The sequence below is a fragment of the Ursus arctos genome, chromosome X (assembly GCF_023065955.2).
Source record: "Ursus arctos isolate Adak ecotype North America chromosome X, UrsArc2.0, whole genome shotgun sequence".
Lineage (NCBI taxonomy): Eukaryota > Metazoa > Chordata > Mammalia > Carnivora > Ursidae > Ursus > Ursus arctos.
In genome coordinates, this window is record NC_079873.1 from 77,926,344 (window position 1) to 78,070,522 (window position 144,179).

The 144,179-nt window shown below is 40.9% G+C and overlaps 2 protein-coding genes across 2 annotated transcripts in view; both read left to right on the forward strand.

Moving 5' to 3' along the window:
- Window positions 1-260: 260 nt before the first annotated feature.
- On the forward strand, window positions 261-61,508 carry CENPI (centromere protein I). Its single transcript, XM_026483563.4, has 21 exons — window positions 261-328; window positions 1,670-1,905; window positions 2,671-2,808; window positions 6,414-6,532; window positions 6,819-6,926; window positions 19,340-19,388; window positions 19,657-19,703; window positions 24,226-24,315; window positions 24,651-24,779; window positions 25,013-25,180; window positions 25,330-25,450; window positions 26,568-26,659; window positions 28,567-28,684; window positions 28,772-28,836; window positions 33,276-33,370; window positions 37,249-37,384; window positions 39,106-39,230; window positions 40,630-40,678; window positions 40,805-41,023; window positions 58,603-58,644; window positions 59,563-61,508. The coding sequence occupies exons 2-21, from the start codon at window positions 1,683-1,685 to the stop codon at window positions 59,662-59,664; spliced, it is 2,235 nt and encodes a 744-aa protein (XP_026339348.1). The 5' UTR covers window positions 261-328; window positions 1,670-1,682; the 3' UTR covers window positions 59,665-61,508.
- A 44,445-nt stretch (window positions 61,509-105,953) lies between these two features.
- Window positions 105,954-144,179, forward strand: part of DRP2 (dystrophin related protein 2) — a 40,228-nt gene continuing 2,002 nt past the window's right edge. Inside the window, exons 1-23 of the mRNA XM_026483564.4 lie at window positions 105,954-106,309; window positions 117,048-117,224; window positions 121,277-121,440; window positions 123,035-123,191; window positions 124,799-124,919; window positions 126,152-126,420; window positions 126,800-126,946; window positions 127,397-127,475; window positions 129,191-129,251; window positions 129,554-129,615; window positions 130,642-130,716; window positions 131,647-131,848; window positions 132,071-132,156; window positions 133,752-133,909; window positions 134,245-134,411; window positions 136,469-136,580; window positions 137,848-137,984; window positions 138,294-138,359; window positions 138,614-138,679; window positions 139,533-139,676; window positions 141,435-141,672; window positions 143,485-143,605; window positions 143,910-144,179. The exon at window positions 143,910-144,179 is cut by the window's right edge and continues 2,002 nt beyond it. Of these exons, the coding sequence (XP_026339349.1) occupies window positions 117,108-117,224; window positions 121,277-121,440; window positions 123,035-123,191; window positions 124,799-124,919; window positions 126,152-126,420; window positions 126,800-126,946; window positions 127,397-127,475; window positions 129,191-129,251; window positions 129,554-129,615; window positions 130,642-130,716; window positions 131,647-131,848; window positions 132,071-132,156; window positions 133,752-133,909; window positions 134,245-134,411; window positions 136,469-136,580; window positions 137,848-137,984; window positions 138,294-138,359; window positions 138,614-138,679; window positions 139,533-139,676; window positions 141,435-141,672; window positions 143,485-143,605; window positions 143,910-144,034 (2,874 nt within the window). The 5' untranslated portion in view covers window positions 105,954-106,309; window positions 117,048-117,107 and the 3' untranslated portion in view covers window positions 144,035-144,179. The remainder of the gene's footprint in view (window positions 106,310-117,047; window positions 117,225-121,276; window positions 121,441-123,034; window positions 123,192-124,798; window positions 124,920-126,151; window positions 126,421-126,799; window positions 126,947-127,396; window positions 127,476-129,190; window positions 129,252-129,553; window positions 129,616-130,641; window positions 130,717-131,646; window positions 131,849-132,070; window positions 132,157-133,751; window positions 133,910-134,244; window positions 134,412-136,468; window positions 136,581-137,847; window positions 137,985-138,293; window positions 138,360-138,613; window positions 138,680-139,532; window positions 139,677-141,434; window positions 141,673-143,484; window positions 143,606-143,909) is intronic.

Sequence of the window (144,179 nt, forward strand, 5' to 3'; positions counted from 1 at the left end):
TTTTACGCAAAATGACGAACGCGAACATTATGGGAACGCCAGCCAATCAGCTAGCTCCAGCAGCAACTACCCACAACTCGCGGGTCCTCTGCCCAGGGCGGGCGGGGCAAGAGGTTCTCGGGATTGGGTCTGCGTCAGCGTCGGCGCGCGCGCGCCTCCTCGCGCCGTTGAGGTGTAACCCAACCAATCAGGCTTCAGCAGAGCGCGCAGCTCTGCCTAGAGCAGCCTGGGTCTCTGCAGAAGCGCATGCGCGGGGCGGGGCCCGTTCTTTTGAATCCGGGAGGCGGTGTTTGGATTACCGAGGCTTCGCGACCGAGGAGTGTGTTAGGTGAGGCACTTTTAAGGACCGCGCGAAATGGGGGCTCTCAGAGCGGAGGGAATCTCCCGATTTCTGAGCAGGACTCTCCTGAAAGGTGTGGCTGGGGTCGGGTTTTTCCCCAGCTCAGGAATCTGTCCAGTGGGTCGGTCGTCGTGGCCCAGTTCGCTCTCTGCTGCGGCAGGCTGTGAGGGGCTGGGTTCCTGGGAAGCGATGGGAAGGTTCAACTGGATGGGGTTAGAAGCTGCTCTCCGGCCCTTCTTTTTTAGGACCCCAGGAAACTACTCGAAACTCGGAACCTCCCATTGGGTTAGATATGCGTATCGCTCTCCTCCTCTGGCCTCATATGTTCTAAGGACGTGGGACTAACTGTCATTCCAACGGTTTCCTCAGTTTTTCCCATTTGAAGCCAAAACTTGAAAGTCTTTCTGGAGTCCTCTTTCCTTTTCCCTACATCCAGTTCTTTTATCACGGCCTTTCCCAGTCTATCTGCAAAACGTATCAGTCATTTTCTACCTTTTCCACTGCTATATTAGGCCTAGTTCAGAGTACAGTCGTATTTCTACTGGACTCGTGAAGACTTTTTAAAAAATTCGTTTGTTTTCCCTCCTTGACCCCTAGCATTCTGTTCTCCACCCTGCTGCTAAAACGGTCTTAAAACAAATCATATGGTATCATTCCCCTCTCACATTCCTTCCCACCCTACCCCCATAAGTTTCAGGAGAGCAGAGACCTTGACTGTTTTGTTCTTTTATCCCTAGTAACTAGAACTGTGCTTTGCATATAGATGATGTTCAACAATTATTTACTGAATAAGTGAATTAATTAATGGGGAATGATTCTGTTGGGAGAATCCTTAGTTTGGTCACCAGTTTGACTTTTGAACTATGCCATTTTAACTCAGCACTCAAGAAGTGGAGAGCATAAAAGATTAAAAGCAAAATCGGGGAGGGGGTGTGGAGAAAAATAGGAGTGAATGGAAAAAGTATGATTGATTGTATGAGATGGATTCGTTTTGGACTTGATTATGTGATAGAGCCATTTTAAGAGAACTTGCTATGTTGCTTGTACTGGGTTTTTTTCCGCGAGAAGTCCAGTTCAGCTGGTGAATGTTATCCTGGAGAGTTGTTTCTTCCTATTCCTGCTTAGGTCAAAGGTTTCTGTGAAAGTTAACCTTTTTGTTGCCTGGATTGTTGTCAGGGTTTTGTGTGTGTGTGTGTGTGTGTACTGTTTGTATGCTAGGTATTGTGTACTAAATGTTGGGAATACAAAGCAGATATGGTTCCTGTCTTTGTGGAGTAAAAAGGGATGGTTTGCCTGTTTAATGGTAACTTGACACTTGTTTCTGTATAGAACATGTGCAATAATGTCATCTCAAAAGAGAGTTAAGTACTCTCAGGCACAAAAGAGAACTTCACAAGTTAGTAATAGTTATCAGACTAATCTCTTGGCTGGGGAAGAAAAAGAGGACCTGAATGACTCAAAGCACAGCTTGAAACATGGACAAGACAATCCAGCGGAAGATTATGGACATGCTGATGATCAAGGAGAAGATGCTCTGCAAATAGCAGTGAGATACTTTGAGAAAGGTAAGACAGATAATTTTCTTTTTGAAAGTTCTATTTCTGTAAAAATGTCCTCGACTTTTTCTTACGGATTTTTAAAGGAAAGCATATTTTTGCTCATTCATGCTTTTGTTTATTTAATAGGCATTTATTGAGTGCTTCCTAATATCAGCATGCTGGGTACTAGGGATACAACAACAAAGAAAATTCTTGGCAGGTGGTTTCCAGGCTGCTGCACGTTGGGATTATCTGAGAATCTTTAAAAAACGCTGATGCCTGGGATCCACTCTTAGACATTCTGATTTTATTGGCATGGCATGCAGTCTGGGCATCAGGATTTTTAAAAGGCTTCCTAGGTGATTCCAATTTGCAGCAAAGTTTGGGAACTACTGTCCTGGTATTGAATCTGCTTATAGTCTAAGTTCAGTGCTTTTAGTTAGTTTAGAGCAGAGATGCCAGGGCATGATTCAGTTTTCCTCACTGAAGGTGCTATTGCTCTATTGCTGTTAAATATTCTAGAATTTTAAAGGCTTTGAAAGGTTTTCGGGAAGACATTTTTAACAGAGAGCTGTTTGCTCAGGAGCGCCTGAGTGGCTCAGTTGGTTCAATGTCTGGCTGTCGATCTCAGCACAGGTCTTGATCAGGGTTGTGAGTTCAATCCCCATGTGGGTGTGGGGCCTTCTTAAAAAAAAAAGCTATTTCTTTAAAGTATCCCACGTTGTAACTGTTGGGGTCGAGGACTGAAAGAATTTTAAAGGTCCCACTACTTAATATTGTTCCTTTTTCTAGGTCCCGTTAAAACTTCACAGAGTAAAGATAAAATCTTGGAAAAACACTTGAAAACTGTGGAAAATGTGGCTTGGAAGAATGGGTTAGCTCCAGAAGGAATTGACATTCTATTAAATGTGGCACTCAGTGGCAAATTTGGTATGTCAAGGGGATAAATTTGTCATCAGTTTGCTATTAGTTTTGCCTTCCAGACTTTGAAATAGATTGTTTATTGGAATCAGTTGCATTTCTTTATTTGTACTATTTTCTTCATAAAACCAATCTGGTAAGATTATAAAATGGGCCTTTCCTGTGTTCAAGCTACCATATGAACCCAAAGTTTCTGTGTATATATGCTGAGAATGGTTAGTTATCACATGTCTTTACAAATAGAATGTATAGACTCTTGTCACCAAATACATGGGAGTCATTTTTAGTATTTCTTTTAAGAAGCGTAGATAAGGCAGCTTAAGAGATCACTTAGTCTACTTCATTGCTTCATTCACTTACCTCTCGAAGTCCCTTTTGAAACTGTCTCCATTCCACTGTCTATGACCTTACTAGTCAAGATACTTTTTCTTTTGTGGAAATGCTTCCTTTCTAGTTCTAAGTGCATTTCAAATGGAGGGGGAGAGGTTCTTAGGAAGAAAGAACACCTGGCCAGTATTCTTTTTGCTTGAGAAGAATCTTTTAACCTACTCTCACCCAAATTCAGACTCAGGGGGTATTTTAGGCCTTGAACATCCTCATTTTAAAGGCGAGGAAACTGAGACCCAGAGTGGTTAAAGAGGCTCATTTAATGTCAGAGCTAGAACTGGGGAACCCAGATCTAACTCCCCTTTTAGTGTTTATACTGCCCCATACAGTTACTGGGTTTTCTACTGGTTGTTGTTTTTTTTAATGTGAAGACATCTATCAAAACTGGATGCTTTATATACTATTTCCTGGCCTTTGCATATTGAGTTCCTTTGTGTATACCCTAGCATCATGTTTTGCAGGGGTGTGTGTTTTAAAGCAACAACACATTACTAGCTGAAATCAAAATATGACTCTTCGGTATTTTAATTCTCTACTTTTACTTGATTAGTTCCCTGTGTTTTCCTCCAGAGTAAAATTTGACCTGATAAAATTGGCTCTTCTTGTAAGTGGTGTCAGATGTTTGGTTCTAATATCTTTCCAGGAACCCATGTTTAACTAACCAGTGTCTGTTGAGAATTCTCTCTCCCTGCTCTTAAAACATGTATGGCATGTACAAGTGTTTTCTATTTTGGAATTTCTTTTTTTGATATCTCAGAAATTAATAGTTAAAAGGTTTTCATGATGTTTGCCACGTCTTGTGGCAAATGCATGCCTCAGCCTTGGAAACTTGTTTGTGACAATTTAAAACATAATTTCTGGCTTTCTATTTTAACTTTTCATTTTTCCATTAAACTGGAATTGGTGATGTCAGATATGGCCTCCTTAATTGTTTGTCTCCTTTTAGTTATTTCTGTGATATCCTCCGTAACTACTGAATCTTTACCTGTAGCTCTTTTGCTAAGTTGAAATTTATATTCAGGGGTAGGTGTGCTTGAAATGTCATAATTAAGTACAAAAGGACTTTAGAGACTTTAGAAATTAAAAAGTCTCTGGGAAGTTAAGTATTGAGTCTGTATTGAATTCACCCTTTGAATTTGGTACAAGTGTGAAGTGTTAGTGGTCAGACTGTTTTAAACTTTAGAAGGGTTAGGGGATGGGAGTGGGGGAGAAAAGAAAATGAAAACAAGAAGCCATAGTGGAATACAGAAATTTTTTTTTTAAGATTTTATTTATTTATTTGACAGAGAGAGAGACAGCCAGCAAGAGAGGGAACACAAGCAGGGGGAGTGGGAGAGAAAGAAGCAGGCTCCCAGTGGAGGAGCCTGATGTGGGGCTCGATCCCGGAACACGGGGATCACACCCTGAGCCGAAGGCAGACGCTTAACGACTGAGCCACCCAGGCGCCCCGGAATACAGAAATTTTTATTCTTATGATTCCTTCTTTCTCCACAGAATGATGGGGTAGAAATTGAGAATATAGGTAGCATGAATAAATTTTGAGCTCTAATGTACAGCATGATGATTACAGTTCATAATTTGTATTGAATACTGGAAATTTGGTAAGAGAATAGATTTCAGGTGCCCTCACCACACACAAAAAATGGTAACAACGTGAGGAGATAATATGTAAATTAGTGTGGCTGTAGTAATCATTTCACTATGTATATGTATATCATCATATTGTACATCTGAAATATACACACTTTTTATTTTTATTTTTTTAAAGATTTTATTTATTTGTGTGAGAGAGAGAGTGTGCATAAGCAGCTGGCAGAGGGAGAAGCAGGCTCTCCCCGCTGAGCAGGGAGCCCGATGCGGAACTCAGTCCTAGGACCCTGGGATCATGACTTAAGCCAAAGGCAAACGCTTAACCTACTGAGCCACCCAGGCGTCCCTACACACTTTTTATTTTAAAAATAAAAAAATAAAGAGAGGTCTTCTCCCCAGGGGGAAAAAAAAAGATGTGTATAAGATGTTTCTGAGAATGCTACTTGCAAAGTTAAGATCAGTGCTGTTTCAGTGAATGGATGTGATCATCATGCTGTAATACATATAAAATAGTGTTTAAAGACATGTATAAGGTGTTTCTAAGAATGCTACTTGCAGACGTTGAGAACAGTATTATAGCGAATGGATGTGATCAGCACACTGTAATGCATGTAAAACAGTGGTTAAAGACACATGGATCCAAGATGTTTTTGAGAATTCTATTTGCATGAGAAGTTGAGAACAGTGTTTTTTCAGTGAGTGGTTGTGATCATCACATTATAATGCAAATGAAACAATGTTTACATACCAAAAAAATTGATGAGATGTACATTTAATTCTTGAAGCCTTAATAAGCAGAAATTGATATAGGGTGTATACAAAGGTATTTGCAACATCACTTCTATTACCAGATGGGAGAATACCATGGAAGCCCAGAGAGTATGATGGAAAGATTGGACCAGTATAGAATATTACTGCTAGCTAATTCATTCTTAAATGAAGCAGCTCATGCAAGATGTCTGTCAATAGTTTTAAATAAGTCAGAATCTATTGTGCCGTTAAAAAATAATAACAAAATAAAAAATAATCTTGGGGTGCCTGGGTGGCCCAGTCGGTTAAGCATCCGACTTATGGTTTTGGCTTAGGTCATGATTTCAGGGTCTTGGGATTGAGTCCTCTGTCAGGCTCTGAGCTCAGCAGGAGTTAACTTGAGGATTTCTCTCCCCTCTCCCTCTGCCCCTCCCCTGTCTCTCTCTCTCTCTCTCTCTCTCTCTGAAATAATTAAGTCTTAAAAAAAATCTTTGAAATTTTCCTAAGACTTTTTTTGAAGTATAATTCACATACCATAGAATTCACTCTTTTAAAGCATGCAATTTAGGATTTTTTAAAGCATATTCACAGAGTTGTACAACCATCACCATTTTCTAATTCCCAAACATTTTCATCACCCCAAAAGAAACCCTGTAGGCATCCTTTTAAATAGAAATATAGAGCCAGAGAATTTGCTTTATAGTTACATTAGAACTTAAAGTTACTTTTTTGTTTGAAACTGTTTTGTAATGATGATAATATCAAATACTACTTTATTATTGCCTTCAGTATAAAGTGAGATTTTTAGGACTAAGAGTGAATAATAGAACAAATGAACAATCAAGATTCTAAAATGTAGTTTAATTTGGAGTTTGTCTGCTTTCTAGGGAGTGCTGTAAACACTCGGATATTGAAGTGTATGATTCCAACAACTCTAATATCAGAAGATTCTGTGGTTAAGGCCGTCTCCTGGCTTTGTGTTGGCAAGTGTTCTGGTAGCACCAAGGTAATCTTTTTAAACAGTTTGATGATAAGTCCTTCAAAACCACTTAAGGGCTGGCAAGGAACAGCCACTTACGGAGTAATGGCAGTAGCCTTTTGTGCAAAGGCTGTAGTTTTAGAACAATATAGCTTGATGCAGGGACTTTGCTCAAGCAGAAATTTTTACTGAGAAATAAAATCTATTATCCTACTTTGTGCTAGAAGCTTCTAAAACAGCCCTGAGTGGGAAGTTAAGCTCTCTCCTGTGCCAGTTATATTTCTCTAAAGATAAGCATTTTGTCTCTCAATAGGTACTTTTTTATCGTTGGCTGGTTGCAATGTTTGACTTCATTGATCACAAGGATCAAATTAACTTGCTCTATGGCTTCTTTTTTGCTTCATTGCAAGATGATGCACTGGTAAGTAAAAATTGGACAACGTCATGCATTGATCAAATGGTATGCTCTTGTATATTGATGTACCGTGTGCACTTCAAAGAGCCACACAATGTATTTTTCCTTATTTTAAAATACATCAAACATATAGAAACGTAGAAAGCATAACATAACAAACACCCTTGCCCCTGTCTTTCATATTAACAAATATAACATTTTTACCATATTTGATTTATATTTTCTTTTAAGGAAATAAAAACGTTACAGATAGAATTGACTCCACATTGGAGTCTCTGCTCATTTAGAGCAGTGATTGCCATCTTTTCCCTTTAAAACCACTTCAGCAGGGTCCTGTGGGTCACTTACTCTACATTTTCTTGATTAACACTGCAAAACCTCATCAGAATTAATGAGAAGGAGAGGATTGCTTTTGATGAGATGCCAATGGACTGATTTTGATTAAATAGCATAATTATTCCCATTGAAAACATTAATAACTCCAAGAAATCAATCTAGTGTCCACCTGGAAGACTTTCAAGGACGATCAGTAGTTCATAGACCGTGTGACTCATTCATCTAACCAAATTCCTCTTGCCTTTGGAAGGTGAATTCATTCATTGATTTCATTTTTAAACATTGATGTTTTCACTGTGTTTGTTGCATTGTACTATGTGCTGTAGAAGACTCAAAAGTTTTGGAGCGCCTGGGTAGCTAGTTGATTAAGTGTCTGACTCTTGATCTCAGGTCAGGTCTCGATCTCAGGGTTGTGAGTTCTAGCCCCACGTTGGGCTCCACACTGGGTGTGGAGCCTACTTAAAAAAAAAAAAGTTTAGCAGAGAGTTTCTGTATTCCAGGGATTTATAATCCAATTGCGAGATTAAAGAAAGCATGTAAGGTTAAATAAACAACTCAGGAGTTAAATTATCAAAGACAGTATATGACAATGTGAGGATAATAATTGCAGTGATATTTCAGGAAGGAAGAGAGCACTGTAAACCAGTGATTAGAAAAAGTATCATAAATAAAGTATTTGGGCATCGAGCTGGGCCTTGAAGGTGGAATAGGATTTGAGATTTGATAAAAGGAAATAATATTTCATCTGACAGGAACATTTCAAGCAAAGTTGTGAGCTGTGTAAATTTTGTTTCCAGAGACCTTAAGTAGATCAGACTGACTTAATTACAGTCATGTCAGGGAGTGGTGGAAGGTAAGGCTGAAAAAGTTGGATGAAGAAAGATTGTAGAGGTCTTTGAAGTTGATGCTAGGCAATTTGAATTTTATCCTCTGTCCAATGGGGAAATCACTGATAATTTTGGGCAGAACACGTTGAAAGCGAAATTGTAGGGAGTTGTGTTTAGTAATGCCAAACAATATGAATAAGGAGAGAGGCTAGTGTTGGGAAAAGTAGTTAGGAGACTAACATGATAATCCAGGTATAACATGATGAAGTCCTAGACTAGCAGTTCTTAAATATGATCTGTGGACCCTTTGAGGCTCCCTGATCCAGGAGTTCTGAGAGGTCAAAATTATTTTCATAGCAATATCAAGATGTTATCTGGTATTTTCATTGAGTTGACATTTGCACTGATGGTGCTAAAGTAATGGTGAATAAAACTGTTGGTGCCTTAGCAAGGGGCAGTGGAGCCAAACTGTATTAATGGTCATTTTATTCTTCTCTATAGTAAAAAAAAATGCTAGTTTCTCTCAATGTCCTAAATGAAGCAGTAAAAATTAATTCATTGATTTTATTAAATTTCAGCCTTTGAGACATGTCTTTAATATTCTGTGTGATAAAGCGGGAAGTACAAATAAATCCCTTCTGTATACTAAACTGCAGTTGTCCTCAGGAAAAGCACTTGTGTCATTGAGTTGTGAGCTAAACTAGCTGCTTTCTTCATGGAATCCCATTTTTACTTGAAAGAATGACTGACATATAAACTATGGTTATCCAGACATGGGTGTTTGGCAGATGTTTTTTCAAAAATGAAAAGCCAGCCTGTCATTTCGAAGAAGACAACTTACAGTATTTGTTGTCAATGATAAGATTTGAGCTTTCAAGTGAAAATTATGAGTTTGGAAAATTTGTATGTACCACTGTGAACTTGACAGCTTCCCAATACTTAAATTTTCCTGATGATATTGGTAACACTATTAATGAATATGATTTTTAGATATTGTATAATGAAATGTGTCAATATTTGGAAGGTTGGTATAACTCAGTGAACCAATATTTTCCAGGTGACCAAGTATGATGTTATAAAATTATGCATGGGTAAAAGATCCATTCAAAATGCAAGATGTATCAATGAATTTTATGTATATATGTATGTATTTATTTATTTAACACTTTTTCAATAGACTTTAATTTTTCAACATTTTTTCAATAGACTTTAATTTTATATAGCATTGAATCGTAATGGAACAGTACAAAGAGAGTTCATTGGTAAGGTTTCAGATTCCATATTGCAGCTAACCCTTAAGAGACTACCATTTATCAAGACTAATATACAGTTTTCTGAAAAGGCTACTAAAATTGCTTTCTTTTCCAACTACACATATCTGTGTGAGGCTGGATTTTCTTCATGTACTTCAATTAAAACAACATAACAGGTTTAGTGCTGAAGCAGAGAATCCAGCTGTATTCTGTTAAGTCAAAAACATTAAATAGAATTTAGAAATGTAAAACTATGTCACTGTAGCCATTTTTTGGGAAAATATAGTTGTTTTTCATAAAACATGTCATTTATGTTAGCATCTAATGGGTTTATTATTTTTAATGGATTAATAAACATTTTTAAGTTTCTCAGTTTTAATTTCTAATATGGTGAATATCAATAGATATAATCCAGATAAACAAAAGCTCTTTGGGATCCTCTAATTTTAAGAATGTAAAGAGTCTTGAAACCAAAAACTTTGAGAATTGCTGTCCTAGTCTAAGGAGGTGGCAGTGGGAATGAAAAATTGAAAGGGCAGGTTTGGGAGGAAATTTTAAAGAAAGAATTGACAGGATCTGATCCCTAAACTGGATTAAGGGAAGGGTCAGAAGATAAAGATCTGAGGTTTTTAAGTCAGCATGGCTCAAAATGATGGTATCTTTGACCATACAAGGAAGTTTGTGAGAAGAAGGTAATTTTGGAAGGCATACAATATATTTAGATTAAGATGTACAAAGGTCACAAGGAATCCTGTAGAAGTTCACTTAATGAACATTTACTAACTACATACTATGCCAGATATTGAATTTAGTATTGGGAATACAAATATGAATAAGACATAATAGTTAATTTATGTGAGGCCTATATGCCAGGTACTAGGTGCTTTATACACAGTTATTTTATCAACTCTAAGATGCCATCAGTTGTAAGATGCATCATTATCTTATGAACCACTACAAAAGAATACTTTCATTAAAACTGTCAGATGACATCAATTATAAGATTATTCCTATTTTCAGAGATGTTAAAATGTAAAAAAAAAAAAAGTTAGACTTATATAAAGTTTTTTTTTTTTTTCTGGTCCTGGGGTTTTGAAAGTTCTTTGTGTTCTGACATCAATATTCCTCAAAAAATTATTTATTGAGGTTCTCCTGGCTGGCTCAGTCAGTACAACATGAGACTCTTGACCTTGGGGTCATGGGTTCAAGCCCCATGTTGGGCGTAGAGCTTACTTTTTAAAAAATATTTATTGAGCACCTACTATTTTCTGTACTTGTGCTGTCCAGTATGATAGACATTAATCTCATGTGACTAGCAAACAGTGGAAATGTGGCTGGGCCAAAGTGAAATGTGCTGTTAAGATACACACCTGATAAAATTTATTTAAGTTTTATTTATTTTTATTTTATTTTATTGTTTTTATTACTTTATTTTTATTAAATATTTTTATTTTTAAATATTTTAAATATTAATATTAATAATATACTTAACATTGATATTTAATAATTTTAAATATCTTAAAAGTTAAATATTTTATTAATATTTATTAAATATTATATTTATTTTATTATTACTAATTTATTAAAGTTTTTTTTAAAAGATTTTATTTATTTATTCGATAGAGAGAGAGACAGCCAGCGAGAGAGGGAACACAAGCAGGGGGAGTGGGAGAGGAAGAAGCAGGCTCATAGCGGAACAGCCTGATGTGGGGCTCGATCCCATAACGCCAGGATCATGCCCTGAGCCGAAGGCAGACGTTTAACCGCTGTGCCACCCAGGCGCCCCTAATATATTAAAGTTTTAACCCATTTAAACCTCTTGACAGACTTACGAAGTATATGCTTTTATCCCTCTTTTATTTTATTTTTTAAAGGATTTTATTTATTTATTTGACAGAGAGCACAAGCAAGGGGAATGGCAGGCAGAGGGAGAGGGGAGAAACAGGCTCTCTGCTCAGCAAGGAACCCAATGTGGTGCCCAATCCCAGAACCCTGGAATTATGACCTGAGCCGAAGGCAGATACTTAACCGACTGAGCCACCCAGGTGCCCCATTTTTATCCCTCTTTTAGAGATGAGTCTTGAGGCACAGAGAAGTCAAATAATTACCCAAGGTCACATGACTACAACCAGGATTTACGGTAAATTATATCATTCCCATTTTAGAGAAGGGACAACTGAGGCATGGAAAAGTTAAATAACTTTGCTGAGGTAAGCTACCCAGTAAGAGACTTAACCTGGAAGATCTTTAAATGTAGTAGGGGAGAAGATAAGTACAGTGTGATAAATCCTATGATAGTATATACAGGATTCTGTGACGGTATAGAGGAGAGGTAGCAAAATAAGACTAGGAATCAGAGCTAAAATTATAGGAATTTGCTTTCTATAGGAAGAGAGATACCTCTCCTGACCAGCAAAAAGGATGGGTGTTGATGGTAATAAATGTGTGGGTTAGTAAGGGACACAATTGAGGGAATTTCTGCCCAGTGGTCTTGGTGATTTTTTTTTTCAATTTTTCACTCAAGTAGGAGGCAAAGTCTTCTGCTAACAGTGAGGAGGCGAAGCTAAATATTATATTTGAGGAGACAGTATAAATTTTGAAATAGCTCCTGATGGAAATGGGAATAGGAGATGATTAAAGACAGAAGTTTTGAAGGCCCAGATGGGGTTAGAGAGCATGGATATGTGATGTTACTAATATGCAGGGACAGGCAATTTCTCCAGGGTTGGACAACGATGCATAAGAGTGATTGAGCTGATCGACCAGGGAGTTGAGACAGGAAAAGGAAGAAGGTGAAGACAAGAGGGCAGATTGGGAACATACACACATGGCTGAGGTTTGGGATGCCTTGGTGACAGTCAAGATATGTAGTGGGATTAAAAGCTGGACTAATAGGAAATTGTCGCGTTGGAGTATAAGATTTCAGGAGGATATGGTTCAATGTGATGACAAGATTCAGAGTGACCATGGGGTGAGAGTTGTTGAAGTAGAGTGAGGGAATGAAGGTTATTGGAATTGAAGTTTTCTGTTTCCTTATGGATTTGTTGTTGTTGCTGCCCATCTACCAATTACTGAGTGAAAATGTTGAAAATCTCCCACTGTGAAGGCAGATTTGTCAGTTTTTCTTGAAAGTTCTGTCAATTTTTGCTTTATATATTTTGAATCTGTTATTAGGTGTATGCATAATTATAGTTTTCTTATTCTGATGAATCAAACCTGTTATCGTGGAGTAACTCTTTGTTGTTAGAAATGCTTTTTGTTTTAGTCTGTTTTGTATGAGATTGACATTGCTGCTCTGGCTTTATTTTGGCTGGTAGTTGTTTGGTATATTTCCATCTTTTAGGGTTTTATTTAATCTTTTTTTGTCCTCATGTCTTAGATGCCTCTTTTAAATAGCATATAACTAGATTTTACTTTTAAATTCTGTTTGAGGATTTTTTCTTTAACTTGGAGAATTAGTTTATTTACCTATACAGTGATTATTCATAGAATAGGAATAAATTCAAATATCTTATTTTGAGCTTTCTAAATGATCTGCTTTTTTTCTGCTTTTTTCCTTCTTTTTCTCATTTTAGATTGATTGTAGTTTTCCCCCTATTCTAGTTTGGAAGTTAGTTATACATTCTGTGTATGTTCTTTTAGGTGTTATTTACCTATTTTAACATGCATATTTAAGGTAAAAAGGTACAACAATGTCACTCTTCTTACTATTTTTCTTCTGGCAGATACAGTTACTTTTCATAGAATATGTCATTTATGCTAGCATGTAATTGGTATATTATTTTTTAATGAATTAATAAACATTTACATTTTTCTCAGTTTTAATTTCTAATATGGTTTTTCTTAGAGTCTAAAGGTAACCAGTATCTTTACCTTCATCTTAAATGATGCATGGACCTTAGAATGCTTTAGCTTTGATCACAGCTCTCCCAGATTATATGCTATTGTCTGGTTTTGGGTCTGGCTTGTTCTTCTCCATACTTCTCCATATAGTAGGCATCATTACTATCTTCACAGTTGATGTTTGTTTTGATTTGCCCACATATTTACCAATATCTTTGCTCACCATTTATTTTTGCATCTTAAACCTTCGGTCTGAGATCATTTTACTGTGTAGAAATATATACCTTAGAATATTCTTTCAGTGAGAACCTTTTAATAGTAAATTGTCTTTGTCTGAAAACATCTTTACAATTCCCTTGTTCTTGAAAGTTTGTTTTGCTGTGTGTGGAACTCTAGGGTAATAGTTAAATTCTCTCAGGACATTGCCAATATTATCCCACTGGCTCCTTTCCATTGTTGTTGAGTCAGTCTAATTGTAATATGTCATTTCTTTTCTCTCTGGATACTTTTTAAGAACAGCTTTATTGAAATACAATTCACATATGATACAGTCTACCCACTCAAGGTATACAGTTCACTGGCTTTCAGTATGTTCACAGATACATGCAACCATGAGAATAATCAATTTTTGGACATTTTCATCGCCTCAAAAACCCCATACCCTTTATCATTCCCCCATCTTCCTATTCGGGGGTTCCTAAATAACTCCTAATCTGTTTTCTGTCTTTAAAGATTTGCCTATTTTTAATCTATTTTCTGTCTCAGAGATTTGCCTATTCTGGACATTTCATATAAATGAAATCATATGCGGTCTTATGACTGGCTTGTTTTACCAAGCATAATGTTTTCAAGGTTCATCCATGTTATAACACGTATCAGTGCTTCATTTTTTTTAACCTGTTATATTCTTTCATAACTTGAAATTTACTGCTTTAACTATTTTTAAGTGTACAATTCATTGGCCTTAATTGCATCACTACTGTTTCCAAAATTGTTTCATTACCCTAAACAGAAACTCTACTCATTAAGTGGTAACTACACATTCCTCCTCCCTCCAGCCCCTGGTAACCACCAGTCTACTTTCTGTCTCTGAATTTGCTTATTCTAGGTACCTCATAGAAATGGAATCATACAATTTTTGTGTCTGGCTTTTTTCACTTAGCATAATGTCTTCAGGTTTCATCCCACTTATAGCATGTTTCAGATTTCCATTCCTTTTTATGACTGAATACTATTCCATTGTATGTATATACCACATTTTGTTTATCTGTTCACTCATTGATGGACTCTTGGGTTGTTTCCACCTTTTGGCTAACATGAATAATGCTGCAGTGAACGTTGGCGTACAAGTAACTGTCCAAGTCCCTGCCTTCAGTTCTTTTGGATATATACCTAGGAGTGGAGTTGCTGTATTGTATGTCAATTCTATGTTTAGAACTTTGAGGAATCACCAAACTGTTTTCCACAGTTTGGACCATTTTCCATTCCCACTAGCAGTGTATGAGGTTTCCAATTTCATCCCATCCTCATGAACACATGTTATTTCTCTGACTTTTTGACTACAGCCATCCTACTGGATGTAAAGTGGTTACATCTTTTCATGTGCTTATTGGCCATTTATATATCTTTTTTGGAGAAGTGTCTATTCAAGTCCTTTGCCATTTTTCTAATTGGGTTGTCTTTTTATTAATGGGTTTTAAGTGTTCTTTCTGTATTTTAGGTACATGTCCCTTATCAGATATGTGGTTTTTCTGGGAAGTTTAACTAAGCTGGAATCACTCTGAATTCTTCCCTTGAGGCTTTCCAGGTCATACCACTAGTGTAAGGTCAAACTGCAGGCCGATATAGGACTGGTTTGTGGTTGCATATTCTTTGGAGAGGCTTTATTTTCCTTTCACCCAAACCCAAGGCCAAGACAGGCAAGTTTCCTTGCTGTCCTCTTCAGCACAGTAGGGTTTGTTTTTATTTCTCACACATACACTTAGGGTGTAGCTCTTGAAGTTCCCAGTTTTTTAAAATTTTATTGATTTATTTGAGGAGAGAGATAGCAAGAGAGAGCACAAGTGGGGGGGAGGGGCAAGAGGAGAGGGAGAAACAAGCCCGAAGCAGGGCTTGATCCCAGGACCCTGGGATCATGCCCTGGGCTGAAGACAGTCACTTAACTGACTGAGCTACTCAGGCACCCCTGTTCCCAGGGTGGGCCCAAAGCTTTACCATCTCCTACCCTGCTTCCACCTCCCCTTTGTAGCTATTAAAGCTGTAAGTTCAAGATTTTTAAGCTTTGGCAGAAATCTTGGGGAGAGCGCTTGTTCAGTATTCAGTGTTTCCTCTTAAACTTTGTTTTCGGGAACTGCAGTTTCCTTGCTTTCATGCCAGCTCAGAAATGTAATTAAACAGGGGCGCCTGGGTAGTGCAGTCATTAAGTGTCTGCCTTCGGCTCAGGGCGTGATCCCAGCATTCTGGGATCGAGCCCCACATCAGGCTCCTCCGCTACGAGCCTGCTTCTTCTTCTCACACTCCCCCTGCTATGTTCCCTCTCTCACTGGCTGTCTCTCTGTCAAATAAATAAAATCTTAAAAAAAAAAGAAATGTACTTAAACAGCTGGATACAAGTTTAAAAACATTGCTGAATTGGCAAGAAAGCAGGCAGGGTCTCAGGGTATCTAATATACAATATTTCTATAAATGGTAATCAGGTCATTAGATCTGAGAAGGTCAATAAGCTCTAAGGCCAAGGTGATTTGTTGATACAAACATTAAAATCCTCTGGCATGTTATTGAGATTAGGGTTAGAGCGGAAGACTGGATCAGATGCCTAAGTCCTCTGTGAACTTTTGGAAGTTACTAAGAGGTTAGTAGTGAATAGATAGGGTATAGGTGAGTTGGAGGAAGTGAGGTTGGCTGGACTAAGTGTCAAGGAAGTCTCTTTGTATACAAGAATGAAAGAGTAGTACCTTGAAGTAGTAAGAGAAAGTAGGAATGCTCATCCCTCCTGCTTACCCTGTGGTACACAGGAGTGGATGAATGATGAGTAGTATGTGATTGACTCTCCCTTACTTTTGACATCTCTTAGCCTCATGTGGTTTTTTTTTTGTTAAAGATTTTATTTGTTTATATGCCAGAGAGAGAGAGAGCACAAGCAGGGGGAGAAGCCGGTTCCCCACTGAGCAGGGAGCCGGATGCGGGACTCCATCCCAGGACGCTGGGATCATAACCTGAGCCGAAGGCAGACGCTTAACTAACTGAGCCACCCAGACACCCCCTCATGTGTTTTTTTTTAAGATTTTTTATTTTATTTATTTATTTTTAAGATTTTATTTATTCATTTGAGAGAGAGAGAGCACAAGCAGGGAGAGAGGCAGAGGAAGAGGGAGAAGCAGACTCCCCACTGAGCCGGGAGCCTGACAACGTGGAACTCAATCCCAGGACCCGGAGATCATGACCTGAGACAAAGGCAGACGCTTAACTGACTGAGCCATCCAGGTGTCCCTCATATTGTTTTTATTCATAAACTAACCAAATTGCAAAACAAATGAATTCTGTGTTTAAGCATACTTTGGAAGGAGTGAGAAATACTAAAACATGCTTTCCCCTTTCTTGTAACAGCTTAATAGACTGAGACCGAGTTCTTCTAGGCAGAGGCCAAGCCTTTTATATTTTATAACCCAAGTATTTAGTGACGCTATTCATAGCACTTAGAATGTAAACTTCATAAGAGCAGGCCTTTTTGTCTGTTTTAGTCACTGCACAATAAATATTTGTTTTATGAATGAGTGAATGAATTAAAGATACTCATAAATGTTTGTTGGATCAAATGCAGTATACTTGAATAGTTTTCATGATGTTGATGAGTTTCTTGCTCAGCTTGGCGAGAGGGAAGGGGACCTACTTTTTTTTCTTTTCCCTTTTTCGGTCTCTTAAAAATGTTTATTGAAGTATGATATATGTAAAGAAAATAGCCTGTATCATAAGTGATCAGCTCAGTTAATTCTCATAAATTGAATACATTTGTGTAAATACCACCCAGATCAAGAAATAGGGAACCTAGCTTTTAAAAGCATTACTTCTGAAAGTCATTTTCATATAATTTGGTGGGAGCCTGACTCTTTAGTGACTTCGAGGCAGGGGTTACTATTTGTCAGAGAGGCAGTTTTAAAGTCTTAGATGTATACCATGTGATTAAAAGAGAACATCAGACTTACTATAATGCTGGAGCCTAGAGCAAGTGATTGTGTGACACTCATTTCATACCCAGCATGACAAATTGTGTTGCTAATGGTTTATAGCCTAGTGATGTGAGGTTGTGAGTTTTTTACTGAAAGTTAACTGTATTTTGTGTAGGATATATCAGACTTGGTCATAGTATACGTTCTTCTCTTTTAAAAAATCCTGTATCTAAATTCATGCTTCTTACACGTTTGTCTAGAATCTGAACCCATTTCTTCTTTTTTTAAAGATTTTATTTATTTATTTGAGACAGAGAGAGAGAAAGCACAAGTGGAGGTGGGGGGAGAGGGAGAGAGGGAGAAGCAGACTCCCCGCTGAGCAGGGAGCCCTACATGGGGCTCCACACGGGGCTTGATCCCAGGACCCTGAGATCACAACCTGAGCTGAACACAGATGCTTAACCGACTGAGCCATCCAGGCACCCCTGAACTCATTTCTAAGTAGAGGGTAGGCAATATAGAATGCTGTACTTCAGACTTTGAAGTTTAGATTCATGATAGAAATTTGTTTAAAGTCTTTGCTTTCATTGTCTTCTCTAGTTCCATTACATAATTTACTTTTTTGATTTCCTAATATCTAAAGCAAGTGTTGGCAAATTTTTTCTTAAAGTGCCAGGTTGTAAATATTCAGGTGTAAGGGCCATACTGTCTCTCTCACAACTACTCACTCCACTGGTGTAGTGTGAAAGCCCCTATAGACAATACATAAACAACTGTGGCAGTGTTCCAATAAAACTTTATTTATAATAACCAGTAGTGGGCTGGATTTGACCCGCAAGTTGTTATTTACTCATCCCTGCAATAGATTATTTCCTTGTCTGATGAGTGGATGTTCTTAATTTAACGATCTCCCAATTTATGAAGGCTTTTTCTTTTAGGTTTTATTTTGTGGCTATCATTTTATTTTCTTTTCCGAAAGAGAGAAACTGCCACCCTCTGGTCGTAAAGATTTTCTCTTATGTTTTCTTCTAGAACAGGTAGTGGTAAACTTTTCTTGTAAAGGGCCAGATAGTAAATATTTTAAGCTTTGTGGGCCATAGAGTCTCTGTCACAACTACTCAGCTCTCTTGTTGTAGTGAGAAAGCAGCTATAGATAATTCATAAATGAATGTGTGTGGCTATGTTCCAGTAAAACTTGATTTACTAAAACATGTGAACTTTAGTTTGCTGACCCCTCGTCTGTAATAAAACCTCAACGAGTGGACCCTCAAAATGAAATGGTACAAAGGAACCAGTCATTCAGTAACTTAAGTAACAAATTTATTGAGTGTATGTTACTTGCCAAACAGAGCTAAATGGTTAATTAAATTATGGTATATCCACTCCTTGGAATATTAACATCATTGAAAATAATCATTTGAAGACCAGACAGCATGGGAAAATGCCTTTTTAAAAGATTTTATTTATCTGACAGAGAGAATAAGCAGGGACGAGGAGCAGAGGGAGAGGGAGAAGCAGACTCCCTGCTAAGCAGGGAGCCTGACGTGGGGCTCAATCCCAGGGTCCTGGGATCATGTCATGAGCCGAAGGCAGACACTTAACCAACTGAGCCACCCAGGCACCCCAGGAAAATGCTTTTAAGTGGGGAATCAAGATAAAAGTTTTAAGTTTGTATCTTAATAAATATGGACTACTGGAAGGCAGACATGAATTTTTGTTAGGTAGGAGGATCTTTTTCTGTTTTTCAAATTGTCTGCCATGTTTCTGTGTTCCAAAAGTGACTTAAAAATGGTGTTATGAGATACCAATGAACACTATTGGCTTTTACCACTACGTTGTAGTATGAAAAAGAGAAGCTTTTAGAACTGTTGTTCAACAAAATCCTGAAGCCTTTTTACTTAATCAGTAGAAGATTGACATTTGAAGAAAATGCGTTGCCACTCTGTTCAAGATATATTGTCATTTCTCTTTTTAAATTTTTTATATTTTAACAGTGCCCTTATGTCTGCCATTTGTTATATTTACTTACCAAAAAAGATAATGGTGAGTATTTTCATTCCAGTTGTATTACATTTACTCTGTGGAATTAGCATTTGTATTGGCCTTTATAAAGTTAACTAGTAGCATCAGGTCTATGCCAAGATTTTGTGGGAATTGTTTTTTAGTACTTTTATCTTAGAACATCTGCTTACTGGTTTAACTGAACCAGGGTGTTTATATTTTTGATGTGTTTTAAGAAGATGCTATATGAGCCACATGGTTGGTTTTTATTCTGAACCCTATGCCTTGTACTTTTCTTTACCTTTGCTAGTCAAACCATTTCGTGTGAGAAAACTGCTTGATCTTCAGACCAAAATGGTAAGTACCAAAAAGCCCTAAAATTGGCCCGTGTACTCTGTGTTATTGGGCTTTGAGGATAGAAAATTGAATGAGTCATGATCTTCAAGGAACTTACTGTCTGGGGAGCTTAGTCAAAAGAACATAAAACAGAATAGGACTGGATTCAAGGAGGAGTGGTGATGCTTGAGAGAAATTTTTTTTTTTAAAGATTTTATTTATTTACCCGACAGAGACAGCTAGAGAGAGAGGGAACACAAGCAGGGGGAGTAGGAGAGGAAGAAGCAGGCTCCCAGCAGAAGAGCCCGATGCGGGGCTCGATCTCATAACGCTGGGATCACGCCCTGAGCTGAAGGCAGATGCTCAACGACTGAGCCACCCAGGCGCCCCGCTTGAGAGAAATTTTAAGGGATTAATATGATGTAACTAGGCCAAGAAGGAAGACAAGGGCAGAGGGAACAGCATAAGCGAAGACACGTAGATGGCAAACAGCAAAACTCGTTAAGGAACTGGGTTGCTACAGCTGGAAAACAAGTGTCGGGGAGTAGTCAAAAACCCCTCTATTAAAGTAAAAGGGCTGGTTTGTTTGGTTGTGTTTTTGTGGATGTGATCTAGGAAAGCATTCCTTTCTGGACACATAAACTTCAGTATATTCCCTGACCATTATCTCTTGTCCTTACAGCTCTCTTGCGTGGTTATTTCCACTACCCTTGTCACGTGACAGAAGTCTGTGATGCTTTGGGTATGAAACAGTAGGGAGTTGTAGTGTCTATCCTAACTGCTGGAGCCTGCATGACCTACCTGAAGGCATTCAAATTTAATGAAAAACACAAACACATGTGCACATTCGTGTTTCTCCAGTGCACATAACATGCTTTTCTGTTAGTATTATTCAATGATTGTTCTTTTTTCATAGCTCCCTGTTTTGGTTCTATCAGTGCAATATCTTCTTTTAGCTCTCTGAAGATATCAGTGATAATGTTTCTGTCCAAATTGAACTTTATTTCACAGTAATATGCATGGCGAAAAAGTTGTACATTTATTTTTCCATGTGAACAGGAAAGCATTTCAAAGGAATATGAAAATTCTTAGCATAAATAAGATCTTACCGATTTGTATTAACTGAAACAACAGCAAATGTTCAAGTTTAGAAAATGATTTAGTACATGATTGTGTAAAAATTTTAAACCCAGACATTAAATGTATGGCTTCACTAATAACATTTTATATAGTACATTATTAAATTATTCCATTATCATTGCCCGTTTGTAAAGATGCATTTATTTTTTTAAAGAATTTTTATTCATTAGAGAGAGAAAGCCAGAGCGTGAGCAGGGGTGAGGGTCAGAGGGAGTGGGAGAAGCAGTCTCCCTGCTGATCAGGGAGCCCAATGCAGGGTTCCACCCAGGACCCTGCGATCATGACCTGAGCCAAAGACAGACTCTTAACCAACTGAGCCACCTGGGTGCCCCTATAAAGATGCATTTATAATTGTTTTGATTAGCTGAATTTTGGTGAATTTGGTCAAGTCCAACAGTATCAAACCAGGAAGGCATAGTATGCTCACATGTAACCCAACCTGTGTAGTGGTTACAGGAATAATCTGCATGTTGGAGCAAATAAATTGAATATGTGAATTTCTGACACCTGCAAAGGCATGTATCCCCTCTGTACCCATTGATACCCTATAATTCCCGATCCATGAAGGAAACAAAATACAGAAATTGTCTTCTGGTGGCAAGCATGAATGGTGGGAAGTGAAGCAGGTGTCTCATTATCATACATACACCAGGCCCTGTTGAGACCAATCTTTGGAACAGGGGTGGGGAGTTAGGTTTCATCCTGAGGGTTGGTAAGGGTGGTTTCGAGGATTCTCCCCTCTGTTAGGCATGAGCCCCTGTAACTTCAGCTATGATTTTTTCCCCCTATTTCCAGCTTTGTCTCTGTTTCCTCAGAGTTCCTTTCTTTAGTTTGGTTTTTCACAGTAGAGGCCTTTCTCAAATGCGTGGCAAACCTTATTTGTCCATATTTAATACCAAAAAACTAAAATGGTGATTGGAAACTTTTGCATCTGAGCAGGACTTTTTCATTGTTGGATCTTGGTGTTTCATTGGGGAGCCCCACAGATGCCTGTGTCACTTTTCCCAGAGAGGAATTCTCGATTCCTGCCTAGGGGTTATATTAGGCTTCTCTAGAGAAACAGAACCAGTAGGATGTGTGTATAGATATGTAGAAGGATATTTATTATAAGGAATTGGCTTACATGATTATGAAGCTAGCAAGTCCATAATCTGCAGGGGGCCAGCAGTTTGGAGACCCTGGAGAGCTGATGTTTAAGTTTGAGTCCAAAGGCAGTCTGCTATAGAACCACAAAGAGCCGGTGTTACAGATAGTGTTGTAGGTAGGCTGCTGGAGAATTCTTTCTTGCTTGGGGGAGGCTGGTCTTTTTGTTCTATAAGGGCCTTCAACTGATTGAATGAGGGCCACGCACATTATGAAGGGCAATCTACTCGAAGTCTGCCAATTTAAATGTTAATCTCATCTAAAATACTCTCACAGAAGTACCCAAAATAATATTTGACTGAATATCTGGGCACTCTGGGCCCCAGCCAAGTTGAGACATAAAATTAACCATCACAGGTTATAAACATGGCTACTAGCACTCCGAGATATAAGCAGTGGAAGGGGGTGAGGAAGGGTCCTGGTACCCTCCCTCAGCTGTGCCTGTTGTCTAAACTCAGTTTCATCTTCAGAGAGTAAAACCTTGATGTCTGTTAGTGTGGTGAAGTAATTTGGGGCTCAAACTGCTTCTTAGGTTTTCAAGCAATCCCTGTTTTTTGCCCCTCTTGCACTTCTGCTACCCCCACTTTTCAGAGGTATCTGGTCCCTCAAATTCCTGAGCCTTTTTGAGAGTTCTCAAACAAGAATCTGCGGCTTTTTCTGTTGCTACCTTAGGTTTTGTTTTCTCTGTTTTGCTAAGTTGGTTACTCTTTGTCCATTTTCATTCTAGGTTCCAAAATCATGTTGAGATCTCTCATTTGCTCTTGTGTCCTCTCGTTCTCTTTGAACTTGTGCTTTATGCCTTTTTCATTCCTTTAGTTTTCAGTGGAGCTTTGGAAGGACCCAGGGTTAAATCTGTATGTTCAATATACCATGTTTAACTGGAATTCTTTTTAAAAAAGAAGAGAGTGTTAACTTTTTAACAACCAAGATATGTTTAGTTAACTAGACAATAAGTTCTAAAGGTCTTTCTTGTACTAAATATTTGCTCTATCAAAAAACATTCCAACTCAAAGCAAACACTGATACTAATTGACAGTGAGTACAGAGATTAACTGATTATTATGGGTTTTTTTATAACAAATTTAACTTCAAGAAGCCGTTATAAAAATAAGAATACTGTATTTCCAAGCCCCATTTTCTGCCTTCCTTGTTTTGTACACTATTTGATTCAACAAAATTGTAATATAATAGAACAGTTTGGTTATTTCCTTGGAATTCATTTTAGTTTTATGCTTTCTCTGGATAGCCAGATATATCTAACACAGGTATCCAGCAGTAATGACTTTTGTCATTATAAAATTACTGTTTTTATTAAGACTTGTTTTAGTTCTATTAAGCTTCTTTTTTTTTAAGATTTTATTTATTTATTTGACAGAAATAGGGACAGCCAGCGAGAGAGGGAACACAAGCAGGGGGAGTGGGAGAGGAAGAAGCAGGCTCATAGCGGAGGAGCCTGATGTGGGGCTCGATCCCATAATGCCGGGATCATGCCCTGAGCTGAAGGCAGACGCTTAACCGCTGTGTCACCCAGGTGCCCCTAGTTCTATTAAGCTTCTTGACTACTGCATACCAGTTGTTGGATTTCCTAGTTAATTTTCCAGGAATTATGATAATAAGGTTTTAATATTTCCTTTGCCATGTTTTCTTGGGCTCCCTTTTTGTCTTCCCACCTTTCTGTCTAAATCAAGAATGAATCAACTTTCGGGGTGCCTGGGTGGCTCAGTCGTTAAGCGTCTGCCTTCGGCCCAGGGTGTGATCCCAGGGTCCTGGGATCAAGCCCTGCATTGATCTCCCTGCTCTGCTGGGAAGCCTGCTTCTTGCTGTCCCACTCCCCCTGCTTGTGTTCCCTCTCTCACTGGCTCGCTCTCTCTCTGTCAAATAAGTAAATTAAAACCTTAAGAAAAAAAAAAAGAGTGAATCAACTTCGAGTCCTGAGTATGCTACCAGTGAAAGTAAGCCATGCTAGCAGATACGACTAGTAAACCTAAGGCATGGACAGAGAAGAAGAGAGAAGATATAAGGAAGAAGGAAAGTAGGAGAAAAGGTCATAAAAGAGAAGTCCACAGTCTGGCAAGAATAGTTTTATGACCATTGATTTAAATGCCTGGTTATTTATTCTTTGATTTTCTAATTCATCTTTCTATAGCCATATCACATAGTAAAATTGGGGTCTGAATATACACTTAATCTGTTTACTTTATTGTTACTTTTTTTCCTTATGCCATAGGATTGAAAACTGAAAACTCTTATTTCATTTCAGGGAATGCAGCCTCATCTCCAGGCTTTGTTGTCGCTGTATAAGTTCTTTGCTCCTACTTTGATTTCTGTATCTTTGCCTGCAAGGAAGAAGGTAAGGGATTATGGAGTGGTAAGTCATATTGAGATTGAAATATGTTATTTTTGATTAAGTTAATTTGCAGATCTGAACTGAAATGTTTACAGCATACTGTTTTAAGATCTAGTGTTGCAGCACTGTTTCTGGAAAGTTTTTTAGGGGTTGGCACTTTGTTTTGATTCTATTTGATGTATTTAATAGATTCTTGATCAGAAAAAAAACCTAAATGGATTTGCATGGCTGCAAAATGTTTCATAATTAGTACTTTCAATTAATGAAGAGTTTGGGGCTTTATATTGCTTTGTGTTATGGGTACCTACTCATATACTTTAATCCAATTTTTTTTATAGATCTATTTTAAGAATTCAGAGAATCTGTGGAAGACAGCTCTATTTGCTGTGAGGCAAAGGAATCACGGACCCCCTCCTGAACCTCTAAAATTGATGTTAGATCCAGCTCAGGTCCGTCCTGTAAAAAGAGTAAGTATCTAAAGCCCCAAATGATTTGTGCAGCTTTCTTTTCTTAAATCCAAACAATAACCATTCGGATGTTTGAAGAGATTATAGGTATTTAAATACATTTTAATTGCCCAGGATTCTATGTAAACCATATTCAGACTTCATTAATTGAACCACCTCAACAATTGCTTTTACCTTTAGTTTGTAGTCTGTTTAGTCCATTGATAGATTGTTTTATTGTCTTTCTTCTTTAGAAATGGAATTCTTACTCAGTTATACCAGCGCTAAATTCTAGTAGCTGCAGTAAAGAATGTGGGAAAAAAGGGATGACTCTTTCTGATTATCTCAGTAGCAATGGATCATTTCCACTAGAACAGCTTAAAAGCTTCCCTCAACTCTTACAGAACATCCACTGCTTGGAGGTATGTGACTGGACCATGTGCTTATCTGCATTTTCCATTTGATCTTCATACCCTTTATTTTTGTTATATATTTGCTTTCTGATGAGTTCCTTGTTGCTATAACCTACTTTTCATATACTTACAGTTGACTGATTGTTCTCTCTTTGCAGCTGCCTTCTCAGATGGGTGCAGTGTTGAACAACTCTCTGTTACTTCACTATATTAACTGTGTCAAAGATGAGTCTGTCTTACTGAGGCTCTATCACTGGTTGAGTCAAACATTACAAGAAGGTAAAAATTGTTACTTAAAAGCATTAGGTGAATGAGGAAGGAACAAGATAGTTCATATCTTTTATGAGGGTGACAAATTCTAAATAGGAGGAGCCTTCATATGCTGTAATTATTTCTCTGATAATCATATATTCAGAGCTGGTATGCTTCCCTTGTAATTTTAGGAGACAGTAAGAAAGGAGGTGTGTTGTTATGGAAACATTGCTGGATGGTCACCTAAACTCACTGGGTGGCTCCATTTTGATGACAATCACAATCCAAAGCCTCTTCATCTCTGTATGTCCAGAAACTTGCTGTTCAGGCTCCAGAATCATCAGATTAATGCTCACCACACTCAGAGAAGTCTAATATATGTCAGAATATCAACTTACTGTTTTATAATAGAAGTAATTCTTTTTGGTGACCAAAATGTTCATGTCTGCCAACAATAGTATCTCCTCTTTGCTATCAGTATAGATGGGAGCCAAATTAGTCATTAGAAGATTTCTTAATTACAGAATTGAAGGAAAGAGCAGTAAGGAAGTTTTTCATCCAGGCCGTAGTAAATAAAGCCTGATCATTTCATTCCTCCAAAGGGGTCAGTTTCTCTAGAGATCGTATTTCTGTTGACCAGATTGTTTCTTTCCTGGGTAAGCAACTCCTGACTTTTCAAGTATTTAAAGTTGGTTTTAGTCAATTCCAGGCTAACTCTCCTTTTCCTGCTCAGTTTTTCTTAAGATAGGGTATGCTATAATTAGATTACCACTTACTAAAGTTCTACCACTCTGAGATTATCCCCAGCTCATCCTAGTTGAAGTTTGGGGTACTCTCAGACTTTTAATTCATACATGTATAATTTCTTGGACTACGTGTGACTTAAGCTAATCATATTTATTATATGTCAATTTTTACTAGTTTATTTTTTCACTATAAGCTTTCCCTATACCATTAAGTTCTTGAGGAACATGTTACAATCACTTCCACATACCTGTTATAGTCTGCAGTGCAAGTTGGTTAGGGTGTATAAGACTGATTACTTGTTTATATTTGTCGTGTCACTTTAGAGTAGTGGTAATTGTGTTTTTATAGTTTTCATTGTCCTGCACCCAGATACTTACATTTAATATTTCTGCTCCAGAGTGTATTTGGTACAAAATGAATAATTATGAACATGGAAAAGAATTTACCAACTTCCTGGACACTATCATCAGGGCAGAGTGCTTCTTACAAGTAAGATTCTACCTTCTTCATATACACTCCACCACTTCTCAGTAAAATTTATTTAGATACCCATTGAATACCTTTTCTTTAGGGCTCGACATCATTTGTAAACAGAATTTGTTCAATTCAAAACTTGTTATAAATAGAGTTGCATTGAATTGACGTTTATCTCTGTACTGTTGGATTTGAGGAAAGAATTTGTTAAATTATGCAAATTAGAGAGAAAGGCCTATGATTTAAGAGAACAAATTGAAGATGTAATTGAATGCATTCAACTAATTGAATTAGCTGGTCACATAGGTCTCATAGGGTTATTGTGTTCTCATAATCAAATATTTTTAATGTTCTAGCCAATTAATTATTTGGCATTCGTGAGTAACCCTAGTCTTACTTTAAGCTGCAACTCGGTTATCAGCACCATCAAGAAGCCTATACTCATTGCCCTAGTCTGGTTTAGATGTTTGTTTTATGTGCTTCCTTAGTTCACTGTGTTTACTGTATCATGGCACTTTTAGCATCTGTTTTTCCACATATTATGAGCTCCTAGCCGGTGGGAACCATGTCTAACTTTTCTTCACGTACAAGTGTTCAGCTTGATACCTGGTACAAAAGAGATGCACAATAAATGTGTTGATTAATCTTAAGGATTTGATGTGAAATCATTGAATTGGAAGTTGGATGTGGATGATGGCAGTGAGGATAAAGGGATACATTTAGGTTGACTTTTAGGTTTCCTGCTTGGGAAGAAGATGATGGCATTCAGTAAGAAAAGGGATGTAGAAGGAATAGGCTTGGAAGGAAAGAAATTTGACTTATTTTTTTGAAGATTTTATTTATTTATTTGGGGGAGGGGGACAGGGGACAATCAGACTCCCCGCTGAGTGGGGAGCCCGACACGGGGCTCGATCCTAGGACCCTGGGATCATGACGTGAGCCAAGGTCAGATGCTTAACCAACTGAGCCACCCAGGTGCCCCAGAAATTTGACTTAAAAGATGCCTGTAGGATATCTAAAAGGTCATATGCAGTAGGTAGTCTAGGGGTGAGGAATGAGATTTGAGCTAGAGAAATAGCTTTAGGACTCCTCATGATATAGGTGTGGTTTTAGCTATGTTATAGATGAGATTTTCCAGAGAATTCATGTCATGAGAAGAAAGTCTAGGATGGAGTCCTGGTGCATGCCATTATTTAAGGCTTAGGGCAACACAGGAAAAAAAAAAAAAAAGGAAAGCCCTGGATATTTGGTGGAAGCATAAGCAGTCTGCACACTCAAGTGTTCCTTCAGATGGAGCTGCCCAGAGTTTGGATTTGGTCTATGGCCTCTAAAGAAATTATAGCCCTATTATAACATTGTGTACATTTTTAAAAAGATTTTATTTATTTATTCATTTATTTATTTATTTATTTAAGAGACAGTGAGTGAGCAGGGGGAAGAGCAGAGGGAGAGGGACAAGCAGACTCCACACTGAGTGCAGAGCCTGACACGGGGTTCAGTCCCACGACGCTGAGATCATAACCTGAGCCGAAATCAAGAGTTGGATGCTTAACCAACTGAGCAACCCAGGCGCCCCAACATTGTATACATTTTATTGACTGCACAAGTGATTGCATATACTCTAGAATAGTACAATTAAATTTATCTTTAAAAATATTACATAACTTGACTTTTTACCATCTTTCCAACTGATATTTTATGGTATTTAAGAAGTATGTTGGTGAAGATGGTAATGTATCCAAACATCATCTGGTCCTTTTTATGAAGAACTCTGGCACCTAACCCTAGGCTTTTGTTATATTGATGACAAGAAATTTAGTCTAAGAGTAAAACAACTGTAGCACAGAATAAACTGGTTGTTTAGAGAGTAGTTATGGACTGAGGAGTTTCATATGAGTTTTTACTATTGACTTCTGTTATAGGAGGGGTTTTATTCCTGTGAAACATTCCTGTACAAGAGCCTTCCTCTCTGGGATGGCTTCTGTTGTCGATCACAGTTCCTTCAACTTGTGAGCTGGATTCCTTTTAGTAACTTCTCTGGTAATGTATCATGAAAATTTGGTGTCCTTTAATTTGGTGTGATATTAATTAAAAGAATCTTAAATAATCTTTTTTTTTAATTCCTAGAGATGAAACCACTTGTTTTTGACCATCTAGGACAGCTCTTCTTTACATCAACCATTTATTTCAAGGTAAAAAAAACAACGTCTTGCTTAGATTGAATAGGAAGTATTGTTTTATGGCCAGTGGTACATGATTCCAGACCCATACTGAAGTGGCGGTTTTCCAACAGGATTCCTTTGGACTTGGACTTGAGGTGCTGCATTACTCAGATCAAAGTTATTAATACATAGAATTTTCTGTTTTAAAGGTTTTGTTGCATATAATTTTCCTGATCTGTTTCCATTTGTAGCAGATGACGAAGTGAATGAACAGGTGGCAAATTAGTGTTAATAAAAACAAAGTGGGAAATGCTTAACCATACTTAGTCTGATTGTTGTGGTTGATATTTTTATAGATAGACTTATTTTACAAATATTTATTGAGAACCTACCATGTACTAGATGCCCTTCTTGACACTGAGAATACAATAATGGCCAAAGCAAACAAAACACCTGGTGTCATTCATATGGTATATTTATAACATACTCATTTTCTGCTAATAAAATCATTCTAAACTTGTATGATAAAATTAAAATGTGTTATTATTTTGGGGTATTCCCCAAAAAGGCCACTGTGGCTTCCAAGAATTTTACCCAAGTGAGTTTGAGAACCGCTTTTGTATAGAACGGTTATTCCTATTCCAGAAGAATGACAATATAAGCAGTGTTTCTTTTGTAACATTGTTTTCACCTTAAATCACTTATTGTTTGGCCACATTTAGAGGAAAAATGTTTTGTCCTGGTTAGTGTTTGTCATATTCAAATGGCACTTTATTAATTACCTGTCACAATAGCTTGGATTTGAGGTTTATTTATAGTATTTGTACTTACTACCTGACTAATATCATCATTCATGTGACAGTACATAGCACTTCTCCCAGCTATTGCATTTTTAGGGACTTCATTTTGCAGCTTTTTGTGATTTTCTTCCTATCTCGGTTATTTTTTATCTCTTCTCTTACTCCACCAATCTAGAGAACTGTTTATCTATAAATATTAGGTTGAACCATACAAAATTGCCATTTTTGTAGGCCAAAGATGTTTGATCAATGGCAATTTCATATGGTCTAACTTAATAAGTATGTGTACATTTATACACACATGCATATATTTGAGAATGAGAGTCTGCGGAGAAAAAGAGATAGAGGAAAGCAAACAGTTGGTGCGCCAAGGACAAAACTCAAGGGAATACTCAGTATTCTTAGCTAAAAAGGTGAGTCTGTGACAGAACCTTCTCAAGAGGTATGAAAAGAACCAAAAGAACAAGAGTGCCAAGGAAACAAAGGGAATACAGCATATCAAGAAGTAGTGAAGGAATAATGTTGCCATATATCCCAGGAAGATCCAGAAAGATAAGGACCAAAGAAAGTTGCTCTTGAAATTGATAATACAGAAGTTTTGTGCTAAGCAGTTTCAGTGGAATGTGGGGGTAGAACCAGATTTCTTTTTTCTTAAAGGGAGAGTCACTCTGATTTTATATTTACCTTCTCAAGGAAGGGGCTTATATTCTCATGTTAGCAATGGGAAGCAAGGGCAGTGCTTACTTCCAGATGTTGAAGTGGGATATGGAAATGTATTCAGAGGAAACAGTGTCCTTGGGTAGTGAGGTAGAGCCAGGATATGACTATAATAAGACAGAAAGCATACTTTAAAGAATATTGAAGGTATAGGTTTAGATTACCATGGAATAGAAGTTCTGGAAACTGTAATTGAAAGATTTGGGAAGGATGAGATTGATGAAGGAGGGAAAGAGGACAGAGAAGTATAGAGTATAAGAAAGGATAAGTGACAAAAGGGGCTGTCATTTTGGGAGGTGGCTAAGGATAACAGCAATGTGACATGTAGTAGAATTAGCTAAAGAGTCAGTTTATCAGGCTTTTATTATTGTTGTTTTAAATTTATATGAGAGAGAGAGTGGGGGGGGAGGAGCAGAGGAAGAGGGAGAGAGAGAGAATCTTAAGCACACTCCATGCTCTGCACAGAGCCCGATGTGGGGCTCTGTCTCATGACCCTGAGATCATGACCTGAGCTGAAATCAAAAGTCAGATGCTCGACTGAATGAGCCACCCAGGTGCCCCAGTTTATGAGGCTTTTAAAAGGCAAAAGATTTATATGATCTGAAGAGAAACCAGAGTATAGTTTATGAGGATTTTTAATAACTTATTATTACTTTAGCTACTGTATAGCTTGATTATCCAGCTTAATATAATAAATAATATTTTTAAGTCTGTTAAAATATTTTCACATTTTCAGTGCTTTTGTTTGTGCTTAGCCAGTTGTGTCTATCAGCAAACAACTTTTTTCATTGAAGAATTTTGAATGAGAAAATTCCACAGATCTGCTGTAACAATGCTATTTTCATTGTGGCATGTTAATTTTCTAATTTCTATCCACATTGATTTATGTCTCCTGTATAATTACAAAAACAGTGGACATAAATTTAAAACCCAGAATACAAAATTTGTCAAATATAATCAAATATCTAGTCATAGTCCATAGATGTTCTACAACAATTAATTTTTTTCTATGATTATTTCTAATTTGTTTCTTTGTAGGAATAGATAACTATATTGATCATCTTCATAATACAGATTTCTTTATTCTCTTGGCATACATTTCCAGGAATGAAGTTACTGGATGAAAAGAAAGAGTTTGAACATTTTTTATGACCTATTACATGCTGGTATTCCTTAGCCATACACAGTTTTTTGAGGGCAGATGGATATAATGGGTAGAGTACTTAAATAACAAGTGTCTGGCAGCCATAGAGAAAGAATTGGGGTTTGGGAGATGAGACTAGAGTAAAGAAGACCAACGAGGAGGATAAAGTAATCTCAGAGACGTGAAGGCCTGGGATAGGGTGGTTACAGTGGGATTGGAAGGAAATGGAAAAGTTGGACATTCTGAAAAGGAAAAAAAAGTGATAGGATTTGGTGACAAAGTAAAGCATGAAGGACACAAGATGACTTAAAGATTTCTAGCTTGGTATAGTAAAGGAAGCAGGGATGTTTTTCCTGGAGGAAAAACAACTAAGATTTTGTGCTTCCCTTCAAATAACTGATGGCTTGTCCTATGGAAAGAGCTGAAGCCTGTCGCTTCAGGAGGCGATTAGATATAGGGCAGTATCTTATTACAGGTAGAGAAAACTCAAAATGAAATAAATGACCTTAGGACATAGTATATTTGTTGGTATTAGAGTAGGTTAGACATAGGCTTAATGGCTATATCTACTGGGGATATTTATGTAGAGAAGGTTCATACACAGGGTAGATCTGTGCTTCTCAACCTTCTTTTTTTTTTAAGATTTTATTTATTTATTTGACGGAGAGAGACACAGCCAGTGATTGAGGGAACACAGGCAGGGGGAGTGGGAGAGGAAGAAGCAGGCTCCCAGCGGAGGAGCCTGATGTGGGGCTCGATCCCAGGACTCCAGGATCACGCCCTGAGCCGAAGGCAGACGCTTAATGACCTAGCCACTCAGGCGCCCCTCTCAACCTTTTTTTAACCTGTGTTCCTCTCTCATAAACATAAAAATCTCATTACTTTAATGTGGTGGCTGGGTGGATTAGAATAGGTGATTGGGGAATAAAAGGATTTAAGTTTTCAGAATATGATGTGGTAATACTGACTACCTTTTCGAATGTTCAAATCCTTGATTGACACTAAAATAGAACATTGTTTTAGGTGATTCCAAGGTCACTTTCAACTTGAACATATTTACAACCTGAATTCAAGGTGTCACTTTCTTTAAAAAGTATTAATTGAACTGTTCTATGAAGTGAGCATCCTATCACTGGAGATACTCAAATAGAATCTAGGCCATTATTTGTTAAGGATATGTAATAAAGGTTTCCTGTATTAGGTTTTGGGATGATATGGAGGGCTTTCAAATTTATAGATTTATCCTCACGAATGCTCTGGGCACATCTCGGTCAAAACTGTATTTGTATGTAAATGAGGCCCTGAGAAATTAAGGCAAAGCCTGAGAAAGGAAAGACTGGAATTGTTTGTTTTCCAGTTACAGAAGGTAAGATAAATTTTATGACTATCAAAAAGGGAATAAATTATAGTTGTGACACAAGGTGAAAAGGATAGGCAACTCATTTCCATAGCAACTTTTGATCTCTGAGGGGAGACAGGAGTGGGTGATGCTGTATTTGAAGATGTAATATATGTTATAAATGAATGTAATTTAGAGAAACAAGAGTCTGTTCCTGGGCTGATAAGCTGGGGGCGGTCTTGTAGAGAAAATGGCAAAATAAACTTGTACTTGCATTCATCTGTCTCTTGGAGATGATCAGTCTGGAGTAGCAGCTATTGGGCTCTGATGTAGAACCCAATAGCTGGATGCAGTCATCTCCATGGTCCCTTCCACGGCTAAGCCTCTGGCTTAATTTGTTAGTTCTCAACACTAAAGTGTGTCTCAATGATTTTATGAATGATTTTTTTTTGTTGTTTTGCCTCCTCAGTGTAGTGTTTTCCAGAGTCTGAAAGAACTACTGCAGAATTGGCTGTTGTGGCTTTCTACAGACATCCACATGAAACCTGTGATGAACAGTCCTCTGTGAGTTATCTTACAACACTCCACAAGAGATGATCTGTACAAAAGTGTTTGCATATAGACTTTAATAGTGTGGCATGAGACCTTATTGTAAATGCTTAGTCATAGTTTTCTAAAGAATTTTTTTGTTGCTTTTTACTCCTCTTCCTTACAATCCTGTGTGGAAGGGTAATTCTTCAAATTCAATTCTGTAAATCAGAAAGCAACCCCTAAGCCTCTAAGCAAGAGTTACTGTAGCAAAACATTGGAGAGATGACATAAGAACTTACATCTTTGACTTCCATTCAGTTTAGCTCACTTTATAAAACATGTTCTTACTTATATGTAAAGTCAGTCTGATGATGGCTAGGAAAATCTGTAATTTTGCTGTACAGTTTTGTGGGAGGGTTTTTGTTTCTTTGGTGTCTTTTGATTATATACATTAATTAATTAATTATATATGTTATTTTCACTTTGGAATAAAGAAAGAGCCCCAGATTTCCATTATATTGATTATTATTAAAGGTGTGCTTTGACTCTTTCTACCTAAAATCTTTAGTTTCTCCTATATTATCAGCCACATTATTCTTTAACATTAATTTTTTAAAAATGCTCTATTATAGAAAATTACAAACATAATAAAAAATACAGAAAATAGGGGGAGTCTCTCCCTCTCTGCCCCTTCCCCTGCTCACACTCTCTCTTACTAAAGTAAACAAATAAAATCTTTTATTTTATATTTTATTTTTTTAATTTTTTTTTAAAGATTTTATTTATTTATTTGACAGAGATAGAGACAGCCAGCGAGAGAGGGAACACAAGCAGGAGGAGTGGGAGAGGAAGAAGCAGGCTCACAGCAGAGGAGCCTGATGTGGGGCTCGATCCCATAACGCGGGGATCACGCCCTGAGCCGAAGGCAGATGCTCAACCACTGTGCCACCCAGGCGCCCCTATATTTTATTTTTTTAAAGATTTTATTTACTTATTTTCATGAGAGAGTGAGCGAGCACGAGCCGGGGCGGGGGTGGGGGTGGGTGGCGAGAGGGAGGAGCAGACTTCCCGCCAAGTGGGGAGCCTGATATGGGGCTCGATCCCAGGACCCTGGGATCATGACCTGAGCTGAAGGCAGATGCCTAACGACTGAGCCACCCAGGCACCCCTGTTCTAGATTTTCTTAAGCAAAAAGCAAAACCCAGACATATCAGCTGTTGAAAAATGATACCAGCATAATACCAAAAGAATTAATAGCTTTATTTTATCGTCATTTAAAAACATTTTTAATTGAAATATAGTTGATGTGCAATATTATATTAGTGTACAACATAGTGATTTGACAATTCTATATATTACACAGTACTAACCATGATAATTGTAGTTACCATCTGTCACCATACAAAGTAATTGCTGTATTTTTGACTATATTCAACCCTGTGACTTATTTTATAACTGCAAGTCCAACTTCTTAATCCCCTTCACCTGTTTTGCTTACTGCCCGCCCCACCCCTTCATCTTTTCTGGCAGCCATCAGTTTGTTCTCTGTATTTATGAGTCTGTTTCTGTTTTTTTTGTCTCTTTGTTCATTTGTTTTGTTTTTCCACATATGTGACATCATATGGCATTTGCCTTTTCTGTCTAACTTATAAAATAACAAATAGTTCTTAATATCTTTATCTAATCAGCATTTAAATTCCCTATATTATCAGTCACAGTCTTACTTTATATAAGGATCCCTTAGCTTCAGTTGCATGTAGTTGGTGGTTAGCTTGGTTAGATTATCTCCTACTTTTCTATGTGTTATTATCCCTATAGTGATCTCTTACTTTGAGAGGACCATGGTGAATAGAAGCTTCTTGGGAGTTGCCTAGAAATTGTTTTTAGTTCTTCATATTCATTATTGCGGTGTGTCCATATATCATGTATGTCTGGTTACTTTTTAAAAGGAAATGGAGCATTATGAGTAGTGAAAGCATCTTGTAAGGCTGTGCTTCTAAGAGTCAGGTCCCTGGACCGGTAGCATCAGCATCACTGGGAACATGTTAGAGATGCAAAGCCTTAGGCCTTAATCTACACCTACTGAAGTAAACTTTGGAGGTAGGGCCTAATAATCTATGTTTTAACAAATGCTGTCATGATTTTGGTGCTAGCTAAAGTTTGAGAACCACAATCATAAATTAATTCAGATATTTAGCCTCTTCAGACATCTCAATTCTATTAAGGATAGTATGTTTGAGTTTATAATCTTTGGCCAATTTGCAGTGTAAGTCTTAAGGCACCCCAATATAGTAGCTTTACAATTTCTGTATTTCCAAAAATCCTAGGAGCCTTTTTAAATTAGTGTCATAAATTTTGGGAGGGCATTTATTAATTTATTTATTTTTATTTAAATTCAGTTAATTAACATGTAGTTTGTTACTAGTTTCAGAGGGTAGTGTTCAGTGATTCGTCAGCCTTATGTAATATCCAGTGCTTATTACATCATTGGAGGGCATTTTTAAAAGGAGCTTTGTTTTCTGAAATTCTTAAACAAATGGACATAAATGTAGATAACTTTAATGTCATAATACCATTTGGCATTATATAATACAGGGGGTTTTTTTGGTGCAAAATGATGGTTTTATTAAAGCATGGGGACGGGACCAGTGGGCAGAAAGAGCTGCTATCTATAATACAGTTCTTAGGTTCTCGGTAACTCCTTTTATTTTGGAGATATGGATGTAATGCCATGTCTCATATGACCATATGCCACATGACTGTCAAAGAGGGAGTAAGTTGTAGTTATAGATCACAAGGAGAGAAGGGTAGGAAACCATTCTCGGAAGTGGTTCTTTTGGGCATTTTTGGTTGGCACAGTGAATGGGAAGAGCGTGCTACCATCATTTAGTAGGTGGGAGCCAAGGATGGTAAATGTATTACTGTGGGTAGGGAGTAGGAGGCGATCCTGAATAGTGAATTGTTTCATCCAAAATGCCTCTGGTGTCCTGTGGAGAAAAACTTCAAAGGATGGCGTTCTGAGCAGTCATCATTGTTCAAATTATTTCAGACACATTTGCCAGGTGCTGCCAAAAATCATAGTTAAAATATAGTTTGCAAATGGCGAGCTGACTATATGGATGCCCACTTATGTGAATGGTCTCCTAATCTTTCTCTGCTCAGTCTGGCACTGAGCCGTCATGGTGGTGGGTAGTGGTAGAGTCATCATCATTTCTCTGGCTCTAAGACTATATGCTGTTCTTTATTTCTTGTGCATAACCATTGTTGTCTACCTAGGTCAGAGGGTAAAGCTATGAAATCACATTTCTAGGTCTTTTCCTAATCCACTCAACAGTGGATTGAAAGACAGGGGTGAGTAGTTGGATGAATTGGACTAATTATACCCATGTGTGATTTAAAGAGACACAGTTCAGTGATTTGGGAAGAAAATGAAGTATCCGCATTTGGTTTTTAGTGGAAGATAGAAAGATGCCAAATTTTTTCTAATTCAGTTTTAGCATTGAATTGAATTCCAGTTAAAGTGAAAATATTTTTAATAGCATTTCAGCTCAGGAATTCAGGTAAAACTGAGTCTTGATTCGTATACTTAGAAACTAATTTGCCAAATGCTATGGTTCCTGGACATTGGTAATATTATCTAAAGTCTTTCTGTAGCTTAATCCTTTATTTCTCTGGTATTTAATGGAGTGGTTACTGAGGATGTTCTGTGAATTGATCTTAATGATTCCCTGGAGGGCTGTGTAGTTTTATGGTTTAATCACTGGTTTAAGAAAAAGTCAATTATACATTGGAGCACTGATTGTTTTCCGAAAAACCTTAACAACCTTTTGCTATGTATTGTTTACCTCTACCTTGGAAATTGTGAAAACGTTTGCTAATGTGGATCTGAATGTCATGATTTCTTATTGCAGAGAGACAACTTTAGGTGGATCCATGAACTCTGTGTCTGAACTGATTCACTACGTGGGGTGGCTGTCCACTACTGCGATGCGCTTGGAAAACAACAGTACTTTCTTACTGCACTTTATTTTGGATTTCTATGAGAAGGTAGTACACATCCCATTTTTTCTATTTAGACTTTTGTGATGGCTGTCTGCTTTACTGCTCTATTATTTAAATTTTATGAATTACTCTTAGTTGGGTTTTGACCTTATTAGCATAGTTAAAATAAGCTACTTATTTTGAAGTTAATGATCATATTCTCACCTGAATAACTGACTTTCATAAAGTGGAGAAACAAGTGCTTTTTGTGAAGAGTTCAGGTACTGCTTTAATGGACATTCTCCGGAAGAACGCTGACCCTAGACAGAAGTCTGTCTCTATCATCACTTTTTGCTCATTCATTGTACATCCCAAACCCCTGGCAAAAAACCAAAAATACCCTGTTGTTTCTTCAGCTCTCCACGTCTACCTTTCAACTACCTTATTTCTCATTGTACCTGTACTTCTGGTTTTCTTCAGTTGTTTTATAGTATTTGATGTGGACAGAACTCTTACCCTAGAAGTACTCACTAATCTCAGTTTTCCTGGCTTCCTCCCTGCACTAATTGTCTGTGTTATACGTTTATGTAGAAGCATGCTCCTTTGTTTTCCAGGCTGACAGCTAACTAATATGATAAATCAGTATTAATGGGACTTAAGGTGAAAGAAGTGCTCCCTTCCCTTTTCTTCCCAACTCGAAGAGCTCCTCCCAGAAAAAAATGGAATATTTTAGTAATGACCTTGTAGAAATAATCCTCTATGGCGAGTGTGATATTTAGGGAGGTACATTTTTAAGCAGGCTTGTGGCTACCTATTCTATTTATGAATCAGGCAGGCCCAAATCTTTTTTTTTTTTAATTTTTTTTTAATGATTTTTTATTATATTATGTGAGTCACCATACAGTACATCCCCGGTTTCCGATGTAAGGCTCAATGATTCATTAGTTCTGTATAACACCCAGTGCACCATGCAATACGTGCCCTCTTTACTACCCATCACCGGTCTATCCCATTCCCCCACCCCCCTCCCCTCTGAAGTCCTCAGTTTGTTTCTCATAGTCCATAGTCTCTCATGTTTCATTCCTCCTTCTGATTACCCCCCCTTTCTTTATCCCTTTCTTCCCCTACTGATCATCCTAGTTCTTATGTTCCATAGATGAGAGAAATCATATGATAGTTGTCTTTCTCTGCTTGACTTATTTCACTTAGCATTATCTCCTCCAGTGCCGTCCATGTTGTAGCAAATGTTGAGAACTCGTTCTTTCTGATAGCTGAGTAATATTCCATCGTATATATGGACCACAACTTCTTAATCCAGTCATCTGTTGAAGGGCATCTCGGCTCCTTCCACGATTTAGCTATTGTGGACATTGCTGCTATGAACATTGGGGCGCATATGGCCCTTCTCTTCACTACGTCTGTATCTTTGGGGTAAATACCCAGTAGTGCAATGGCTGGATCATAGGGTAGCTCCATTTTTAACTTTTTAAGGGACCTCCACACTGTTTTCCAGAGTGGCTGTACCAACTTGCATTCCCACCAACAATGTAGGAGGGATCCCCTTTCTCCACATCCTCTCCAACAATTGTTGTTTCTTGCCTTGTCTATTTTTGCCATTCTAACTGGCGTAAGGTGGTATCTCAGTGTGGTTTTGATTTGAATTTCCTTGATAGGCCCAAATCTTATGTTCTATTATTGCTTATTCTTTATTGCTAATTCTTTGGGTGAACTTGGTTGAGGGGTTTGGGGAATAATCTATATACTGATGTTATCATTCTTCCCAAAAGGTATGTGACATATATATAAATTACAACCTTCCATTAGTGGTGTTGTTTCCTCCGGGGATCTTCTATTCTGCTCTCCTCAGCCTAGATTCCAGTATCCTGAACCAGCTATGTTATATCATGCACAGGTACAAAGCATTCCTACTGTTTTATAAATGAATAGATCATACTTCCATCTTTGTTTTTCAACTGTACAATAAATTATAATTTATAAATATACTATAATAAACTTATTGTATATAATATAGTAAAATATTAAATACAATAAAACTACTTCCATTTTCTGCCAGAACGTATGGAAGTAGGAAACATGTCTTTCTTTTGGTAATGACCTTCCAATATGGGGCTATCTTAACTGTTTTTAAGATGTCACTGTGGGGGATATGGATTTAAAATTTCATAGTTAATGGGAATAAAAGGCACAGCATAGGGAATATAGTCAATGATATTGTAATAGCATTGTATGGTAACAGATGATAGCTACAGTGGTGACCATAGCATAATGTATAGACTTGTCAAATCTCTGTGTTTTACACTTGAAACTAATGTAATATTGTATGTCAGCTACACTCATTTTTAAAAATTAAAAAATATTCACCGTTAAAGAATCTTTTGTGTGGTGGTACTGGTGCACTCAGCATTGTTCATGCTCATTGCTGTGTCTTAAAGAAAAATTAGTCATTTGCTGACAAGCAATTTGGGTCTACGTAGCTTCTCTGATAAAAAGAACATTTTCTGGGAGATTAGGGGAGCTATTGCCAATTATATAAAACTGTAAGTATTATTTCTAATCCCCTCTAGTTCTTTCATTTGTAGGATGAAATTACTCTTTTTAGTCCACAAGTGTTGTAGACCCTTTTGGCATAACTCGTAGGATTATGCCAAGGTTAGAATGTTTGTAAGCTAATTAAATAATGGTTCCCAGGCAAGAAAAAACGTAAGTTTCTCCTTTATCTTTTGTACTGTACCTTTTTTCTACATTAAGAAAACATGTTTTAAATAAACAGTGACTGCTCTTTTTTAAAAAAAATTTTATTTATTTATTTATTTGAGAGAGAGACAGAAAGCACAAGCAGGGGGAGAGACAGAGGGAAAAGCAGATCCCCCCTGAGTGGGGAACCCTACATGGGGCTCAATCCCAGGACCCTGAGATCATGACCTGAGTTGAAGTCAGTTGCTTAACTGACTGAGCCACCCAGGCACCCCATCAGTTTCTGCTCTTGAGCCTCCATTAATTTTTTTTATAATGAAACATTAAAAGCATTTCCTTCATTGTTTTTTATTTTTCTATTCAGGTATAATTTACATACAGTCAAGTGCATATCTTAAATGTATAACTCAGTGTTTCAGCCTCAATTAATTTTTGTTCTTTGAGAAGAGTGTAGCACAAAATAAAAACGTTACTAGACAGCTGGGTATTTGTATGGGCACATCTGCATGTATTTACATGTAAAATGTATACTTTTGTTTATGTTTACATTTCAAAAGCATTTAATGTTCAAAATTTCATTCTATTCTCCCTTTCAGGTATCGTAACAATTTGACTGCTGCCAAGAAAAATGAGTTGGTACAAAAGGTATGGATGATAAAGCTCTGTGTTAAATCACCAGTGTTTACAAATTGAGTTTTGGATATATATGATCTATTGGGAATAAGAAGGAAAGGTAGAATAGGTGATAGTATTTTTTTTCTTTCCCAACAGACAAAATCAGAGTTCAATTTCAGCAGCAAGACCTATCAAGAATTTAATCACTATTTGACAGCCATGGTTGGTTGCCTATGGACATCCAAACCTTTCCAGAAAGGATTATATATCAACCCTGAAGTCTTAGAAAAAGCTGGAATAGCAGAGTATAAAAACAGTTTAAATTTAGTTTATCACCCTGCTCTATTGAGTTATGCTGTTTCCTTTCTGCTACAGGTAAGGACATTTAAAGGATTTTTAAATTTTATATAGGAATGCTATAATGGCAGATATAGGAAATGCCATAAATTTAGTGTGTCTGAATTGTAAGATGTGTTCAGTCATTCCTTTTTAAGTGTCAGCTAGATTTTGGGCATTGTGCTAGGTTCTGGAGATTCAAAGTTAATTTAAGTAAGTTTCCATCCTCCCAAGAGCTTGGGCTTGTGGCAGAGACAGACTGGTAAATGTTACTATAATACAGAGAGGTGAAAGGACAAAAGGTACAGTTGTGAGAAAGCTGGGAGAGTGATTATTAGTTCAGTTCTGCGTGGGTAGAGATAGTACTGGGTAAGAAAAGGCTGTGGAGAAGTGGAAGCTCTCATAAAATCCTAGACAAGATGGAAAATGCAGGCTAAATAATATTATAATTAGAGTTGGAGTCTTCACCAAAGACTGCTGATTTAATGGATATCCATACGCTAGAAGGGAGGGAGTGTGGTCTTCTCAAGACTTTATCATCAGCCCTGTCATTTTCATTCTTTACCATAGTGTTAGGTCTTTGTCACTTCATTCCTTTATCAGTGAACTGAGGAATTCAAATGGTGTGCATAATCAAACATGTGGATGACACAACAGGATGGGATTACAAATGCAATGATAAGAGTCTAGATTCAGAATTCCCTTAACAGATCAGAACATTGAGAAATCAAACAAAATGAAAAAAAATGTACAGAATGGAGGAGATATTCATTGAATAATTGCTTAATATGTGCATGCAATGAACCAGGCACTGTTGTGAACAAGACACATCTGGGTATTGTCCTCATAGAGTTTACAGTCTGGTTGGGGAGGCAGTTATTAAATAGACATCTTAGAATAAAGAATGATGAGTAATACAGGGGAAGTACAGAGGACAATGAAAAAATGTACAGGGTTGCTCACCCAATTCAGGCTTTACAGAAATGATGCTAATCAGAACTTTGAATAATGAGCATGATCTTGTCAAGACAGGAGCAGTATTTGAAGAAAAATGTGAAGATGGAGCAGGGGACAGTGGATTTTTTCTGTTAGAGGGCTAGGCAGTAAGTATTTTAGGCTTTGTAGGCCATGTTGTCTCTGTCAAGACTACTCAACCTTGCCAGTGTAGTGTGAAAGTAGCCATAGACAGTGGATAAACAAATGGACAGAGTTGTGTGCTAATGAAAGTTTATTTACAGATACAGGTATTAGGTTGGATGTGAGCCATGGGCTATGGTTTGCTGGCCCCTATTTACAGCTTGTCATGTTTGAGGAGCTTAAGTAGAACTGTAGGGCTTGAGCAGGGATTCTACCCTAACTGAACAGAAGTACCCAGGGTGCTTTTCCATGATTACTCCCACCCTGAGACTCTGATTTAATAACTCTAGTGTCACATCCAGAATCTCCTTTTTTAATATAATTATTCTGATATACAACAAGGGTTGAGGACCACTGGGCTAGCCAGTAGCATGATAGAAGATGAGGTCTTGAAATGTAGTTGGACCAGATGGTAAAAAAAGTATTATGTAAACCTTCAAAAACATATTGATCGATTTCAGTATTTGAATAAAAATTTATTTTTTAAGTATAGAGAGGGATTTCAGAGCTGTAGAGTTTAGTGATTTTATGATGTTCTTCTTTTTCTGTTTTTCTCACCTTAATAACTTGTCTTATTTATCATATATAAAAACTTGTTTCAAATTAATAGTATTTGTATTACTCTTAATGAGACTACTGGATGAGATTTGGAATACTTTTAGTTCTTTTTGCCTCTGGACTAAATCCTACTAAAACTGTACAGTGCATATACTATATTTTTTTATATATTTAGATATATTGGCTTCAGTTTCTTTTCATGCTTTAGAGGTTGCTTTTTATTTTTTTATTTATTTTTTAAAAAGATTTTATTTATTTATTTGTCCGAGAGAGAGAAAGAGAGAAAGAACACAAGCAGGGGAAGCAGCAGGCAGAGGGAAAAGCAGGCTCCCCCGAGCAAGGAGCCCGATGTGGGACCTGATCCCGGGACCCTGGGATCATGACCTGAGCTCAAGGCAGACACGTAACCGACTGAGCCACCCTAGATGGTGTCCCTAGAGGTTGCTTTTTAAAATTTAATTTCATTCCTAGAATATGTAAAACATTTACCATATGTAAAAAATTCTAAACTATAAGAAATCTCGCTTCCATTCTTGTCTCCTCCTTTTCTCTTCTTTGTCTTTAGGTAGCCATTTTATTGCTTCTAGTTTTCCCCATCTAATGTTTCTTTTCTTTAAACTTAGTAAGCATTGTTTGGGGCGCCTGGGTGGCTCAGTCAGTTAAGCGTCTGCCTTCGGCTCAGGTCATGATCCCAGGGTCCTTGGAATCGAGCCCTGCATCCGGCTCCCTGCTCAGCGGGAGTCTGCTTCTCCCTCTCCCTCTACCTGCTGCTCCCCCTGATTGTGCTCTCTCTCTCTCTCTATCAAATAAATACAAATCTTTAAAAAGTAAACAAACTTAGTAAGCATTGTTTTATAATCTGTGTCCAATAATTCCAGTATCAGAACTTTCCATGTGTATCTGTTGCCTCTGTTTTCTGCTGCTGCTTCCTCATGTTGCTTGATTTCTTTGTGTGTCTGGTTATTTTTGGCCATGTGCTGGATACCTGGGATATTATTTGTAGAAGGAATCAGAGATTAGAGTGAGATCTCCCTGCAGAGAGAACTTTCATTTGCTTCTTACGGGTACCTAGGAGTGCTCTTTGTCTGGGATTACCCTAATCCAAGTTCTATGCCTAAGGTTCCTTGGATCATAGGTGGATAGACTGCCAGCCTGTGAGAAGGCTAATTTACTTCTGGTGAACTCTTACCTTGAAGGTGTAGTCTTTTGGGTTTCCAGTGTAAAGTGGGGTTTGGTTTATAAGAGTTCCCACTTTTGGCAAACCCTGTGCTTTGACTTTAGTTACCTTAGCCCTTTGAAGCTGTGGAAGTGCAGCTCAGTTTTGCAGCTGATTCCTCTGGATTGGCAAATTGGTAAAGCCAAGAGTGACTTTGAGAATTAGATTTACCCATCTGGGTTCTCATCTTCTAGATATTGGCTTACCTTACCATAGATTTTGGCATTCCTTACCATAGAGTTAAGTCTTTGTTACTTTTTTTTTTTAACAAAACTTTTTTATGTTGTAAATTTCAAACACACAAGTAGAGAGAATAGTAAATAAACCCCCACATACCCATCACCCAGCTCAGTTTCTACTCCCACCTAGTTTTACCCTCTCACTCCACCCAATTATTTTGAAGCAAATTACCAAATGTTATATAATTTTGCTGTAAATGCTTCATTATATACCTTTAAAAGATAAGGGCACTTTTTAAAAATTTGTCTTTTTAAAACAGCTTTATTAAGATACAGTTCAAATACAATACAGTTCACATATTTAAAGTATACAGTTCAGTAGCTTTTAGTGTATTCACAGAGTGGTGCATCATCATAATATATATATATATATTTTTTTTTTAAAGATTTTATTTATTTATTTAACAGAGAGAGAGAGAGAGAGACAGCCAGCGAGAGAGGGAACACAAGCAGGGGGAGTGGGAGAGGAAGAAACAGGCTCCCAGCGGAGGAGCCTGATGTGGGACTCGATCCCATAACGCTGGGATCACGCCCTGAGCCGAAGGCAGACGCTTAACGACTGCGCCACCCAGGCACCCCCATAATATATATTTTATATAATATATATTTTCTATAATATTTTTATTATCCCCAAAAGAAACCTTATAACCCTTAGCTGTCACTCCTGTCTCTCCATTCCCTGCACCCATCCTGGCAAATACTAATCTATTTTTTTCATCTATGTAGATTCACATATTCTGGAAATTCATAAAAATGAACTCATACAATACATGTTGTTTTATGACTGGCTTCTTTCACTTAGCATAATGTTTTTTTTTAATGAGTTTTTATTATATTATGTTAGTCACCTTACAGTACATCCCCGGTTTCCGATGTAAGGCTCGATGATTCATTAGTTGCGTATAACACCCAGTGCACCATGCAAAATAGCATAATGTTTTTAAGTTTCATCTATGGCATAACATGAATCACTACTTCATTTGTTTTTATTGCCAAATAATATTTTTTAGTACAGATGTGCTCCATTTTGTTTATCCATCAGTTGATGGACTTCTGGGTTATTTCTACTTTTTGGCTATTATGAATGATGGTTCTATAAAGATTTATGTTCAAGGTTTTGTGTGAACATGTTTTCCTTTCTCTTGGGTATATACTTAGGGGCGAGAATGCTGGATTTTATGGTACCTCTATGTTTAACTATTGGAGGAACTTCCAGACTGTTTTCCAAAGTAGCTGCACCATTTTACATTCCTACCAACAGTGTGTGAGGATTCCATTTTCTCTGTATCTTCCTAAGACTTGTTATTCTCTGTTGTTTTTTTTTATTCTAGCCATCCTAGAGGGTATGATGTAGTAACTTACTGTGGTTTCAGTTTTCATTTCCCTGATATTTGTTTATGTTCAGTATCTTTTTATGTGCTTATTGCCCATTGCCTAATATATATTTTCTTTGGAGAAGTGTCTGTTCAGACCCTTTGCCCATATTTAAGTTAGGTTATTTGTCTTATTGTTATTGACTCATTGAGAGTCACTTCTATATTCTAGTTTCAAGTTGCTTATCAGATATATATTTACAAATGTTTTCTATTCTGTGGGTTGTCTTGTCATTTTTTTGTTGATCTCTTGAAGGACAAAAGTTTTTAATTTTGGTGAACTTTTAATTTACGAATTTTTTTATTCTGTCTCTTGTGCTTTTTAAAAATGACTTCCTAGGGGCGCCTGGGTAGCGCAGTCGTTAAAGCGTCTGCCTTCGGCTCAGGGCGTGATCCTGGCGATCCGGGATCGAGTCCCACATCAGACTCTTCCGCTATGAGCCTGCTTCTTCCTCTCCCACTCCCCCTGCTGTGTTCCCTCTCTCGCTGGCTGTCTCTCTGTCACATAAATAAATAAAATCTTTAAAAAAAAAAAAAAAAAATGACTTCCTATGTCCCCAGCCCCTGGCAACCACCATTCTGCTCTTAGCTTCTATGAGTTTATTTTAGATTCAACATATAAGTGATATCATGTAGTATTTGTCCTTCTGTGTTTGGCTTATTTCACCTAGCGTAATTTCCTTTATGTTATCCATGTTCTCATAAATGGCAGGATTTCCTTCTTTTTAAAGGCTGCATAATATTCCATTGTATGTATATACCACATTTTCTTGATCCATTCATCTGTTGGTGGATATTTAGGTTGCTTCCCTGTCTTGGCTATTGTGAATAATGCTGTAGCGAACATGTGAGTTTAGATAGGAGAGATCCTAATTTTAGTTCCTTTGGATGTGTACCCAAAAGTGGAATTGCTGGATCATATGGTAGTTCTATTTTTAATTTTTTGAGGAATCTCCATACTGTTTTCCATAGCAGGGCACCAATTTACATTCCCACTAACAGTGTACAAGGGGTGCCTTTTCTCTACATTCTTGCCAACACTTGTTTGTTTTTTTGATAAAGTTAATCTTAACAGGTGTAAGGTGATATCTCATTGTGGTTTTGTTTTGCATTTCCCTGATGGTCAGTGATGTTGGGCACCTTTTTATGTATCTGCCGGCCATTTATATGTTGGGTTCTGTGCTCAGTGTGGAGTCTGCTTGGGATCATCTGGTAGTTCTATATCTCATGACCCTGAGATAATGACTTTAGGCTGAAACCAAGAGTTGGATGCTTAACTGCCTGAGCTACCCAGGCGTCCCTCTTAATTTCCTTTGTGGATAATTGGTTGTTAGTGTATTGCTTGTGCTTTTTATGTCATAGCTCAGAAATCACTGCCTAACCCAAGATCATGAATTTATTCCTGTGTTTTGTGTAAGAGTTTTATAGTTTTAGCTCTTATATTTAGATTTTTTTAATCTGTTTTGTGTTAATTTTTGTATAGGATGTGATATAGGTATCTAATTCCATTTTTTTGCATGTGGCTCTTCAGTTTTCCCAACACCATTTTTTGAAAAGATTATTCTTTTCCTATTAAAATGTCTTGGAACCTTCAAAAATCAATTGACCATAGATTATGGATTTATTTTTGGACTCTCAGTTCTTTTCCATTAATCTATGTCTATCCTTACACCAGTACAAAACTATCTTGATTGTAGCTTTGAAATCAGCTTTGAACTCAGGAAATATGGGACCTCCAGCTTTGTTCGTTTCCAAGATTGTTTTGGTTATTCTTGTTCCCTTGAAATTCCATATGAATTTTAGAATTAGCTTGCCAGTTTCTACAAAGAACCAGATGGGATTCTGATAGGTAATCCCTAGATCAATTTGGACAGTATTGCCATCTTAACAATGTTGTCTTCTGATCTGTGAACATAGAATGTCTTTGCAATTATTTAGGTCCCCTTTAGTTTTTGTCAACAATGTTTTATAGTTTTCATAGAATTAAGTTTTATACTTCTTTTGTTAAATTTATTCCTGATTATTTGGTTTTTTGATGTTATTATAAATGTAATTGTTTTCTTTCTTTTTTTGAATATAGTTGACACACAATGTTATGTTAGTTTGAGGTGTACAACGTAGTGATTCAGCAAGTTTATACATTAGGCTATGTTCACCACAAGTGTAGCTACTATCTGTCCCATTACGTGGCTATTACAATATCATTGACTATATTCCTTATGCTGGGTCTTTTATTCACATGACTTACTCCTTTCATAACTGGAAGCCTATATCCCCCACATCCCTTCACCTAATTTTGCCCAACCCCCTACCCCCTCCCCTTTGGCAACTATCAATTCTCTGTATTTATAAGTCTGATTCTACTTGTTTATTCATTTGTTGTGTTTGTTTTCTGTTTTGTTTTTTTTAGATACCACTTATGAGTAAAATCATATGGTATTTGTCTATCTCTGACTGACTTCACTTAGCTTAATAGCCTCTAGTTCCATCCACGTCATCGCAAATGGCAAGATTTCATTCTTTTTGATGGCTGAGTAATATTCCATTGTATATCTATCCCACATCTTCTTTATCCATTCATCTGTTGATGGACATCTGGGCTCTTTCCTGGTAATATAGACATTTTAACAATATTTGTTCTTCCAGTCCATGAACATTGAATGTTTTTCCATTTCTTTGTGTTATCTTCAATTTCTTTCATCAGTATCTTATACTTTTCAGAGTATAGGTCTTTCCACTCTTTGGTTAAATTTATTCCTAGGTATTTTATTTTTTTTGGTGCAGTTATAAATGGTGTTGCTTTCTTAATTTCTCTTTCTGCTACTCCATTATTGGTGTATAGAAATGCAGTGGATTTCTATATTAATTTTGTATCATGTGACCTTACTGAATTCATTTATCAGTCCTAGTAGTTTCTTGGTGCAGTCTTTAGAGTTTTCTGCATATAGTATCATGTCATCTGCAAATAATGAATGATTGTTTTATTTTTTTTTAAAGATTTTATTTATTTGTCAAAGAGAGAGCCCAAGCAGGGGGAGCGGCAGGCAGAACAGGTAGACCAGGCAGAGGTAGAAGCAGGCTCCCCTCTGAGCAAGGAGCCTGAAGTGGGACTCGATCCCAGGACCTGGAATCATGACCTGAGCCAAAGGCAGTTGTTTAACTGATTGAGCCACCCAAGTGTTCCTGAATGATTGTTTTAATGTATTGTTATATGCAGTTTGCTTATATTTTGTGGAGGATTTTTGCCATCTGTGTACATTAGGGATATTGGTCTGAATTTTTCTTTTTTTGTGGCATCTTTGTGTGGTTTTGGTATCAGAGTAATGCTGGCCTTGTAGAATGTATTTGGAAGCTTTCCTTGCTCTTATATTTTTTGGAATAGTTTGGGGAGAATAAGTATTAAGTCTTTGTTAAAAGTTTGGTAGAATTCGGGGCACTTGGGTGGCTCAGTCGGTTAAGCGTCCAGCTCTCAGTTTCGGCTCAGGTCATGATCTTGTGATTGGCCCTGTGATAGGCTCCATGCTCAGTGTGGAGTCTGCTTGGAATTCTTTCTCTCTCTCTCTCTGCCCCTCCCCCTGCTCTCTTTCACTCTTTCTCTCAAGTAAATAAATAAATTAAAAAAAATTTTTTTTAAAGATTTTATTTATTTGACAGGGAGAAATAGCAAGAGAGCACAAACGGGGAGCAGCAGTCAGAGAGAGAGGGAGAAGCAGGTTCTCCCCGCTAAGCAAGGAGCCTGACGCGGGGCTTGATCTGGGATCATGACCTGAGCCGAAGGCAGACACTTAACTGACTGAGCCACCCAGGTGCCCCATAAATAAACCTTTAAAAAAACAAGTTTGGTAGAATTCACCTGTGAATCCATCAGGTCCTGGACTTTTATTTTTTGGTAGCTTTTTTTTTATTATTATCTATTCAGTTTTGTTACTTGTAATTGGTCTGTTCAGATTTTCTATTTCTTCCTGGTTCAGTTTTAGAAAATTGCATGTTTCTGGGTATTTATCCTAGGTAGTCCACTTTGTTGGCATCTAAGTTTTCACAGTTATTCCCTTATAATCCTTTGTATTTGGTGTTAGTTCTTACTTTCTCTGATTTCTGATTTTATTTATTTGGGTCCTTTCTCTTTTTCTTGATGAGTCTGGTAAGGGTTTATCAATTTTATCTTTCCTCCCCTCACCTTGGGATTTCTTTGTTCTTCTTTTTCTAGTTTTTTTAGGTGTAAGTTTAGATTGCTTTTGAGCTTTTTCTTGCTCTTGAGGTGGGCCTGCATGGCTATACATTTCCCTCGTAGAAGTACTTTCTCTGTGTCACAAAGATTTGGGACTGTTGTGTTTTCATTTTCATTTGTCTCCATGTATTTTTTATTTCTTCTTTGATTGCTTCATTGACCCATTGGTTGTTTAATATCATGTTGTTTAGTCTCCATGTGTTTGTGTTTTCTCCAGTTTTTTTTCTTGTGATTTTTTTTCCCAGTTTCATACCATTGTAATTGGAAAAGGAGCATGATATGATTTCCATCTTCTTAAATTTATTGAGGCTTGTTTTGTGGCCTAATATGTGATCTGCCCTTCAGAATGTTCCATGTGCACTAGAAGAGAATGTGTATTCTGTTGTTTATGGCAAAAATATTCTGTGTATATCTATTATGTCCATCTGGTCCAATGTGTCACTCAGAGACATTGTTTTACAATAGTTTTCTTAATTTCCTGTTCAGATTGCTCATTAATGCTGTATAGAAATGCAGTCGATTTGTGTATATTGATCTTACATCCTGAAACCTTGTTGAACTCATTTTTTTTAAAACTCATTTTTACGTTTTACAGCTTTTCAGTGGATCCCTTAGGATTTTCTATACACAAGATTATGTTATCTGCAAACAGATAATTTTATTTCCTCCTTTAAAATCTGGATCTTTTGGGGTTTTTTTTCTTGTCTAACTAATTGCATTCCCTGGAACCTCAGGTACAATTAATGTTGAAGAAAAGAGGCAAGAATGGACAAGTTTATTTTTTTCTTGATTACTGGGGAAGTAATTTCACTTTCCTGCAGTGTGATATTAAGAGTGTTCATGGATGCCCCTTATCAGGTTGAGGAACTGCCTTTCTAATTGTAGTTCATTGAGTGTTTTTATCAGGAAACAGTGTTGGGTTTTGTGAAATGCTCTTTCCTGTATCTACAAATATGATCATATGGTTCCTGCCCTTTCTTCTGCTGATAATGTTAATCTGCTAAATATTTAGATATTTAGCCAACCTTGCATTCCTGGGATAAATCCCACTTAGTCATGGAAAACAATCCTTTTCAGATGTTGCCAGATTTGATTTCTTAGTAGGTTGTGGTTGATAAGGGATATTGATTTTTTCCTTGGATGTCTTTGTCTGGTTTTGGTTTCAGATTAATTCTGGCCTCATAGAATAAGTTAGGAAGTATTCTTTCTCCTACTCTTTGGAAAAGTTTGTGAAGGATTGGCATTAATTCTTCTTTAAATATCTGATAGATTTTACCAGTGAAGCCATCTGGTCATGGGCTTTTATTACTGAGAAGATTTTAAATTACTATTCAACCTCTTGTTATAGTTCTATTCAGCTGTTCTGTTTCTTCTTGAGTCATGTTCAACATTTAGTTGTTAATCTAGAATTTGTCCATTTCATATACTTTATCTAATTTACTGATACACCTTATGATACCTTTTATTTCTGTAAAGTTGGTAGTGATTTCCCCCTTTCATTCCTGATCTTAGTGATTTGAATTTTCTCTCTTTTTTTGTGTATTTAGCCTAGCTAGTTTGTCAATATTGCTGACCTTTTGAAAGAACCAATTTGGTTTCATTGCTTTTTCTCTACTTAAATTTTTTTTTAGTTTTAATTGTAATTAAATACACATAACATAATATTTACCATCTTAACCATTTTTAAGTATATGATTTAATGACATTAAATACATTTACATTGTTGTGCTACCATTACCCCGGTCCATCCACAGAACTCTTTTCATCTGGTGAAACTAAAACTCCACCTATTAAACAATAATTCCCTATTCCCTCCTCCCCACAGTCCTTTGTAGCCTTCATCCTGTTTTTAGTCTGAGTTTGAGTCTACTCTATGTACCTCATATAAGTGAAATCATATAGTGTTTGTCCTTTTGTAAATAGCTTACTTCACTTAGCATGTCTTCAAGGTTCATGCCTAACATAGCATGTGTACAAATACCCTTCCTTTTTTAAGGCTGAATAATATTCCACTGTATGTGTATACTATTCTGTTTATCTGTTCTTTTTTAAATCTCAATCCCTCTTTAAATTTTTTTTCATTTTAGTATAGTTGACACACAATGTTACATTAGTTTCAGTTGTGCAACATAGTGATTCAGCTTCTCTATACGTTATGCTGTGCTCATCACAAGTATAGCCACCATGTGTCACCATACAATGCTATTACAGTACCACTGATTATATGCCCTATGCTGTACCTTTTATTTCTGTGATTCATTCATTTCATAACTAACTGGAAGCCTGTATGTCCTGCTCCCCACCACTCATTTTGCTTATCTTCCTTACCTCCTTCCCTCTAGTGGCCATCAGTTCTCTGTATTTATAGGTCGAATTCTGGTTTTTGTTTATTTATTCATTTATATGGTTTTTTAGATACCACATGAGCGAAATTGTATGGTATTTGTTTTTCTCAGTCTGATTTATTTCATTTAGCATAATACCCTCTAGGTCCACCCATGTCTGTTTTATCTTTTGATGGACACTTGGATTACTTCTCATTTTTGGCTCTTTGCTGTGAATATGGGTATAGAATTATCTGTTCATGTCCTTGCTTTCAGTTCTTTTGGGTATATACCCAGGAGTGGAATGGTAATTCTATTTATACTTTTTTTAAGAAACATTGTACTGTTTTCCATAAGTGTTTCCGTATTGAGTTTATATTCATACCAGCAGGGCACAGGGGTTCCAATTTCTCAATGTCCTCACCAACACTTCTTATTTTCTGTTGTTGTTTTTTTTGATAGCCATCCTGTGGATGTGAGGTGGTATCTCACTGTGGTTTTGATTCTCATTTCCCTAATGATTAGTGATGTAGAGCATCTTTTCATGTGCTCATTAGTCATGTGTTATCTTTGGAGGAATGTCTATTCAAGTCCTTTGCCCATTTTTTCAAATCAGATTATTTGGGTTTTTTTTGTTGTTCAGTTGTGGGAGTTCTTTATATAAAAAGTCTTGATATTTACCTCTTATCAGATAAGTGATTTACAAAGATTCTCCCCCATTCCATCGGTTGCCTTTTCATTCTGTTAATTGTATCTGTCAACATGTAGAAGTTTTTAAGTTTAGGGGCGCCTGGGTGGCACAGCAGTTAAGCATCTGCCTTCGGCTCAGGGCGTGATCCCGGCGTTATGGGATCGAGCCCCACATCAGGCTCCTCTGCTATGAGCCTGCTTCTTCCTCTCCCACTCCCCCTGCTTGTGTTCCCTCTCTGCTGGCTGTCTCTATCTGTGTTAAATAAATAAATAAAATCTTAAAAAAAAAAGTTTTTAAGTTTAAGGTAGTCTTGTTGTTTTGGTTTTTTTTCTGTTTTTGCTTTTGTTTCCTGTGCTTTTGGTGTCATATCCAAGAAATCATTGCACAATCCAGTGTCATAAAGCTTTTCTCCTATGTTTTCTTCTAGGGATTTTATAGTTTTAAGTCTTATGTTCAGGTTTTTAATTCATTTTGAGTTCATTCTTGTCTGTGGTATAAAGTAAGTGGTCAGCTTCATTCTTCTGCTTGTGCATATCCACTTTCCCCAGCACTATTTGTTGGAGAGACTGTTCTTTCCTCTTTAAGTGGTCTTGACACCTTTATCAAAGGTCTTTTGACCATATACTACATGAGAGTTTATTTCTCAGCTCTCTATTCTGTTCCACTGATCTGTAGGTCTGTCTTCATGCCAGTACCACACTGTTTTAATTACTGTAACTTTATGGTAAGTTTTGAAATCAGGAAGTGTGAGACTCTTTGTTTTGATATTCTTTTTTTTTAATATTTTATTTATTTATTCGACAGAGATAGAGACAGCCAGCGAGAGAGGGAACACAAGCAGGGGGAGTGGGAGAGGAAGAAGCAGGCTCATTTCGGAGGAGCCTGATGTGGGGCTCGATCCCAGAATGCCGGGATCACGCCCTGAGCCGAAGGCAGACGCTTAACCGCTGTGCCACCCAGGCGCCCCTGATATTCTTTTTTTTTAAAGATTTTATTTGAGAGAGAGAGAGAGCATGAGTGGGGGGAGGAGCAGAGGGAGAGGGAGAAGCAGACTCCCTATTGAGCAGGGAGCCTGATGTGGGGCTCCATCCCAAGACCCCAGGATCAAGACCTGAGCTGAAGGCAGATGCTTAACTGACTGAGCCACCCAGGAGCCCCTGTTTTTCTGTTCTTTGTTTCATTTATTTCTTGTTCTATTCATTATTATTTATGATTGACCCTTTACAACACAGGTTTGAACTGCATGAGTCCACTTCATGCAGATTTTTTTTTTCAATAAATGCAGTATAGTTCTGTAAATGTATTTTCCTTAGGATTTTCATAATAACATTTTTAAAAATTTAAATTCAATTAGCCAACGTATAGTACAGCATCAGTTTCAGATGTAGTGTTCAATAATTCATCAGTTGCAAATAACACCGAGTGCTCATCACATCACCTGCTCCTTCTTTTCACTATATCTGTATCTTTGGGCTAAATACCCAGTAGTGCAATTGCTGACTCATAGGGTAGCCCTATTTTTAACATCCTGAGGAACCTCCATACTGTTTTCCAGAGTGGCCGTACAAGCTTGCGTTCCCATCCGCACCAACATTTATTGTTTCCTGTCTTGTTCATTTTAGCCATTCTAACTGGTGTAAGGTGGTAATGTTTTCTTTTCTCTAGCTTACTTTATTGTAAGAATACATTATATAATGCATATAAAATATGTACTAATCGATTGTTTATGTTATTGTACAGGCTTCTGGTCAACAGGTTGTCAGTAGTTAAGTTTTTGGGGAGCCAAAGTTATACACATATTTTTGACTGCACCATGGTTGGCATCCCTAACTGCATATAATTCAAGGGTCACTTGTACTTTCTTCTTACTTTGAGTTTAGTTTGCTTTCCTGTTTCTAGTTTCTTAAGGCAGTAGGTTAGATTATTGAATTGAGATCTTCCTTCAGAGACTTTAAATGCTGGGTTTTTAAAAATAGTCTTTGCCAAATTTTCTCATTTTCTGGGGAGTGGGGCCACAGAACTCATGATCTCATCCTGGAAGTGGAACTCAGTGTGGGCAGTTTTTATCATAAAGCAACCACATTCGGCTTCTTGAATATCCTTCTAGAGACATACTACATATTTCTGTGTAAATGACTTTTTACAACACTATATACCATATTTACTTTCCTGCCTCTTGAATTTTTGATGTAATATCTAGGCTTTTGTTTCATATTTGTATGTAAAGGGCTGCCTCATTCTTTTTGATCTCTCCATAGTATTCCATCATATGAATCTATGTTAGAGTTAAGCATATAAGTTGAACATTTGTTTCTAGTTCTTTTATGAAATTATACTCTAATGAATATACTTAAACCATATACATCATTTCATACATATGTAAGTGTGTCTGTGAATAAAATTCCTCTCAGTGGAATGGTTTTCAAAGTGTATATCTTTTTGATTTTATTGGGTATCGTTAAATTTTAGCTTTTAGGGGTGCCTGTGTGGCTGAGTCAGTTAAGTGTCTGCCTTTGGCTCAGGTCATGAACCCGGGGTACTGGGATCAACCCCTATGTCAGGCTCCCTGCTCAGCGGGAGCCTCCTTCTCACCCCACCCACCCCTCCTCCTACTTGTGCTCTCTCTCTCTCTCTCCTTCTCTCTCTCAAATAAATGAATAAAATCTTAAAAACAAATAAATTTTAGCTTTTTGTAGAAGTTATATGAATTTACATTTCTGCTAACAATCAATGTTTTGTTGGTTTCTCCATACTCTGTCAAAATGGTTGCATCCAGTTCTTATTTGGTAAATCTTATAAGGAATTAAAGGTAGAGTAGGATTGATTTTCATAAGTGAAATAATTTTTTGTTCCAGACTGTGTGTGTTAGAAGACTCAGTCTCTAAAATAGTAAATATTATCAACTTGAACATAGGTAAGCAGGCTCGTTTTGTAGGATCAGGAATTGATTGATATATTCTTTTAAATCAGAAAACAGTTTTTAAAATGTTGAAGGAAGGTTGGTTCTGACTGGAAGGTTTAAATTCTAGTAGCATAGAGCACATTTGGCAAAATGTGAAACTGCCATTTTTGTAACTGATGATGTTTCTATATGGTTCTGAAAATACTAGGTTTTTAATGTCAAGCTGTGTTTTGAAAGAATGCCTTTTGAGCCCTTGTCACCAACAAATTGCTCACTAAGTAATCTTACCTTTGAGATTGTAAAAATAACCTCTGATACCATGGCGGTATGATGTAGTGCTGACATTTTTATTTTATGGAATTTTAACGTTGTAATTATTTCAAACTAGTCAGCTTTTTAGAGATAATTTAGTAAATTTAATTTGGCCAATCCATTCTCAATATCAAAGAACTCCACTCAGTTAATGAGTTGAAATATTTTGAACATTTGTAGAGCCTACATTTCAGGAAATTTTGAAACTCTAGATTTTATCATAATTACCCATGATTTTATCATAATTAACCTGTTTATTCATTCAACAAATATTTATTTTGTGTTCGCTATGCCTCTCACACTGGGAATATAGTACCTAAGAAGACAGATACCATCTCTGCCCAAATGGAGTTTATATTCAAATAAGAACAAACAGTAAACAAGTAATGAAATAAGTAAACATGATCATTTTGAATTTTGAGAAATGCTAGGAAGGGAGGTAAACAGGGTTGGGTAAGAGAAAGAGTGGCAAGTTGTCAGGAATGAGTGTTCAAGAAAGGCTTTTTGAGGTGGTGGCATTTAGTCTAAGATTTCTTCTAAAAGATGAAAATAAGCCAGCCTAGGAATAGCTGGAATAAGAGCCTTCCAGGCATTGGGAATACAGTGACTCAAGGGGTTCAAGGAAAAAAGGAAGGCCAGTGTGTCTTATAGCTTCAGGAACAAGAGTGAGAGTGGAATGAAGTAAGATGGCAGAGATTCAGGGGCTGTCTCTCTTACAGATCTGTTGGGAGTGCCATGGGAAACAATGGAAATTTTTTAAAGCAAAGTCTTAGTATGATCCGAGTTTATGTTTAATAGAGATCACTTTGGCTTTTCTATGGAGGATAGAGTTATCAGAGGCCCAAGTGGCTGCAGGGGCACCAATTAGGAGGCTTTTGGTAGAGTCTAGACAAGAGATACTGGTAGAGAGTTGTATACATATGGTGGTAGTAGAAATGGATGGAAGTGGACTGATTTGAGATGTATTGCAGAGGTAGAACAGACAGGACTTGATGAATGGCTTCATTAGAAGTGGGAGGCAAACCATAAGAGACGCTGAACTCTAGGAAACAAACTGAGGGCTGCTGGAGGGGAGGTAGGTGGGGGGATGGGGTAACTGGGTGATGGGCATTAAGGAGGACACTTGATGTGATGAGCACTGGGTGTTATATACAACTGGTGAATCACTATATTCTACCTCTGAAACTAATAAAAAAAAGTGGGAACGAGAAAAAGAAAAGGACTTTTGAGTTCTTTTTAATTGAGCAACTCGGTTGATGGTGGTTCCATGTATTAATAAGAGGAATACTGATGAAAGAACAGGAGAGGTTATTTTGGTTTGGGGGGAGGGCAGGTTGAGACTCAAGTTCTGTTTTGACCTCCTTAAGTTTGAGATGCCTGTTAGACATCCAAGAAGTGTAAGTATAGGCAATTTGAAGCTGGGCTTGGAGTTCAGGAGAGAAGTTGGAACTAGAGAAATAAATATGGAATTCATAAGCATGGAGTATATTTAATCAATAAAAACACATGTTCTTTTCACTTTTTAGCTTCTCAGAGATCAGGATGCATCTTGCAATTGATGTCAGGCAGCAATGAAAATACAGTTGTCATTTGCTGTTTTTGAGTGTGCCCAGGCAGATTACCAGAATCAGACCTTGCAGGATGGTTGTCAGCAGGTTGGGGAAAAGACTTGTAGAAAATATTGGATCACTCTTTTAAGCCCCCAAAACCAAATGTCTTAGAAGAAAGGGTGGGGGGAAGCCATGAACCATACATGTTATGGACTTTCCTTGAAGTAGGAGCCAAAAATAGGTTAGGTTTATGTAATTGGGACCCCAACACTAGTATCTTTTAGTTCTTTTAAGAAATGTTGCATTGCCAACACTCTGGCACAGAAGATGATATTGTGTGAAAAAACATAGTTATCTATAGCTCTTGAGTAGAAAAGTAATTCAGAAGAGTTGGACTCCAAATGTAAAATTTTAGAAATACTTTCACTACTTAATTTTTTTATATTTACCATTTCATGTTTATAAAAATGATGTATGATCAAAATCTGCCTACATCTTAAAACTCAATCATAATAAAATAAAAAATTCTAAGTGTTAAGAAGACATTATGTTATACATAGCTTAATAGGCATGGTTTTTTTCTTAGGAATATATAAAAAATGTTTGTTATAGAATTGATGACTTTTCATTGAGATACAGTGGGTGATAATTAAAGATAGAATATAAATGGGATCACCTAGGTCTGAGTTTTCATAATCAGTTTTTATGGAATCTATGTGCACAGACTGCCTCACCAGATTTCCCCTCATCCTTCAAAACTCAGTTCAGGTATCCTTTACCTCAGAAGACGCCTTCTCTAACATTTTTTATCTTCACTCCAGTGGCTGAGTACAGACTTGAGGCCATAAATTAGCAAAATGGTACTCACTTTATTCACTGTAATCTTATTTTCCTTCTGTTTGTGCTATTAGGGAGAAATTTGGAAGGTTACAGTGAGTGTTTACTCAAAAGGAATGCAAGAGTGATAGTAGGAATAAATGTAGCAAATGAATCAGACAGTGAAGAACCATCTTAATTTTCTGGTAATTTTTGCTAACCAAATATTTTCATCTCCTGTCTCCCCACTTTTTTTGTTTTTGTTTTTTAAGGAATGGCCAGAAGGAAGAACAGTAAACGTGAGCTCTATTCGGGTAAATACATTTATTTTCATCATGTTCAGGGATTTACTATAGCTTCATTTCATCAACAAATTTATACTTTTCCTTTTCTCCCAGTCTTAAGCCTGCTGCCTCCACAAAGTCAAAGTGAAGTGCTTGCCTCTTGAATTATTTCCAGTGACTTTTTTTTTTAAAGATTTTATTTATGTATTCGACAGAGATAGAGACAGCCAGCGAGAGAGGGAGGAGTGGGACACAAGCAGGGGGAGTGGGAGAGGAAGAAGCAGGCTCCTAGTGGAGGAGCCTGAAGTGGGGCTCGATCCCGTAACGCTGGGATCACGTCCTGAGCCGAAGGCAGATGCTTAACCACTGTGCCACCCAGGCGCCCCTATTTCCAGTGACTTTTATGTGAATTTGATGGCACATATCCTCTACAGTCTTCTCTAAGATATAACTATTCATAGTTTGACTCTTGCTGTTGTATCTGTGCATTGTCTCATTTTATAGTACAGTTGCATGTCTCGAAAGTGTGACTGTAATGAGGCTGATTTAACAAAACCTAACCAGTTATCTCATTATAGAAACTCTGCTGTATACATATTTAATGTAGGCAGTGATATAATAATGTCTGCTCCCACGTTATCCATTTTAGATGTTAAATTTCTAGAGCATGGGGATGATGACCCATTTCCATTTCATAGTACTTGTTCAGTTGAACAGCTTAAATGTTTTGCCAGTATGATAAAAGGAATGTTTAGCTCTTAAACTGAGTACTTTCTGGTTTGGATGTTACTTTAGTGCCTGAGTTCCAGTTAGGAACCTGGCCCCTCTGAGCTAATTCTTGGTATGTGCATTCAGGACATTGGGAACTTTTCCTAGGCAAAGAAGAGGAGGTAGAGAATAAGCATAGTAAATATTTGATAAGTAATTTTCCCTTTTTTGTACCTGCAGGGAAAGAAATGGAACTGGTATTTGGACTATTTATTTTCAGAGGGGTTACAAGGCTTGAAACTTTTCATAAGAAGTAGTATTCATCATTCTTCTGTCCCCTGATCAGAGAGCATAAACCACAGCATCAACATTAAGTGAATTTTGACTGAAACGAACTGACCATACCGGACTAAATTCTTTTCCTTGTTGCTAGAGAGGCCAAGTGGTTCAACTTGAGTTTCCATAATCTTTTCATCAACAGACTGCCATCCTCAGGGAGTACTTGGACTGGCCTTCTTTGCGTGGCCCAGGAGAGCCTCAGTGTGGCTAGCTTTATTCTTCAGGATCTAGCTTCTTCTGCCTTCCACCAAATTATACGTAGATACATCTGTTATGTTATGGGATTTTTTACATTCTTGTTGACTGTAAGTTGCATTGATGGAAGAGAGCAGGTAATATATAGTGGCAGTTAAGCCACAGACATACTCATGCAAAATGCCCTGCCTCTGAAACCTCTGGGGATATTGTCATTTTCCTTATTGTGAACAACAGTGTCAGCATCAAATTAACAGGATATAACATTTACAACTTTAACTAGTTGGTAGCTTCCTGGGCCTTCACTGGTAGCAATTTGATGAGAGAAGGAAGTGGAGAGGATTGTGGGATAATCTAAAATGTTCCTATTTATTCCAGTTTGATTTCACAAAACTGTACTATTTTGTGTCTGTGTGTGTATGTATATGTTATATATCCCATTTTTAAGCGGTCAGGCCCAAATAAACAGACTTTATTTTCAGGGATAATTCGGAAGCTTTTAAAAAAATTTTGTAGTAGCTAGAATATCTTGCTGAAAATTCAGCCTCACTACTACTAACTCTTCCCCTTTTAATAAAATTCATATCATTTGAGAGAAATTAAGCTGAGTTCATTTTGTTTTTAAGGGCACATTCTCGTGGTTTTTCTTTTTCCTTTAAAGCAAAACAAAACTCTATGTTATTAGGTAGTGTTCAGACTAGAATCCCATTCATTTTTTGATTCAATACATATTTATCTAGCTTACTATGTGGCAGATACTCTTGTGTGCTGCTGTATAGCTGTGATCAATATAAAGTACAGCTTTTGTAGAATTTACTACATCCCTTTGGAGAAGGCAGACAATAAAAATATATGCAAAAATATAGTATGAGGTGCTATAAAGAAGCAGCAAGGAATAGGAGCAGAAAATTGAGAGGGTTGCTACTTTAAGGCCTGTTTGAGGTGACCTATGCAGGAGCCCTAATGAAATAAGTATATGAGCCATGTGAATATTTGGAGAAAGAGCATTCTGGGCATAGGTAAAGGCAAGTTGTGAAAGTCTTAAAAATGTTAACTTAGTTGGCACATTTGAGGAATAGCAGAGAGGCCAGTAAGGTTACAATAGAGTAATTAAAGGAGAAGAGTGGTAAGAAATGAAATAGACAAGCCAGAAAGTAGTTTCATGAAGACCCTTGTAATGTGTTATAGATATATGATAGGAAGCCATTAGAAGGATTGAGAGCAGAATGATATACTTTGATTTACCTGTATGGAGCTGTAGTTTGAAGGTTAGACTGAAGAAAATTAAGGGTTAAAGCAGAGAGACCAGTTAAGTTATTAAGAGTTCCAGACAAGAGTCTTAGACTAGTGTGGTAGATGATGGGGGAGGTGGTTAGATACTGGATTTAGGCTCTACTTTAAACGTAGAGAAGATAGGATCTACTGTTAGCTTGGATATGAAGAAAGGGAAAGAGAGGAGTAAAGGGTAACTCCTAGGTTTTTGAGCAACTGGGTGAGTTCTGGGATGCAGAGATGAGGCATCCTGGAGGAGGAACAGGTTTGAAGGAATGTGGACTCAGAAGTTCTGTTTTGGCCATGTTAGGTTGGAGATGCTGAGTAGGTAGGTGGATATCCAGGTCTAGAGTTCAGGGTACACGTTGGGACTGGCAAAATTAATTTGGGCATCATTAGTGAATAGCCATTACATTATATGGGATCACTTAGTGCAGCTAGAAAAAAGAAGGGAAAGACAGCAAAGGACTGAGTCCTGTGGTGTAAGCCAATATTAAGAAGTAGAAGAGAAAAGGAGGAACCAGCAAAAGCTGAGAAAGACCCACCAGTGGCTAGAAGAAAAGTGAGGAGACTGGTTGTTGTGACGGAAGCCAAGTGAAAAAAGTGTTTCGAACAAGAGAGGGAGCATTTATTGGTGTGGAATGTTGCCTATATACCCGGGTAAAAAAGTTTTAGCTACTTTGAAGTAAATGTGATAGTGTCCCCAATAGATAACCTTTCTTATGTAGAGAGTTCTCTTTTGTTTTTAAGTTTGCAGTCCAAATAACTTTCCATATTGTTATTCAGAACATGATACTTTGGTCGTTAAGATCGAGTGGAACTTTTCATTTGTGAGAAGGGGTTTGATTATTTTTCATGAAATTTAATCCCTAACAATCTTCCAGTCATGGAAGAAATTTCTAAACCTAAGTTTTTGTTCCAGAAAAAAAGCAGTTTTTCCTTATGTTTGTCTTTTTGTTCAGTAATGATTTCCTGAGTATCGTTTCTGTTCGTATTCTTCTCTTGATCCAGTTTTTTAACCCACTTAAGATTAGATGTGCAAATAAGCCAAATCTAGTTATTTGAAAACTTTTTTGAAAAATGTTCATGGCAAAGATAAAAAAGATTTTAAAAGAATAACTATTTTGCCTAGAAAGGAAAAATAGAAAATTTGATTCATTATACCAGTTGTACAGAAAGAATACTTTCTTTACCTAGTATTTATGTAAAATTGTTGACGTTATAAATATTGACAATAATGTTCAATACTAAGTTACTGTTAGATTTCTAACATTTTGGGGCACCTGGGTGGCTTAGTCTGTTAAGCAGCTGCCTTTGGCTTGGGTCGTGATTTCAGGGTCCTGGGATCTAGCCCTAGTCAGGCTGTCTGCTCAGCGGGGAGTCGGCTTCTTTCTCTCTGTACTCTCCCCCTCTCTCAAATAAATAAAATCTTTTTAAAAAAAGATTTCTAACATTTTATTTTTCTTTTTATCATAACTTCTTCCTCTTGGTCTTGAGGACAATTTGGAAAGAAAAGTAGATTAAGTCTTTGGTGTCTCACATAAAATTTCTATTGTTTGCAGACATTCTCTATTTACACCAGATACATTTTATATCACACAGTGGTTTACTAGAAATAAGAAAAAATATTCTCTAAAGTTGGTATTATATTGGGGCATCTGGGTGGCTCAGTCAGCTGAGCATCTGACTCTTGATTTTGGGTCAGGTCATGATCTCAGGGTTGTGGGATTGAGTCCTGCCTCGGGCTCCCCGCTCAGTGGGGAGTCTGCTCCTCTCCTTCTCCCTCTCCCTCTATTCCTCTCCCTCACCCCTCACCCCCACTTGCACTCTCTCTCTCACATAAACAAATCTTTAAAAAAATAAAATAAAATAGGTTATTTTTAAAATCTCTTTTCAGTTGATGTAACATTTTACTTCATTTATTTTTTTAATATAGAATATTCTCATCATGTAAGAACATTCTATTTTTGATAAAGATGGATGCTATGGACTGAATTGTTTATTTCTCCCAAATTCAGACATTGAAGCCCTGACCCCTAATGTGATAGTATTCGGAGGTGGGGCCTTTGGGAGGTAATTAGGTCATGAGAGTGGAGCCCTCATCAATGTGATTAGTACCTTTATAGGAAGAGACAAGAGAGATACTGATCTTTCTCTCCACCATGTGAGAATAGGGCAAGAAGGTAGCCATGTACAAGCTAGAAAGAGGGCTCTCACCAGAACCTGTCCATGTTGGCACCCTGGTCTTTGGACTTCCAGCCTCCAAAATTGTGAAAAATAAATTTGTTTTTCAATCGACTCAGTCTGTGGTATTTTGTTATAGCCTCTTGATCTAAGACAATGGCCAACAATGTTTAACAGAATATATTGTTGACCTGAATCATCAATGCTTTACTTTTTTTATAATACTCAGAAAAGGATGTCCTCCCAAGAAGCATAATAAGTACCCGTGAATTAAAGTCCACTTTTAAGTATGTAACAGGAAAGCAAATTTTTTCAACTGTCGAGGAAGAATATTAGCTTATCTAACTAGATTTGGTGCACAGACCTGAGGGCTGGATTTTAAGGAGTCTTCATTGCTTCTAGTTGTAGGTTTTTTTTTTTTAAAGATTTTTTTATTCATTTATTTGACAGAGAGAGAGAGAGCCAGCGAGAGAGGGAACACAAGCAGGGGGAGTGGGAGAGGGAGAAGCAGGCCTCCAGTGGAGGATCCTGATGTGGGGCTCGATCCCAGACCGCCAGGATCACGCCCTGAGGCGAAGGCAGACGCCCAAAAACCGAGCCACCCAGGCGCCCCTAGTTGTAGGTTTATCATTAATGAATTGTGTGACCTTGGAAGCCACTTAAGTACTTTGCCTCTTGATTCCCTCTTTGGTAAAATTTAGATTCTAATGTCTGTCTTTCAAAAGTTTGATACATAAAATGATAGAAAATCTGTGAAATTTCATTGAAAAGCCATAAAGGGGAAAAAAGATATGAAAGTTTTCCCTACCTTTGAATTCAAAGTTTAACAATAGAATGTAATTGAAGACTGTCCCAGAAGGTAGTAGCTCACTGAAGTAATACGCATTTTTCTGTACTTTACCTTCTGAGTGAACAGTTGCCTGAGCCTTTCTGGAAAAAGTGCTGAATATATGAATAAACATTTATTCAAAAATTTGACATCTGGTCATTTATGAGTATTCCAGCCCTGGATACAATAACACAGTTAATATCACATGAAATTGAACAAGAATGCAATTTTTATATGCTTTACTTTCCCCTTGTATTTATCTGTAGACAATTTTCTGCTACCTGAGGTAATGAAAGAGAAGGTAGTATATAATTTTTAAAATTAGATAGTACTTTTGATTCTAAAAAATTAGAAATGAATCATTTATTTACAATCAGCATGGTAGATAGGTTAAATTCGCAAATGTGATCACCAGTTTCTGCAGTCAGTTGAAAATTAAAATGGGGAGGTTTTCTGGATGGCAATGTGAAGAGTTCAGTGGAACTCCCCAGAGAAGTATCTGTCTAATTGGTCAAAATTAGAAAGACCAATCAAAGTCTCTGGAGAATAATAAAAGGATTTGCAACAAAATGAGAACCATTTATTCAAAGTCCACAGAATTCAGTAATAGTAGTAGTAGGCTATAACATTTGATGTAGAAGCTACACCCATTGTCTCACCCAACTCTGTTTTAGGAGAGGTTTCTGGGAGACTTGGAAACCAACTGGCAGCTCCTGTCAGTCCCAGATACTGTTCTATGATACAGAGGTTCTGCGAGGGAGGGGTCAGAGAAAACCTCAGAGACTGGCAACATGCTGGCCCTGGCCTTAGGGGCCTGACTTTTTTTGGATAGTGGAGCAATTTATGCCTCCAAGGAATTGTTCAAAGTAAAAATCAGTTAACAGTTACTGGGGGCCAAGAGCATAGTATGATACCGGTGGAGCATAGTATGATACCAGTGGAGGCAGATCACAAGTTTAACAGGGAGATCAGAAAGAGAAGCAAAGGAGGTCTGATGATGTGGAATAATGTGCTGTTACCTAAGGCCATACTCTTAGGAGCAACTGGAGGGGAAACTGCTTTGCTATTAGTCCTTGGCTAAATGTGGAACAAACTTGTAAACTCCCTGTGATGTGAAAGCAGTCTCCAACCCATGTAGATCACGCAGCAAAAAATGAAAACCTTAATGGCTCAGGGGCTTCAGTACAACTCGGATCAATCAGTGACTGACGGCTAAACTATAATGACCCAGGGATGACCCTTTGGATGCCGGGTTTAAAGATAAAAGCAAGAAAAAATCCAAGCGGAAAGTGAAGGCTGCATACCGTGGAGGAACAGACGTCACAGAATTAGTATAGCCAAGTTACTAAACAACAGCGACAAACCCTAAAGCAGGGACAATCAGTATCCAGAGCTGCTATAATATATTATCTGAACTGAATGTTCAGTTATAAGAGGCAAACAGGAACATGTGATCCATACACAGGAAAAAAGTAGAAATTTCCTTTGAGGGTATCAGATGTTGAACTTGGTGGACAAGGACTTCAAAGCAGCTATTATAAATACGTCTAAAGAACTTCAACCATGTTTAAATAATTAAAAATATATGATGATAATGACATGAAAAAGAAAATATCAGTAAAGGATAGAATGCATACACACACACACCCCAAATGAAAATTCTGGACTTGAAAAGTGTGAAGAAAAATGAACAGAACCTTAGAGAAAGTGGTACACCATTAAGCACAAAACACACTCATAATGGGTATATCAGAGGAAACGGACAGAAAAAAATATTTGAATAAATAATGGCTGATAATGTGCCAAATTTGATGAAAACAATCTAGACATTCAATAAGCTCAAGGAAATACTAGCAAATCAAGTCCAGCCACATGAAAAGGATTATACTCCATGACCAACTGGGATCTATCCCAGTCATGCAAGGTTGGTTTAACATCAATGTAGTACCTCATATCAAAACTGTTTAGGGGTGCCTGGGTGGCTCAGTCGGTTAAGCGTCTGCCTTAGGCTCAGGTCATGATCCCAGGATCCTGGAATCGAGTCCCACATCAGGCTCCCTGCTCAGTGGGGAGGCTGCTTCTCTCTGCTGCTCATGCGCTCTCTCTTGCTCACTCGCTCTCTCTCTCAAAATCTTAAAAAAAAAACTAAAGTAAAAATACATCTAATAAATGCAAAGACATCCCATGTTCATAGATCTGAAAACTGAATAGTTAAAATAACAATGTTTCCCAAACTGATCTACAGTTTCAGTGCAAGCCCTATCAAAACAGTAGCTGGCATTTTTGCAGAAATTGACAAGCTGTTTCTGAAATTCAAATGGAAAGAGGCCACGAACAAAATAATACTGGAAAAGAACAAAGGTGGAGGCCTCACATTTCTGTATTTCAGACTTTGCCACAAGGCTATACTAATCAAGACGGTGTTGTACTAGCATAAGGATACATGTAGATCGATGGAATAGAATTCAGAGTCCAGAAGTAAACCCATTCATGTAAGGTCAGTTTGATTTCCAACAAGGATGCCAAGACAGTTACTGGGAAAATAATAGTCTTTTCAGGAAGTGTTTCCAGACAACTCAATATCCCCATGCAAAAGAATCTGGTTGGACCCCTATATCACATCATGTACAAAAATTCAAATGAATCAAAAACTTAAATTTCATATCAAAAACTGTAAAACTAGGGCACCCAAGTGGCTCAGCTGGTTAAGCGTCTGCCTTTGGCACAGGTCATGATCCCAGGCTCCCTGCTCAGTGGGGAGTCTACTTCTCCCTCTGCCCTTCCCCCTGCTTGTGCATGCGCTCTCTCCTTCTCTCTCTCTCATGTGTGCACACGTGCAAAAATAAATAAATAAATAATAAAACTGTAAAACTAGACAAAAACTGTAAATCTTCATGACCTTGAGTTAGTGATTTTGTAGGTATAACAAAAGCACACACAGTAAAGTCCATGAATTTCATCACAATTAGAAACTTTATGCTTTAAATGAGACCACCAAGAAAATGAACAGAAAATGCACAGAATGGAAGGAAATATTTGCAAATCATATATCTGAGAAGTGTCTTGTATCTGGAGTATGTAAAGAACTCTGAAAACTCAGTAATAAAAAGACAACCCAATTAAAAATGGGCAAAAGTTCCAGATAAATATTTCTCCCCAGAAAAGTCTGTGAATGGATAATAAGAACACAAAAAGATGCTCAACATCATTAGTCATTAGGTAAATTCAAAAATGAGATACCACTTTACAACCATTAGGATGGCTATAATAAAAGAACAAGTGAGGATGTGGAGAAACTGAAACACTCCTACATTGCTGACTAGACTATAAAATGGTGTAGCCACTTTGAAATACAATTTGGCAGTTCCTCAAAATTTTAGAGATATGACTAATTCCACTTTTGAGTATATATCCAAAAGAAATGAAAACATGTCTTCATAAAAATTTGTGCACAAATGTTCATATGCATAATGCTATCAAATGGCATTATTTATAATAAGTAAAAAAAGGACTCAACCAAAATGTCCAACTGATGAATGAATAAATAAAATGCAGTATTTGCATATAATGTGTTTGGCCAAAAAAAAAAAAAAAGGATTGAAGAAGTGATACCAATACTATAGTATGGAAAAACCTCAAAAACTTACATGAAATAAAACAAGGCAATCACAAAAGAGCATGTATTGTATGGTTCTATATATGTGAAAATGTCAACGATAGGCAAATCTGTAAAGACAAAGTAAAGTGGCTGTCTATAGGGCTGATGGGAAAAGGGAAGCAGATAATGGGGAATACTATAAACTGAAAGTTTGTGTCCCCCCATCTCCCAAGTTCATATGCTGAAACCTAATCTCCAATGTGATGATATTTGGAGGTGGGGCTTTTAGGAAGTGATTAGGTCATGAGGGTGGTGCCCTTATGAGTGGGATAAGTGCCCTTATAAAAAGAGGCCCCAGAGGACTTCCTTGCTTCTTTCATCCAGTAAGGTTATAACAAGAAGATGGCTGTCTATGAACAGGAAGTGGGCCCTTACCAGACACTGAATCTCCCAGCAACTTGATTTTGGACTTCCCAGCCTCCAGCATTGTAAGAAATACATTTCTGTTGTTTATATGCCATCCAGTCTATGGTATTTTGTTCTAGCAGCCCCAATAGACTAAGACAGGGAGTGGCTGCTAATGGGTTATGAGGTTTCTTTTTAAGATGATGGAAGTGTGTTCTTAACTCTGTAAATATAATACAAACCACTTAATGTAATTTTAAGTGGATGAATTTTGTGTTATTAAGTTATACCACCAAAGTTGTTTAAAAAAAACTTGTAAGGGGGCACATGAGTGGCTCAGTCATTAAGTGTCTGCCTTTGGCTCAGTTCATGATCCCAGCATCCTGGGATCGAGCCCTGCATTGGGCTTCCTGCTCAGTGGGGAGCCTGCTTCTCCCTCTCCTACTCCCCCTGCTCAGTGCGTCTCTCACTGTATCTCTCTCTCTGTCAAATAAATAAATAAAATCTTAAAAAAAACATGTAAGGACTGTTTCAAATCTGTTTTGGAAAAGGATGAGATGAGTAATCTTTAATATATTGTGTTTGCATAATGATTACCTTACCTGTATAACAAATTTAGAATAATTATAGTCATAAAATTATTTGTTTCTCTTCTATCTCATACCTTGCCCTCTTCTAGTCTAGGAAATTAGGAATATATAAACAGAATTATATATGAGAATTATGCAACTATCAAGTATTTTTAAGAATTTTTACAGGTAAATATCAGATTTGCATATTTATTTGAGACATTTTAAAAGGGTCAGCAAGGAAAACAGGTAATGCTGAAATAATTTTCTAAAATACAGATAGATAAGTAGAAGTAGGTTATGAGATCATATGTGGGTAAAAATCATTGTAGTATCATTTCTCTTTAAAAGGATTTTGATCTGGGCACCTGGGTGGCTCAGTTAAGGTTAAGTGTCTGCCTTCAGCTCAGATCATGAGCTCAGGGTCCTGGGACTGAGCCCCGCATCAGCCTCCCTGCTCAGCGGGGAGCCTGCTTCTCCCTCTGCCCCTCCCCCCACTAATTCTCTCTCTCTCTGTCTCTCTCTCTCAAATAAATAAATCTTAAAGTTTTTGATCAATTGTAGGGGTACTGGCATATTTTTCTAACAAGAATAAAATAATACAGCTTTAATGGCTATATGGCTATATTTAAACAAATAAGACATAACTAGATTTCTAACAGTTTAGTTAATTTCCTCTATCCTGAATGAGGATACAGCCAGTGAATGATATTTTAAATGGAATTGGGAAGCTCTCATGTTTTTAGGTGGATCATTGTTAAAATATATATATATTTAATTTCAAGTGAGAATGATAAGAATTAGGCTTATTTCAAAAACTTAACCCAGTTTCTAATATACTCTGTAAAAAATCTTAGTCATGTTTAGAATTTCATGTTGTAGGGGCGCCTGGGTAGCGCAGTCGTTAAGTGTCTGCCTTCGGCTCAGGGCGTGATCCCAGTGTTCCGGGATCGAGTCCCACATCGGGCTTTTCCGCTGGGAGCCTGCTTCTTCCTCTCCCACTCCCCTGCTGTGTTCCCTCTCTCGCTGGCTGTCTCTCTGTCACATAAATAAATAAAATTAAAAAAAAATAATAAAAATAAAAATAAAAAAATAGAATTCCATGTTGTTGTTGCAGAATCTAGGATAATTTATCATCTCTCCCTGCTGGACATTTATCCCACCACAAGGAAGTAAGAATTTGACCTCTGCAACTTAGCTTCTACAAGTGCAGAGAAAGCTAGAGCAGGGAAAATGAGTATATTGAGCTGAATGGGGAACTAGAGGACAGTTAAGGTTTTCTGCTTTTCCCGACTTCAAAGAGCCATTTATTTCCCTTGTGTTTGGAAGTGAATTGAGCTGAAGGCAAGAACTTGAGGATTCTTGGCCTATGACTTAGGTTCTAAGAGGTCAGACAATAATTGAATCTTGCTGGGATCTGCACTTGAAAAACTCTACCCCTAACAGACATTTACATAAGAGTAGACATACTGGCTAATAACTACATAAGCTCTTTTTAACCTAGGTCTCAGATTTTCCCTTGACATTAATGAGCATTAAATTTTTTTTGGTAACATTTTGTCTATCACCAGTAGGTTTAACTTTGACTTCTTTAACATTTTATATTCTGTACTTTTATATTGTTAGGTTTCTTTAAGCACTTTTTAAGGCTAGTTTTGGTACGACAATCTTTGTTTTACATTTTACTACTTTTTCTTATCATGGTAAAATACACACAATATTTACCATTTTAATCATTTTGAAGTGTACAATTCAGTAGCATTAAATACATTTACAATGTTGTACAACCATCACCAATATCTAGTTTCAGAACCGTTTCATCATTCTCCCCAAAATGTACCCATTAAGCGGTTGCTCCTCATTTCCCCCTCTTTTCCCAGCTCCAGGCAACCACCAGTCCGTGTCTCTTTCTATGGATTCACCAATGCTGGATATTTCATATAAATGGACTCATACAATATGTGGCTTTTTGTCTCTGGTTTCTTTCACTTAGCATAATGAATTCAACATTATGCAACATGTGTCAGTACTTCATTCCTTTTTATGGCTGAATAATATTCCTTTGTATGGATATACCACCTTTTATTATCTATTTATCATTTGATGGACATTATGTTGTTTTCACCTTTGGCTATTGTGAATAGTGCAGCTGTGAACATTCAAATTTTTATTTGAACACCTGTGTTTCGGTTCTTTTCAGGTATATACCTAGGAAGAGAATGACGGGGTCATATGATAATTCTATGTTTAATTGAGGAACTACCAAACTGTTTCCCAAAGTGTCTTCATCAATTTACATTCCCATCAGCAATGTACGAGGGCTTCATGTTTTCCACATCCTCACTAACACTTGTTATTTTTCATTTTGAAAAAATTATAGCCATACTAGTGTGGGTGTGAGGTGTTATCTCATTGCGGCTTTGATTTTCATTTACCTAATGACTAATGATGTTGAGCATCTTTTTGTGTCCTGTTGGCCATTATGTATCTTTTGAAGAAATGCCCATTTGAGTCCTTTGCCTGTTTTCTAAAATGGGGTTGTTAGTCTTTTTGTTGTAGAGTCGTAAGACCTCTTTATATATTCTGAATACAAGATGCTTATCAAATGTATGATTTGAAAATAGTTGGTTGCCTTTACACTTTCTTGATAGTACCCTTCAATGCACACAATTTTTAAAGATTTTATTTATTTTAGAGAGAGAGAGCACTAGTGGGAGAGGGGCAGAGGGGGAAGGAGAGGGGCTGAGAGGGAAGGAGAGGGAAAAGGAGAGAATCTCAAGTAGACTCCACACTCAGCACAGAGCTGGATGTGGGGCTGGATCTCAGGACCCTGAGATTATGACCTGAGCCAAAACCAAGAGTCGGACACTTAACTGACTGTGCCACTCAGGTGCCCCACAATGCACACGATTTTTAAACTTTGATGAAGTCCAATCTATTTTTTCATTGTTTGCTTGTACTTTAGGTGTCATGTCTAAGAAATTGTCGCCTATTCCAAGGTCCTGAAGATTTATATCAATGTTTTTTGCTGAGAGTTTTATAGTCTTAGCTTTTATTTTAGACATTTCATCCATTTTGAGTTAATTATTTTATGTGGTGTGAGTTAGAGATACAAATTCATTCTTTTTCATGAAGATATACATTTTCCCCAATACCATTTAGTAAAAAGGCTATTATTTCCCCCATTGAATTGTCTTTGCATATAGAAGTATGGATTTATACCTTCAGTTTTGTTCTAATGATCTATATGTCTGTTCTCATGTCAGAACCACACTGTCTTGATTAGTGTAGTTTTGTGGTAAACTTTCAAATTGGGAAGTAGGGATAGTCCAACTTTGTTCTTCTTTTTCAATGTTGTTTTGGCTATTCTGGGTCCCTTGCAATTCCATATGAAATTTAGGAGTAATTTGTTAATGTCTGTAAAGAAAGGCAATTGGAATTTTGATAGAGAATTCATTGAAACTGTAAATTAGTTTGGGGAGTAGTGCTGTCTTAACAATTTTAAATTGTTCAGTTCATGAACATCAGATGTGTTTCCATCTATTTAGGTCTGCTTTACTGAATTTCAACAATGTTTTGTAGTTTTTAGTGTACAAGTCTTGCACTTCTTTTGTTAAATTTATTCCAAGTGTTTTATTTTTTTCTTGTAAATTGTAAATGTACAGTGTAAATGGAATTGTTTTCTTAATTTCATTTTTGTATTGTTAATTATAAGTGTATAGAAATACAACTGCTTTTATTTTTTTTTACTGAAACTTTGTACACTTTGAATATGACCTTCCCATTCCCAGTCCCTCAGGCCCCTTGCAATACCATTCTACTCTCTGCTTCTATGAGTTTGACTATTTTAGATTCTTCATGTAAGTGGTATCATGTAGTATTTGTCCTGTGTCTGGCTTATTTCGTTTAGAATAATGTCCTCTACATTCACCCATGTTGTCACAAATGGTAGAATTTCTTTGTTTTTTAGGATGAATAATATTCCATTGTATCTATATACCATATTTTCTTTATTAATTCATCCATCTATAGACAGTTAGGTTGTTTCCATGTCTTGGCTATGGTGCATAATGCTGTAATGAACATGGAAGTGTAGGTATCTCTTCAAGATCCTGATTGCAATTCTTCTAGCTATATAGCCAGAAGTGGGATTGCTGGATCATGTAGTAATTTTACTTTAAAGTTTTTGAAGAACGTCCATACTGTCTTTTATAGTAGTTGCACCAGTTTATACTCCCAACGCTTTACAAGGATTATTTTATCTTTAGATCCTTTTTTTTTACTCTCCATATCCTTGACAGCACTTGTTATCTTTGGGGGTTTTGTTTGTTTGTTTTGGTAATAGCTATTGTAGTAGGTATGAGGTGATAGCTCAATATTTTTTTTAAGATTTTATTTATTTGTCAGAGGATTTTATTTGTCAGAGAGAGAGAACACAAGCAGGGGAGCAGTTGGCAGGAGAAGCAGGCTCCCAGCTGAGCAAGAAGCCCGATGTGGGACTCCATCCCAGGACTCTGAGCCAAAGGCAGACATTTAACCAACCGACCCACCCAGGTGTCCCTCTCATTATGATTTTGATTTGCATTTCCCTAATGATTGGTGATCTTGAGCACCTTTTCAGATACCTCTTGGCCATTTGTGTATCTTTGAAAGAAACATCAATTCAGTTTCTTTCCTCATTTTTATTTTGTATTTTATTTTTTTAAGATTAACTAGTTATTTTTAGAGAGAGAGAGCCGGGGTGGGTGCAGAGCGAGAGGGAGAGAGGGTCCTAAGCAGACTCCACGCTAAGCAGGGAGCCCCACATGGGGCTTGATCCCACGACCCCGAGATCACAACCTGAGCCAAAACCAAAGTCAGAGGCTCAACTAGCTGCACCACCCAGGTGCTTCTCTTTGCCCTTTTTAAAAAATCAGGTTATTTGTTTCCTTGCTATTGAGTTGTAGCAGTTTTGAAATACAACTGATTTTAGTATTTTGATCTTGTATCTTATAGCCTTGATGAACTTACTTAATAGTTCAGATAGTTCTTTTAAAAAGATTTATCTATTTACTAAGTTTATTTATTTATTTATTTATTTAGAGAACACAAGCGGGAGGGGCAGAAGAAGAAGGAGAGAGAATCCCAAGCAGACTCCACACTCAGCGTGGAGTCTGACTCAGGACTTGATCTCACGATCCTGAGATTACGACCTGAGCTGAAATCAAGAGTCAGAGGCTTAACTGACCGCCAGGCGTCCCTCAGATAGTTTTTTTTAGAGGACTTATTTTGATTATTTCTATACAAAATCATGCCATGGGCCAATAGAGATATTTTTACTACCTTGTTTCCAATTTGGATACCTTTTGTTTCATTTTCTTGACTAATTATCTTCGCTAGTAGAACCTCCAGTACAATGGTGAATGGAAATGAGAATGGACATCTTTTTCTTGTTCCTGAACTCAGGGGGAGAGCTTTCATTCTTTCAGAATTAAGTATGATGTTAGCTGTGGATATTTAATAGATGTTCTTTATGAGGTTTAGGAAATTCCTCTCTATTCGTCATTTGCTGAGTTCTTTTATTATATAGAAGGGTGTTGAATGGTTTGGGGTTTTTTTTGTTGTTGTTCTTTATTCTATTAATACCATGAATTACATTGATTATATTTGTATGTTTACTCAACATTACATTCCTGGGGGCAAATGCCACATGGTCATGGAATGCAATACATTTTATATGTGGCTGGATTCAACTTGATAGTATTTCTTTGAGGATTTACAACATCTATATTCATAAGTGATATTGTTTTGTAATTTTCTTGTGATATCTTTTTCTGGTTTTGATATTGGGATAATACTGGCCTCATAGAATGAGTTAAGACATGTTGTTCTCACCTATATTTTGGAAGAGTTTGTGAAATATTGGCATTAACTCTTCAAATTAATTTAATTTAATAAATTTAATTTAATAATAAATTACATTTAAAAGCAGCAACAGAAAAAAATATATACCACAACTTCTTTATCCATTCATCCATTGATGAACACTCAGGTTGTCTCCTAAGTCTTGTTCAATGTCGTGGCTATTGTAAATAATGCTGCTATGAACATGATGTCTTTTTGAGTGAGTGTTTTTGCAAAAACTCCTTCCCATATTTTTGTTTTTGATGTCACAAATTATCCCTTTCTATATTGTGTATTTATTAAAAAATTATTATAGCTGTAGTCATTTTTAATACTTTTGTCCTTTAACTTTTTTACTAGAGTTAAGTGGTTAACACACCATCATATTACAGTATTAGAGTATTCTGAATATGACTATATACTTGCCTATACTAGTGTATTTTATATTCTCATATGTTTTAATGTTACTTATATCTTTTAATTTCAACTTGAGGATCTCCATTCAGCATTTCTTTTTCTTAAGATTTTATTTATTTATGTGAGAGAGGAAGAGAGAGAGAGAGAAAATGCACACAAGCCCGGGGCAGGGGGAGGGCCAGAGGCAGAGGGAGAAGTAGACTCCCCACTGGGCAGGAAGTCTGACATGGGGCTTGATCCCAGGACCCTGGGATCATGACCTGAGCTGAAGACAGATGCTTAACTGACTAAGCCACCCAGGCGCCTCTATTCAACATTTCTTATAATGCAGGTCTAGTGGTGATGAACTCCCTCAGCTTTTGTTTGTCTGGGAAAATCCTTATCTATGCTTCATCTCTACAGGATAACGTTGCCAGATAAAGTATTCTTAGCAGGTTTTTTCCCAGCACTTTGAATATATCATCCTACTTTCTCCTGGCCTATAAGGTTTCTGCTGAGAAATCCATTAAATGCATTATGGGGGTTTCCTGATAAGTGATAAGATTCTTTACTGTTGCTGCTTTTAAGATTCTGTCTTTGTCTTTGACTTTTGACAGTTTTTTTAAAAAGATTTTATTTATTTGAGAGAGAGAGAAAGGCAGAGAAAGGGTGAGAAACAGGCTCCCCACTGAGCAGGGAGCCCCTTGGGATCAGGATCCGAGCAGAAGGCAGAAGGCAGACGCTTAAATGACTGAGCCACCCAGGCACCCCAACAGTTTTATTTATTTTTTTTAATTTTTATTTTTTTAAAAGATTTTATTTATTTATTTATTTGAGAGAGAGAGACAGCCAGCGAGACAGGGAACACAAGCAGGGGGGGTGGGAGAGGGAGAAGCAGGCTCCCAGCAGAGGAGCCTGATGTGGGGCTCGATCCCACAACGCCGGGATCACGCCCTGAGCCGAAGGCAGACGCTCAACCGCTGTGCCACCCAGGCGCCCCCCCCCCAACAGTTTTATTATAATGTGTCTTAGAGAAGATCTTTTTGAGTTGAATTTGTTTGAGGACCTATGTACCTCATGAACTTGGATAGCCAAATTTCTACCCAGATCTTTAAATAAACTTTATGCCCCCTTCTCCCTCTCTTTTCCTTCTGGGACTCCGATAATTCATAGGTTGTTTCTTTTGATGATATCCCACAGTTCAAGTAGGATTTTTTCATTCTTTTTTCTTTGTTCTCATGTGACTGGATAAAGGTCCTTTCTTTGACATCACAGTGTCTTCTGTTTGATCCAGACTAATGTTAATACACTCTATTGCAGTTTTCATTTCATTCGTTGTATTTTTCAGCTCCTGAATTTTTATTTGGTTCTTTTCTATGATTTCTATCTCTTTGTTAAACTTCACATTTTGTTTCTGTGTTATTTTCCTGATTTTGTTAAATTGTCTTTCTGTGATTCAGGCTGACTTTCTGCATGTGCTCACTAGTTGTCTGCAAAAGCTTTATTTCACTGTCATCAGGAATTTGCACAGGGAGCTGGCTAAGGGGTTAGGGAGAGATGTGGGTAGAGTGCATGGAGCCTATTTGCTAGTTAGGGTGATCTATTTGCTAGTTAGGGTGCCTATTTGCTAGTTAGGGTGATCTGCAGGTGAGTGGTCCTTAGCAGTTTGGGGACAGACTCCTGACATAGTTATTAGGATCCATGTCCCTTTGATATGTCCCATTTTTAGCCCCAGCTGCTGTTCTCCCAGCTACGCACCGACCTCAAGTTGTGTAACTCATGACTTGGTACTCTGGGTGGGGGAAGAGAGAAATGGGCCTCGTTGGCAGTATTCTGCACAGTTGGAGAAGCTCAGTGCTCACTTAAATGCTCTTGTTTTTCCTTGTGGGAGAAATTACAAGCTGAGGGGTGTTCTCCTGGCTCTAACCTGTACTGCCTTTAGGGAGGGATGATGCAGGTGAAGTCCTATTGTTCATCTTACTCTCTTAACTGTTCAATCTTGGATTTTTTTTCTTAACATTATGCTGGAACTTCTCCACTGGACTCCTCAACTTACACAAAGGCTCTCTTATCCATGGGTGATTGTATTGAATCTATATATCAATTTGGGTAAAATTAACATATTAAAATAATGAGTTTTCTAACCAATGAATATAGTATATCAATCCATTTATTTAGATTTTTAAAAAAAATATCCACAATATTTTGAAATTTTCTGTCTTCTGTAACTTTTAAATAACATTCTTTTATTTCTATTTTGTCTTATCATTTTTGCTAATCTCAAGAAAACAAAACAAAAAACACCAAACCACATTTACTTGGTTTTTCTGTTAGACATGAATTTTTCTTAAATACTGTATTCTTTCTCTATCTCCATTTCCTCCATCCAATGTACACAGAAGTACATTGAGACGTCATACTCTGGCTAATAGTAAATTGAGGGAAAAAAAGTAAATTGAGAGAGGTGTGATTGAGATCATTGTACTCATTACAGATGACTGAAATTCTCCACCAAAAATCTTAAGATAGAATTTGAAGGCTCTGAGAGAGCTTTTTCATCCTACCATTTACTAATAACATCAGATTCTATACCTCTTTCTTTAATACGCTTAGATTAGGGGAATAAATTTTAGCAAAAACCACTTTGGTTATTAGTTATCTCTGCCGGTTAAGCAACTTAATAGCCACTTAAGCAACCCTGTCAGTACCTTGGCCAGCTTATAAAAGAAAAACCTCTGGTATTGTATTTAAAGAGGTGGTAGACTAGAAGAGGCTTTTTCTTAGCAGAATTTCGACCTGAGGCTCCAAAGTCTGATGGTATAGCCTTTTATGTTTATTCATTATTCACAAATTAACTCCTTCTCTAGAGGCTAATTTTTACTATGTCTTTAATTCTGTTTAAGAATCTCATCAGGAAATTTTTAGGATCCTCATTTCTGAAAAAAAATTATTCAGACTAAGTCCTGGTTTGGAACTTCAGGCTGATTCTTCTGAGAGTTCTTTGGAACATTGTTTTTTTAAAGCCTATCTTCTAGTTTAATGTACCTTGCTGCTTATGAAGTACTTATATTTACCTTATCTTGTTTGAACTTTAGAACTCTGTAAGGCAGGTAGCATTAGACAAACATATACACACAGAAGCTCCAAGAAATTTCTGCTGGCTTTCCTCTAACTTTACATATTTGAAATCACCTTTTTGTTAGAAAGTTCCCGACATTACATAGTATAGGAATTGATTTTTAAGATTAGTATAAAACTGAAAAAAAAAGATTAGTGTAAAACTGAAATGGCAATTTTCCAATTCAGAAGTCTTCACATCATCTAGTTCTCACGATTGGTATGGTCAGTATCTACTACAGTTTCTAGCCGATCTTTTCTATTGATCTGCCTCTGCTTGCTCCAGCTGAAAAATCTCTCTCAACAGAAAGCTTGCAGAAAATGCTGAGATGAAGATTATTTCTATAACTCTTTTATTGCATTTAAAAACCCTGTGCTCAGGCAACTAGCCATACAAATCATTTTAATTTATCCATATTTATCTCCAAGAACTTTATGGGACAACAAGGACAAGAATATAATGATAAGATGGCTGAAATATTTATACCATGTACTTATTTGTCCTAATTCTGCCCCCTGAAAGTGCAGAGGATAAGTTCAGTTCCTCTTACACATGGTAGCTCTTTAAAAATAAAAATTTTAAGACAGCTGTGGCTCCTTTTCTTCTATGCCCTAAGCCTTCTCTTTTTCCTGACCAGTGTAAACGACCAGACCTTTACTGTCTTGGTCGTCCTTCACAGCATGCCATCTCGTTCACTGATGTTTTACTAAATGGTACCTACTTTATTAATACAGCCTCAGATCAGACCTTGTTTGGTAGCCAAGTTGGTTCATACAGTAGAATATTATAGAGCAATAAAATATATTAATTACAGTTCCTTGCCTCGGAATGGATGAATCTAACAAAAACAATGTTGAGTAAAAGAAGCCAGACACAGAAGTATATATATTGTTTGATTACATGTATATAACGGTTTAAAAACAAAACAAAACCCTGAACTATTAATATTCAGGCATTACCTGTTGATTAATGCTTAAGTGGTAAAACTATAACGAAAGATGACATGATTTTCATAAAAGTCAGGTTAATGGTTGACTTTGTGGAAGAAAGAGGACTTAGTGATTGGCAGGGGGATTTTGGGGTGTTGGTAATGTTCTGTTTCATGACCTGGGTGCTGGTTACGTGGCTGATTCTTGGTAAACTATTGAGCTATATATCTCTGTGTGCTCATTTTTCTGTATGTGTTATTCTTTACAATACAAAAACTGTTTCTTAAAGTACAATGTTTCACTGCTTTCAGTTTTCTGATGCTATTCCTGTAATTGCCACTTTCTCAAAGATCATTGATAGGGATCCAGTAGTCTCATCTATAAGTTCTTTGGGGTCCTAGGGTCCAGCCAGATGAAGAGACATTACTCCTGGTGTTTCAAACAGGAAATTTAATAAAAAGAATTAGCTACAAAGATTTTGAAAAGAATGGTAGAGCAAAAGGGAGACGGGGAGGAAAAAGGAGGAAGAGGTGATACAGAGATCAGAAACTAATATTTCTGGAGTAAAGCTTGTACCTACTATTGCACTATTAGAGACATTATTATAATCAAGTATAGATCTCCCAAAGTAGTATCACCTTAACTGGGTCTAGAAACTACTATTGCTGGCACTACAGGTCCTGCCAGCAACTGCCATCAATCAGAGCCAAAACCAGGAAGCATCTCTCTTCCACCTGCCTTCTGATCTCCTGCTGGTGCCTCCTATTGGCAGACCCTAAGGGCAAGCTAAGTTGGCAAGAGAGCCTGGGAAATGCACAGAACAAAGTGTAGAATGGAAGGAGTAAAGTTGAGGGGCAAAGAGTAAATTACAGGCACAAGTCCCTAGAATTTCATTTTTACAGATTGTTGAGATGTTGTCTTTAGAGTCGCTTACCTCATTTTTGGATATAACATTCATACCAGTAATTGTTCTACCCTTTCCAGACCAATGAATAATCATTTTCTAACACAGTGAAAATAGAAGAAAAATAGGTACTGGGTAATTCTGCTTTCTTTATTTCATTCTTTAAAGTTTGAGTGTGTGAAAGCTTTGAACAAAAACTGGACCTAATAGTATAGTGTTTAAGAGAGCAGACTCTGAAGCTAGATTGCCTAGGCTCAAATCTAGATTCTGCCATATTCTAGGCATGCAGCCTTGGGCAAGTTATTTAATCTCCCTGTGTCTCAGTTTCCTTACCTATAAAATAGGAATAATAATATCACCTTCCTTTCAGGGTTGTGACAAGAAGTATATAAATTAATAAATGTAAAACACTTAGAACAGTGCTTAGTATATAATAATCACTTGATGAATGTTAAACATTATTATTATTGCTTCTTCACCCAACTTATCATCATTAAGTACAGTAAGTACCTAAGGAAACATTTTGCTTAAAATGATAGTAGTTGATGGACTCAGGATTCTCTTATCTAGCAATTCTTTGAAATGAGAATCTTTAGTTAAGATGCTGAAGATTTGCAGGGAGAAGTTGTGAAACAGAGAAAATAGTTAACTTGGTTCTTGTTAATGGTTGCCATTGGTATATATTGTCAGAAAAAAAGCACCAAGATACACTAGACAATTCAATGACTAGCCACTAAGGAAAAAAAAAGGAAAGGGAAGCATTGGAAGGGAAGTGGGAATGAGATGTCAATGGTCTACTTTTGTTAAGTAGGGATAAAAGTGTCTGTGGGTTCTATAGCTACCAATAGAAGAGTTCTGGGGCAGACATTAAGAGATGAAAGAAAAAAGTACCTGACTGTTACTTAGGATGAATGTCAGAATACTTCATCACAAGCCTGCAATTACTGAAATTCTATAATCAGTACTATTCCTAATTTTACAAAATTTCAATGAATATATTCCCTCTTTCAGAGAAACGCAGAACTGTAGAAGATGTAGAGTAAAGCTGAGTCATCTAGGTTAGTTTCTCTGAATGCTTGTCCTAGGAGGAAAAACTTGTTAGACTGGACGATAGTATAACCACAAAAGAAGGTTCAATCTTACAACACGAGCTAGTTTACCTATGAGAATTTTTTTAAGATATGGGGTGGAATGTGAAAAGTGTTCTAATTATCTTCTGTTGTGTAACAAACCCACCCCAAAGTCAAAACTATTTTTGTCTCCCACACTTTTGTGAGCTGACTAGGCTCAGCTGGCCAATTCTTGGCTAGAGTTAGACTCATCGAAAGACTCAATTGGGCTGGATATTGGCTCATTCACATCACTGGTGGCTGATGCTAGCTAGCTGTGGGCCAGGGACTTAGCGGGGCTCTCAACTGGAGCAGCCTTTTCCTTGTGGCCTGAGCTTAGCATATTGGCTGGGTTCTGAGAGGGAGTGGTCCAAGTTGCTCAGGTAACAGCCGTAAAGCTTCTGATGAACTTGCCTCAGCATTCACACGGTTACTTCTATCTATTGGTCAAAAAAAGTCACAAGACCAGTCAAGATTCAAGGGGAAGGGAAGGATATGGGATAGGTCACATAGGGCATGAATATAGAGAGGCATGGGCTCACTGGGGGACGACCAAGGGAAGAAAAGATAATAATGTATACATTTTGGCCTCAACAGAAGTGTCAAAGCAACAAAGAAAGAGAATGAAGTAATGCCACTGAGGAATTATTGGAGAATATCCAGCATGGGAAAGAGTAAAGGGAATTAAGTACCATGTGTCTAACTGTGAGTAGGCACTGTGATTACACAGATGAAGAAAACTGCCCTCCAGGAGTTAAGGCCTTTTGGGGAAATACTTTGAAAATATCTCCTGCCTATTGCTTTGCACTATGTGGTGGATGGGTAGTCGAATGTTACCACAAAAAATAGTGGTTTTACTTTCTTTTATTCAAGAGGGAGAATTATGGGTGGGGGCTTAGTCATAAGTTGCCCCTTGTACTAAGCTAAGGAATTCAAACTCATCTTCAATGGTATGGGAACCACAAAAGGTATTAAATAGTGGAGTAACATGATCAGACTTGGGTTTTCAGAAGGCATCAACTATAGCATAAATATACTAGAGGGGACTAAAGCAGAAGCAAGAAGACCAACAAGGAGACTTTTGCTGCAATCAAGGCAAGACAAGGGCCTGAGTCAAGGCAGTAGCAAAAACTGTAGAGACAGATTAGGAAGATATAAGAAGCAGAATCAGTATCAGACTTTGCCGCTGACGAGATAGGAGTGTGTTATCGGCCTGGTACTCTCAGGTTTCTAGCCTAGACTACTGATAAATAAAATGGTACTGTTCACTGAGTTTGGTTTAATCAGAGTGCTTTGGTTGCAAACAGAAAAAAAATTAAATTTAAATTTAAAGTGAAAAAACTCTGACTGACTTAAACCACAAAAAATGGAATTCATTGGAAGGATAGGTCACAACTGAAGGAAGAGCTGGGTCAGACCTCGTGAAGGACAGGATAAGAGCAACTATGGGTTTCTCTGAGAGCAGGAAATTATGGCTGTCTTTAGGGTGCTGACATTAGATAACCAAACCCTAGCCAACTTTCATCTCCATATGCACTTGAGATTCATTTTTTTAAGAGACTCCAGCCTTGCTCAGATCACACGCTCGCCACTGTGGTGGAAAGGGGGAGGTACAGTATTTATAATTCCACAAGAACCAGTAAAATGGTGGAGGGCCAGTTTCCCCCAAATAATGACACTTGCTTTTTGCAGAAACAGGGCCAGTGGAATGTTAGGCAGACAGACATCTACTCAGGGGAGGAGGATATGTGGGGGTGGGGTGGGGGGGAGGTGGCTATATGGAGAAGAGCCATGGAGAAGAGGTACTCAGTTTTAAGCATGTTGAAATTGAGATGCCTGTGGAACACCCAAAAAGTTATCAACAGGAGGTACATTTATTTTTTTTTACTTTAATGTTTTTTTATTATATTATGTTAGTCACCATACAGTACATCCCTGGTTTCTGATGTAAATTTCGATGATTCATTAGTTGCGTGTAACACCCAGTGCACCATGCAATACGTGCCCTCCTTACTACCCATCACCAGTCTATCCCATTCCCCCACCCCCGCCCCTCTGAAGCCCTCAGTTTGTTTCCCAGAGATCATAGTCTCTCATGCTTCATTCCCCCTTCTGATTAACCCTCTTTCTTTACCCCTTTCTTCTCCTACCGATCTTCCTAGTTCTTATGTTCCATACATGAGAGAAATCATGATAATTGTCTTTCTCTGCTTGACTTATTTCACTTAGCATTATCTCCTCCAGTGCCGTCCATGTTGTAGCAAATGTTGAGAACTTGTTCTTTCTGATAGCTGAGTAATATTCCATTGTATATATGGACCACAACTTCTTAATCCAGTCATCTGTTGAAGGGCATCTCGGCTCCTTCCACGATTTGGTTATTGTGGACAATGCTGCTATGAACATTGGGGTGCATATGGCCCTTCTCTTCACTATGTCTGTATCTTTGGGGTAAATACCCAGTAGTGCAATGGCTGGGTCATAGGGCAGCTCAATTTTTAACTTTTTAAGGGACCTCCACACTGTTTTCCAAAGTGGCTGTACCAACTTGCTTTTCCACCAACAATGTAGGAGGGATCCCCTTTCTCCACATCTTCTCCAGCAATTGTTGTTTCCTGCCTTGTCTATTTTTGCCATTCTAACTGGCGTAAGGTGGTATCTCAGTGTGGTTTTGATTTGAATTTCCTTGATGGCTAATGATTTTGAACATTTTTGCATGTGTCTGTTAGCCATTTGTATGTCTTTATTGGAAGTGTCTGTTCATATCTTCTGCCCATTTTTTGATTTGTTTATTTGTTTCTCGCGTATTGAGTTTGAGAAGTTCTTTGTAGATCTTGGATACCAGTCTTTTATCTGTAGCATCATTTGCAAATATATTCTCCCATTCCATGGGCTGCCTCTTAGTTTTTTTGACTGTTTCCTTGGCTCTGCAGAAGCTTTTTATCTTGATGAAGTCCCACAAGTTCATTTTATCTTTTGTTTCTCTTACCTTTGGAGATGTGTCATGAAAAAGGTTGCTTTGGCCGATGTCGTAGAGGTTGCTGCCTATGTTCTCCTCTAGGATTTTGATGGATTCCTGTCTCACATTGAGGTCTTTCATCCATTTGGAGTTTATTTTTGTGTATGGTGTGAGAGAGTGGTCAAGTTTCATTCTTTTGCATGTAGCTGTCCAATTTTCCCAGCACCGTTTATTGAAGAGACTGTCTTTTTCCCACCGGATGTTTTTTCCTGCTTTATCAAAGATTAGTTGCCCAAAGAGCCGAGGGTCCATTTCTGGGTTCTCTATTCTGTTCCATTGGTCTATGTGTCTGTTTTTGTGCCAGTACCATGCTGTCTTTGTGATCACAGCTTTGTAGTACAGCTCGAAATCTGGCATTGTGATGCCCCCAGCTTTGTTTTTCCTTTTCAACAGTTCCTTGGAGATTCGGGGCCTTTTCTGGTTCTATACAAATTTAAGGACTATTTGTTCCAGTTCTTTGAAAAATGTCATCGGTATTTTGATCGGGATAGCATTGAAAGTGTAGATTGCTCTGGGTAGCATGGAATTTTAACTATGTTAATTCTTCCGATCCATGAGCATGGAATATTTTTCCATCTTTTTGTGTCTTCTTCAAAGTCTTTCAAGAGTGATTTATAGTTTCTAGAATATAGGTCCTTTACGTCTCTGGTTAAGTTAATTCCAAGGTAACATATGGTTTTTGGTGCTATTGTAAATGGGATGGATTCCCTAATTTCTCTTTCTTCAGTCTCATTATTCATGTATAGAAATGCAACTGATTTCTGAGCATTGATTTTGTATCCTGCCACATTACTGAATTGCTCTATAACTTCTAATAGTTTAAGAGTGGATTCTTTTGGGTTTTCCATATAGAGTGTGATGTCATCTGCGAAGAGAGACATTTTGACTTCTTCTTTGCCGATTTGGATACCTTTGATCCCTTTTTGTTGTCTGATTGCTGTTGCAAGGACTTCTAGGACTATGTTGAATAATAGTGGCGAGAGTGGGCATCCTTGTCGTGTTCCTGATCTTAAGGGAAAGGCTTCCAGCTTTTCCCCATTGAGAATTATATTTGCTGTAGGCTTTTCATAGATGGCTTTTATGAGATTGAGAAATGTATCCTCTATTCGTACACTCTGAAGGGTTTTAATCAGGAAAGGATGCTGTATTTTGTCAAATGCTTTTTCGGCATCGATTGAGAGGATCATATGGTTCCTGAGTCTTTTCTTGTTGATATGATGTATCACGCTGATCGATTTGCGAATGTTGAACCACCCTTGCATCCCAGGGATGAATCTCACTTGGTCATGATGGATAATCCTTTTAATGTACTGTTGGATTCTATTAGCCAGGATCTTGTTGAGGATTTTGGTGTCCATATTCATTAGGGAAATCAGTCTGTAATTCTCCTTTTTGATGGGGTCTTTGCCTGGTTTGGGGATCAAGGTAATATTGGCCTCATAGAGTGAGTTTGGTAGTTTTCCTTCTGTTTCTATTTTTTGAAATAGCTTTAGGAGAATAGGTATTATTTCTTCTTTGAATGTTTGGTAGAATTCCCCAGGAAAACCATCTGGGCCTGGAGTTTTGTTATTTGAAAGGTTGTTTATCACTGATTCAATCTCTTCATAATTAATTGGCCTGTTTAAAAAATCAATTTCTTCCTGTTTCAATCTTGGTAGTTTATAGGTTTCCAGGAAGGCCTCCATCTCTTCCAGATTGCTTAATTTATTGGCATATAGCTGTTGATAAAAGATTCTAATAATCCTTCCAATTTCATTGGTGTTGGTTGTGACCTCTACTTTTTCATTCATAATTTTATTAATTTGGGTCCTTTCTCTATTCTTTTGGATAAGTCTTGCCAGCGGTTTGTCAATTTTATTGATTCTCTCAAAGAACCAGCTTCTAGTCCTGTTGATATGCTCTACTGTACTTCTGGTTTCTGATTCATTGATCTCCGCTCTAATCTTGGTCAACTGCTTCCTCGTGAGTGGATTAGGCCTGTTCTTCTGTTGCTGTTCCAGCTTCTTGAAGTGAGAATATAAAAACTGCATTTTAGATTTTTCTATTCTTTTGAGTGAGGCTTGGATGGCTATGTATTTCCCCCTTAGGACTGCCTTTGCAGTATCCCATAGGTTTTGGACCGTTGTGTTTTCATTCTCGTTGGTCTCCATTAATTGTTTAAATTGATTTTTGATTTCCTGGTTTATCGAGTCATTCCTGAGCAGGATGGTTCTTAGTCTCCAAGTGTTTGAGTTTCTTCCAAATTTTTCCTTGTGGTTGAGTTCCAATTTCGGAGCGTTGTGGTCTGAGAATATGCAGGGGATAATTTCAGTCTTTTGATATCGGTTGAGACCATGTCCCAGAACATGGTCTATTCTTGAGAATGTTCCATGGGCATTAGAATAGAATGAGTATTCTTTGGTTCTGGGGTGTAGTGTTCTATATATATCTATGAGGTCCAGCTCGTCGAGTATGGCATTCAAAGCTCTTGTTTCTATGTTGGTTTTCTGCTCCGGTGCTCTGTCTATTGCTGATAGTGGAGTGTTGAGGTCCCCTACTATTAACATATTTTTATCTATATGTCTCTTTATTCTGGTTAAGAGTTGGCTTGTGTATCTTGCTGCTCCCCTGTTGGGGGCATAGATATGTATAATTGTCATATCCACTTATTGGATACATCCTTTAAGAATAATATAGTGCCCTTCTGTGTCTCTAACTATAGTCTTTAGTTTAAAATCCAATCTGTCTGATATGAGAATTGCTACCCCAGCTTTCTTTTGAGGTCCATTGGCGTGAAAGATGGTATTCCATCCCTTTACTTTCAGTCTGAATGTATCTTTAGGTTCAAAATGAGTCTCTTGTGGACAGCAAATGGATGGGTCATGTCTTTTTATCCAATCTGCAACCCTGTGGCCTTTTATGGGAGCATTTAGGCCATTTACATTGAGACTGATTATTGAGAGATATGATTTTAATGATGCCATGTTGCCAGTAAAGTCTTTGTTTCTATAGATTGTGACTTTCTGTTCTGTATCACTCTTGGGGCCTTTTTACTTTTATAGAACCCCCCTTAATATATCCTGTAGGGCTGGTTTCGTGGTTATGAAATTGGTCAATGACTGGCGATTCTGGAAGGTCTTTATTTCTCCATCCATTCTGAATGACAGCCTTGTTGGATAGAGGATCCTTGGCTGCATGTTTTTCTCTGAAAGAGCTTTAAAGATGCCCCCCCAATCCTTTCTCTCATTCCAGGTCTGTGTAGACAGGTCTGACATAATTCTGATACCTTTGCCTTGGTACGTGAGAAATTTCTTTGCCCTGGCCCCTTTCAATACTGTATCCTTGGATCTAATATTTGCGAAATGCACTATGACGTGACGTGGCATAGGTGTGTCGTGGTTGAGCTTGGGAGGGGTCCTCTCTGCCTCTTGGACATGAATGTTTGTTTCCCTTGCTAAGTTAGGGAAGTTTTCAGCTACAATTTGTTCAAATATCTCTTCTAGACCTCTGTTTTTCTCCACCCCCTCGGGGATGCCGATGATTCTGATATTGGAACGTTTCACTGAGTCAGTAAACTCCCGTAACCTACATTCCTGTGCGTGAATTTTTTTGAGCCCAGATTCTATTTTAGCTTTTTCTTCTACTAACCCATCCTCCAATTCGCCAATTTGTTCTTCTGCCTCATTCACCCTGGCCATCAGAGCCTCTAGTTTTGACTGCATTGGTCTCATAGAATTTTTAATTTCTGCCAGATTCGCTCTCATTTCTGCCCTTAGAGATTCTATATTCTCATTAACATTTTCGTTAATACTTTTTTCAAGTCTGCACATCATCTTGACCATTGTTACTCTGAATTCCATTTCTGATAATTAGGTTATATCCATATCCATTAGTTCTGTGGCAGAGGCCACAGACTCATTGTCCTTTCTTTGCTGGGGGGGGGGGAACTTCTCCTTCTCGTCATTGTGATGAGGAGAGGTTGCGGGGTTGTCCAGAGCCCAAATTATTGACCGGGACCCAGGCCGTGCGCCCTTGTTTTATAGGGATCTTAGAGATGTGGGCTTCTTGATTTTTCAGCCTGCCTTCTGGGGGAGGGGCCTGCCGCACTGATACTCAGGCAACCCTGTTTGGGTAGAGTCTCCGTGTCCCCTGAGGGGGGGATGAGGATGGGCACACTGTGAGCTGGTATTTCCAGGCTTTTGTTCTCTGGTGGCTTTCCCTGGCGGTTTGCTTTGCTTCTTCTGAGAGTCAGAGCAGCAGTAGCCGAATCTCAGCCTCTGTCTCAGAACAGAGGGATCGTGGACCATTCTCCACTGATGTTCTGGCCACTTTAATTCTGTTTCTGTTGGTGCTGCTCAACCCTGCAGTGTCCTGGGATGTGCGCCCCACACCCGGCGTCCCAGCCCTCACTTCCAGGGCTGGCGGGTCTCTGTCCTTTGTGTTTCTAACACCGCCAGCCGCCAGCCGCCCCCGCGCGCTCCTGGAGCTCCCGGTCTCAGTCTGGTTCCAGTGAGCGCACCGGAGTTCCGTGAGAAGTCTGGTGGTGTGTGCTCCCGGCTCACGGTCCCAGTCTGCTCTCTCGCAGGTGCCGGTCCACGATTCCGCCCGCTCCCCTGTGCCGCTTCCCAGTGCCCGAACACGGCGGCTCCCTCCCCCTTCCATTTATCTTCCGATATCTGTGCGAGGTTTCACGGCTCCCTGCTTCGTACCTCAATACTCAGTGCTGGAGATGTTCATTTGTAGAGATCCAGATGTATCTTCCTGCGTCTCAGGCTGATTCCGTGGATGTTCAGGATGGTCTGGTACCTATCCAGCTCGACTCAGGGGGCCGGCTGAAAAAGGGGACCCCTATTCCTCTGCTATCTTAACTCCCAGGAGGTACATTTAAAAGGTGGAAAAGAGTAGTCACTAACTCATTGTGTTGCTGTGGAAATTAAATAAGTGAATGCATGTAAAATATTTAGAATGGATGTTAACCCATAGAAGAAGCAATAAATGTTTCTTCCTATTATTATTACAAGGTCATCCTTCCAAAAAGAATTTATTGAATACTTTCTATGAGCTAGGTACTGGGCTAGATGCCTAGGGTTGTTGTGAGAAGGAAATAAGAGAATGCATAAAGAGCACTTAGCACAGTACCCCCAAGTGGAGATAAGCAGCTGCGGAAAGGTAGAGAAAAGATTACTGAGCAGAGGACGCACCCTGCTGGTTAGTAAGGGTAAAGAAAGGGAGACGATAGATACACTTTTTTTTTTTTTTTTTTTTTGAAAAGTCAGACCGGAGTTTGTACTTGTGATTTCACTTACAAGATAATATGAACTACCTCTAAGGCTTATATTAAAAAAAAAAAAAGAAGAATACTATAGTGGACATACTGTATAGCCCAGAAGATACTCAATATATTTTCGTTTAAGTAATAAATACTTTTCTAATTCTCCCATTGCATTCCTGATGTCCTAAGTAAATCAAGAATGGAGGAAACAGAGTAGGAAGATCCTCAGGAGAAGATATTTCTGAGGCTTGGCTAGTAGTAACACTGTAAACCCTGGCAAGAAACCCTTTACTAGCCCTATAGAGAAAAGCTTTTCTCAGAGAAAAATCCACCATCAAAGATCTCTCATGTGGGGTGGGGGAATGGGATAGGCCGGTGATGGGTAGTAAGGAGGGCACATATTGCATGGTGCACTGGGTGTTATACACAACTAATGAATCATTGAGCCTTACATCGAAAACCGGGGATGTACTGTATGGTGACTAACATAATATAATAAAAAATCATTATAAAAAAAAAAAAAAGATCTCTCATGTGGAGCCTTCTTTAACTCCCATTTTTTCCTTATGTCCCTACTAGTTCTTATCTCTGAAAAATAGTGTTTCCAATATAAATGTTAAGATCAGTCCTCATCCATTCAACAAATATTTACGGTCCCATTCTCGTGTATTGGTCAGCTCAGGCTACCATAACAAAATGCCATAGATTTGGTGGCTTGAACAGCAGACATTTATTGTCTCACAGTTCTGAAGGCTGGGAAGTCCAAACTCAAGGTGCTGGCTGACTCAGCTTCTGGTGAGAGTTCTCTTCCTGGTTTGTAGCCACATTCTTGCTTTGTCCTCAAAAGCCTTCCCTTAGTGAATGCACATTGGAGGGGGTGGTTAGAGACCAATGAGGAGAGGAAAGAAGGGAGGGGAGGGGAGGAGAGAAAAAGAAGGAGGGTGCAAGTGAGCAAGAGAGTGCTCTGGTCTCTTGTACTCTTCTTATAGGGACACTAATCCCTTGGATCAGGGACCTACCCTTATGACCTCATCTAACCATAACATCCACGGGGACCCTATCTCTAAATACAGTCACACTGAGAGGACTTCCACAGATGAATTTGGGGAAGACACACATTCAGTCCATAGCATAAGCATAGGCATTGTGATGAACTAGAGTTAGAAAGATAAAGAAGTCCCTGCCATGGTTTGTCTCTACAGCACACATACAGTGTAGTAAAGTGGTTTTGCAATCACACAGGCTGAATTTGAGTCCAGCTGTGTGCTCTTGTACAAGTAACTTAACCAATTTGTGTTTCATTTCTCTTATTTATAAACTGAAGAAAACAAGAGTGCCTAATTCATTCATTCATTTAATAGACATTTGTTGAGCAACTACTATATGCCAGCTATTCTGCTAGACCCATCGGACTCTTATAAAGGGGAAAGAACATAAAAGGACAGAATATCCTTAGTATAGTGTTAGTATTCCATTAATGTGAGTTATTGTTACAAGGCAGAGCCTCACTGAAAATTGAATTTCCAACTCAACATTGTTAATTCCCTCCTGGTATGCCTCTTACTTCTTAGCCCTCCCCCCATCCTCAACGAACAAACAAACAAACAAAATCTGTTTTTCCTCCTCAGTTCCCTCTATTTATTTAATATCTAAGGTGTCATCCAAATTAGACACATCCATCATCTTTGATTTTGCTCTCATTTCCCCCACATCTAATTGGTCACTTCATAGGGACACACTGGCTCAAAAGAGCTGATTGAACTTTTCTAGATTCCACATCCAGTGATGTCCGTTGGTAGCTTGAGATCCGCCATGGGGAAGTATTTACACTATGGAAATCAGCAAACACTAGAAATTAGGGCTTTTTTTTCCTTTTCTGGTGTTTACCAGCATACCCCTGCTTCTTAGTGTTGCTCAAATCTTCCACCTTTCAGTTCCCGCTACCATGGTCCTACTTATGGCTCTTATTTCTTATCCAGCCTTTTGCTAGAGCCTCCTAAATGGTCTCACCTTTGCCTGTCAAACCTCCATACCGTCATCAGAGCTCATTTTGTAAGTTTGGATTGGATGGTGTGTCATCTGCTTGGAACACCCCATTGCCTGGAGGAGTAAGTCCACCTCCTCCTTAACGTGGCATTCAATGCTCTTTACAATCTGCCCCCACCCTACCGTGATCCAGTCTCTTGGACATCGCTCTCACTGCTCTGATACCATCCACTGTCACCCCACTCAGCTATTTGCTTTTTTTTTAAATTTTTTAAAATTTAAAAATTTTAATTTTTAATTTTTATTTTAGAGAGAGAGAGAGAGAGAGTGCATGCATCCACAGGGGGATGGGGAGGTGCAGAGGGAGAGAAAGAATCTTAAGCAGACTCCACGCCCAGTGTGTAGCCCAATGTGGGGCTTCATCTCACGACCCTGAGATCAGGCATGACCTGAGCCGAAACCAAGAGTCAGGCGCTTAACTAACGGAGTCACGCAGATGCCCTGCTATTCACCTTCATTTTTTTTTTTAAGATTTTATTTATTTATTTGACAGAGACAGCCAGGGCGAGAGGGAACACAAGCAGGGGGAGTGGGAGAGAAAGAAACAGGCTTCCCAGTGGAGCAGAGAGCCTGATGCGGGGCTCGATCCCAGGACTCTGGGATCACGCCCTGAGCCGAAGGCAGACGCTTAATGACTGAACCACCCAGGCGCCCCTGCTATTCACTTTCTTGAACATACCATGCACTTCCGTACCTCTGTATCCTTGCTCATGCTGCTCCCTGAGCCTGGAGCACCCTTGTGTGTCTGGTGACCAGTTTAAATATCAGGCCCTCTTGGAAGTCTCACGGTGACTCCTTGAGGTCAGAATTCATTCCTCAGTCTCTGCTATCAGGCCAAGCTTCCCCGAAAGGAGAAACAGTGATAAAAGTAGTAGTGCTAGCAGTAGCAGCAAGCTTTCAATAAGCAGAAATCTTTTTAAAAACTCTTTATTTATTTGAAAGGAAGAGAGAGAGAGCACAAACAGGGGGATGGGGAGGTGCGGAGGGGGAAGGGGAGATGCAGAGGGGGAGAGGGAGAGGGAGAAGCAGAGTCCCCGCTGAGCAGGGAGCCCGACATGGGGCTCGATCCCAGGCCCCTGGGATCATGACCTGAGCCGCAGGCAGACACCTAACAACTGGGCCCCCCAGGTGCTCCTCAATAAGCAGAAATCTTTTGGATAGTTTGGCCTTGGTGGGTTTGAACAGAAGAAAAGATGAGACAGCATGGGCGTTAAGCCTGACTCCTCTCTTGTGGGAATCAGGAAAGGTGACCAGGGAGTCACATAGCTGGAAGAAACGGTCTCTTTGCTTTCAGCAGAATGACACCTAACCCACCCCAGACTAGCAAAGTAGGACTTTCTGAGAATGTCTTGTAGAAGAGAAAAATAATCATAGGAAAGTACTTGCCTTTTCCCTCCCCTCACTGTTAGCCTTCTTAGCCTAAGTGGGAGGCGCGAGGAGCTTGGACCCAGGAATCTGGGGAGCGAATCCGTGCGTGGGTTGGGAGCTTGTTGGTGCTTAGGGTTCATTATGCTCAGTCTGCTATTGCCCTGGTTCCCTCACAATTAGATTGTTCACAGACGGTTGTTCACCAGCCCACCGTTTCTGAGGCTTAGCCCATCCGGGGTGGAAAACAAAAACAGGGCCTCCAAATGGCAAAAGGACTTCAGAGAAAACAGCAGGAGCTGGCACAGGAAATGCCCGGTGATGTTAACCTACTGTGTGTATGTCGTTGGGCCCTCCAGCCCTGCCCTGGCAGGACTAGAGATAGTTTACTGGGTTGGTTGTTGTTTAAAGATATGGAGCGCCCGTCCACTGAGAGGCCATAAGCATAGAATTTTATACAGTTCTGGCTACAAGCCTATAGCAGAAGTGCCCACGCATGGTTTTATGTCACTCTCTGAATCGAGTTCAAGAGGCCCTCACTCTAAGTGCTCTATGTAAAGTAAAAGCAGTTCGTGCGGCTGTTATCATTGTACTCCTCCGTCTGCAATTAAGGTGCAGGCAGGAAATGCAGAATATTTTTCCACTTCAGTTTAATCGCATTTTGGAAGCAGGAAGCCCCTCCGTGGCTATCTGGGTGTCTCTTAGAAAGCTTCACATTACTGCGCACGGAGTAGATGCGTGACAAACATGAAAGCCAGGAATGGGGTTAAAGATTCCTGCCTGACAGCCACGAACCTGGTCAAAACACTGTTCTTACCTCCACTCCTCCCCACCCTCCCTAGTTCCCAGCCAGAGACCCTGTACCCGCGCAAGGTAGTCCAGAATCAGTCCTCTCTTCCGCTGGCTCGTCAATTACATTTTCTCTTGGCCACGGTTTTGCCTTTTCTTAGGGACATGTGGGGTACCCCAACTTGCAGGACTAATACCAGGGAAAATGCTATGGGAAGAAAGTTGGAATGACTTGTCAGGGTCCCGGATTCGTACGGAGGAATCACTGCCCCTGTGTCTGCATTGTGCTATTTTTCACGTGATGGAAAACAGCACCGGTAGGGGCCTGGCTGTGTTAATCATTTACCTTAGAACAGAATGTATTATATGGTTTCTCTCATCTATGGAACATAAGAACTAGGAAGATCGGTAGGAGAAGAAACGGATAAAGAAAGGGGGGTAATCAGAAGGGGGAATGAAGCATGAGAGACTATGGACTCTGAGAAACAAACTGAGGGCTTCAGAGGGGAGGGGGTGGGGGAATGGGATAGGCCGGTGATGGGTAGTAAGGAGGGCACGTATTGCATGGTGCACTGGGTGTTATACGCAACTAATGAGTCATCGAACTTCACATCGGAAACTGGGGATGTACTGTATGGTGACTAACATAATATAATAAAAAAATATTATTATTTAAAAAAAAGAACAGAATGTATTGACATGCAATCATTTCCCCTTCGGTGTTGACATCCTTCTGAAACTTCAGTAGGTGGGAGAACAGTTTTCAGGCATCCAAGTGTCATTTCTATTTTCCTCCTCCAATCATGGCACGTTTCCTGTCACTCTTCTCAGTAGAGGCGCCTTCCCCAGAGCAGTTCCAGCAACGGGCCCATGAAACTGGCTGAGGAGCTTTACAATTTTACTCCCATCCATTGATCCTTGACGGGTTTGCTATGGTTCTGCACGAAGAGCAATACGAGCTAACGTTTACTGAATATTTTCAGTGAGCAGCCCATGTGCTAGGTACTTCACATAGAGCTCTCATTTCGTCCTCATTTCTACCCTGTGTCATGAAGAATTTCATTATTTTCATTTTACCAAGAGGGAAACTAAGGTCTGTAAGCAGGTATTGGAGTCAAGATTCGAGCCCTGGCTACTGCCCTTCAGAACCCTTGCTGGTAACTCTATACTCTTACTACTGTGAAGTATTAAAATTAGTAAGTGCTCAATAAATATTTGAATAAATAAGTGATTGGAGGTCTCTCTTTTCCAAAGGGCCTCCTTGAGGCTTCCCTCAGGCAGAATCATGTGTTTTTACAACTCCCTGGCCCATCGCTCTGAGCAAACCAGGGTTTAGACAGATGGCTAAGAGCAATTAGGTTGTGCTTGACATTTTTCAAGCACAATTGAGTCCCACTTCAGAAAAGTAGAAAGCAGTTCAAAAGTGAAATTACCTTCTCTGGGCTGTTGAATATGAGTTAGCTCTGCTCAGGCAGCCTGCTTACTCTTAGCCACTTTCAGGAGGAAGGCTTAAGACTTGGGGAGTATGCACCCCAAACTCACAACCTTAATAGCTGCAGCTTTCTCATGGGTAGAGGTGATGGTAAGACAGGGAGAACACCCAGAACCTCAGGTCTGATCGCATGATTTTAAAAAATTATTGGGCCATTTAATGTCTCTGTGCCTCAGCATCTCCATTATGGAATAAGAGCGATCTCTCTGGCTTGCTTTCTATTTCCAAAGCAAAATCCCTAATCAAAGAACTTGTAAGACGGCAAAAACCCCCTGAAGGCATAGCTGCTTGGAAGCATTATCTCCAGAAGTTGGGGGTGTACTGCAAAGGAGTGCAATGGAAACGATTCAGGTAAAATAGGAGATTGACGAGGGGACAATGAGGGACTGCTGGAGTAGGATTTGCGTGTTGTTGGTAAGAAGGTGGCAATGGGAGATTATTATTCATAATGCACTTCAGAATTACAGAGCACTTTACAGCCATTCTTAGTGCAGTCCTACAAATTGACAGAAGACCGAAAGTAATGAGGCCAAGTCTGAAAGAGTCAGCCAGTGGGTAGTAAGTATGAATAGGCATGGAAATGAGAAAGTGACAGATATACCTCTCGGGCCCAGTGCAGTATATCTCGAAGAGCCTTGTTCCCTGCTCTAATAGCTGTTTCCAAGAAGACTCTGACCTCATGCTGTGGCTGTGGAGGGGTGGAGAGCTGGGCTGCTTAGGTGACATTCGGGGCTGCTCAGCACTGTACTTTGGGAGGACTGCATCGTGTTCGCCCCAAAGCCCCTCTGTACTTCCATCGCCTTAGAGCGCGTGTCTCATTCTACCTTGTTTTGTAGCTGGTTGAGAAGACGTCTGCCTCCCCTGTTAGAGAAGGAGCACGGCTTAGTCTTCTTTGTATCTTGGTTTGGTGTTAGAAACGCTTTACAGGACAGGCCCTCCCTTATGTGCCCTCCAACCCCAGGATCCAAATCAACTGAAGCCGCTCTCAGTCCTGGATGGCCTCGTAATAGGCAGATCGAGCATATGCTCAGGAGACCAGCAAATAGAGGCATTAAAGATTTTTTAAAGAATTGGGTATTTGATATTTCAAAAAATGATGGACACAATGAGTTACCACTTCATATGCTCTAGGATGGCTATAATAAAAAAAGACAACAATAAGTGTTAGTGTGGTAGGAATATAAAATGGTATAGCCACTTCAGGAAACAGTCTGGCAGGTTCTCAGAAAATTAAACACGGAGGGGCACCTGGATGGCTCAGTCAGTTAAGTGGCTGCCTTCAGCTCAAGTCATGATCCTGGGGTCCTGGGATCGTGCCCTGAATCAGTGCAAAATCTGCTTCTACCTCTCCCTCTGCCTGTCCCCCCGCTGGTGCTCACTCTCCTCTTTCTCTCTCTCAAAAAAAAAAAAAAAAAAAAAAAAAAAAAAAGCTAAACATAGAGGTTACCATATAACCCAGCAATTCCATTCCTAGGTATATACTTTAAAGAATTGAGAACATATGTGCATACAAAAACTTGTAAACAAATGTTCAGAGCAGCAATACTCCTGATAACCAAAAAGTGGGAACAACCCAAATGTTTATGAACCGAGGAGTGGATTACGTAAAATGTGGTACATCCATGCAGTGGAATAGCACTCAGCCACCAAACGGGATGCAGTACCGATTCGTGCTACAGTGCGGAAGAACCACGATAACGTTGCGCCAAGTCAAAGAAGCCAGACCCAAAAGACCGCATATTGTATGATTCCATTTATATAAAATGTGCAGAATAGGAAAATCTACAGAGACAGGAAGTAGAGTAGAGGTTGCCCAGGGCTGGGAGGGGGGTGGGAGTGATTGATGGGGGGGTTGACAGGGAGGGGGAGGGGAGGGTGATGGAAGTGTTCTAAAATTGCTTGTGGTGTTGGTTGCACAGCTCTGAATATACTAGGAGTCATTAAATTGTATACTCTTTTTTTTTTTTCAAATTTATTTACTTGAAAGGGAGTGAGCACAGAGGGTGAGGGAGAAGCAGACCCCTGCTAAGCAGGGAGCCCGTTGGGAAGCTGGATCCCAGGACCCTGGGATCATGACCTGAGCTGAAAGGCAGATGCTTAACTGACTGAGCCACCCAGGTGCCCCGAAATTGTATACTCTTAAAGAGTGAATTAAATGGCAATAAAAAAGAATTACGGTAATAATTACAGCAAAGATCAGATTTTTGTTGAGTCATCTTACGCTTATTTTACAGGTTGGTATTATTTTTATCTTGAATTATATAGGGGTGTGTGGGGTTTATAACATTATCTCTTTGGTGTTTTGGGTTTGTAAATAGCTTAATCTGGCCCTGCTGGACTCTAGTGGCCCATCAAATGTCACATTGAATCTTTCCCTCTACCTTCCCCTTCAAAGTCGTGTGCCCTGTGTCTCCTACCTGTCTGGTGATAAGAATGAAAGTGATCAACTAGTAGTATAATGTATAGTGACTGAAGACAGCACTTACATTTTGACAGACGCCTTAACCTGAAAGACGTGATTAACAGGGAACCGTAGGCCTCGTGGCAGGGCCAGTGTGGGAAGCCAGTTTGATTAGTAATAGCATCTCAGTCCTCCTTAACCACACCGAGTGGGTCCCTACTGATTCTACCCGCTCCTGTAAGATTGAATTTAAGACTGAAGCTGAGGGGAGGCTAGAGTTTGATTGGTTATTGGCGGAACAACACTGTGTGAGGCGGCCTTTTATCACTGACAGATTCTTACCTTGAAATTTGCCTCTGCCGGGCAAGTATCTTGCCTTTCTTCTGTGTGCCGTAGGGAGCACACTACCTGATGTAAAAGATTGATGGCTCTTGTCTTTTAGGCCCAGGCTTGCTTTAGATTCCAAAACAACTTAAATTTAAAAGTATTTCCAAGTATCCCTGAAAGGGGCCTCTACCTGTTAGTGACCAAGGTACTTGCCAGATGTTATGTCTCTATGTGTTTTTGAATGCACCAAGAAATGGTGATTTCTAGGATGTGCCCTGCTTTTAAGATTGAGGCCCTGTCTGGAAGGAGAGAAGTTGGAAGAGCATCAGCGTTGGAGTCCGATGGAGTTGGGATACTATCCCAGCTTGCGTTTCTTATTAGCTTAATAAACTTGAACAAGTTAGTTAACACCGCTGAGCTGTAGTTTCCTTGTTTGTAGAGTTGGGAACATGAATCCTTACCGCACCAAGTGGTTGTGAGAGTCATAGGAGGTAACATATGGCAAGTGCCTTACTCTGTGTTTGGCCCAGAGTATGAGCTCAAAAAATGTTAGTTCCCTTCCATTCTCAATGCAAGTTCCAAGCAAGAAATATCCACCTTGCCCCAGCAACCTCAACATAATAAGTAGAAATCGGTAGTTGTTCTCTTTAGCCTGGAAAATCAGTGGTTCTTTTTTTTTTTCCAAAACAGCCCTTTTATTTTTATTTTTATTATGATATGCTAGTCACCATACAGCATATCATTAGTTTTTGATGTAGTGTTCCATGATTCATTGTTTGTGTATAACACCCAGTGCTCCATGCAATACGTGCCCTCCTTAATACCCATCACCGGGCTAGCCCATCCCCCCACCCCCCCTCCCCTCTGAAGCCCTCAGTTTGTTTCCCAGAGTCCATAGTCTTTCACGGTTCATCTCCCCCTCTGATTTCCCCCCCTTCGGTTTTCCCTTCCTTCTCCTAATGCCCTCTGTGCTATTCCTTATGTTCCACAAATAAGTGAAACCATATGATAACTGTCTTTCTCTGCTTGACTTATTTCACTTAGCATAATCCCCTCCAGTTCCATTCATGTCCATGCAAATGGTGGGTGTCCATCCTTTCTGGTGGCTGAGTACAGTGGTTCTTTTTTTTTTTATTAAGATTTTTATTTATTTATTTGACAGAGAGAGACAGCCAGCGAGAGAGGAACACAAGCAGGGGGAGTGGGAGAGGAAGAAGCAGGCTCCCAGCAGAGCAGGGAGCCCGATGTGGGGCTCGATCCCAGGACCCCGGGATCACGCCCTGAGCCGAAGGCAGACGCTTAACGACTGAGCCACCCAGGCGCCCCTGAGTACAGTGGCTCTTATTCCATTGTATATCCTATCCTGGAGTCTCGTATGGAAATGTTGTTAGTATGTGTGTGTGTGTCTAGCATTCTGGGCTGGCCAGGAGGATGGGAAGATTGATAATGTGAGGGATGATTAATAAGACTCTGACTGCCGGGGCACCTGGGTGGCACAGCGGTTGGGCGTCTGCCTTCGGCTCAGGGCGTGATCCCGGCATTATGGGATCGAGCCCCACGTCGGGCTCCTCCGCTATGAGCCTGCTTCTTCCTCTCCCACTCCGCCTGCTTGTGTTCCCTCTCTCGCTGGCTGTCTCTATCTCTGTCAAATAAATAAATAAAATCTTTAAAAAAAAATAAGACTCTGACTGCCTTGTTGGTATGTCCTCTTAAAAGCACTGTCATATCTGATCTATCATGGAAACAGGAGCTAATTACATTCCTGGCACTGCTTCCTTCCTTTGCTATAATCTACTCTGGGTCTTTATGTCTTCTTCTTTTTTTAAGTTTTTATTTTAATTCCAGTTGGTTAACATACAGGGTAGTATTAGATTCTCGGGTCTTTATGTCTTCTGCAGATAGGAAAACTAAGACCTTGAAGCAATAGAAATAGCAATCTTTTATATTTGAATAGCGCTTCACAATTTCAATATATTCAATATATGTTCACATTCATTATCCTGTTTGATTCACGACCTAATCGTGAACATGGCAGATATTATCCTCTATCTGGAAGAGGAAAAAAAAACAAGCCATGGCTCAAAAAGGTGAACAGCAATACAGTAGCAAAATTGGGATTAGAACCTTTGTCTTCTGACCCCTAATTCAGTGTTCTTTCCACTTTAACTGTAACTGAAATGGTTTTGGCCTAAATGGAATATATTTGAAAACAAGCAGAACATAATATTTGGTTATATAACACCCCAGCTGTTGGCTCTGATTTAGCAGAAACTTTAAGAACAGTAAAAGAGGGTGGAAGGTAACCAAGTGTGTAAGATGAATTCTGCATTTTGAGATGTTCAACAAAAGCCACAGAGGATGCTCAGAACACTGACCGGGACAACACTGAGACTTCATCTCTCCGTCTGTCATGCCTTTGCATTTTTCCTTATCAACTCCAGTGACAAAATCCAGCCTTTTCAGCATTGTGCCCTGACATTCCTAACGTGTTCCTCCAACTTATCTCCTAATTTCCTGCTTCCTTGGCTATGTCATACACACTTGATGAAACCCCTCCTCCTACTGTCTGTCCCATTCTCACATCCCAACTTCTCCTGAGGCATTTCACCTTCGTCTACCCCCTACCTAACCCTTTTGGTTTTGTTGCATGAAATCCCCATTCATTGGAAGCAATCTTTGCTACATAAATAAAATAAAGTGGTAAAAACCACTCTGCAAATAAACGGACAGAGGTTTCTTCTTCTTTCTTTATTTTTTTAGACGGGGGAGGGACAGAGGGAGAGGGGAGGAGAGATTCTTAAGTGGGCTCCATGACCATTGCAGAGCCCGACAGGGAACTCGATCTCATGATCCTGAGAAAATGGCCTGAGCCGAAATCAAGAGTCAATGTGCTGAGCCACCCAGTCTCCCCAGAGACTTATTCTTATCCTCTGCATTTTCTTAATGCTGCTTTTCACTTCCCAGCCTGACCTAAAACCTAGGAATTCTTTGCCCTGCTGATTTTATTTCCCTCTAAACCCTCTCCAACTGGTCTGTAAAAACAGTCTTGACACGGTTATGTGTGTTTGGTGGGTTGTGGCAGGGGGTAGGTGTGAGGGGGCCTTTCTCTAGTAGGGAAACATTCTTCCTACTTCTCAGCTCACAGAAGTCAGCAAAATTCCTGCTCCTCACATGGTTTTAGACAGTAGGGAAAGTGTCAGAGCCAAGGAAAAGACTGAAGATGAAAGCAACGAAAGAAAGTTTATGGAAAAAGTCCCAGAGGAGATAGGAAGAAAATGTTGTAAGATCATGAGCAGAGGTATTGAACTTAAGGGGGGGAGCGGGGGTTTGCTTTGTCTGGGGATGATAGAAGGGGAAGAAAATTGGAAGAAATTCTGATGTAGAAAAGAATTTGCAGGAGTAGCTCCTACCTCTCAGTAAAGCAAGAATGGAGATTATTTGCTGAAGTAGGTGGGCTCAGGTCAGGCATTTGAGAAGAGTAGAAACAATTTGAAGTAGTTTGGGTAAACATGGTCAGGGAGCCAATGAATAAGGTTGTGGAACAGCAATGGGAATTACCTAGACTACCTCTCCCCTCACCCACCCCCCACCTCGAAGGACAAAAAAGCTATTCAGTTTAGTTTGCTTATGACTATTAACAAGTAGTAAGGCTAGGAAGAAATGATAAAAGGAAAGATCATATGACAAAGATCCACTGGAAGGTACTGGGTTTTTTTAAGATTTTATTTATTTATTTATTTGAGAGAGGGAGCATGTGTGAGCACGAGCAGAGAGAGAGGCAGAGGGAGAAAGAAAGGGAGAAGCAGACTCTCTGCTGAGCAGGGAACCCCGCCGAGAGGCTCAGTCCTGGGCCCTGGGGATCATGACCTGAGCTGAAGGCAGATGCCTAACCGACTGAGCCACCCGGGCGCCCTGAGAGGATACTGTTTCACCCTCTCTACCAACTCCTCTGTTTCAGGCCCCCAGCAGATGAGTACCTACCACTGCCTCCTAGCTGGCATCCAAGCTTCTGGTCTCTCTCCCCTCCAACTCATCCTTCATTGCACTTAACATCCTATTGAAGTGAAAGCCATCAGAATAATATTTCCCAAAAATAAATCTGCTCATGCTGCTTGCCTTTGAAAATTATCTTGACTGATCCTTAGCATGGTATTCTAGCACCTTCTTGTGTGCTACCATAGCTTCATCTCCTGCCACCTCCCATTTCCCACCCATATCCCTATCTTAACTTAGCCATACTTAACTAGTACTTGCAGTCCCTTAGCAAGCTGATTTCTCGAGCTTTGTGCCTTTGCACATGCTTTCTCTCTACCTACCGAGAAACGCCCGACATATCCTTGTCCACATAGCAGAGTCCTGCTCAGTGATACCAGGGTGGGTCTCAAGCATCCTTCTACAGGTTATCAGGGTGGAAGCACCGTCAAAGCTTATGGCCCAAACTACTTTGATTTTTCTCTGCCCTCCTCAGGGAAATAGTTAAAGCTAGCCTATGTGCTTGCTGCAGTTTGTCCAGACATCTGCTGGGTGAGAAAAAGTCTCCTTGGGGTTTAGAAGTCAGAGTGGACTTATCTATCTAGTTGGTAAGGAAAGATCTTACCTCTCCTGCAACACAACTAGAAACTCTATCACAACACCTTCCAGGAAACAAAACACACAACTCTTCTCCAAATGCCTCAGGAGACCAACAACGGTAAGGTATGTACCTTTGGTGGCCTGTGAGATGTCACGTAGTGAAAAGCCCACAGGAGCTAAGCAAGTTGACCAAATACGGGAAAGAAGAGAAGTATTGTCGGCTATGTGGGAAGCATGGCAAACTGGAGAACTCTACCTCGTCTCAAGGTCGTTTGTCTTTTCCTTTTCATACTCCATGCATGGCCTTCACCAATTTCTTTCTTTTAAAAAAAAAGACTTTATTTATTTATTTGACAGAGAGAGAGAGAGAGTACAAGGAGGGGGAGAGGGAGAGGGAAAAGCAGGCTCTCTGCTAAGCAGGGAGCCTGACATGGGGCTCAATCCCAGAACCCCGAGATCATGACCTGAGCCAAAGGCAGACGCTTAACTGACTGAGCCATCCAGGCACCCCTCTTTCTTTCTTTCTTTTTTTTTTTGAAGATTTTATTTATCTATGAGAGAGAGAGCAGGGGGAAGAGCAGAGAGAGAGAGGGACAAGCAGACTCCATGTGAGTATGAAGCCCGATGTGGGGCTCGATCCTAGGACTCTGAGATCATGACCTGAGCTGAAACCAAGACTCAGACGCTCGACTGTCTGAGCCACCCAGGTGCCCCTTAACCAATTTCTTTTGTGGGGTCTGCTCACTTGGAATTCTTCAGAGACAGAACTCTGGCCTCTAAGGTCCCTGTATCTTTTAACTAAAGGAAGGGAGGCAGTTTGAGCAGAGGAAATAGCTCGAGAAAGGCACACGGGATGGAAAAACTGGGGAATTCTTCTGCCCTAGTCACATTTGTCTCAGTGACCTAGCTAGACCTGGTATCTGTTCAGGCCCCTACTAGATGAGTGGAAGCACTAGAGCAGTGGCTCATCGTGTGCACATTTCCCAGAGAGATCTAGGATAAGTCTTAACCTCCATAACACATTAGCCGTGTGTCCTTGGACACGTCATTTAACCTCACTATGTCAGTGCCTTATCTGTAAAGTGGGGGCAATAAGAGAAGCGATTTTAAGTGTGTTGTGAGGATAAAATGAGCAAATACTGTGTGCAAAGCACTTCAAACAGCGCCTGGCTTGTAGTATATGCTCAATAACATTAGCCATTATTATTGTTATTAGTATAACCTAACAGCTAGCTGACAATGGCCTAACGTTTTTTGTCTCATAGGTAACATTCCCATTGTCGCAGGAACTGTTGGTGCCTTACACAGAGCAATGAGGAGGGGAGTTCTTTTCCATCATGGTGAGGTCGGTGGGAGAGAGATCTGCGGAAGCCTTTTCTCATACCCCTCAAACAAACTCTGTGGGCTTATTTGCATGGAGGCAGGTACTTTTGTGTCTGCTGCCTGAATGCTTTCTCTTGAGGTAGAAAAAGAAAAGGATTATTCCAAGTGCCCCTTGTGATCCGGATAAGGTCAACGGCAGTCAAAGCGGGAGCAAGTACCCCATCCAGCTCACTCTCCTTCCTCCTTCTAGACCTAGACTCTGGTTTTGTTCGGCCCACTGGTGAGCTGGTGCCAGGGTGAGTAGTGAATCAGGGTCTCACGTGTTTGGTGTACGTCTGTTGCAGTCATTCTGCATCTGTGCTAGCCCAAATAATTTCTCAGAGTGTTCCCTCTGGGATTTCTTCGGGCCAGCTCTCCCCTCCAGGTCATTCCAAGTCAGTTGTAAAGGACTCCTGGGGCCCTAGGCTTGGATGGTGTTGAGGAGCCCTGCGCACTGCCAGGGCTAAGACTGGGGCTGGGACTCAGGGCCAGTCCCAGGCTAGGCTGGGTAGCTAGGGAATGCCCCATCGAGGGTGTGTAGATTGGGAAGCCGGATGTGCTTCCAAAAGTTCCTTCAGAAATCAAAGGCCCTTTCTGCGCCTGCACGGAGGTCTGGCTGCTGCTGCTTTGGCCAAGCAGGAGGGGCCACTCACACAGCTCTGAAAGCCTATCTGGGGTGGGGGGGCGGGGGCCTTTGGTTCCCATTTTGTTTGCTTGTTTTATAGGGAGTAGGCCTTATGGTTAAACTCGTACTGAAACCAGCAGCTGAAGTTTTTAAAAATCTCATCTCAAAAGAAAACACACATACACTTACACACTAATTATTTCCTAAGATTTTCAAAAATAATAATAATAATAATAATTCTCAGTCCCTGTAGACACTTTGTAAACACTAGACCCGGGTCCTTTGGGCCAGGCAATATGTTCTGTTCTGCATTCCATTACCATCAGAGCTTATAAATTTTTAATGAAAATCATTGAAGTTAAGCAACACCCCCAACCTCCCCCCCAAACCAGTCTGTTTCTCTGTTTCATGCACCCTGTTCTCAGAAGTGGAAGGAGGAGGGGCGCCTGGGTAGCGCAGTCGTTAAAGCGTCTGCCTTCGGCTCAGGGCGTGATCCCGGCATTCCGGGATCGAGTCCCACATCAGGCTCCTCCGCTATGAGCCTGCTTCTTCCTCTCCCACTCCCCCTGCTGTGTTCCCTCTCTCGCTGGCTGTCTCTCTGTCACATAAATAAATAAAATCTTTAAAAAAAAAAAAAAAAAAGAAGTGGAAGGAGGAAACAATGCTTGTCTGATCCTTTGCCCTGGCCTGGAGCTGCTGGAGCTATACGTATGAGTATGTTTGTGTAGGAGGATGGTGATGGTGACGTTGTTTTTAAAGATTGTTTATTTATTTGACAGAGAGAGAGGGAGCACGCACAAGCAGGGGGAGGGGCAGAGGGAGAGGGAGAGGGAGAAGCAGACACCTCACAGAGCAGGGAGCCCGACATGGGGCTCCATCCCAGGACCCCGGGATCATATCCTGAGCTGAACTCAGACACTTAACAACTGAGCCACCCAGGCCCTCCTGGTGATGGTGACTTTTTGACTGCTGTTCAGTCCATTCATCCATCCATCCATCCATCCATCCATCCAATTTACTCATTTAACAAATATTAAGTAACCTGCCGTGTGCCGGGCACTCTGTAAAGGGATATGATCCCCTCTGTCCCTTCAGTGGATTTTCCAAGTTCTCTCAGGGTGTTTGGGGCTTATACCCTCTTCTCTTCAATAGGGGTGATAGAGGAGTAAGGGGCTGGTATGGACAGAAGCAGGGAGAATGACTGAGGTGGTTGCTGAGGCAAAGCACAGAGGAAATGTGTTTTCTCCAATCATTCAAGGTCCACTTTGTTTCCCTCATCGTGGAGGGTTTTTTTCTCCACATAGCTCCAACAGGGGTGAGCAGAGAACTTCAGGGTGACCGGAGGTCTGCCCTGGCCCAAGACTGTACCTCGGGTACCAGTGACAATTCTAGAGCAGAGTGTTTCCACCTCCAACACAGAAGCCGAATCCTGGACTGGCTGCTGAGCGACCCTGCCAGCTGCTGGCTTTCAAGTTGGCTTTGGCTCTGGCTGAATCTGTGGAAGTTGGGGCCCAGGCTCCTCACTCAGCCGCTTGCATTGATCTCCGGGCCTCTTTTGTCTCCTCCTCCCCAGTGGAAGCCTCTCCCCCTCTCCCCCTCTCCCCCTCTCCCCCTCTGCCTCTCAGCCTCTTCCGCTTTCCTCCTCTGCTTCTAATGAATTGAAATCTCCGAGAGTGAGCCGCTAAGGCTCTGGTAGTTTCACAAAACTGTCCTTGCTCTTCCTGCATTTGCCCAGTCAAGGGTATCTTTGCCGGAGGTCGGAGTGATGCTGTTAGTGATGCTGTTAGTCCTGCTGTGATTGCATAGCAACACACAGCGGCTCCGAGACGGGAGGAGGAGGAGAAAGAGAAGAGGGCAGGAAGGTGGGAGAGACCGAGGGAGAGTGTGCACACAGCAGCTGTCGGCATCCCTGTCTCAGGGACTTCTTTGCTGATTCACAGGGGCAGCCCAGCGCCGGCCTCCCAGCTCCCAGCTGCAGCCTGCTCCTCAGACCTGCCGGAATCAGAAGGTAGGCCACGGAGAAAGGATTCCCCAGCCTCGCCCTTTTTCGGCTGGCTGAGGGGAAATGACCGAGGGAAGGGAAGGTCTGGAGGTACTCTGTGTGTGTGTGTGTGTGTGTGTGTGTGTGTGTGTGTGTGTGTGTCTATTTGTGTGTGTCTGCCTGCTTGCTGCCTGCATGTGCCTTTGGGGGAAAACTTGCATTAAAAAAATGCCCACAATGAAGCAGCTCCTGCTTGGATTGAGAGGGGAAAAGAAAAGGTGCCCAGGAACAACAGAAACTCAAGCCGATCTGAGCAACTAATGAATAAGAGGAAGGTCCACAGTTTGCTCCTTAGAGAGGAGAGGGCTATTCTTTCTTTCTTTCTTTCTTTGCTTGCTTGTTTGTTTGTTCATTTGTGTTTGGTCTCAATGACATGCTTTTTGTCCAAGGGTGGATTTCCTGGCGGGAGGGAAGGGAAGGGCTGTGGAAAGCACTGGCTGAAAAGGGAGGAGAGAGGAAACGTGGGACCTCCGAGCAGGAGCAGGCTTCCTGAGCAAATGAATGTCTAGTCAGCAGCAGACGGGACACAGGAGTGCCTCCCTGGAGTAAACCGGGCTCTGCCTCAGGAGCCTGGGGCCGAAGGCACAGCCGCATCTCCGCCCTTACTTCCTGGTTCAGTTCGTCTTCCCCGTGGCATTTCCCCCTTTGCCTCTTCCCTTGGTTTCCTTCCCACCCCGCGCAATCAGGAGGTACGTCTCCACTCCCGAAAGAAAGCATAGCTTGGCGTGCTTGGCAATGGGGCTCACCGCTCCTGGAGTCAAACACCCTGTTCCTTCTGGGCTCCTTACCTTTCCTGACACCGGGCCCAGCGCCCCAGCCTGATAAGTGGGCCCGAGACCACGTGGGTAGCTAAGGTTGATCCCGCCTTTGGTAGGCAGGCAGGGCTAGGCCTCCTGGGTGTTGGGTTCAAGCAGGTAGCTGGGCTGGGCCGAGGTGAAGTGGAATCGACGGCAGCCTGTTTCCATCGAGAGCATGGGGCATGCCGAATGGAAGAGAACATACTTTTCTCTTAGGTTTTCTTTTTGATTGTTCAAAAGAACGAAAGCCTTTAAAAAGCTCCAGGTCTAGTTCACCTGAGTTCCTGACTTTTCCAAAGGAATCCTTGTTTCTAGATTAGAGGCCCTCAGGTAAATCACCTTTTAAAAGGCCCTGTGGGAACCACGAACCTTGGGAGAAGTTTTTTTTCCCTTCTGGGATTTGGGTGGGGAGGTGGTTCCAGAGAACTTGGCAGCCTTCTCAGGAAACCCTCCCTGAAAAGGAGGTGCTGCGAGTGAAAGTGATAAGTATCCTGTCCCTGAAAGAACACGGAGCCCCTCTTTTCCTGGGTGGGTCCGCCTCTTCCCTGCAGTCCTGCTTCCTGCAAACTCTCACTGGGGGGAAGAAGACACATGGAAAGTTGTTCCCCCGGGCATAGCACTCTCTTGCCAAGTCTCTTTGGAGCTCTGTGCCAGAGCACCCTTCAGTTCCAAAACCACCCAGAGGAGGAAGTATGGCTTGAAGAGCAAACTTAACAAAGGCCCAAGAGCCAGAATTAGAGAGCGTATCTGGGATGCAGCACTTCTAAGTATAGATACCCAGAAGTTTCTGGTGTTCAGTCTTCCACAGTGCCAGATAGGAGGGGCTCTCACTCATGAAGCCCAAGCAGATATCCTTCTCAACTTGCCAGGGACGCTCAGAAGGAACCCACTCTATGAGCTGTAGCATGAGACGACATTCCTCCCTTCTAAGGGATTCTGAACACACGTCCGCAACTAAAATAGCAAGTGAGACAAATCCCTTCTAGGACAGCATTTACCAGACTGATGCCTCACAGAGCACTGTTCCGAGAGAATGTTAATAGATTCTGTTTTAAAATAAGGAGTGGTGGTGGTAGTGTGGGGGTGCATTCTGTGGTCCAATACCTTTTTTTTGAAGATGCTTCAAAACCGAATTCTCCTCTCAGAGAGTCACAATGTATATAAGCATATTAAAAGGCTCTGAGCCGGACTGCCACAAACAAATCCGTTTAATTTCACTTAACCCAGTAGATCCCAAACAGATTTGACCAGGGAACACTTTTCTACATGGAAAACACTTTAGCATCTTGCAGACACAGTCGTGGGAATTGCTGCTCAAAACCACAAAACAAAACAAAACAAAACGCTGGGAGAAATTGTCACATGGAAAAAAACTTATCAGATAATCTAGTCCAATTCTGCACTTTCAAATGTGAGAAAAATTGAGAGAGTAATCAGATTGTTCTCCTTTCCAAAGCTGATGAGTGTCTGAGAGAGTGGAGCCCTCATCTCCTGATTCTCAGTCTACTGCCGCTTCTCCAGCGGACGCCCTCCCGCGAGGCAGGTCCCAGGAAAAGGAAACAGGGTTAAGGAATGATCCTGTCGTTCAGAAGGCAGCATTTGTATCTTACACGTTTCTTTTAGTATTTGGTTACGTCCGAAAAGTGTGGATTCTCGTCAGCATGAGATCTGTTGCCTTCTTTCAACCAATTTGCTGTGAACATTGTTCCTATGCTCAAACAGGTACAAAGAATAACATAATGCGAATCAGAATACCCACCACCCAGCTTAAGAAAAAACACCAGTAGAATTGAAACCCTCTGCCTACCCTTCTAGGATTAAAACTCCCTCTTCTCCGCACCACTGATCTGTCTCCCTCAGAAGTAACCGGTCTCCTGGACTTGGTGTTTATGATTCTCATGTATTTATTTGTACTTTTACTACACACCATGTGTCTTTAAACAGCATATACCACTTCTTTGCATGGTTTAAAAATTGATATCGATGGGGTGTATTCTTGTCCAACTTTTAAAAATTCAACGTTATATTTGTGAATCATCCATGTTGTGACATGTGACTCTAGGTCACTTATTTTTTTCACAGTGTGTAGCATTCCATTTCATGAGTATGCCACGGCTTATTTATCCATTCTGCTGTTTATGGGCATTTAGGCTGTTCCCAGTTTTTGGCTCACAGTTAGGGCTATTAGGATCATTCTTTTACAGATATTCTTCTTTTAAAAAAAAGATTTTATTTATTTATTTGTCAGAGAGAGAGAGACAGAGAAAGCACAAGCAGAGGGAGAGGCAGGCAGAGGGAGAAGCAGGCTCCCTGCTGAGCAGGGATCCCGATGCGGGGCTCCATCCCAGGACCCTGGGATCATGACCTGAGCCGAAGGCAGACACTTCACCAACTGAGCCACCCAGGCACCCCGCTTTTATAGATATTCTTATGTGACTGTTGCTTTGGGGTATGTACCTAGAAAGGAATCGTCCTATCACAGGGTATGAGAATCTTCACCTTTGAGAGATATTGTCAAATCACTGTCCAAAATACTCCCACCAGCAGTGTATAAAGGCTGAAGATGGTTTGCATTGATTGCCCTTAGAATAAAATGCTCCCCATAGGGATGCATCTCTGATTCTTTTCACTGGAGAATAAACTTCATTTCTTGGAATTGCTTGACAACTAACTTCTCAGGAACACATTTCATTCTTTCTGTTTGTAAATGAGGGAGTTGAGGACCCCTGGGTGGCTCAGCTCGTTAAACGTCTGCCTTTGGCTTGGGTCATGATCCCAGGGTCCTGGGATGGAGCCCTGCATCCGAATCCCTGCTCAGCAGGGAGCCTGCTTTCTCCCTCTCCCTCTGCCATTCCCTCCGCTTGTGCTTTCTGGCTCTCTCTATCTCTCTGTCAAATAAAGAAACAAAATCTTAAAAAAAAAATAAATGAGGTGGTTTGTCTTAGATAACCTCCAAAGGTCCCTTCCAGTTTGACAATCCGAGTCTCTGTGATTTATTCATTAAGTGAGAGCATCTAAAGCAGAACCTCAGGTTTTGGCTACATTGCAAGAATTATTTTAGGATCACATAACAAGGTTCGGCACCAATGAGATGTGTGTCTTCTCCCTTAGTGCCATGCTGTCAGGTAGAAAGGCAATGCTGTGAGAGAGGGTGCCATCATTCAGTGTCACCTTGGATCGGAGAGAGGAATCTATAACACATGGGAAGGGGGTCTTCTCCCCACTGCCTTGTTCTTTGCCAAGCCTCTCATGATTAAAGTCTTCTCTATTTATTTTCCTTCCAAGAATAATAAATAGTTGGTATAAAATACACCCATATAAATGTATGTATATATCTATATATACACACATACACAAAGTGTATAAAGTCAAAGGGAGAATCCCCCTCACACAACTCTCCAGAAATAATGTTGCTGAGCAGTTTTGTGTCTCCTTGCAGGCTTTCTTTCGATGCATATATGCATGTAGATTTTTTCCCAAAAGCTTTTTTTACATAATTGGTGTTCTCTCAGACATATAATTCTGAACTTGTTTCCTTTTAGCTAAAATATATACCTTCGATATCTGTTCACATCAGTGTATATAGATCTACCTCTTTTTTTAAAGATTTTATTTATTCATTTGAGAGAGAGACAGAGACAGAGAGAAAGCACAAGCAGAGGGAGAGGCAGAGGCAGAGGGAGAAGCAGACTCCCCCCTGAGCAGGGAGCCCGACATGGGGCTCGATCCCAGGACCCTGGGATCATGACCTGAGCCTAAGGCAGACGCTTAACTGACTGAGCAGCCCAGGTGCCCAATCTACTTTTTTAACAGCTACATTAATATTTCATTTCATGAGTGGGTATAATAATAGGTAAGATCTGAGTACTTACTAGATGTCAGAAACCATGAATGAACTCCTTGCAACCAGGCTATGAGGTATTTTCGTTATTCCTGGTTTACAGATGCAGGGACTGATGTGCAGTAAGGTCAGGGGGCTCGTCCAAACCTGTGCTGATAAGTAGTAGAGCCAGGGTGCAAACCTGGGTGTCCTGGCTCAGAGCCCACAGCCCTAACTGTCCCGCTGGGCTGCCTCTCTGACAATGACCCCTTTAAGTGGTCCCCTGTTAATGACCACTTGAGTTGATTGCAGAGTTTTGCAATTGCAAACAATACTGCAGCAGATATCCTCATCCATTTCTGCAAAGAATTTCCGTAGGATAGGTGCCTAGACTTCTCTAGTTTCTAGGTAGAAAGACTTTATTCGTTCATAAAAAAAAATCTACTGAATTCTAAAGCACGGGAGGAGCTCAGAGGTCAGACTAGGAGAGCTGACCAGAATTTTACTTCTCAGATGTCCTAGGAAAGAAATTGAAATGTTCTGTAGAGTTTGCCAGCTGGGTGATCCCCCAGAGCCCAGACACACTGCATCCTCTTCATTGTGGCTTCTCCTGGGTGCGGCATGACTGATTCGAGTGCTCGGGCTCCCACCTGGTGGCCCATAGCCAAAAAAAAAAAAAAAAAGGCTCTGCTTGCTAGGGGTCAGTGACCACGATGCCTCAGGGCCTGGGTTCTAGAAGTTCCAGAGGCAGAATAGTGTAACGGTGAAGAACTTGTGTTCTGGGACCCATCTGTCCCGGATACAAATCCCAGCTTCTCACCCCATAATTCACAATATCGCTTTGAACCAGTTACTTACTGCTTCTGTTCCTGCATGTTCTTATCTGCACAATGAAGACAAAAGCAACCACTTCATGGGGTTGTCGTGAAGATTAAATGACTTGATTATATAGACTGATTAATTATGGAATACAGTAAATTTTAACCAAATAAATTTTCCACAAAATAAATTTATTATTTATTTGGTTGTGGAAAAGCCTCTACCCTAATCTTTACAGAAAACAGCTGAAGATGTCCGTGGCATTTTGGCGAGGAGTGGGAAGGGAGGGAGGAAGTGGCCGTTAAATAGCTAATATATTGACAGGGTACAAAAGGATATTCAGTAAAAACTACATCTCTTGTTGGTGGCACAGGGCTTTTGTGGGTGTGGGTAATTATTCTATTTTTCAACCCACGCAGTGACTATATGGAAATTTGCTTTATGATATTTCAGTACATTTTACACATCTGCTTTATGCACTCTTTGTAAGTGCATTATATTTCTCAGTTTTATAAAGAGAAAATCCCAAAAGAATGGAGGGAATTCTTCCACTTCTGTCTGGTAGCCACTTGGCTCCCTTCTCCAAAGGCAATCAATATTAACAGATTCTTTTGTATGCTTTTATTTTATTGCGTGTAATTTTTTTGCATCTATAAGCACATACTTTCCTTTTGGTTTTACACAAATGTAAACTAACTACTTTGTTTTTTCTTCTCTTCTTTTTACTTAAATTTACGTCCTAAGAGGTTATTCCGTATTGTCATATAAAGTGTTCCTCATTATGTTTTTAACCGCTGTATAGAATTCCATTGTATGGATATACCAGTATTTATTTAACTAGCCCCCAAGTGGTGGAAATCTAGGTTGTTTGCATTTTTTTTCCATTTCAAGGCTTTCTTCAAATGCTAACATTCTGTATACATCACTTTACACAAATGCAAATAAATACGTGTATCCAAAGTGTTTTTCTTCGTGCCTTCTGAGATTCGTACCTACAAAGTTGAGGACCTGTACACTGACCTAGTTGGAGTTCAAGTCCATAAACCAAGGCAGGAAACATTCACCGAGTGCCTCCTGTGTACTTGGCACAGTCTTAAAAAAATACGTGGGATAGAAATAAATATCAGACATAGACCTTGTCCTCCAATAGCCAATAATTTTGCTTTCATGTTAGAATCCTGGTATTTCCCAAATGTTTTTAAAGCTTTTATCTCTGCCCAAGAGAAATAACGTCTTCCCCCCACCCCCCGAATCTTTCTGGAAGGGCCTGTGTGTAGCTTTGAAAACCAGGAAGAGCATTCCTAGTAGCAAAGAGCCACAGCTTGGTATCTAGCAGGATCCCTAGGGGAGAGCACAGAAGAGTTAGCTCCACCCCCAAAGCCTCCTTCACACTACTCTGTGTGTACAAATCTTCTCTCTCACCTTAGCAAAAGGATCTCTTCCATAAATACATCCTAAATCCCTCCAACTTAAGGCGAACACTTCCTCCTCTGCGACCTCTCATGGCATGGTTTCTGCGTCCCACATAAGGTATGAATCATTTTTTCCCTTAAGTTATACTTTTTAAAAATGTATCTTCTTTCCTACACTTGGCCATCTGGGGACTAAGATTCATCTCCAATTCCACCCAGCCTCTGCAAATTAAAAGGAGGAATAGCAAGAGAATCGGTATGTACAGGTGGTAATGTGGGACATCATGGAGATAGAGAGGCAGAAGGAAGAATCTTTTTGTAGAACAAAGAACACTGGCCAGGACTCAGGAGGCCCAGGCTCACTTGTGTCTCAGCATCTTCATCTGTCAAATAGGATCGTCATTCTGGCTGGGCCAACCTTACCAGGTTGCACTGAGGATCAAGAAAGACAATACAGCAGGCTACAAAACATGCTGTACAAACACAGGGATGCTAGGATTTTGATGTTTGACAACTCTTACACATTAATGTTTTACGGGTTAGCAAACCAAGGTCTAGTGAGGTGAAGTGACTTGACGTGACAATCAGTGGCAAGGTCTGAAAACAGCAGAGGATAGTCAAGATAGGACCAGAAGGATTTTATTCCTTCTCTGCCTGCGCTGGGATTAGAAGATCTGAATTCTCTGACTCCTGTATTTGTTTTCTTTCTTTCTTTTTTTTCTTTTTCTTTTTTTTTTCTTGGTGAAGCATCAAGCTGACATCAGACCAGTAGAGGAATAAGAAGGAAGGAAGTTAATCTGTAGAGAGGGGAACCTCAAAAGAGACAGAGATAGTTCATGAAAGAAGAAACACAACTGGTCACTAAAAATGTAGGGAAAAGGTTAAGCATTTTCAGAAATTAAGGAAATACAGAGAACTCCTCAAGATGCCATCTTCTCTTATAAAATTGGCAAAGATATTTTAAAAATAAGAATACTCACTGTTGGCAAGTGTGCTGGGAAACTGGCATTCTCATACATTGCTGGTGTTAGTATAAAGTGATCTAACTATTTTTTCTAGGGCAATTTAGAAGTTTGCAACACAAGCCTGAAATTGGTTCATACCCTTTGGTCCAGGAATTCTCCCTTCTAGGAAATTATCATAAGAAAAGAATCACAGATATGCACAAGGCTGTTCATTGCAGTGAGACTTATGTCTACTCATTAAAATTATGGTATATCCATTCACCTGAATAGTATACAACGATGATTACAGCTAACATTTATTGAGCAGTATACTATTGCCAGACACTGTGCTAAGTTATTTAAATACATTATTAATTTTAATAATTAGAATAATTTTATGAAGGCAGTGTCATTGTCATCTCCGTTTTGCAGATGAGAGCACTGAAGCTCAGAGAGGTTAATGCACTCCAGGCCGCACTGCTAGTAGGATGACTAGTGTGCATCTGACTCTGGGTCTCTATGATACCAAAGCCCATAGCCTCAACATAGTGCTCTACCACCTTTGCAGCCATTAGAAATCACGTTTTAGAGGAATAGTTAGTGACATTCTTAAATGATCATGATATACATAGCAAATGAAAAAAGCACAATACAAAATGATATATATCATAGGATGACAATTGGAGATATATGGATATATTTTTTTCATAGAAAAACTACTGAAGGGCTTCACACCTGTTAGTAGTAGCTATTATCCTTATGTTTATCCTTATGATTTTTGGGGTTTTCCAGTTTTTCTATAAAGAACGTGCATTACTTGTGTAATCAGCAAAAATAAAAATGTTAATATAAAAAGAGGTCTGAAGGCAAGACTTTTGTAGCCTTCATGCTTATAACACATCTAGATTAATACTTTGTTTTTTATCTGAGTTACTAATTATTTTATGTTGGTGTCAGATAAGAGGGGAGCCATCTTTTCAACCATTCTTTGGAGAATCTCTTTGGGCATGAGGAGCTATGTGGCTGTGTAATCTCTTGAGACTTAGAGTACAATACAATGTCCTTCCCACCATAAACTCTTGCATCTTTATGATCTGTAACAGTCCACAGTCTTGGACCAAGGAACCCTGAGGAAGAGGGAAGGGCACTCAATGCAAGAAGTCCACAGATTTTCAAATGTATGTGTTTTTTCTCACTCTGCAAGTACTAAAAGTACAGATACTATTGTAGGTATGAGTGGGTGAAGTGAGATTCTTTTTTTAATCTTAAGGGGCCCTTATACCTAAAATGTTGGGAACCACTGAAATAGAGACTAAAAATGGTGGCTCTTTAATCATCAACATCAGGAATCAAAGATGCTCTCTCCCTACTCTTTGGATCAGGGTTAGCATGCCCAACACTAAAAGATATCACTTTTACCATTTGCAAACTTTGTCTTTGTTACGCATTCTCATCTCACTTGTGTACATTCACTAAACTGTCAACTGATTTGTACATCTAACTTTTTCACTCATGTCTTCTTTTTCTCAGCTCATCTAAAGCTGAATGTGTCTCAAGCATAGCTTATTATGGAACACTGCCCTCACCCCATACCACACCAAATTTGCTCCTTCTCCTGCCTTCCCTCTTTTGCTGTTGGCAACATTATCCACCCAGCTTCCAAATTAGAAACTTATCACTTCTCCACCTCCTTCACCCTTCACATCCAATTGATCACCGAGCTCAATGTTTTGTACCTCTTCGGTAAGTATCTCATAATCCGTGCTCTCTGCTCCCTCCTCAGTGCAACTGCTTGCCAATTATAACAGCTTCTCAATGGGTTCTTTCCCAGGGAGAATCATGCCACAAGGCAGCCAGAGGGCTCTTTCTAAAATTCAAATCAGGTCGAGTCACTCCCCTGCTTAAACTCTTCAGTGCCTCCCTATTGTCTACAAGATAAAGCCCAGAATTCTCTGCTAATTATTTAAGGCATGACCCAATCTGGCCACAGCCAACCTCGTCAACTGCTTCCCACACCATACATTTCATTTTATCCTGATTGGAATAATAATAATAATATCATATTATATTATATATTATATACTATATATAATATTTTTATTATATTTATTATATTATTTTGTCTTATTATTTTGTCTTATCTCCCCCACCTAATGACAATCTTGATTTCTCTTTCATGGCTCACCCCAAGTGTATTTCGTCTAGGGAGACTTTTCCTGACATGACCAGGTAGAATTCACCTCATCTATGCCTTCACTCCATCCCATAAATACTTCTATTATTAATGCAAGTAGCACTTTATGGCTTGATTTTTCCCATGTCTATTCTTTCTATATGCGAACTCCTCAGGGGCAAGCACCATATCTTTTTCATCTCTGTGCCTCCTAAATTCTAGCCAAGTGGAACTTGCTTGCTCTGAACATGCTATGCTTTTTTTGGTGACATGCACTTTTGCAAAGGTGGGTTCCTCTGCTGGGAACATCCTTCTCCCTTTTTCCCCTTCTCTGCATAGGCAAACATCTACTTGTCCTTTGAAACTCATCTCAAATGCCATCTCTCTGAAATCTTTGCACATTCTCAGAGTTAGTTGTTTCCTATTATCGTTATGAGTTTATATGACTGCCTCCCCTCACCCCGAGCTCCCCCACCTTCTTCTCTAGGCTGTGAGATCTCAGACAGCAAATCATCTTGGTGTCTCCAGCACAAAGCACAATAGATAAATAATAAATACTTCTTCGGTCAATAATTAAATAAAGTCTTTGTGGTACATGGCAGCCTGGGAAAAACTACTGGGTAGACCAGCAAGCTTTGAATACTTATTTACATAACTGGTCAAGGCACCATTGGGTAAGTGTTGGGTTCATAGTCTTTTTCTAGGTCTTGACTCTGAATCTCTCCTTATTACTTTTCCAGGTGCTTATGGTCAACGGTCAGTGCACTGCCCATTCTCACCCCCCATGAGCCTTGGTTCTGATGCAACCTATGGTCATGCAGGGATGCCCTTATACCCTCCCACGATGTCATGAATGGCGGGCAGCTGACCAGTTCCATCACAGCAGCAGCCTCCGAAGCACCTGCCCCCAGCCTCAGGTAAGGGGCTGATAGCAAGACAAAGTCCTGTGGAGAAAGGGTGGACACAAGATCTGTGTGTGTTCTTGTAGGTGTCCATGCTTCCTAAGGCTCTGGGGCACTCTCTATATACATGAAACCCTTTGGAGGGCTTGTAACCTCCTTCTGGCTCATCCCTTATCACTCATGAAGCCTTTTATAGGGGGCATAGGGCAAAGAAATGCATTGGGCTGGGCAGGGCCCCCATGGCTGAGGGGGTCTAGTTCCATGTTAACCTCCCAAGGGAGATCCCAGAAGAGTGACCCTTCAATGGTGTGACCTAGGACAAGGCAGGACCTTCCTTTGCCTTAGCTTCTTTATGGCATACTTCATATTCTTCACCTACAGAATAGTCTCTCTCCTTCCATTGGCTCTTCCTCTCAAGTCTTTAGTCTTACAGCTCCTGGTTCAGCCCCACTAAGGATCCCTTGACCTTCATACCTGTCTCTCCTTTCCTCTCTCTGCCCTAGGAATGGAATGGTGGTGCTGTGTGTTCCTGCCTATGCATGTTGGTGGGTGGGCAGAGGACGTATGAGAGGCAGTAATCCTAAGAAGGTAGTCCCCTTTCCTGACAATGAGGGAGGTCCATGGGAAAGTTAACGGGACAAAGGGGAACTATAAACATATTTTGGCTTGTCTTACAATGTTTTGGGGTCCAGAGGCCATGAGGGTGTGACAAAGTACTATGTCTCCTAGTATCTCCCAGATGGGCTATGGTGTTGAGTCACTGCTGGGGGTGCAGACAGCAGTAGAATATACAGGGAGGAGGAAGGGAGGGAGAATAGCAGCAGGGATGGAGAATGTGGATGCTGGGGAGTCCACTTTGCAGAGAACAATGAGGGAAAAGTCCAGAGAGCCCTAACAGCCTGGTCTTCCTGAGCTGTGTCTTCCCACATCTAACCAGAGAGAAATTACTGCCTGTAACATATTCTCAAGCCAGTGACAACTTAGCCTCCACCATTGTACCTACCCCTTCCCCAGAGTGGGACTGACATAGGGTCAAGGGATTGAGAAGCCTGGGCCCTTCCAAAACGCTTGCCCTGAACGTCGTTCACCCCTCCTCCAAGCTTCACCACTTCGGCAGAGGGACCTGAAGCTTCATTTTGTGATAAAGAATGGTGAGACCAACCCCTCTCCTCTGCCACTGTTCAGTTTCTGCTCTGCCTTCCCAATGGCCCTTACTTTGTCTTAAAGTTTCAAGAGATCAGGAGAGAGCCCCCTAGGGATTGGGGTGAGAAGCAAACATCTTGGCCACAAAAGCCAGAAATAGAAGGCCAATGGTAGGGAACAAAAAAGCTTGTTATTCATTATTTGCCTATTATGTGCCTGGCTCTGCTAGGGGGACTTGTGAATATAAGGGGGAACTGCGAGGGGAGAACAGGGTGATGGGGTATAGTAAGGGAGCCAAATGGGGATTTGGGAAACGAAGAAGTCTGAAGGGAATGAAAGCTTAATATGGATGGAGCCCAGTTCATCGTGGGCGCTTCTCTCAGAAACAGGAAAACTTGGTTGTAGCTGGGTCACAAGGAGCCATTTCGAGCTCTGGGGCATTCCCAGTCTAGGGGACTCTGTGAGACTGACTTGAGCCCAATTATCCCAGCATAAGCAAAGCTGTGACCCAGAGCTAGAGCCACTCCCTGCTCTTGGCCTGCCATCGCCTGCCATCCCCCATCCATCCAGAATGGCTCCACCCCAGACCCCCAGACAGGGTCAGGCAGCTGCTCCAACTATTCCTGTAGGTGGGCCTGAGCATGGAAACAATGTGGAACTGTGGAAAACCCAGAAGACTCTGTGGGAGGTAAATGAAGATGGGAACAGAACCCTTTTTGGTAAAAACGAAGTGTTTTCCCTCAGTGCCGAGGGGTGGGGACCTAGCTTGGGAATGTTAACCTTTCCCCCAGGCAAGTCTGCTGGAGAATAAGAAGAGGGGCCACTTCCAGAAGGGGCCCTGCCCTCAGGCCAGCGGTCCAGGGAAGCACAAGCAGGACGCAGGAGACTGCCTCGCACTGGATCCCTGCACAGAGCTGCTGGGTTCCATTTTGCCCTCTCCCACCCCTGCAGAGGTCCAAGGGTTGCCCATAGACCCATCTCTTTCCCCCTAGCCTTAGAGTGCAGTGAGAGGTCTGGGGGGTGGAAAATGACTCTCCCTCCTCTCCCCCCTGCCTCCCAAAGGCAGGGCAGAGCACCCCCTTGTTTCCACAGTGGGCTTAGATGAATCTTCTGCTGTCCCAACTTCCTGATCCTGCCTTCCCATGGCTCTGTCCCCAGGTGTGCTACACCCATTCCCTACTTCCTCTGAGCACACTTACTTAGTTAAAGACGGCTTATTTCCAAGCCCATCCTCCTGCCAAGCTTTGGGGAAATAGCTTAGCAGAGGTTTGTCACCAAAGTGGTCTGATCCTTTCTTGTATCTCAGGGGAGTGGGGGGGAGGGGCTGGAGGCAGTGAGTCCTTCGTGTCTTCTGTGGAAAGGGAAAATAGATCAAGAAAAACTACCCTCTGCGTGCCCTTCCTCAGCACTATGGAATGCCCAGTCCCACTCCCGCCATCCTTGCCAGCCTGGGAGGGCCCTCCTGGCCCCGGTGTGGCGGGCCGAGTTGGGAGCGAGCTGGAATTCCCCAGGGACAAAGCTCTGATTCACCGGCTGAGCCCTGACATAGCCGCCCCCTCCAGATTCCTGGGGGGTCAGTAAACAAACAGGGTGACAGCTCCCGCCTCCTGACCTGGCTCAGCTCTGCTGCCCTTCCCTGAGGGAGCCTGCTTAGAGCCTGTTGGGACTCTGCCTGCGGCTCGCGAGGCACTGATTCTGGATGCGAGCTGAGGGGTAATCATGGAGCTGCCGAATCCTGCAATGGAGTTCCCAGGCAGCACAGGTAGGGTCAGCTCACGGGGACACAGGGTGACAGAATTCAGAACTCTGCCCTTGAGCTGGGTTGCTCCCTCACTTCTCTTTCAGTATGTGGCCGTGAGCTGTGGTTTTAATGGGGTGATTGGTTTTCTAGATTGCCTGGAGAGCCTTGTGTGGGAAGGAAGTATGGTTTGGGGGGAAAGGGACACTAGAAGAGTCTCAGCCACCACCAGAACCATGTTCTTTCTACAAAAGGCAAGCAGGTAGATAGGTGGGCAGGCAGGTGGTTTTCCCCAGGCTGGGATTGAGTGGCACAGGCTGAGATTTCCTCCTCCATACTCTCCTTCCCTCTATCCCCCTCTGCCCCTGGCTGGGCAGTCTTGGCACTGTGCTAGAGGTAGCTAACTTCTTAAGGGCTATTTGGCACAACCCTCATTCCCCCAAACCTTATAATACCCTGCAGGGCGAGCAAGTGATAGGCACTGAGCTTGAGGGCTCAAGGCGAGCCTTTTGCAGGCTCTATGGCAGATCCTCTTAGCTGCTGACTCTGGTCAGAGTTCTTTGGAGATCAGGATCAAATATGTGGCTTTAGCTCTTTCTCAACCCATGGAAGATGAACAGTGCTCTTTAGGACGATTTCTAGGCTTCCTGACTGGTGGAAAATGCAGGTGTGGGAAGAGGGAGAGGGGACACCAAGGCCCAGATTCATTTGGGAAGTGGGACATCTATTACCAATAGCTCTCTCTGGCTGGTTTACTCTCTCCCTGAATCTTTGAGGCAGCCTCTCAGCTTTCTTTTCTAGAAGGTTGGGTAAACTGTGGGACACTGAAGCATGAGCCTACAGCTTACCTTGAATGCTGTGGTTGCCAGTGTTTGGGCAATTCTGAGCAGCTCTTACTAAAGCAAGTACTTCTACAATCCTATCTGGACAGTAAGTAGTCTTGGTAGAATTTACAGTAATAAGAGAAAAATGATAGTAGTCAGCAGTTCAAAGTGACTGACCTGTGCCAAGAGAGGACCTTGCAATGAACAGAGCCACGGAGTCTTCCTTTATCTAACACCCCCCCCAAACATACCCTGGGACGAGACTTTCTCTCCCCTTTTTCACATTTGTCCCATCCTTGGCTTGGTGCAGACCAGTGTGTGGCACACTCCGGGGATCGCAGGATGTCTGTGTTTCTGTCCAGGTTAGAGCTGCTGCTACCGCCCCTGCGCCTCCTCAGGATGGTGCTGGGGTTTCCTGCCTAAGCCCAAAGCTCTTCAACGGGTCTGTTGGTGCCGCTGGACCCCTAGAACCACCAGCCATGAATCTGTGTTGGAATGAAATCAAAAAGAAGTCTCACAACCTCCGGTAAGGCCTGGCCCCTAGAAACAGGAGCCTTAGACAATTGGCTGGGACAGTGTTGGGCTCCTTTCGCTGCTGCAATTTGTCATTCTCCTCTCAGCCTGTGTGTCACCCTCTTGTCAGCCTCATCATCCACTGCTCCCTTTCCTTCTCTGGACTTTGGAAAGGACCCTGGGTCAGAAGTCAGGAGACTTGGATTTGAGCCTCAGTTTTAAGTAGCTGTGTCACCTTGGATATGTGGTTTGAGTTATCTGAATTTCACTTTCATTTTTTTAAGGAAAAAAAAAAAACGAGTGAAGGAACTGTCCTAACTACCTCACAGTGTTGTTATGAGGATTCTTATAAGATATGAAAACACTTTCTGAACTTAAAAGCACTGATGTATAAATGAAGGATATGATTACTCCCTCCTCCTCTTCCTCTCATAATTGCCCTCCATCTCGGTAGATCTTATCTGCTCTCTTTCTCATCCTTTTACGCCTTTGGCTCCCATCCATTGGTTATCAGCTCCCCCATTCCTCCCCAAACTGAGGGCAAATCAGTAAGAGCATGAAGTCAATTCCTATATCGGTTGTCCCTCTTCTCCCTACCCCTCTATGTAACCTACGCCCACACTTTTCCTCTCCACTCCTTATTATCAAAGCCCAAACTCCTGCCTGTTGGTAGGCTTTGGCTGGAATGAGGCGGCATAAAGAAGTTGAAAGAATGCAGGCTCTGGAGTAAATAAACCTGTGCTCAAATCATAGCTCTACCAGTGATTTAACTGTGTGACCTTGGGCAAATTACTTAACCTCCCTAGGCAATAGTAATCTCTACTTCATAAGGTTGTTGCTCTGAGAATTAGTGGAAGCCATCATTTCGGTAAGGGCTTAGCCCAGGTGGTAGGGAGGCAATGAATAGTTATTATTGTCAGCTAAGGGAAATGGGCTTGATGGCTGTACCTAGGCTGGCCTCCAGCTTCCTACCACTTGGTCCTCAGCTCACGTTTCATTTGTGGAGGAAGGTAAAGTGAGATGATTATAGTGCGCGCATTCTTCTCCCTCCATATGTCAAATCTCTAGCCTATGATGCTATCATCCTTTGGGACGCTTGGGCTGCATATATTTGTGTGTGCCCTCACACATGTGAGTGCCCACGGGTCACCTGACTTGCCCTTTCTACTTACTGTATCCTTTTCTGCTCAGAAGGCAGGCTCTGAGAAGCCCCTGTTGATGAGTAATTTAACATGATTTGAGTTCCTCCAGGGCAAGAGGGCAACCAGATTGCTGTCCCCCCAACGCCCTTGCTCAGTTTCCTCCCCTTCCCAGCCTGATGCTGGGCCGCTGGGCACACACTGAAATAATGGATGTCCACACTGATGCTCCCCGCCCCACGGACCTACCCCTTGGTTTTTAGTGCTGCACTCCATGTGAAGGTGCCTTGGGAACCTTTGTGGTTGAGTAGGAGGAAGGGCTCCGGGCCTCTTCCCACTTCAACCAGAGCAGCTCCCCTTTAATCTGTTTTATGTATTAAAGTTCACATAAATATTTGGGGGGAAAAGTGTTTTGTCGCTTAAAAAAAAAGAAGATTGAAAATCACTGGTCTTACGCCTTGTGTGCAGCGCTCGCCTAGAGGCCTTCTCAGACCACAGTGGAAAGCTTCAGCTCCCTCTTCAAGAGATTATTGACTGGCTCAGCCAAAAAGATGAGGAATTGTCAGCTCAGCTGCCCTTGCGAGGGGATGTGGCCCTGGTGCAACAGGAGAAGGAGACACATGCGGTAGGTTTGAGTTATGGAGGCTGTGGTGTGTAGCCTCTCAGCTGGGAAGGGATTTTTTTTTGCAAGATTCTGACAGATGAGTACTTAGCCTCTGCTTAGACACCTGAAGTAACAGGAGGCTGGATCCAGTTTTACTGATTTTTGAATAACACTCCGCCAGAGTAAGTAAACCTTTTCTCCCTAGTCCTTTCATCAAAAATTGGCCTCCCTTCAAATCCTGCCCCAATTTCCAGTGGGGTCATGGGAAAACGAACATAATATAATGTTAAGTGAAAAAAAAGGATATGAAGCTATATACAGGTGGATCTCAATTGTACAAAAATCTATATGGATGTGTGCACATGTATACACACATACAAAACCCAAGAAGGAACTATATCGAAAAGTTCATAATGGTTAATGCTAGGTGATGAAATTCGAGTCCTTTTTAATTTTCTTCTTCATACTTTTCTGACATTTCTAAGATTCCTGTGACATATATTGCCTCTTATAATCATAAACTAGCAACAGATATTTCTTAAAGATGAGTACAGAATGCACTAGTAGAAATACTTATGTGATACAACAGAGGTATAGCTAAGGCGACAATAACAATCGTATTGCAATATAAATGTATCAGATCAATATGGTGTATACCTGAAATTTATACTATCGTGTATGTCAATTATCTCAGTTTAAAAGGTGGATACAGAATGGAATATAGCACAGCAAGAAAATAAACTATAACTCCATGCCATAGCATGGATGACTCTTAAAACAGTATGTTTAGTGAAAAAAAGCCAGAAACAAAAAGAGTACATACTGTATAATACCATTTATACAAAGTTCAAAATGGGCAAAACTAATCAGTGCCATTACAAGTCAGGACAGTGGTTACCTAAGGCGGAAGGATGAGATAGTGACCAGAAGGGGCCACTGAGTGTGCCTTCTGGGATGCTGATGGAGTTCTGTTTCTTGATCTCAGTACTGATTACAGATATGGAATCACTTTATGGAAATTCCCCCAAGCTACACGCTTTTGATTTGTGTACTCTTCTTTATATTTCAAGAAAAAATTTAATTAAAATTATAATATAGGGGCACCTGGGTGGCTCAGTCGGTTAAGTATCTGCTTTTGGCTCAGGTCATGATCCCAAGGTCCTGGGTTCGAGCCCCATGTCGGGCTCCCTGCCCAGCGGGGAGTCTGCTTCTCCCTTTCCCTCTGCTTGTGCTCTCTCTCTCTCTCTCTGTCAAATAAATAAAATCTTTAAAAAAATAAAAAAATTATAATATAAATCCTGCCTATCTGGTTTTGATTTCTCTAAGCCCCTCAAAGGGGGACTTTCTGGGTCTTCCAGAGAACCAAGTTTCCCAACCCCAGATGTCCACATTTTTCTCTACCTTGTGGCATATCCAGACCCATTTCATGCTAAATAGACCTCCCAGTGTCAGAGTCATTCTTCTGCCTATAGGGAGGACTGCACCCTTCTCTGGGTAGCCAGAAGATACATGATAATGCTAAAGGATCAAGTTGCACCAAAGAAAAGAAAGGTTGTCAATTGCAGAATGGAATTTAAAGCAATCGAACAATTTTACCTCCCTGTTGACCATGTTGCTAAACTTCATAGGCCTTTATGGAAGATGTCAAGAGTCGGGGCCCCTATATCTACTCTGTGCTGGAGTCAGCTCAGGCCTTCCTGTCCCAGCACCCATTTGAGGAATTAGAGGATCCTCGCTCTGAGAGCAAAGGTGGGTGGTCTTCCTCTCTCTTGCCTTCTTCTTAGCTATGAACTGCTAAACACCTTCCTGCCTTCCCCAAACTCATTTTCTCAGCTGTTATCTAGGAGGATAATTTTCTCTTAGGGGTCCAAAGTTGGGAAGGAGCAAGATTCACATTGCAGGAAAAAGCAAAGAGAACAAAACCTGGAATAGGGGAGACCAATGTGTGGGCCAAAGGTGTATGTGGCTCTGTAGAGCATCATGTGTGGCCTTCTAACAAGACATAAAAAGGAAAACAACAACAAAAGACTCAAACGCATTGAGCTGACTCAGTGAATAAAAATGGTAGTGTGTCCTTTAAAAACGTACTGCTTCATTCCAACATAGACATGCAGTGATGCGCTAATCAATAAAAAAAACTTTCTAAAATCTAAAAATCTTGGTGATGACATTTCAGGAGAAAATTTACTGTGGGTCTTTGCTACTGACCCTGGTGACTTCTGGTCCCTTTCCTCAGTAGAGTAGGCCACTCTAGGTCTAGGTTCAAATAAGGTAGCAGCATGGAATTCATGGTGATGAGGTGTGAGTGGTAGCCCAGCAGGCCCTCTTCTCCAGGAAGAGTCCTCAGCCTTTCAAGACTGGCTATGAATAACCTGGAAGGACCCTTTGTTAATTGAGCCCTTTGTTAAAGCTGTTGACTCGCTCAGTTTACTTCCAGCCCCTAGTAGTCAATTTACTGCCCAGTGGGCCTCAGGACAAGCCTGGAGTTTTGGGGGTCTGAATCTACTCCTGAGGGGAAATCTGAGGAAGGAAGAAGAAACCTACAATTTAGATGCCTAGGTGGAAAAGCTAAGCAAGTTAAGCTAACCTCTCCTGGGCATAAAATGCCTCCCTTCTTTGATTGGAAGTGGGCAGCAGACACTAATGCAAAATAGCATTCTAGAGTCATGTGAATAGGACTCTGGATGACTTACCTCACCACGCCTCTTAAAATATTTCACTCACTGTTTACCTTGCCCATTTTTTAAGAATATGAGGAAGTCCTCATAGCAGGGGGAAAGTAACAACATGGTCTCCTGACTGTGGTGGGGGATCCATGAACCTACACGTGTGATAAACCGCATAGTGCTAAATACACACACACACACACGCACACACACACGCACACATGCACATTTTACAAAGGTCTATCTTTGTCCCTGTTGTTCCCTGCGCTGCCTCTGCCAGGTTGGCCTGACCTGGTTTCCTGCTTGCTCTTACAGATACCTCGCCCAGACAGCGGATCCAGAACCTTAGCCGCTTTGTGTGGAAGCAGGCAACAGTGGCCAGTGAACTATGGGAGAAGCTGACAGCCCGCTGTGTGGACCAGCACCGCCACATCGAGCGCACTCTGGAGCAGCTGTTGGAGATCCAAGGGGCAATGGAGGAATTAAGCAATACTCTGACCCAGGCTGAGGGAGTCCGTGCCACATGGGAGCCCATTGGGGATCTCTTCATTGATTCACTCCCTGAGCACATCCAGGCTCTTAAGGTATGCAGACCCCTAACCTGGCTATGGTCCACCCTGAGACCTGACATTCCTCCCAGTCCCTGCTACTGAAACTTCATTGTTGGCCCAGACTTGCAACTGAGCCTTTCCCAGTTTATGTGTTGGATTTGGAGGCTGGTTTAGCTGGAATCTCCTCGGTCCTTCCACTGTCTTCTATTTCCCTGGTGTTTTCTGAGAGTGGGAAAGGAGCAGAATAAGGACAGTGGCCACCCATACTTGAGTCCAAATGGCCCCTAATAGCAAGAACCTGGGTTGTGCTGTTGAAACTGTTTGGGTGAAGAGGGAGGAATTGAGGAGAATGACTAATGGTTCCTCTTTCCTACTCTCTGTTTGCTGTGGGACTTGGGCTCTGGTTCTATAGCTATTCAAAGAAGAATTCTCCCCCATGAAAGATGGAGTGAAACTGGTGAATGATCTGGCCCATCAACTCGCCATTTCTGATGTACACTTGTCAATGGAGAATTCCCGAGCCCTGGAGCAGATCAATGTCCGGTGGAAACAGCTACAGGTAGAAGAGAAGCTTGAGTGAGCCATAGGGAAGAGCTTTGCTATAACTAGGCTTGGGGGAAATCTTCTTCAGGCCAAAAGGAAGTGAAGGGGCTTTAGAGTGGGACCTACATGGGAAAAGAATAGTAGAGCATTTCGGGCCAGGGAACAGGCTTCTCAACCTCTAAGCTGCAGGGAGTAATTGAATGAAGATCTGAGAGGGGCCTGTCTAAATGTGGGCATTAAGGGTGGACAGGGGCAGATGAGGAGTGACTATGGCCTGGAATTAAGGATACTCTTCCCTGACCCTTGGGAGTGATACAGAAGGGCTAGGAGTTGGGCGACCATGGGAGGAGCTAGAACCAGAGAGGAGCTAGCTTGTAAAGGACTTCACAAAGATTTCCAGAGGCACCTGGAAATCCCACACTAAATATCTGGAATGGATTCACTGACTTTCTGCCTCTTTCCGTAGGTGTCAGTTGGCGAGAGGCTTAAGCAGCTCCAGGATGCCCACCGGGACTTCGGGCCTGGGTCACAGCACTTCCTCTCCTGTACGTGAGACAAATTAGACTTCATTTAGCAGAGCCTCAAATATCTTCCAAGAGAGTCTACTCTTGTCCCTTGGGGGCCTGGTAGGAGCCCAGTATATCTTGGCATCCAAGAAGCAGTAAGGATAAAGCAGAGCAGTATAGCAGTTGAAAGGACAGGCTCTCAAGTCAGAGAGGACAGGGTCTGAGTCACTGCTCTTTGACTTAATAGCTGGGCAAGCTTGAAAAAAATAGCTTAACTTTTCTGACCATCAATTTTCCCCATATGTAAAAAGAGGAGAAAATATTACTTAACTCATAGGGTTATGGGAGTTAAATAACTTCATTCTTTCAACAACATTTATTGAGGACCTAACATGGGCCCAGGTAGTGTTTCGGGCACTAGAGCTACCTCAGTGAATGAAATATACAAAGGTCTTTAGACTTGCAGAGCTTATCCACTAGTAAGGGAAGCCAGAATGTGAACAAACCAGTACACTATATATAAGGTAAACTGGTGACAAGTGCTGTGAAAGAAAGTAAAGCAAGGAAAGCATGAAAAGGTAGTGCTGGACTCGATAAAGGAGGCATTGCAATTTTCAATAGGGTAGTCAGGAAAGACCTCACTGACAGCAGGGCAGTTGAGTAGAAACCTCAAGGAGACGAGGGCATGAGCCACGTGGATATCTGAGGGAAGAGCACACCAGGTAGAGGAAACAGCAACTTCTAGGACCTTAAGACAGGGGCATGCCTGTGGAACAGGAAGGAGGCTGGTGTAGAAGTAATAAGGAGAGGAGAAAGTGGGAGATCAGAAGGGTAGCTGGAGACCAGAGCACTGAGGACCCTTGTAGGGCATGGTTCGACCTTGGGATTTTACTCTAAATGGAATGGAGAGCCTTTGAAGGGGTTTGAGCAGAAAGATGACATCATCTGGCAGAGGCAGAGTGTTGGGGGCAAGAGCAGGAGCAGGAAGACCTGTTAGGAAGCATATGGTCATCATCCAGGTGAGGGATTATGGTGATCCAGGTCGGGGTGGCAGCAGGGGAGATGGTGATAATATATGGCTATGAAAATCAGCTGTGTGCACAAAGCACTCAGCAGAGTCTCTGGCTTGTAGTAGGAACTCAATAAACGTTAATGGCAGTTAGAACTCTTGTCTTATAATCACTGGCGTGCAGCTATACCTCCAGTGGGCTCTTATACCCAGGAAAACTGCAGTGAGGAGGTTGGCCAGTTCACAAAGCCTCTCCTCAAACATCTGGAAGATAAAGACACGGAGCAGAGAAGGGCATCCTTTTCCAGAATTCCTCTCCAGAGAGAAATGGGCAACACCATTCCCCACTGTCCTGCAGAACTGAGAAGCTTGACCTCGTGGGGGAAGGGCTTCGAGGGTCCACTTCGTCTCCACAGCAGCACTGAATGGGTAGAAATGGCCGGCTGCTCAGGGAAGAGATCATCAGGGTGGCTGAGGCCAGGTGTTCCTGCTCAGGCCCCTTGCCGCATCTCTGAAACATGAGGGTATCCATGACAATTTCTTCTTCCCTTGGCCTAACATCAAGGAGAGAAGTGCGTTCATCGGTTTTTGCCCCACCTTCAGGGGCTGTTAAGAGCTGGCAGTGCGAGTCAGGCATCCCCTTTTGGGCTTGACCACTTATTTGGGAGGATAGAGCAGGGGAGTCCCCGGGGGCCTGAAGAGCATAAATGGCCAACTGCTTTCTTTTTCTCTTCTCCTTTACCAGCCTCTGTGCAGGTTCCCTGGGAAAGAGCAATATCACCCAATAAAGTTCCCTACTACATCAAGTGAGTGACCATCTGAATTAGAAGCGTGTCATTCACCTGCCCGCCCACCCTTGCCTTTTTTTCTCCCTCTCCCTCTCCCTGTCCCTCCTTTGTTGGGATTCCTCCAACCAGTCCAGTTTTTCCTCCTACTCATCTCAAGAGCTCAAGATTCTACCTGGGTAAAGGTGAAAGCTTGTGCTTTGGGATCTTCATGGGGACCCTGCAGCTCCTTGCATCCAACCTATCACTGAGTGATGCATGCATGTGTGGGGAGGCGTGGGGGGTGGCATGGACCCTGGTATTATTGATGCTTCTGTTTGTAGCCACCAGGCTCAGACCACTTGCTGGGACCATCCCAAGATGACTGAGTTATACCAAACCCTGGGTAAGAATTTGGGGTTCCTGTATAGGGTGGAGATCTATACAGCTGCCTTTTTCCTATAAGAACAGAAGGGAATTCCATTCAACAAGCTGGCGGGGGTGGAAGTGAGTGCCTTCTCATTTCTCCAGCAACCTTTCTTCCTTTCCCATCTGCACCCCCTCCCTCAACTGGAGACTCTACATTCCTCCTGGACCATTTTACCATCACATTAGGGAATTATGCTCAGAGATGTGAACCAGATTTGCTTTGAAAGACACTGTCCAGGCTATGATTAGTGTGACTTTAATGCACCTTAGTGTTGGCTACTAAGAGACAGTCACCATTAGGTTGCAAATATTATCTGTGTTGATGCCTGTGAATATAGTTCATTCATTCTCCCTGCCGTAGAGTGTTCCATTATATATACCACAGTTTCTTCATCCAGTCTGTTGATGGACTTTTGGGTTGTTTATCATTTGTCCTTTACGAAAAGGACAGTGCTGCTAAGGAGCTCTTGTACACACGTTCTGTGCATGTTTTTCAGTCTACAGGTCTAACATCATTTCAGTGCATCGTGAATAGACTAGGAAATTTGAAAGCGGGACAGATCCTTAGCAAGAGTCATATTTGCTAGTGATTTGTTATGTTTTTACTTTATCAAATTTAGCAAGGTATTGTTTCCTGAAATGTTTGATTCAGTTATTTATACATGCACACATGAGTGTACATATTGGACCGTGATGTCAAATGAATTTCTTACCATGCGTCTTGGTCAATAAATGTTTGAAAATCACTGCTCTAGGATACACAGCCAGCTGGGTTGTGGGATATGTGAATGTTCAATTTTACTAGGTAATGCCAAGTCGTTTTCTGAGGTGATTGTATCAGTTTACACTTCCACCAGCCCTCCTCATTTATCCACGTCTTTTCTGACACCTGCTATTGTCAGACTTTTATTTTTTGCCAAGCTGGTGGGTATAATATGGTATCTTGTTGTGGTTTTAATTTGCATTGCCCTGATCTGAGTGTGGTTCTTCCCATTCTTTGCAGCTGATCTGAACAACATTAAGTTCTCAGCTTATCGCACTGCCATGAAGCTACGCAGAGTCCAGAAGGCACTGCGTTGTAAGTTTCCCATCGCACTTCTCTATGGCCTTCACCCCACTCCTACTCTTCCTCATCTGTTGGCTGTTTTCCATTTTTATCCCCCCTCAACCCCAGAGTGTTGATTGGCTTGGTGGGAATTCTCCAAAGACTGGGAGATACTAGCTGTGGGTACCTGCTCTTTCCAGGTGCCTTCCATTGTCCCCAAACCCCAGACTTGTTTCCAAAGTAACCCATAATTATCCTCCTCCTTGTCCCGTCCCTGCCCAACATGAGCAGTCGAGCAACTGTTCTGTGGCAGAAAGTATCCCAGCCCAAGATTTGGCACCATCAGGAGCATGTGTTCCTTTGCCATCTTGGAGTTATTGAACATGGCAGAATTATTGAAGCAAGTGCCAGTGGTTAGGGGGCAACGTGCTCTCTGACCTTTCTCAGGGACACTATCCATTCAAACTTTCCAGCCCAGGCGTGTCTGGCTAAGCTGATTCCAGCTTTGGGGGTAATGAGAAAGTCTTTCTGAGGTATGTCACATTTACCCAGGCATACCTGAGCCTTAATAACTGGTATCTAGGGTCTCAGAGCAAGGTTCACAGACAAACCTATTTGCTACTGGAATGTGTGTGAAGACAAGGAAACTTAAAATGGAATTTGACCCCTTAGGAGTTAATACAACAAAGGAAGTGAATTTACTCACATCCTACCATCTTCTTGAAACTGATGTCAAAGAACATAGGGGTATATACACATTTTGGGTTAATTTAGGGGGCCTTTTGCTGCCATCCCCCTGTTTGGGATGAGGGTCTTAGTGAAGGGCAATCTCGTATCCTACTTTCAAATGGTTAGTCTGGAGATCGAGTCAGATTTGGTGATGCTGGTGTGTGTTAACTCCTTGTCTAGTCTTGGGAGTTCTACTTTTGGCTATCCTTTCCCCCTGTCTCTTTCCCTTCCCAGTGGACCTGGTAACTTTAACCACAGCCCTGGAGATTTTCAATGAGCATGATCTGCAGACCAGTGAGCACGTGATGGACGTGGTGGAGGTCATTCACTGCCTGACTGCCTTATATGAACGGCTGGAGGAGGAAAGAGGCATCCTGGTGAACGTGCCACTCTGTGTGGACATGAGTCTCAACTGGCTCCTCAATGTTTTTGATAGGTAAGGACTTGTACCCCTGGATGCCTCCAGGATGAAATCCAATGGGACATCGGAAGTGGGCATGGTGAGAAGTGGTTGCTCCCACAGTGGACTCAGACTTAGTTCAGCTTGGGACATGGTTGGCACAGAGCCTTGCTGGGATCAACTCTGTGAGGGAAATTAATGCGAAGATGTTAACTTATTACGTATATTCATGTTCTCAGTCTCTTCTCTTAAACCTAGTGGTCGCAGTGGGAAGATGCGGGCATTGTCCTTTAAGACCGGCATTGCATGCCTCTGTGGCACAGAAGTGAAGGAAAAATTGCAGTGTGAGTACAGCTCCGAAGTCTGGAGTGGAGTTGGGCAGAGGGAGAGGTGTAGTGGGTGGAGGAAGGGTGGAAATAAGCAGAAGGTAGGTCTTATGACTCAGCAGAACACAACTCAGGCTACATTATAATGGTGGTCCAGGCTATTGCAAAGAACACATAACAGCCAAAGGCTAAGATGGGTCTAAGGCCTGTTATTATTTCCAGTGTCACTCCAAAGGAGTTGACTTCTTCTGATCTGATGTAATTAGTTGACCAAATTCTGAGTTGGCATCCTGGGGTATCCAAGGGCCCGACTTCCTTGTGCCTTTCCCCTGTGGCCTATCGGGCTTAGCCCTCTCCCAGTCTGAAGCTCAAGCCATGTCACACATTCTACTGGCAACTTCCCATGTGATTGCATGGGGGGTGGGTTGGAGCACACTAACCCCCATCGGGATTATTACTGGGAGGTGAATAGTAGGTACGTCTGTAGTTTTTAGTACCTTTGCTTTCCCCCTTCATCCTCCGTCTTCTTTACAGCATTTTGTGCTTTTCTGTGCTAAGTGCGGTGAGTACAAGGTTCAGTTAGACATGGTCCCTGCCTCAAGTTGTTGACAGTCCAGAGGAGGTGATGGAAGTACACAGAAAGCATTTTCGAAAGTGTTAATTAGAACAATCTGAATGGCAAAAGGTATGTGCTATGTCAGATCACAGAAGAGGGATGACAGGGGTCTGGGAGAGCTTTGCAGGGAAGAAGACAGAAGAAAGCAAGTTTATAGCAATGATATTATTGATTTCTCCCAACATTCATTTGAGAAGAACCTTACAGTGATTATTTCCTCAATTTACAAGTGAGGGAACCGCAGCACAGAGAGGTTCATGACTTACCCAAAGTCCTCCAAGCTAGTCAGTAAAGGATCCAGAACTAAAACTCAAGCTGTCTGCCTTCTACTTCTGAGTATTTTCTAAGCCACAGACGATGTATGAGATGGACAAGAACCTTTGAAGGAGCTTTTCTAAGGTTGGGGTAGGGTGGGGGTAGTTCTCACAGGGCAGATATAGCCCATATTCAAATATAAGTACCATAGTCTGTTCCACAATCACTTAGAGGTAATTCATAGGTGATCATCTCCTCTTTGCGGATTATCTGTGCCAGTGTTTCTTGCCATTTGTGTGGAGAATTGAGAGCCTACTGCATGCAGTGTCAGGCTCCATGACCTACATGAACAAGAGGGGACTCATGTTCAGGCACCCCCAAACCCCAAGCCCCTTCATCTTGCTTCTTGAGAATCTGTTTTCCCGGCAGTGTCACATCTGTGTCTGGTGTTGGTCTCACATGCAGCCTACTCTCTGTCTACATCTCTCTCTCCCTCTGTTTCTGATGTTCTCTCTCTCTCTCTGTCTGGCTCTGTTTTTCTCTCTGAACTCAGAGAGTGCTCTTTTTAGAACTCACGGGCTTCTAGAAGGTCAGGGATGGACCTTTAAGTATTCCAGTTTTGAAAGTCATTACCTAAGTCGATGTGCTCTTTCCCTGTCTTCCTTTTCTGCTCCTTCTCCTTACACCATTCTCTGGCCGTTGCTGCTTCGGGGTTGGCCATGACTCATGGTGCGGCCAGCAGACCTCTTCAGCCAAGTAGCCAACTCAGGCAGCCAGTGTGACCAGCGCCACCTCGGTGTCCTGCTTCATGAGGCCATTCAGGTGCCCCGCCAGCTGGGGGAAGTGGCAGCCTTTGGGGGCAGCAATGTGGAGCCCAGTGTCCGTAGTTGCTTCCGTTTTGTGAGTATGGAACTGGGGAGGGATGATGAGAGGGAGGGTGGGAGGAAGGGAGGGAGAACTAAGAACAAGGCTTCCAATCTGAACTACTCAGCTGTAAGGGAGTTTGTTCAGATGGAACAACAAAGCAGAGGGTTCTTTGGGCTTTTAAGGTCAGAGTCCTGCTGGCGGGGTTGGGGGGGGGATGCCGGCTCGACTAGGACAAGGCAGAAGGTGGACACCTCTGTAGAATAGGCCATAGGCCAACCCAGGCCTTGCTAGTTCTCTTGCCCCTCTGAGGGCTGCCATTCTGGGGACAAGGGCCTCAGTCATTGTCATTGGGTTTCTTGTTTCCCTAGAGCACTGGGAAGTCAGTCATTGAAGCCTCACAGTTCCTAGAGTGGGTCAACTTGGAGCCCCAATCCATGGTGTGGCTGGCTGTTCTGCATCGGGTCACCATTGCTGAGCAAGTGAAGCATCAGACCAAGTGCTCTATCTGTAGACAGTGCCCCATCAAGGGCTTCAGGTAGGGAAGGCAATACCTGCTGGACTGATAATAATAAAAAGGCCACGTTACATATAAAATCATATATTATGAAACAATGTATTCCATAATTATATAATTACAGCTAATCTATGGCACACCATTATATATTGTTGTAATCCTATTCACTGCAGAATGTTTGACATTTTAAAAAACTGGAAATGGTGAAATACTTTCTTTTGTTTTCGTCTATATTACAAAGTGTTCCAGACCTACAAAAAATGTATAGAAAAGTGAAAGGGGGTGGGGTGGGGAAACAGTACAGAAAGGGAAGTAGTTTGTTCCTTGTGTTCCAGGGAACATTAAGTAGAACCCAGAAGCCCCAGCATCCTGACATATGAGAACACCTCTGTACCAAATGGTATGCTGGCAAATGGTTCGCGACAGACTCCCCAGAAAGCAAGACTCCCCAGACCTGATTTGTAGTATTTGCTAATTTCCATGATGTAAATGCTCCCACCGTGGCTGATGTCCAACTACCCACAAGAGGTTGAGAAGAGATGCATGGTTGTACACTATTGACAGACAGCATGCAGATACAATAGACTGAACCTCAAGAGCATAGATAATAGAAAAATAATCAGGAGGTGATGAGTTCTGAGTATTTGTTACCTTTGTTTTTAATATCATTTACTTAATTGTGAGTATATATATATATATATATATATATATATATATATGCTGTATTTAACAACTGGCTTGGAAAAAGTCCCTGAAATTTTAACAGCTGACTCTCGTGAACTGGTTTGAGCCAGCTCCAACACTCCAGGGTATGCACCCACCACCGGGCTGAAGAAAGAAAGCATGATCGCAATACATTTAAAGTTTCCCTGGTTACATTCCCCTCCTCCTACCACTACCCTGAATTTGGATTTCATCATAAAATGCTCAGTTTTTCAACTTTTTGAAAGCATGAAGTCACTCTCTCTACAACCACCCTGGTTTTTATAAGCCAATGAGGTACGCTGGTGGCGTGTGACTTGCCCAATTTCACACAGTTGGTGAGTGTAGATCCAGGACTAGATGTTGGATCCTCTGACTTCTCTAAGTGTAGGCATTTCACCTTTCTGTAGTACTAGGTCTGGGCTGTTCACCGGGCTTTGGAACTGGATCTGAAGGACTAGTCAATATTCAGTACTAATAGAATTATTATTATATTTATTTATTATTTTTGTTTTTAGAGAGAGAGAGAACATGAGCCCTGGGGGGGGGGGGCAGGCAGAAGGAGAGGGGGAGAGAAAATCCTTAAGCAGGCTCTATGCCTAGAGCGGAGCCTGATGTGTGTCTCAATCTCACAACCCCGAGATCATGACCTGAGCCAGAATCAAGAGTCCAACGCTTAACTGACTGAGCCACCCAGGCGCCCTGAGTTATTATTATAAACAAGTTTTGGAAATAACTTAGGCAACTTCCCAGCTCAGGGCTGCTAGAATAAGTGCCTTTGTATCAGAAGTGTAACTTCTCCAACATAGGTGGTGGTACCTGTGAGACAGGGCCCTTTGGAGACATCTTCATTTAGAAAGCTATTTGAGGGGCGCCTGGGTGGCTCAGTTGGTTAAGTGTCTGCCTTCAGCTTGGGTCATGATCCCGGGGTCCTGAGATCAAGCCCTGCATTGGGCTTCCTTCTCAGTGGGGAGCCTGCTTCTCCCTTTCCCTTGGCCCTTCACCCTGCTTGTGCTGGCTCTCTCTCTCAAATAAATAAATATAATCTTTTTTTTAAAAGAAAGCTATTTGATATTACAAGTTCTTTACCCCTCCCAACTGCCACCTTAAAAAAAAAAAAAAGATGGCGAGGCAATGCTGTCTCCCACACTTCCTGGGACTCTGAGCATGTAAATTTCATGGTGGCTTATGGTCTCTAGAATAAGGCTAGTCATCTAGTGAGGTCACAGCCACTGTTATGAATGGGAGATTGAACACATTATGACTCCATGCCTCACCCCGTTCTAATGTGTGTGTGTATATTTGGAAGTTAGGGAAATGGGGAGGTCACTGTGGTACATTGGATTCTCTGTCCTACCACCTCTCGTCTCCCCAAGGTACCGGAGTCTGAAACAATTTAACGTGGACATCTGCCAGACCTGCTTCTTGACAGGCAGGGCCAGCAAAGGCAACAAGCTTCACTACCCCATCATGGAGTATTACACCCCGGTATGGAGCCTCTGGGCGGGGCAGGAGGGGGAGGCAGCAATCAGGTTCTAGGCCCTTGATCCACTTGGCCGAGCATGGACTAACTATATTCCACTCTCCTTTGGGGAGCATTCTCCCAATAATCCTGGTGATTCACGAGTTTGGGGGATTCCTGGCTATAGCAGCCCAGGACACTCATGGCCATTTGAAAGGCATTTACTATTTTCCTGCAGAGAAAATTTCGGGAAAAAATAGAGCAAGGCAGTTCCAGGCAACTAGCCTTCCTTCCATTGCTCACTTTAAATTCTCCTGCCTAGCTTCCTGCATGGCTCCCGTCACCTGGTCTTCACCTGCTACTTTGTCATTTCTTCCATCCCTGCTAGTCAATTCCAAAGTTTGTGCTCAAATCAATTACTCAGTCTCTTGGAGGGTAAAAAAAAAAAAAAAAAGAGTATGTTCTTTACCTGGGTCCCCAAATTCCACTTGGTTTTCATTGGAAACTATGCCCTTCATAGCTACCAGAGCCCAGGTTGGTCAGCATTCCTGAACTCCACTCAGAGTTTCTCCTCTGCTGTGTTCAGGACCCATATCTCCAAGCTTAGTTCCCTGAGCGGACCCTACTCCCCAAACTCTTATATCCCTTTCTGCCCCACAGATACTCCCAAAGTCACAAGCATATTGCCAGCTCCCCACCCCACTGTTCTCTCCCACCCTACCTCCCCATCTTTCAACGTGGTTGCCCATAATCCATCTCTCCAAATTGTCGTCTCTTCTCCAAAGTCCATCAGCTCAGAAACATGTGTGACCCAGTGGCAGCAGGGGACTTGCCCTTTATTTTTCCTTTATTATCATTTCAAAAGAAACATACAGAGAAAACTGGCTTGAGATGGTGGACTGATAATCCTCTACCTCCTGCTCATCTTCTATGCCCCTAGGATTTATCTAAGGATACTTTAGAAATGACCACTTTAGAAATATAGTATCTTTAGAAGAAGCTACTTTAGAAATTACTGTAAAAGATTCAAATTCCACAGAGGTGTATAAAGTCTAAGACACAAGTCCCCCTCTCTCCTCAGCCTTGCCCCCACCTCTCCAGTCCAACTTCCCAGAGGCAACCAGTGTTCACAGTTTGGCAGTATATCCTTCTCAACGTTTTTCTGGGAGTGGGGCGTGGTAGTCATGAACAAGAGTAGATTACCGGTCATGTTCCCTGCTCTAGGGGGGCAGCCACACTTTCCCAGCATCCCAAAGCCATTTGGATGAGTCCCTCTGCCCTGTCTCCCCCTAGACCACATCCAGTGAGAACATGAGGGACTTTGCCACAACCTTAAAGAATAAATTCCGCTCAAAGCATTATTTCAGCAAACACCCTCAGCGAGGTTATCTGCCTGTGCAGTCGGTGCTGGAGGCTGACTACAGTGAAACGTGAGTACCAGGGGCTGAGTGAGGGGGCTGTGGGCCCTGCTGAGCTGGGGATGCCATCTAGGGGCTGAGTCCCACGCGGGCTAGAGGAGTGTTCCAAGGCAAACCTGACTAGCAACAAGGAAGTTCAGCTTGGGCCTGACTAGGGATCGGGCCCTAAAAATAGATTAGAATCCAGTCTCTGTATCCTGTTCCCATCAACTCTTGCCCAACTCCCTAGTTTGGTGGTGGAGGGTGGAGAGGGTGGTGATGAGGAAACAGACTGCTCAGCTGCCCATTCCTGGGTCCTCTGAGTCCACTGCTTTCTTCTAGGCTGGCTTCTTCCCCGATGTTGCCACATGCTGACACACACTCCCGCATTGAGCATTTTGCCAGCAGGTACCACCAGGTTTGGGGGAGGGAGATTTTAAAGAGTCTAAGGGGGATGGGGTCTTCAGTCAGGGCAAAGAGAATGGAGTCAAGACCAGGGGGATGCGCACCGTGGGGTATGTGGCAGCCAGCAAGGCCCAACACTCAAGGGTGGTTGGGGCAGCCTCCAAAGCTAATGATCCTATTGCGGGATTAGAGTCCTTGAAATGAAAGCAGACCCCCCCCATCCTGCTTTCCCTTCTGTTCCTGCTCTTTCTTCTCAGGCTTGCTGAGATGGAAAGTCAGAATTGTTCCTTCTTTAATGACAGCCTGTCCCCAGATGACAGCATGTAAGTTTTCACAGCTGCTTATCTTCCAGGAATAGTTCTCCCTGGGATCCCTCTGCCACCATTTGGGAAGGATATATCCTCAAGGGGAGGGACGTGTGGTGGTTAGGGTCCTAGAGGACCCGAGGAAGGAAGGAAGGCTGCTTTCTGGGGCAGTGTTTAGTAATAGAAGCCCTCTATCAACTGACCTGCCAACTGCCCAGGTCCCTTCCTCTTGCAATATCCCATTCTTCCATGCCTAACTCTGAAAGAAGAAGAATATGCCCTCATCTAAAGTTGCAGAAATGAGCCATTATCTTCTGGTTCAAGGTGCCAAAGCCCCGTTCAGTGCCACCAGTCCCTGGGGAGATACCAGGGACTTGACTGAAGTGTGACCAGAGAGATTCCCAGTTTTATAGCTCAGAGAAGGGGCCCTTTATCCCTACAGAGGTCCCTGGCAAGCTCTGGGGGGGGGGGCTTAGGAGCTACTGGCCAATGGATCAAGCTGGCCCTGATTGAAACTTAGACAGGCAGTGAGCCCCCTGCAGGGTGAGGAAGAGGAGGACACAGTTCAGGGAACAGCACAGACCGGAAAGTGATTTGCTCATTGCTTCCCAGGGGGCTTTAGGTAGAACCCAGAAGCCCCAGCATCCTGAAAATACTCCCTCCTATACCCTCAACTACGACCTCTGCCACCTTTAAACACTTTCATTCCTCTAAACCTGAATATATAGCCTTTCCCTCTCTATGTGACTTAGAAGTGAATCTTCCAGCCTATGTCTCCTGGGGCCAGAGCTGGGAGCTGAGAACTCATGCCCTGAGATGTTTCTTGGTTCACTGCCTGGCCACCTCCTCTTCTCTCCCCACACCCACGCAGAGATGAGGACCAGTACCTGCTGCGTCACTCCAGCCCCATTACAGACCGGGAGCCAGCCTTTGGACAGCAGGCCCCATGCAGCGTGGCCACAGAAAGCAAGGGGGAGCTAGAGAAGATCCTGGCCCACTTAGAGGATGAGAACCGGTGGGTGTGGTGACGGCACAGATCTATGTGGGTTTGAGAGTCAAACAGTTTAATTTCGAGCCTTGACACTTCCACATCCTAGCTATGTGGCCTTGAACAAGTGACTTAATATTTGGTGATCCTTCATTTCCTCATCTATAAAATACAGATGATGATAATAGGGTCACTAGGACCCTACCTCCTAGGGTCACTTGTGAATTGCAAATGAAATCAGGCATATAAATGTGTTAGCCAGTACCTGGCTTATAGTAAGAGTTCAACAAATGTTAGCTGTTGTAATCATTATTTGAATTCTTTTAACCCATCCCAAATATTTTTTTATTATGTTCAGTTAGCCACTGCATAGTACGTCATTAGTTTTTGATGTAGTGTTCAATTATTCATTAGTTGCGTGTAACACCCAGTGCTCATCCAGATAGTTTCAAGTACCCAGTAGACGCAAGCAGAGAGAGTGCAAACACAAAGAATGCAGAACAGAGAATGCATGTCTCTGCCCTCGAGGAACTTTCAGTGTTGGAAACGGAAAGAGGCACTTACCACTCACTGAAAGTAATAAAACAAGAGAAGGGTCACATTGCGTGGAGTATCTGAGGACTGGAAGAGGGAAAGTGAAGATTACGACGATGACATTAATTTCCATAAAGTACGGGTGTCAGTAGGGGCCCGTGTCAAAGGGTTCAAGCCACTTTGGGGGCAAGCGATAGAACCCGAAGTATTCCTCAGACCAGTGCTTCTCAAAGCTTAGTGTGCATTCAAGTCACCCGGGGAGCTGAGTAAAATGCAGGTTTTGAGTCACAGGTCTGGGGTGAGGCCTGAGTTCTGCATTTTTTAACCAGCTCCCAGGGGAAGCCCATGCTGCTGGCCAACAGACTACTTGGAGTGGCAAGTCCTTTGAACAGGGCCAGTCTGCCAAGTGTTCGCTACGGGTTCAAGACAAGATAAATACAGACATAGAAAGGAAGCTTCTAGAAACTTTTATAGCCATTCGACATTGCCGTGTCTTCCATGCACATAATTAGCGGACTTTTCATTGAATCAGGCGTAGACCCATGTGCATGCTGTTGAACTTGTGTGGCAAGTCACGTGCGATGTGAGCTGTGTACTAGCCATAGGCATTTGGACCACTTACTGGTCCATAGTGGTTGAACCCCCACCTCGCCTGGGTTTTTTTTGCTACAGATAGTTTGAGAAGCACTGTGTTACATCAGCTGTGGGCAGGCCCGGGGGAAGCATTGGTGAGAGAGTGATTCTGTTGCAAAACAAAGTAATGTTCCGAAAAGTAGACCATCTCTTTGGAATCTGTTTCTTGATGACTCAACAGGGGTGCTCAAATTGGGCCAAAGAGGAGGGTGAGTGGGGAGAAGAGGCAAGACGGGTGATCTTTTGTCTGTCTTCCACTGGAATCTAAAAATCTAAAAATGGAGTAGGTGAGTCAGTGGCCCTAATACCTCATTTATTTGCAGACTAAGTTTCTGCTCTGATTTTAAGGTCAGAATTAATTCCTGAAGCAGCACATCAAAGCCCCGAGACATTTGTTATATGAAATGTCAACTCTCTCTGCTCTGAGGCCCAAGGATGGCAGAGTAAATGACATATGTACTGGAGAAGAATGGATATGGCCATTCGAGCCAGAACGTGGCTGGGGTGGGGCTGGGAGAGCGAAGGGAGCGCTCACACCTGGGTATGAGGGGACATCTGGGACCCAGACAGTCGGTACTCTGTTAGGGCCATAGGTCTTGGCTCCTCTCTCCTGGGCAGGATTCTCCAGGGAGAGCTGAAGCGCCTGAAGTGGCAGCATGAGGAGGCTGCCGAGGCGCCCACCCTGGCTGAGGGCTCTGCTGAGGCAGCACAGGACCACCGCAATGAGGAGCTTCTGGCCGAGGCCCGCATCCTTCGGCAGCACAAGAGCCGCCTGGAGACACGCATGCAGATCCTCGAGGACCACAATAAGCAACTGGAGTCTCAGCTGCAGCGCTTAAGGGAGCTGCTCCTGCAGGTGAGGCTGGAGCTAGGGGGCAGGACCAGAACTGCCCATGCCCCCAGCTCCAAGAAGTGGGGCGCTGGGGAGTGCAGCAAAGGGGAGGAAAGAAAGAGCTCCCAGGCAGGGGCTGTTGGATGACTTTCTGAAGAGAACTGGGCTGATGATTAGGGTAGGTGGGGAGGAGGGGAGGGGGGAGAAAGGGCTGGTGTGCGCTTGGCCAAGTCTGAGTGCTCACTTCCCCACAACCCATTTGAATCTGGTATCGAAAGAACAGAGTTCAAAGAATCACCCAAAACGATGATTTCGCTACTATGGTGTTTGCTGGGAAGAAGCAGGTTTGGACGTGCCGGGCGAGAGAAAGATTTTTGCTGGGAAGGGAGCTCTTCATTCCCGTTTGTCCCTCTCGTCTTTGAGAGGTCCTATATATGACATAGAGTAGCTCTGGAGTCAGACAGCCCTGGGTTTGAACGTGGCTCTGCCAATTCCTGAATGTCAGGTTGTTAGGAGAGTTACTTAGCCTCACTTATCCCCAGTCCCCTCATCTGTAAAACAGGGATAATAACATACCAACTTCATGGAATTGTGAACATAAAATGAGATAATGTATTTAAAGAATTTAGCACGATGCCAGGAATGTAGTAAATACTTTGTAAATGTTACCAATTATAGTTGACCCTTGAACAACACAGGTTTGAACTGTGTGGGTCCACTTATATGCGGATTTTTTAAAGATTTTATTTATTTATTTGAGAGAAAACCCACACACGAGGTGGTAGGGGCAGAGGGAGGGAGAAGCAGACTCCCCGCTGAGCAGGGAGCCAATGTGGGGCTATGGGGCTGGATCCCAGGACCCTGGGATCATGACCTGAACCAAAGGTAGATGCTTAACTGACTGAGCCACCCAGGTGCCCCTATTTGTGGATTTTTTACTGTACAGTACTGTAAATGTATTTTCCCTTCCTTATGATTTTCTTTTTCTTTTTTTTATAGAGGGAAAGAGAGGGAGAGGGGCAAAAGGAGAGGGAAAGACAGAGTCTTAAGTGCAGAGCCCAACTCGGGGCTCAATCTCACAACCCTGAGATCATGACCTGAGCTGAAACCAAGAGTCAGACGCACAACCGACTGAGCCACCCAGGCGACCCCTTATAATTTTCTTAATAACATTTTCTTTTTTCTAGTTGACTTTATTGTAAGAATGTAGAATATAATACATACAAACTAGGTTTGTTTACTGTTTATGTTATCAGTAAGGCTTCTGGTCAACAGCAGGCTATTAGTAGTTAAGTTTTGGGGGAGTCAAAATTATATACGGATTTTTGACTGCACAGAGGGGGCGGTCAGTGCCCCTAACCCTGCATTGTTCAAGGGTCAACTGTATTATCACTATGTATGCCAAGTAATACCACCCAATGCCTCTTCCCCAGATCCTCCAAGGGATAGCCTCTAGATGAATTCCTGGAGGGTCTTAACATATATTATATCATGAACCGAGGATCAGGTGTGCAACTCTATATTTTCAGGGACAGCTGTGTTCTAAATAGCTTAATTATAGCTGAGATGACAGCAAGAGACCTTTAGGTGCAATGCCATCCTTATAAGAACTGGGAACCTTTGACACATGTTGTTGAAGGAAGAAGGTAACTGGTCACTGAGTATTCTAAGAAGTTTCTTAAAAGGGGAAGCCACTGTTTGGAGCACTACCAAAAACCTCTTAAAGTCCAAGGGCAAAGGGATGGGCATGAGGTCTCTAAAACCCCTTCTAAACTCAGGAGTCAAAGTAAGGTCGGAAAAGCAGAGCCTCTTAAGTCGTGCCTCACCTCTTGCTAGCCAACCACCGAATCCGATGGCAATGGCTCTGCAGGCTCGTCCCTAGCTTCCTCTCCGCAGCAGTCAGAAGGCAGTCACCCCCAGGAGAAGGGACAGACTACTCCAGATACTGAGGCTGCAGGTAAGTTCTCCCGGCCCCTCCCAGCCCCTTCCTCCATGGCTTCATCCTGCCCCAGATCTGCCCAAGGTCCTGCTAGGGCTGGGACTGATTTCCCCTCATGGCTTTGAGCTTAGCATCAGGGATAAGGTGGCCTTACTGACCGATGCATTTGTTTGCTCATTCTGCACGTGTATATTGAGCACCTCCTATGTACCAGGCATTGTGCGGGGAAGACACAAATGCTGTGGGTTTGTCCTCCAGTAGGCAGCATCCCACCTCAGCCCCTTGGCTAGTTCTCTTCCCAAATCTCTCTTTTCCAACTTAGATGATGTGGGGTCGAAGAGCCAAGATGTCAGCCTGTGCTTAGAGGACATCATGGAGAAGCTCCGCCACGCCTTCCCCAGTGTGCGCAGCTCTGATGTGACTGCCAACACCCTGTTGGCCTCTTGATGGAGCCAGATCCCCATCCTATAATCCATAGTCCTCTCCCGGTTCTGGTCAAAGTCTTCCATCAGCCTTCACCCAACCTTTCCAGTCCCCACCGGGCCCACATTCCTCAGCCGGAGTTATTTGGGCTCTGGGCAGCCGTAGGGAT

Coding starts and splice junctions, on each gene's coding strand:
- CENPI (XM_026483563.4), top strand. CDS start 1,683: ATGTCATCTCAAAAGAGAGTTAAGTACTCTCAGGCACAAAAGAGAACT. Junction 2,809..6,413: donor GGCACTCAGTGGCAAATTTG/GTATGTCAAGGG, acceptor TCTGCTTTCTAG/GGAGTGCTGTAAACACTCGG. Junction 41,024..58,602: donor CTGTTTCCTTTCTGCTACAG/GTAAGGACATTT, acceptor TTGTTTTTTAAG/GAATGGCCAGAAGGAAGAAC.